The sequence below is a fragment of the Metopolophium dirhodum genome, chromosome 1 (genome assembly GCF_019925205.1).
Source record: "Metopolophium dirhodum isolate CAU chromosome 1, ASM1992520v1, whole genome shotgun sequence".
NCBI classification, from domain to species: Eukaryota; Metazoa; Arthropoda; class Insecta; order Hemiptera; family Aphididae; genus Metopolophium; species Metopolophium dirhodum.
In genome coordinates, this window is record NC_083560.1 from 20732464 (window position 1) to 20876642 (window position 144179).

A 144179-nucleotide genomic window follows, 5' to 3' on the forward strand; every position below is an offset into this window, starting at 1 on the left:
GTACTTGCACAAGTAAGAGATTGATGATCATTGAACAGTTTAATTTTTTCACTACTTAATTGTTAGAAATTGTACATACTCTCTGGCGAGTGAAATTTTTTTTGGAAATCAACATTGCTATAAAAATGTCTTGAGTGCTAACAATTAGAAGTAACCTCAAACATAATTAAATTAATCGCTCATGACTTTGTTTGCTGACAATCAAAGATTAAACTTGCACAATGTAATTAATACCTACCTAAGTAATTCACTTATTAGGTAGGTAGTTCTTGATTAAAATACATTATATTTCTGAATAATTTATGATTTCAAATATTGCATGGTAATTTAGTCTAAAATTTAGTAACTGTAATTTTAAAAGTTACAACTGCAAATACTTTTTGTTAGTTTATACTTACAGATCTTGTACAGTACGTTTTCATCAATCTGTCAAACGGTGTAGTCTTTTTGATGAGAAATTGAAGGCTTGTTCCGTCTCGTCTGCATACTTTGATATTTATGTGATTTTGATATGGTCCATTGGCTGGTCGAGCTTCTGCAGGTGGAGAATCTGGCGATGGGGCATCTACTGGTGGAGTGTCCTATAACACAAGCCATTTTTTTAGTATTAATTGGGGTATAAAATCTGACAAAATTTTAATTTGTACCAAACAGTTCATTATCAAATGTTCTAATTTTTAATTGACTGAGAACATTGAGCGATATAAACACTTTTTTGTAGTCAATCCATAGTTGATTCGTATGAACCACACGATTTATTAAGAGTTTGTCATACCCACATGTGTTGCCTTACACACACGTTAGTTGTCAGAAGTCAGTCAAATATAATCAACGTCAACGATAATCATAATAAAATTGTCAACAATAGTATTGAGATGAGAGTCCATGACGGTGATAAATTTCCGGTTCAAGGTAAACAGTTTTATGAATGATAACTTATAACATGGTGAATGTCATCACCCCAACAATTCTGGTACTATCGACACATTATAATAACGACCATAAACAAGACAAGATGAGCAACGGGTGCTCAGACCTGATGCACTATTGACATTTTCGACCGTTTGGCGAGACATGGGTAGTTAGCTGGTGGGTATTTGTGAAACAACCCATCGTGCGGTGTATGAAAATTATATGTAATTTATATATTAGGATGTATGAAAAAAACACGTCTGCCTGCTACAAGCCGGACGGATGCCGTCACCGCGAGAACTACACAATTGCGGGGGAAAAGACGGAAAATGAATCGAGAAAATCGCGGGGACGCGATCGCGAAGTGACGAGACGCGATACATTTCAATAAAACGATTATATTTCGTTTCCGTAGTTTGTAACGATTATAAAACACGGGCGAACAGCTGGTTAGGTTTTCGGCAACATACAATTATAATGATAATAATAATAATAATAATAATATCGTAATTAATCGATTCGCCGAATTTCACGACGATCGATCGCGTTAATACTCACTATGTTGAGGACGGTCATGTTTGTTTACACGTCTCTTGATAATATCCCGGAACGCGCACGACCGCTAAACACGAAATAAAAATGAGCAATGGCGTCTGGCGTCTGGCGTCTACAGTACGGGCGTGCGGACAACGAAAACGTTGTAGCGCTCCAAGTGATGGCCCTAACGAATAAACGCCAATGGCGGCGCTAGAATCCTCCGCACGTTTTCGAGGCCCACCTGGCCACTTACCGTGATATTCAACCCCTCCACCCCGCCAGCCTACACACGGCAGTTACCGGTAAGGCGGTAACTGAACGTATACCACGGTGCGGCTGTTGTGGACAGGACGCTTGCGTGACCTACGCACGGGTCTCGTTGAAATTATACCCGAAATTAATTATACATTTTAACGATCATTACCACTCGGTAATGATATAGTAATATAATTTGATAATGTTATGTACGGTTTAAATTGAAATAAATTTTTTCTTTGCCATGTTGAAACCACCGTAATTTTTCACCCATTGTCGATCGTCAGTGCTCTGACTGTAGGGAGTGTCAAATCATCGTTATCTTTCGACAAATACCGTACCGTTGGCAACGCTGGTAGCTTCGACAACCACGGACAACGGCAGACGGCGTTACCACGGCGTTACTACATGGCATTACTAGAGCACTATATAAGTGCTTATACTTTAGTGCCTTAGTATGTTGAGATGTGCTATCTGCGCATACGAGTGTAACTCGTCGCATATTTATATTTACTGCATTCTCAGTGATAAAGGTGATAACCAGTGATAAATATGTAACGAGTATACTTACGCGTCTCAATAAATCTTTACTATCTATGCTCGTTTTAGGCTATGGTTCCATTCGTTGCTTATTATCATTGCTTGCATTGATAGATTATAATCTATAAACCTTGTCCTTATCCGTGCTTATGATCTATCTATCTATCTGGTAATAATTGTGTCATCGTTATCATTTTGTTGCTATCAAACAAATTTGTTTTCTGAAATTCATACTGAATATTATTATTTCATATTTATTATTTCATGCTAATTATTCGTGTTTATAGATATGTCTAAATTGTTCACATAATATTAATTATTTTATTTATAAATTTAGTCTGAAGAAGATGAGCCTTTTGAGTCTTAAAACACAGCAAGTACTTACATGTATATGAAGATTAATAAAAAGTTTAAAAAGAAGACATCGTTGTAAAATTACTACATTCATGGTATAAGTGTATAACCCGTCCAGTTCATCTTGGACATCGGTGACCGTTACGATCCTTTAATGTAAAGTAATATCAACTGTGTTGGTAACTGTGACGTCAGCAGATGGCCAAGATCAACTGGACGGCTTATAAGTATACTTAATTTATAGTTAATCATGTTACAATGTAACAAAATATGATTTAAAACACAAACAATTAAAACTTGTCAACAGTAATAATTAATTTCAAAATGTAAAGTAATGTATAGAATGCATAACAATAATATTAAAAACTACCACTAGAAATGTTGGTAATGTTGTACTTCATAAAACAAATAATCATAGTTATAAATCTCAACAAAGTTTCTTTTTTTCTTGGATTTTGGCAAACCTAATAATTGTGCAGATGAATACTTGGAAGGTAATAATACTAAATCATTGTCTTTATTTGTCATAAAATTAATTTTTCAATGAACACTGTTTAAAATTTTAAAAAAATTGCAGTTTGGCTACCACTTCCTTTTTTTTTTGAAACAAGTACTTGAACAAGTTAAGAACGATGGTGCAAAAAAAAATTACTGCGCTAATCATTATTTTAGAAGTCTTATCCTCTCTAAGTTCGATATTTAATGTTTTTACGGTTCAATGGTATAAGGACTTCTTGATTTAATCTTCCCACAAAAAAATAATTGTATTAAAGTAATATATTTTTGGAATTTAGTTAAAGTTTAAATGTAGACGTTTAAACCAATAAGTATCACAATTTTGTACTTTCAAATATATCTTTTCTGGAATCATTGTAACTCCCAAAAAACGACAATATTTTATAAAGGCATTATTAAGGATATAGCCCAATCATTGGCACTTAATCAAACATATAATAATCATATTTATGGTTCGAACAGAAAAATATTTACTATATTTAGTTTACTAATTTTATTTTTCAGAGATAATCCAGCTGATCGACTAACAAAAGTTCAAAAACACAAGTAAGATATACAACATTTTTTAGAATATTTTGACAATCATATTGTATTCAAATGTTAATAACATTTTAGTTGATTTGATGGATTCAAATATTCAATTGGGAAGGACTATGTAATTGTACCCTGACTTCTTCTAACTTGCTAAAGTTGTACATTGCCGTGGACGTATAAAATATTGACAATTATCTGTCAGTCGCAGAGAGTCCACCACCATATAATTCAAAACTGGATGTAAATACGAATCATGGGCCATTCTTCGACAATTGATAACAACCAATTTTTACTCTAACAGACGGAGTTACTAACCGTAAAAACAAAATGTAAAATATATACATTAATACGTAATATTTAGTTGTAGCCACGGACATAAATAAGTTCTTAATAGTTATAGCAATTAGGAGACTTATAGGTTAAATATATAATCATGCTTCCACATAAGTACAAACTACAAAGTTACTACTTTTTTTCGCTATTTTATTTTATTATTATTATTAAATATGACATTATACATATGTATAAACTATACATACAGTAAAAAGGAAAAAAAGGGAATTATAAATATAATTATTAATTACATAAATTTAAATTTAAATACAGTTATTAAGCTAATCATAAGATTATATTATGTTAATTATATATAGGTATAAGTCATTACATGCTAAAAATTATAGTTCTAGTAGAAACCAATAAAAAATGTTGTGATTAGATCTCAGAGTTTTTTTTTATATTGGAAGGCATTGAATTGATAAAAGAAGGTCCTAAATAGTCAATGAATCTTTGACCAATATTTTTAGTTGTGTAATTTATTGAGATATTGTATATTCTATTACTTTTTGGATCTATGTTATTACTTATGGGAAACTTTTTTATAACAAACATGATTGCAAATTTTTTGTAAAGTAAATTGACAGGTATTACACCAAAATCTTTATAATTTAGTTTAGTAGGTCCGCCTAACATGTATTTATCAAGACGAATACGAACGATTTTACTTTGCTGGATATTTAAAGTCTTGATAGTATTTTCATAGGTACCACCCCATGCAATAATACCATACTGAAATACAGTGTTCGGAACATTCACTAAAAATGAACTCGTTCACGTCATATTTTTTTCAAACAAGTGCGTTCACGTTCTTTTAGAAACTGAACGCGTTTATTGGGTCGTTCATTTAATTTTTTTTTTTTATGAATCGTTAGCCTGCAGTCAATATAAAAATTAAAAACCCATAAACATATACGACTCAACCAAAAATTAAAAATACAATTTAGACTTTAGAACATAATATACAATTTATAAAGTATCTGAATTAATTTTTAATATCTGACACGTTATTTGAGTTAAATTTTGATAAGGACTCCCTAGTGATAAAATTAAGCAAATACTAGGGTACTTATTATGATAAACCGATTGGGTATTGGGTTTTTTTTTTTTTTTTAGATATTTAATTTATATATTTTGCAATCAAACAAATATTATAGGAATAAATTATAATGGAAAAATGAAAATATTATTATTATAATATAATTAATTATTATATTTTATACATATAATATTTATTAAATGGTAAATAAATTGAACATCTTAAAAATCGATCAAATTCATTAAAAATATAAAAGTCATTCACGTTCATATTCTATTTGCAAAAAACGAGGGACGTTTACATATTGTTCACTATATATGAACATGAACGTGCGTTCATGAAAGACATTCTTTCCGAACACTGCTGAAATATAGCTTGGTTAAGAGATAAATACACAATATGCATAATTTCTAGTCAAAATTATTTTCCTCAGACAATATATTATTTTGTACATAAATTTTGCATTGTCATGTTGTATATGTGCAGATGCCTTTTCATATTTTGGTTGCTATTGGTATTATTTAGTTTTAATTAATGCGAAAAGCCTGTCTATTTTAGTACAGAATGTATCAAGTTCAAACCACAGTTTCGGTGGACCAATTGTTAAATTGTACACTTGTGTACGCACCATGAGTTGCCTACCTGATAATATATTGCTATAAATTACTTAAATCACATTAATATTATCAACTATAATTAGTAATATTATAGGCTCATCAAACGGTCTTCGCTCTGAATCGTTTTTTGTATACAATGACTATTGAATCCAAATTTACACATTTATTACAGTGATCCACTTGTAGCCTACCGTACAGCAGAGTGACACCGACTTACCCGCTTTTTTTATATTTGATTATTTAGCAAGTATGGTAGGATGACATGACGTGTCCGCTCAGAATCGTTTTTTGTTGCAATGGTTTGTTATTGAATTCAAATATAACACATCCATTACAATGGCATACTTAACAACTACTGTTCGGCAGAGCGGTACCCACTTCACACTTGTCCACCTCTTATACTTTGTTCCTTCAAATAAAATATACATCAGCAAAACTGGCTCAGCATAGCAAAATGTATGCAACAAGTGGAACATCTTTTAAGAATCGGATTGAATAAATAAACTTTATTGATCATATCAAACGTTTATTATTAAGCTAGAGAAATATTTGGAAATATTAATAACTAGCTGATCCTGTGCATTTTGCTGTCCATTAAAAATGCCAACTCTATATGAATAATATGTTTAATTTTATACTATAACGGTTACCATAACATCAATTTTAAAACAATGGCAGCTAATAAGTATTATTATCATAGCTTTGAGACCCACGGCAACCATTTATAAACAAAAATTTCTATCAGAAATCTCAAAATCCCTGTTTGAACACCTCTTGGGGTTGGTCCTCTCCCTTTTTAAATTAGCCAATCTTCTGCCCAGAGGTCTAACCTATCTCTGTACCAAATAATCCCGTGAAATTTGTTGTCCGGCAACCAATAATTATTATTATAATAGTTTCAAAACCCATGGTAACCATGGCAACCACGGGACACACACACAGACAGACAAACATTCTATCTCCGGCTAGGGTTAAGTTGCTATGGTAATATAGAGACACACAGATGGAAATTTTAAAATAATATATAAATGGTTGTCATGGTAATATGGACATACAGACATACATTAATTTATATATATATATATAGATAATAAATAACATTATAGCAAGAATAAAAATGTTTATATATTATAGAATATTCATTTAATATTTTATGTAAAATCTGTTACACCTCTTATATTTCATATTTCTATTATTTATGACAAATTTTTAATACAGCCAACTTTGTGTAAAATATATATTGTATGGTATTTAGGTTTAACAAACTAAGATGATTTACATAGAATGTGATTTATATATAAAATATAAATTAATAAGTAGTCAGCAGTTATATGCATCAATAATATCGCCATCTTCCAGTTCGAGAGTTAAAGCTGTATCAGTACCGCAAACTGCCAGGCCATCGTATCTGAATCTTACACTCGATACACGCTAACATATTAAAAATTTGAATTAATTAAAAATATTGGAACTATAAACATTATACCAGCACATAGGCTTAGTTTATACCAGCCATACAGATGAATACAAATATCTACAGTAATATTTAATTAAAATAACATAGATATTTTAGATATGATAATTTATCATTGAAAATCTTACACATATAATGCTTACTGAATTATTATATCATTTTAAAGCATGTTACACCTAGTAGCTTACGTAAAATGAATACAGTTTATTATTGAATGCCAGTGGCGTCATTTTAGTTTTTGTTAGACTAGAGCATTTCCCGACTTCACATTTTTTCATGTAGATTTACATAACATAGTGATATAGTGGTTAGGGGAGGGAGTTAAATATTCAGGTTTTTGAACTTCAAACGCTGGATTTTGAAGTATTAAAATACAAAATGAAATATGACAATGTAATTTGTGGTCTGCTAAATATCTAAATCATACAAGCAATAAACAAATATGAACTGCCTTAATTTTCATATATATAACAAGATGGATTGATCAATCCAAAAAAAAAAAAAAAAAAAATTATCTAGGTAATAAATTAAATCAATGAAAGTTATCAAGTTTTATTTTGTGAACTTTTTACAATATGTAAAATGGTATATGGCAGAGGCACTACTGCTACAAACCAGAGCAAAGTACTAGGAATATCATCCTTGTCTTTTTAATGTGATGGCATAATATCTGTCAATATCGACATTGGGATCTACTTGGTTTCTACTGGTTTCAAATGATATAATATTTTTGTAATTGGTATAAAATATATACCTAACTTATGTTTACTACTGAATACATTTATAGTTTTTCTAATGAGCATTGAGCCCTCGAATACATATGGAAAAATTTAATTGCTACTTGCTACTACCAAACTTTCTTAATGGGATTTGATTCCGTCTCTGTTATCTAACAAAATGGACCTATTTTATGTCAACTATTATCCATCCTAGTTTTCAGATAAAACTTCTGGAAACATAATAGGCTAGTTAATATGACAGGCAAAAGATTAATACTTTTGACCAAAATAAAAAAATAAAACAAAAAATTTAATATTTGTGTAATGCGTTATTGTCACCAATACTTACAGCTTTTAAACAATAGGCTCTCATGAGTTTTTTGATTGGAGTATTAATTTTAATAATACATTTCAGATAAGAGTTATCTTGTTTGTGTATTCTTAAGTGAATTTTCTTAGTAGCGTCCTATAACACAAGATATTTTTTTTAGTATTTATTGACCTTTAAAAACTAATACAATATTTACATTTCTAACAAATAGTTCATAATCCAAATATGTTCTAATTTTTAATTGACCCTGAGAATATTGAACGATATAAACACTTTTTTGTACTCAATCCATATTAAATTATATGTACGAATCACACGATTATTAACTAATAAAATATGTTGGTCATTAGAAATCAGTCAACTTATTGTGCCAAATATAATCAACATCAACGACAATAATAATTGTCAACACTATTGACATGATGGTGATTAATTTCAGGTTAGAGGTATGAACGGTATTGTCACTTCGTATTGTACTATCGACTTAACGACCACAGGTGACGTCGTGACGGGTACGCAGACTTGATACAGTTTTCAAAATTTCGATTGTTTTACGAGACATAGATAGTTATTTACGAGACGAACGATCGAGAAGGGGAAAGAAATAAAACACGTCGTCGACGATACAAAATGTTTCAAACGCCTTGCAACATACATTTGTTTCCCTCGGCAATGTTTAAGGTGAAATATGAATAATTTTGTTTATTGTATATGGTATACCTACCTAATACAAACACATAAAAATTTAACGGATGGACGCATACGAGTTAAAGAGCACGGTACCCCCACATGTGTTGTCAACACACATCTTACAAATTTACAACAGGGCCATGAGGAGCTATACAAAGTTAGAACATATATGTAAAGAAAGTATAAATCTATAATTAAAATAAATAGAATATAAAAACGTAAATTATCAGAAAAGCATTACATATTCGAAAATATATTAAAATTAAAATTCACAACCGGAAAAGTATTTTGTATAAACCGTATTTAATAAGGAAATATATGTGATGAAACAAATTTTAGATTAAATATTGTTCATTAGAAAATATAATTGCCAAAAAATACTTAAGCTTAAGTATATTTTGTTAAAAAATAAAATTTCCGAAAAATATTTAAGCTTTTATAGGTTTTCTGATGAAACTTTTATTTGGACTTTAATAGAAGAGTATTTTGTTAGAAATAATAATTATACATAGGATTTGAGGATTATATTACGTTAAAAAACTGGGTGTGCTAAGCCTATCCAGCCCCTTTATTTGCGTCTATGTGTGAAATACTTGATTTACGGTGGAAAAAAATGAAAAATGCATCGAAAATAACGCGCGGGCACGACCGCTGATGGAGATGACAAGACCCGATAGACCACTGACTATGGTCGTTCGGAAAAGGAGGAGAGAATGGTACCTTCATTTAGCCCAGGGTTCCATTTAAGGACAATTTCTTTGGAAATTCAGATGGACTTGCGTTTTAGTCAGAGCAAGGCCCATCATTAATAAAGTCTTCTTTCTTCGTAATATTTAAATAAAGCAAAATAGGTATATTTTTTTTTTCATTTCTGTTTAGTTTGTAATATTATATTACACTAACAGGTTAGGTTAACGTACGTTTTCAGTTAAGTATATTAAATTAAAATAATATTGATTTATTAATTTTCCAGATTGAACGAAAATTAATGGTGAGAATACTTACCACACGTTTGAGAATGGTCATTTTTGATATTCCGAAAACGTACACGACTTGGACTTCCACATACAAAATACAAACGAGTAATGATGCGTAGTGTGCGCTCCGCCGCGCCCTCTCGATTCACGAGCACTATCATATTCTCCCACCACGCAGCTACAGGTATTCGAATGTATAATTATTGTATATTTAATTAATATAACAATTCGTAGTTATATATTGATAAATCACATTATTTACACAGGCATAAACTTACACAGGCATTCTGTTTCGAAATAGTCACGAAAAACTTTATTAAAAAAAACCAAGAAACTTCGCTAAGCTGTATAGTAAGTAAATGTCTAACTGTGTACCTTCCTCTCCGTTTCCGTTATGTAGATCAGTGATCACAGTAATATAGGTGTGTTAAATACGTAAATATGAACTCAATGGTAATCAATAAATGGTTGCATAGGTACGAAAAATGATTCTAAACGTAGAGTCGTATATGGTCTTTCAGTCAACATAAACTAAGAATAATACTTTATTATATATTTATATCGCTATAATATTAATTTTTTTTCTATTATTAATATGTGCGGTAGGTTGAAATTTGAATTAATTATTTCCAAAAACAATTAATCTAATATATAAAATTCTCGTGTCACAATGTTAGTTACCATTACCTCCGGAACGGCTTGACCGATTTTTATGAAATTTTATATGCATATGCAGTAGGTCTGAGAATCGGCTACTATCTATTTTTCATACCCCTAAGTGATAAGGGTTGTCCGAAAAAAAAAATAATAATAATAGTGTATTATATACTGGTACTATTGGTTAATCAGGCATGTTTGTTGATTTGTATTATCATTTTTTTTCAATAATATATATTGGCTGATCCCTTGCACTTCGTTGCCCGTTAAATGTACCAACTCTATATGACTCAAACTTCGTTCAATTCGTTATTTAATATTCGGTGTACGGTGTTCAAAATTTATCTCTTCTGTTGGCTGGAATAAAAATTCCAAACAGTATACTATCAGGTAGGCAATCGCGGACCCCGTGCTGTTTGAACGTAACTATATGATTTAATTAAGTATCAAAGTAATACCAAGTTTGTCGTTTTTACTTAATTCCACCTACGGTGGATTAATATAATCAATGAATACAAAATCCTAACCTAACCTAACCGTACTAAAATTCAATGAATAAAAAAAAACCAAATTTAACCCTTTTTAAATTAGTCTATTTTCTTCCCAGAGGTCTAATCTACACACAAACATTCATTTATATATATATATATATTGACAACAAATAAAAATAAAAATCAACAAATATGCCCAATTAACCAATACGAACCAATATATAATACACTACTATTATTTTAATCAGCAACAATAAACTAAATTTTTATTTTTTTCTGGGCAGATGTCACCACTGTTGTATTGTTGACATCCAGATTTCCTACTTTTCCGTTGGATTTTTCTAAAATTTTCTTTCATAAGAACCTTTACTGTGATATACTCTTTCACTTTCAAAAACACCAAAAAGATCTGATAAGTAGTTTCAGAGTTTATCCTGTAGAGAGATTTTCATTTCACATTTATGTAGGTAGTTAGATATATACTCATCACTAGTTTTCACTGAATATACATCATAATGGCAAAATCTCATTAATTTACAGGCACAATGTGACGCGTTGACCACACGATTACCGATAAATTATAATGTAAAGTTACACAACATGAATTATGAACTTCGGACCATATAGCAACAAATCGATTTATCTTATTTATACTTCATTGTGTGATCCCAGCATTCTTTTCGGGCGAATAAGAATACAAATATAGGTTGGTGGGTACATTTATTTATATAATATTATCGTCGTGTAAAAAGTAATGTAGTTACATTATACAGTGGTCATTGAAAAGATAAAATTAATAAAATAATCGATATTTTTTGTTTAGAGTGCCTTTCGGTGTATATTTTAGTTTTAATCACATTGTAAAGTATATTATGTTTTATTTTACATTATTACTGCTCTGTGTAAAGTGTACTTATATGATAAATGTTATCAAAGTAGGTTATAGTGTACCTATCCTTTATAGTGTCAAATACCAATACACTAATGGCTAATGCCGGGTCCCATAAAAAATCGATAAGTTTAATGGATCTATTGTGTGCCACAAATTCGTGTTTACACTAATGGTCAACGGGTACTCCATTACATGTCTGGTTCAGCAGTTCTCAAACAATAGTACCCAGAAGGCTGTATGGTGGTACGTGGAAGGCCGTGTGATGGTAGTACCGTTATAAATGTGTTAAACTGGCGACATAGGAAGTTTAACTACTTAAATCAATTATTTTCTAGGTAGGTAGTGATTCTAGAAGCTCTGATATTGAAGTTAATGAAAAAAAGGTGGGTAAGTGGATGTCGCTCTGCTGTACAGTAGGTTACAAGAGGGGTCACTGTCCCGACAATGTCCGTAAACAGTGTAAACAAAATTTTATCGTGTATAGAAAATGCTAATAAAAACATTCAGTCAAAATTTCATGTACGTTCATTTGTTTTAGAAGTACACCGAAAACCAAAATCGATTTTCTCGAATACAGATTTTGCGTAAAAATTTGATAATATTATTGTGAATGAAGTAATTTATTTATAAGTTATAAATTATGGCCTATTTGCGAGGAACCTTGTTTAAAATTTTCAATCTTTAGCTATAAAAGTTGAACATTTTATAAATTTTCAACTACAAAATAATTATAAATTTATAAATTGTCAAAATTCAAACTTTAAATACTTATAAAAAAAAGTTGAGCAAATGTATTTTTGATATTTTTCAACTACTATTATCACATTATATATAGCCTTGAATTAAATTTTCACACAGTTTTACCCAACAAATAACATTTTATTGATATTTATTGAAAAAAAAACCAAAAAAATTTTAAACTGACTATGTCCGTAAACAGCTCAAAAAGAGTCAAATTATTTTGAAAATTTTATTGTGTATAGAAAATGCTAATATAAACATTCAGTGTAATTTTTAAGTATCTAGAGTCATTCGTTTTTTAACTACAACAAAATAAGAAAATCGTTACATGAGAAATCGAATGAATATCAAATGTTGTAAAAATATGAATTTCAAACGCTCATAAAAATTTAATTTGACTTTCTTGTAGACATTATTTTTTGATAAAGGTAGGCTTTTTTTATGTCTGTTATCACCTTTTAGGACAGTAAAAATGCTTGGATTTTCTTCAACACTAACTATTCTGAATTTGATCGAATGTTTTTATTAGCATTTTCTATACTCGATAAAATTTTGAAAATAATTTGACTCTTTATGAGCTGTTTACGGACATAGTAAGTTTTCAATTTTTTTAATTTTTTTTTTCTATAAATATCAATAAAATGTTATTTGTTGGGTAAAACTGCATGAAAATTTAATGCAAGGCTCCTAGGTTATTGTTTCATATAATGTAACAATAGCAGTTGAAAAATATCAAAAATACATGAGCAAAACTTTTTTTTATAAGCATTCAAAGTTTGAATTTTGACAACATTTATCAAGTTAAAAAATTTATAATTATTTTATAGTTGAAAATTTATAAAATGTTCAACTTTTATAGCTAAGGATTGAAAATTTAAAATAAGGTTCCTCGTAAATAGGTTATAAATAAATTACTTTATTCACAATAATATTATCAAATATACTTAGTAATATCATAGGCTGACTGACCGTTTTCGCTCAGAATCGTTTTTCTTATACAATAATATTATATCATTGAATTCAAATTTAACACCACCCATTACAGTGACCCACTTGTCACTTACTGTACAGCAGAGCGGCATCCACTTACCCACCTTTTTTTATTTTTGTGTGTCATCAATTTTAGGAAAGTAAAAATGCTTAGATTTTCTTGAACAGTATCTTTTCTGATTATAAAGTGAATCTAGTTGGTACTTTGGGGGGTCAAAAGTAAAAATTTCTCAGTAATTTTCAAAAGCGACGTGCAAAACAAAAGAAAAATTAAAGAAAAACGAGAATTTTCACGCAAGATCTGTTTTTGAGAAAATCGATTTTGGTTTTTGGTGTAACTCTAAAACAAATGACCGTAGGAACATTAAATTTTGACTGAATGTTTATAATTGCATTTCCTATACACCATAAAATGTTGAAAATATTTTGACTTATTTTGAGCTGCTTACGGACATAGTAAGTTTCCATTTTTTTTAGTTTTTTTTTCTATAAATATCAATACAATTTTATCTGTTGAGTAAAAAAGCTTGAAAATTTAATAGAAGGCTCCTAGGTTATTGTTTCAAAGGTAGATGAAAAAAATTAAAAATCCTTAGTAACAGTTTTTATTTATAAGCATTTAAAGTTCAAATTTTGACAAAATACGGAAAAATCACAAAAATTAGCAAATTATTTTGAGTTGAGAATTCATAAAATTTTTTCTTTTTAAATCTAAGATTTGAAAATGTAATATAAGATTCCTCATAAGTTTGCCTACCTTTATCAAAAAATAATGTCTACAAGAAAGTCAAATTAAATTTTTATGAGCGTTTGAAATTCATATTTTTACAACATTTGATATTCATTCGATTTCTCATGTAACAATTTTCTTATTTTATTTTAATTAAAAAACGAATGACTGTAGATACTTGAAAATTTCACTGAATGTTTATATTAGCATTTTCTATACACCATAAAATTTTGAAAATATTTTGATTCTTTTTGAGCTGTTTACAGACATTGTCAGTTTTCAATTTTTTTAGTTTTTTTGTCTATAAATATCAATAAAACTTTATTTGTTTGGTAAAAATGCGTGAAAATTAAATATAAGGCTCCTGGTATATCGTTCTAATAGCAGTTGAAAAATATTAAAAATACATAGGCTCAATTTTTTTTTATAAGCATTTAAAGTTTAAATTTTGACAACATTTTTCAAATTTATAATTTATTAATTATTTTATAGTTAAAAATGTATAAAATGTTTAACTTTTATGGCTAAGGATTGAAAATTTAAAACAAGGCTCCACGTATATAGATCATATATAAATTACTTTATTCACAATAATATCATCAAATATACTTGGTAATATCATAGGCTGACGGACCGTTTTCGCTCAGAATCGTTTTTCTTATACAATGATATTATATCATTGAATTCAAATTTAACACCATCCATTACAGTGACCCACTTGTAACCTACTGTACAGCAGAGCGACATCTACTTATCCACCTTTTTAAAATATGGTGTTAGGTTATTAGGATATTCAATATACATTTGTTTTGCTCTTTATTATATTATGTATTTTGTAACTTATTTTACTTATAGACTTTGTTATTATGTACCTAATAAATAACAATAAAATTGTTGTAAAATATTTATTGTACTTATTGATTGTTCCGTTTATTAAATTTTCATCAATACAAAGATAAATAATACAAGTAACATTACATATACTCTATTTAAGTAATGGACCATATGTATTTGGCAGTGACCATGCAACACCCATCTATCATAACCACTGCATTCTAACATCTGTTTATCTGCTGTATAGATAAACCATTACTCTGTGCCAAAATTGGCTACCAAGTAAGCTTCTCCACTTGAATATAGTATAGGTATCAACTGCACAAATAATTATTGAAATAATATACGTTTCATTATTGATCCTAACAACAGTATTGTATATTAAGTGCAAAGGACTAGATACTCTAGTAATTTTAAATGTAATGTTTCTTTTCTTTTGAGTTTGATTTCAAGATATTTTATACATTAAGTTGTATTAACAATGTAATATAGTCATTATTAATTTATTAAGTGTAGTAATAAATATAAATAAAATAACGAAGTTGATATAGATGAATGGTTAAATTGTTAAAAAATTAAGTAAGGTTAAGTGATATCGCATCTATTTTCTATTCCATGTTTTCTTATAATACCCCAAAAATATTTTACACTCTAATAACCGCATATCTGTACCCCACAAGATCATATCACAGCTGGCAAAAGATCATTTTGCTATGGTACATTCATAAATTATAACTAACTAATTGCTAGACAATTAAAATAAATAAGTTAAAACTCAAAATTCATACAAATATAACCTCCTTTTTGTTATGAAATCTAGAATCTATTACAAAATAATACCAATAGTGAATTAAGTAAAATATTGTGGACTGGAGGCTGGGGCCCATGTCTAACACAAATGAAAAACAGTTAAATATAGATTGTACCTCCTCAGACCACTATTAAAATTAAAACATTCCATATCAAATTAACTTACAATACATAAATCAATTCAAACTAACGTGTTTTACTAGAATTCAGCTGTGTTATACGGCCAAACCTTCCAAGCATTTCAATTTATCTGCATATATTAATTAACGCAGTCACCACGGTGAATAGCTATTAAAAAACACTTTATAAAGATTTAAAATACCAATCTTAAATAATTAAATAGCTAAATACAATACTCATCGATCCGAATTTCAAATTAAACTCATAGCATCGTGTTCAATAAATAATTATCCTTCTTCTCACTCACAGGAATAGTGTGAAGTCTCAAAATAGTTGGTCTACAGATCTACTCAAATAATGATTCTCTAGTTGGGTCATGCTGCAGAGTAGATTTTTTATTAATGTTTGATTATTCTAGTAGGTATTTGTAAATAATTCAATAAAATATCATAACTCATCATACTTTCTGATAAAACATTTTGTAGAGATTGTAAATAATAATCATAATTAACGCTATTTATATAAAAAAAATATTTATTAATGTAAACATTATGATAGGTTGGTAGGTACATCATACATCTAAAAATTAATTCTTGTATATCCTGTACCTATATCTACCACAAAATTAAATAAAAAGATTACTTATTAGGAAAAATATTATGTTATACTAATAGCATAAGTCTGCACATTTATACACATTAAAACCATTTTGTATATAAAAAAAAATCATAATCATTATAAATTAATGTAAAGTGTGAACTATTATTAAGTATGTGCAGTTATTTACTTGTTCCAAAATTTAGCTCTAGTAAATTTTATTCCTTTAGCACTTTTTTTTGTAGGACCGCTAATATCCACTGTCATTTCTTCATCTTGCATTCGGTTTCTAATTCCTTTTTTCATGTTAACAACTTGATTGATGACAGCAGCACGGTGTTTCAGTGCGTCTTGTTTAGTTTGATTAGCATCAACAATACGAGCTTGAACTGTAGAAAGAACATTCTCACATGAATCACACCACTGCTGTAATGTGTCTATCATGGGGTCTATATCGATAGATCCAACGTCCCTGCCAACTGTCCAATCTACTTCCAGACAATCACTCTGTTGGTCTAGATTGCCAGAAATCACGTTAGAATAGATCGCTTCAATGATTAGGTCCTCTAAGTCCCTGACATTATCAACATCCAACTCTTTCGAAAGAACACCATAAGGTATTCTTTTCATTTTATTGGCTAATGTAACAATTGTTAAGTATTGCAGTTTTTTCTTCTGGGGTTCACTGAGTTCTGGCAAATATTCTTTTTTGTCCAAATAATCCAGATACGTACCTTGTGAAAACACACGTAACGCATGTAGGTATGGTGCATGAAGTGTGGTCTCCAGTGCAATCACGTTGGGGCATTCTAACAGTTCCGAAAACACAAATGTGTCAACACAGTCCAATGCTTGTTTAATAACTTTCACTAAGCTATCACCTTCCAATTGTAGAGCTTGTACAACAAACTGTTGCAGAGGTTTTTCAATTATTACTTTTTCTTGAGACATTGCAAAAAGAAGTTAGAATTTATAAACTTAGACTTAAGTACAAACTAGTGTATTGCAAGGAATACAACAGGTATAGTAATAGACTTAAAGAAATAGACGAAACATTAGGTATGATAACGCGTGCAAGTGGGTGGTGCTTGTTCCAAGGATCGGACGTCTTATCATTGTCTTATCATTTAGAAAATAATAAAATTGAACGAACGCTCTAATTGGCTGTCATCGGAGCATATTTAACATCCATCTGTGACACAAATTCTATACAATGTAAGTAAAAGCACTTAAATAATAGTTAAAATTTTTCTCGGATGCAAATATTTGTAAATTAGATCCAAACTTGTGATTCAGTGTTGGGAAAGTTTTTGAACTCGTTCTAGATCCTTGTTCCTTATTCAAAAAAGGAACTCACTCCAAATCAAGTTCCTCTAAAAAAAGAACTCGTTCCAACTTTCATTCATTTTTAACCAAGTTATTTACAAAATTGCTGTTTAGAATAATACTTTTTTTTATTATTATATTAGGTTGGAACAACGATCAATGGACGAAACGTAAATCAATTAAAAATACCTTTTTATACTTATTAACACGTAGAAACAAAGAAAAATCTATTACAATTTAAAATATGTTTTTAAAATTTAAAGGAACTATGATTTTCGTTCACATTCCTCAACAAAAAAAAAGAATTCGTTCATTTTCTTTTTTTTTTATTTTTAAAGGAGGTTAGTTCCAGCTTTGTTCTTACAAAAAGAACTTGTTCCAGAAATCCGTTCCATTTGGAACGAGATACTTCTCAATACTGTTATGATTTAAGTATATTACAATTAATATTAGTATGTTATATTAGCAACAAATAAATAACATTTAGTAATATTTTTTTAAACATATATTCTTTATATAACTATTTATATTAATATACATCTTAATAACCTAATTCAGAGAACATAATATCTTATGGTACCTTATGGATTGAATACAGTTGAATAATTGTACTTTTTGAACTACCTTTGATTAAACACTGATGAGCATTCAACATTATTTTTTAACTTTATTTTTATTTGTGCTTACTGTTACATAGGTAGGTCAAATAGTAAGCTTATTGATAAAAGTTAATATATTTTTAATTTAAAAAATATAATTTAATACTTACGATTGAAATACCTAGTAGGTATTTATTATGCTTGACTATTCTTAAAACTGGTACATTTGTATAACCTATTAATTTTTAATAATTTGTATAATGTATTGGTGTAAATTAATATTTGATTTTATAAGCTAAAGGTATTTATAATTTTATATCAAAGTCCAGTTTTTAAATTTATCCACTAATATCTTATGACATGATTAATGTAATGCATATAGGTCTCCTGCATATAAACCAAAATCTGAAATGACCCTCAAAGAGTTACTAGAATGTGAGGAAGAAGCATTAACTACAGGTCATATGTCTGTCCTGAATGAATCTGTCCGTAATAATACTCAGGTGCTGATCAATTGTCGTAATAACAGAAAACTTTTGGCAAGAATCAAAACTTTTGATCAACATTGTAATATGGTATTAGAAAATGTACGAGAAATTTGGACCGAGATACCTGTTACTGGCAAAGGCAAGAAAAAGGTAAATTTAAATTCTATAAACCAGTATTTTTAGTTTTTATATTGAATGTTTAAATATTGACTAAAGTAAGAAAATTGTAAATATTTGTTGTAAAATTTTAAACTGATTATTAAATATTGATTATTTTTATAGGCAAAGGCAATTACTCGAGACAAGTTCATTTCAAAAATGTTTCTTCGTGGTGATTCAGTTATTTTAGTTGTCAAGAACCCTAAAGAAGCTATTCGTCAATAAGAACCAGCTTCTTGAAATCTACTTTGACAGAATTAGATTTAAGTACATTTCCATACAAAGTGTATTAGGTATATATTAAAAAATCTATATTAAACACTTATTATTTATTATGATTAACTGTAATAACTATTCTCTGTTCAGGTGAAGCTGACTTACTCGTCTGATTAAAACTAATCATGACTAGTGGTGCAACTAGGGCTAAAATGTTGGATGGGAGGGGGGCTATAGCCGCCACCTGATATTACATGAAAAGTAATCTGTGTGGGCATTACCCCACAACCCCATTTATATTCATTTAAATTCACTTCAAAATATAAATAAATGATAAAAAAAAAATATTAATATTATATAATAACATATTTATATATAAAATATTATTTATTTTATTATTTAATAATTTTTAGAGAGTTCATTTTGAAAAATTAACATTATACGACAAACACATTAAACAAAATGCAACTATCAACCGTGGACATAAGAGACCATTAGACCAGTCATCAAGCGATTTATGTCCACTTAAACAGACAAAAATAAGCTTTTTTAATAAACAAGATATAAAAATATAATGCATTACATTGTTTTGGCCTTTGTCTACCATTGAGGATGACAATTTTATAAAAATAATAAAAGGTAAATTATTCTCTTAATTCAAATATTAGGAATATAAAAATGTCAACAATTTCCGTTAATTGTATTAGTTTAAAATAATTAGGCATAGGACAATGACTTGCAAGTGTATTCTAGAAGAACACTAAGTCGTCGTATTAACTATGATTTTATAAATGTTATTGACAAAATTAAAAATGTGTTTACAACTGCACACTTATAACTACAACAGCAGATATTTGGTCTACAAAACATCAACATTTCATGGGCGTCACAGCACACTGAGTACTAACGCCTTACTACTATTACACCTTTTATTAGTTCTCTTACAAAAAGGTTAGTTATATTTTTTTAACTATCTCCTGAAATTAATGAAGCTATTTTATCAACATGTTTCCATCCAAATTTTAAACTAAGGTGGATTCCAGATTCCATTAGTGATCACCAAAAAATAATAATACAGAATTTGTGTATAGTGCATGTGTTACAGAACAAATTATTAATGAATGTAGTAACCATGAATTCAGTAGAGATTCTGAAGACGGTATTTTATATTTTCTTCTCAGATTGAAATAAACTGAAATCACAGAATGGACTTGAATTAATTACTTATTTTAACAACAATAACAAATCATTAAACTGTTTAAATAATTATCCATCTATAAAAAAATTATTTATAAAATTTTAAATAAGTCTGTTCATCTGCTCCCGTTGAGGGTTTATTTTCATTTGCTAGTTTTGTGCACTCACCCAGTAAATCTAATCTATCAGACCAAATGTTTGAAAAATTAATTTTCCTTAAAGGCAATCAAGATTTTATTTATAAAAATAACATTTAATTTAAACTAACCATAACTATTAAGTACATAAGACCATAATAAATTGTATTTATTTATTCATTTTTGACCATAAGTCCATAACCAATTAAAGCAACTATATATAAGTATAAATTAAGGTGTAATTTTTATGTAATTTATTAAATTTGGTGTATTTATTTTATATATGTGATATATTAGTTATAAATGTATAATGTGTACCTATTGACTTATTTTATTATTTAATATAACTATGACTTTATAAGTATTTATAAATACTATTATTATGTATTTATTATATATAGACGTTTTACGTTTAATAGTTAATAAAATTTCATTAGAAATATAAAAGTATCATGTATCTTGTACCTTGTATCTTGATACACTAAATGCATGTATCATGATACTTTTTTTTTGAGTATCTTGCCCAACCCTGACTATAGATACTAGGTATGCTATGCCGCTATTTCGCGACTAATAATGTAATGTGAATATGAATTTTTCCCCCTTTATTTTATCATTTTATCATTGATAAATGGTGGCATAGCATACCCATTATAAGTAGAGCCTTAACTTTGTTAGTGGATTTGGTACATTTTCTTTTAATTTTATCTCTATCTATATATACCATGAATTCCCTACCTATTTTATTGGGTAATTTTTTTGACAATTTAGCGAGTAATTTATTTTGCCATGTCACTAAGTACTGGAAAAAAAATTAGTTTTGTAGTCCACCTAAATTGATTTTGCATAGAAAATCAAGATGAGTTTTCAATATAAACTGTCCGAGCAAGCGAGTGACCCAATGAAATACTGGATTTACTCGCTAGATAAATGAAGGAAAAATTGACAGGTTAAAATGGTGCTGTAAAATATCATTTATTTTTATTGAATGACTAGATCTATGTACAGCACATTTGATGATAGTATAGTATTATGTATTATGCTATAATGTATTTTATAGATCCTTGGTTATCATTTTATTTAAATTTTATAACAATTTCTACAAGTGCTCAATTCAAAAGTTATTTAATGAGATTATTAATTTCCCAAAAATGTACAAGGCCCAAGTATACTGTATATTAAAGATTTTATTATGTATAAAGTTTATTTTGTGTATTATTTTACAACTTTAAATTAAAATAATTTTGCAATAAAGTTTTTGGCCAAAAAAGTGTTTTGTAATATAAAGGTTGAAATAATGTCAAATGTTAAATGAATTAATGTACACAATTATTATAATTTGAAATATTTCAAAAGCAATGTTAGGCGTTTGGATATAATATTTTATCTATTTTTAATTTCAAAATAGTAATTTTAAACATTATATAAGCAAATTCTATATTAAGTATAATACATTTTAAATATATATAGGTACCAACCTTCTTTATTTTTAATCTTAATTTACCTGATGATTGTACTACAACATTAGGTTATTTTGCATTTTAAATTAGTACTAATATAAGTACTATATTATTAAATATTCAAATAAATTGACAAGGCTTGCTTTCCCCAGCCCAAGCTTAGCTTAAGGAAGGTGCTGTAATGTATTAATGTTAAATTAATCATTTACAAAACGTATTTAAATGTATTATCTGTTATTGTTGCAATAATGTTATTATTATTATTATTATTATTAAATACAAATGATACAGGTACAATAATAGAGATTTTTGTTTATATATAAAGTAATTATATACTAGCATCTATCTATGTTTAAAATTATACTTATTATCAGTCCCATAGCACATACATCTCTTTGATTTTTTCATTCTCTGACTATAGGTTTTTAGTATTTAAATTGTGTTGCATTTATGTAATATGATTATGGTTTAACACAAAATTCATCAAAATTACTTTTTATTTTTACAAATCAGATATATTAATTTTTATCAATCTAATTAATCATAATTATTATTATTGTAAAAAAGATTTTAAATAACAAAACAATATTATTATAACATTAACATCGATAGAGTTCAAGGGCGTGCTAACCTGCCACGGTTTTAAGCGTGCTTAAAATTATGTTTTCAAAATTAATACAATATAATAAAACAATAATATTCTATCAAAAACAAATAATAAAAACACAAAACAATTACAACAATCTTAAAACAGAAAACTAACAAAAAATAAACAAATAAAACTTATAAATAAATAAATAAATAATATTTTAACAATAACAACATAAAATATATATCAATATAGGATTCTGCGCAAGAAGCAGACAAGTCCATTACAAAAGTAAATATAACAAACATATTCGGTATTGGTAATTAATTAGGAACTTATTCAAACCTTAACCTTAAATTACATCTGTGTTTTCATAGCGTGTGTTATTTTGGTTTATTAGGTACAAACATTTTTCTGCAAGTCTTGGTTTATATATTAAATTAATATTCTTACTAAAAAGCTACATAGTGTGTGTCTGAGTAGTAAATACATATTCTGAAGTTTTAAAATATATAGCAGCAGCAAATCCTTCGGTATCGGTACCCCAAACTCCTATTAAAACAGAAATAAGTTGTATTAATGGTTGTATACTTGTAATTACTTATTTAGAATAGGTAAGTAAAATTTACATACCTTCATTTTCTATTTTGTTTTGTTTTAAATATCATTGCAGCTGTTCTTCTCTACCTATATATTTCATTATTTTCTGATTTGTTTTTACAATCTAAAATAATTATGATTAGTTTTTATAATTAGTTAAATCATTATTAATCATTATTTTTTTATATTACTATGTCTATGCTATGTCTAACTAAATTATGTTCTTCAGTTGCAGCTTAAGAAAAATCTCTAAAAAGACAATTTCCATCCCCAATGATGTTTTGTTTCTCACACCGACTAATCAACATTTTAATTTTCAAATCAGTCTCTATGCTTTGTTTAAATTCAAGTTAAGTGCCCAACACTTGACCTATTTCCAGTGTTTTCAAACTGGGTTAAAATATCTTTATTGGTCCTGCATTTATCAGTCTGTACACACTCAACATCCATACTTGTTTCTGAAATACTATTCGATGGTTTTCCTCCATAATATTGTTTTATGTTTTTAATGTTTAATAATTTCTTTAATTGTATAGGGACCAGTCCATGGATTTTGAGCCCATTCTCCATTTCGGTCTTCAGATTTGTTGTAAAACTATCCCCAACTTTAAAGACATTATCCGTTTAAGGGTGTCTTTGGCATACAATATTTTTTATAAATTCTAAGTGTGTTGAATTTTTTCTGACACATTGTCTTGCATTTTGTCTAAACATTAAAAAAAAGTTAACTATTATTTATGTACCTACATCATCAAATTATTAAATAAATGTTGTATCACCATAATTATATAATACATTGTGTGTTGCGAAAATTAGGATAAATATTAATTGAAATTTGGAATATTGTGTTATAATAATAGATATCTCTCAAAAATTGTTTAAGTTATACTGATTTTTTTTTGGTTTTAATTTTCTTGGCTTTTATAATAATACAACAAAGAATGACAATTTAAAAATACCCTCTGAAAGGTACCAACAACCAACTCATATAAATACTATTACTAACTTATACCATCTAATATATATAAATTGTACAAAATATAAACAACAGAAAAATTAATATTTTAATTTATAATCAAACTTTTAACGATTATTTAACTAATCTATTTTGGAACTGACCTCCAAATTAGTTTTAATAATAAATTAACATAAATAAATAATATATGGGAGGAGTATATATAGTAACCCTACTATAAGAATTACTATAAATATGACGTACCTGTCATTGATAACCTACTCTGCAGAGTTTCTTAAAATTTGTCTTTTTTGAATTCTCCAAGTAAAAAAATTTCCTCACTCCTCGATACTATCCTTATTTAGGAAGTGTTAGATGTCAAGTAGAAGTACTAGCTATCTTTGGTATAATAAAAAAAGCGAATAATGTGTGTTGTACAGACCAGTTCGCAAAGAGAACACCTTGTAAAACGTTAGGCCATTCAATTTTATTTTCATTGTTTATTTAAAATTGGGATTAATGTAATTTTAATACATTATTTTTTATTTTTCATACTAAAAGAGTTAACATACTTTGAGCGAATAATTTCTAATGGCGCGATTGAATCTTTGCGGATGGTATGGTGAAATAACTTTATAATAATTCCAGTCAATTTGAATAATTCATTGCATAAATTATTACAAAATTCCCGACTATGTTCGATAATTTCAATTTTTGGTAGCAATGTTGACAAATAATAAATATTATTATTCCATCATCTTTTTGTTCGAAAAATGACCACGCCTCACACCATTTACTCAAATAATCAATAACAACTGCTGCATACCGATACCCACTAACTTCTGGCAATGTAATTAGGTCGATTCCAATTTGCCTGAAAACCTAAATATTATATTTTATTACGTAATTACTAATTAGTTTAATAAGTTTTAATTTATTAGTTAAAAGTAATATACCTTTTTTAGTACAGGAACTGGGTGTAGTTCAGGTATCACTTTTAGTGTAGCTTGATTGACACATTGACAAATATTACATTCTTTAATGTATTGCTTTGTACCCAAAGTAATCAAAGGCCAATAATATTGCTGGTTTAATAGATGAAGTGTTGCATCTCCACCACGATGACTAGAAAGTGAAAATGTTTCCTCAGAGGAACATTCATAAACCATTTTGAATATATTCATCCGTTATTCATCATTCAATATTACACCGGCACAATGTGTTTTATTATGCTCTCAAGTTAACAGGTTCTAAAAATGTTTGTCCGTGAGGTATTTCTCCAATTTTTGGTGGACTCTTTGTAGTCTCCCATGGGTGAAACATATTTACAATAACTATAAATTAAAATAATAAATTACATATTTCTAAGTCAGTAAAATTCTCATTGTGTGATAAAATATAATTACATATTTTAAAAGATTCAAGTACCCACGAATAATATTTTAAAATTAGCACAAAATGACTAAACTGTTATTGGTCGCTTAATATTTAGTTTCCTCAAATGTTTAGTTAAAATATCTATGGAATAACAACTGTAACATGGTAAAATATTATCAGCCATTTTATCTATAAAATGTATTTAAATAACATAAATTATTAATGTTACTTGCATGTAAACGTTCTTTTTGTTAAGTTTAATAGTAATAGATAGTTTTTAGATAGTAATAAATATAATCTAAGACCGTGATAATAGTGTTTTGTACTATCAAATTATTTTATCAATGTTAATCACGGTTTATGATATCTAAAACATGTGGTTATTTGTTGATAACCTGATAATTGATAACGCTTGTCACTTCATACTTCATAATTTTTATATGACAGTTATAACATAAAAGTTAAATTTTATTAAAATACATATTATTAAATTAATTCATTATTTCAATCAAGTTGTTTTTATAAGTCATGGTAGTTAGTGTGTTTGAATTTTTGTTAACTAGTTGTTATCGTTGGGAAATGTTTGCATTCGGTTTAAACTGACATCAGAAGATGTAATTTCGATAATTTGGTATATTTATCTATTAACAATTAAAAGGTACTTTATATCTCTTGTTTAAATTATATTTGTATTTATTACCATCATTATTTAAAATTTGAGAATGTTATGTTCCTATTGTTTAATTATTTATCAATTTGTTAATGCCTTCAATATCATATTTAATTATGATAGTATATGTTATACTGTATAACAATATACTAACACTAGATACATATCGAAGACTTAATAGTATGTAGCTATTATTATATTTTTGTTTTTCCTCTGAGCGAAAAATTTCGTTCATTCATGACCTGTAATTTTTACAGCACCTACTATAAATCCTTTATGTTCTGGTCGAAAAAGGTGCTAAATTACAAAATATGCTACTGAATACAATAATCATATTTAATTATATCGGTAGTTGGTATGTGAATATAAAATGCTTAATCCAGTTTTATATTCTGAGTGGTAATGTTAATACATTTATTGATTACCTTTACATTAAACAATATACATTTTCATACCACTAGATAAGAGACTAAATTAACCCTAATATTTATTGGAGGTTTTGAGACAAATAATTCATTAAACTTCAACTATTAATCTTAATAAATGGAAATTTTAAATCTAAAGAATTAACATTTTCCTTAAATTCTTGAAATGTAGATTATACCTTGTGAGATATTTAATGGCTACTAAGTTCTAATACATTTATTAACATATTATTATTACATATAAATTTTACTGGAGATGATTCATATTTTATTGCAAGTCATTGTACATTTTGTACGTATCTAAGATTTCAAATTTCAAATTCGCTTTTTCATCACTATTCAATGTGTATTCTGTGTATATGTTCAATCCCGGTCTAAAACCTAACCTTATTCACCACTCAGAATATATTACGATAATTTTTTGCTGATGCAATTGACATATTAATAATACTTAATAATGTTTTAAGGTTCCTACTTATAAGAGCAAAAAAAAATTCATATAAATGTAGTTTAAAAACTAAATTGCTTACACAAATGTGATGTATTTTACCAATGTTGTGTAAATATTGTGTGACTTCCATGTGATGATCCATGCCACAGATATTAAACCCTCCTGTCGGCTTATCCTTTTTTTTTTTTTGCTCAAGCATTGGAGAAATAGGTAAAATTATTTAAAAAAGGAAAAATTGATAATACATTAATAATAATTAAATACATTTTTAATAAATTTAGTCAAAATTGTCTTGTTCTAGTGTATACATATTTGCTCATATTTTTATACGTATATGTTTGTGTTTAAAGCTTTTAAGTCTCTAAGTCTTGCCATAACCTTTAGTCTTTAATAACTTTTAATTAATGTAACAACATCCAAGTCCTAGTTATTATAATTTAATATTAGATTGATCATATCTTTATGTTGTGAAAAGGTGATGTTCTTTCAAAATCTATTTGATTTTATATGCATCATTCTACATTATGTTGAATGCGAGGTTTAATCATACAAGTTTTTGAAATCAATGTTGTCATTTTCCAGTGTTTAGAAATGTTATATTTAATATTAAGTTGATTCAAACAAAATATGAAAGTATAGGTATGTAAGTATGTTTTAATTAGTTATTACCAAGTCTCAGAACTTTAAGTATTTGCATATTTGTTTAGAAAGTGCATATTGAAAATCTGATTCGATACAAATTTGATTCATAGTATCTACGTATATTACAAATACAAAAATGTTTGTTGTATAATTTTGAATATTATGTGATTTTTTGTACAAATTCGAACATTTTAGGTTTAAGAACATTAACTATATGCATATAAATAATATCATAGATTTCACGTAACATTTTTTTTTTTTTAAATATATACTTTTATAATGTTTGACAAAATAAGTTAATTCATCAACGGCTATTACTGTTGCTCTCCCATAAATAATATTATAATTTCTATAGTACTGAGAACTTGTAATAGTGACCATTGACTGTATTTATTTTTATTCAAATTTACCACTGGATTAATATTTTGTACCATGATAAAAATAAATTATATAAGCGTAGGTAATTAAACACATAAGTGTGCAGTGTTAATTTTTTTTAAATTTTCTTTTAATGTTTTTTTTTCCAGACACCTACCTAATTTAAATTTTTAAATTTTAAATGTATTTTTTTTCAATAAATTACATATTTATGCATATTTTCCAAATGTTTATTGCATATTTTTTATTACCTAGCCTTAGTTATTATTTATTATTTAAATTTATTAAATATTAATAGGCACATACTTTAGTCAAAAATACAGATAGGTACCTAACCTATTTGTATACATTTTAAATAATTGTATGCTGATAATAACATTTATACAACAATTTGGTATAATTAGCTATTACCTATTTGTCAACTGAATGACATTTATTTCTAATTTTATATTATAAATAATAAATATTATGTAAAATTATTAAGGAGACAAAACCCGTTCCATAGCATTGATTATAAATAGTACAATATCCAATATACATAATAATATGTAGATGGTATATTGTTATCTAATGTGTTTTTTTTTTTTTTTTTTAGCTATAGAATCATGTGATTTGACTTATGTAATATAAAATGAAATTAAGATACCAAATACACGTTTTATTACTAGTAAATTGGTAGTTAGATAGCGTACAGATTATAAAGATTGTAGGTACTAGGTACAACAATGCATCGGCGTATAACAGAAGCACAAAGTATATTATTATTATTATTCATTGATGGCATTTTTACAAATTAAATGCAAAATTCAAATGTAAATAGCTTCTTTAATTATCAACCCATAATAATTATGAATGATACGTCAAAATTCATTAAAACAAAATCCTATATAATCATATTTCTAAAATATAGGTTCCTATTTGAATTTTAAAAGTTACCCCTAAAATCTCCCCTTTTTAATCAATAAAAAAATAATTAATATCATATTAGTTTATAGTATATGATTCAAAGAGGTTTTCACATAAGTCATTTTTTCCTAATTTAAGTAAATCATGCTGAAATCTGCTGTCACATGAAATTTGGAACCCTGTATATGAAATTATTATGTATAAATAAATGTTTTGCATTTCACAAGTTAAATACTATTTGTAGGTCTACTCAAACCAACAAGTGCTTAGAAGCTGAAATTTTGTTTCTAAGAAAGGAAAATGAACAATTAAAATTAAAAATGTCCTCAATTTCTGAGTGCTTATCTTATGAAATGATTTAAAGTAATGATGAGCTAATTAAGTTATATACTGGAGTACCGAGTTCTAAAATCTTTGATTTATTTATGCTAATATGTGAAAACATTAAGATAAATTATTATTTAAAATGGAAAGTTGAAAATATTTCCATACATGATCAATTGTTAATTACCTTAATAAAACTAAGACTTAATTTGCCACATGTTGATCTTGGCCAACGATTTAAATGTAGCCAGGCAATTATAACAAATAATTGAATGACTTGGATCCATATTCTATATGAATACATTTTCTTAGTATTTATGTCTAAAATTTCATCAAAAAATTAAAATAAGCTATGTCTACCAAATTCCTTCAGCACATTTTCTGATTGTAAAATTATTCTTGATTGTACAGAAATTAAAACTGATACTACTAGAGTGTCTATGGCTACACAAAAAGCCACTTTTGGTAGCTATAAGCACTATCATAATAATATACACCATCAAAATCCTTAATTTGTGTGGCACCAAATGGTGTTGTCACTTTTGTAAGCAATTTGTTTCCAGGTTCCACTTCAGATAAAATAATAACACTAAAAAGTGGTGTTTTATCTCAATTGGAACCAGATGATTTAATACTCGCAGACAAGGGATTTTTAATTTGAGATATTTTACCTCCAAATGTATACTTGAATATACCTCCATTTCTGGACAGTCCACAGTTCACACCAGAACAAGTTTTACTTGTTTAATGCTACAGAATTTTAGATCATATACCTACATCTCTATTACCCCAAGCTGACAAAAACTACAAAAAAAAATTAATGTCTTCTGGTAAAGTATAGTTGTGCTTGAACTCGGTGCCAGTAATTATGTTTCTGGTTAGTTTAGGTTAGGTTATAATTATGTTCTTTATAAATTATGTAAGTTTTGTTCTTCTGATAGCAAACTATTTCTGAATTTATAGGGGAATTTTACCTCAATTACATCAGTTTCGCCTATAAGTCCATCTGGAGATGCACTAAGGTATTCACATTTATGTAACCATAATCCAGTTTTCTGAATGACCACATTTTCAGTTTTCTGGAGAAAACTTAATGCTGCATCTTCATTATCAAGTCCCTACTCAATAGCATGCACATCAGTAGTGATATATTCATTGTTCAGTGATTTAAATAGTGATGGATTATATTTATTCTTATGGCACGCTACAAGAATATTTCCATACATACTTGAAGGAAGTCTGTGCGTTTTATATGTAATCCATTTAATGTTTCCAATTCGTTCTTGTGCTACTTTTAAAATAATTTCAGCAGATACACTTAATTTATTTTCTAGAAACTGTGTTTTAGTTTTTGATGTTTTATACTCGTCTGATACAATTATATCATTAATTAATACAACTGATGATTGTTGAAATTGCATTTCAACATAGGGTTCAGGTCTTAATAGCCAGGACATGCCTATTGGTGCACCTAACTGTTCTAAAGCTTTTATAAAGTTATTTTGATTTTTGTTAGGTAAACAAATTGTAGCTTTATATGAACAAGCCGGATATGAATCACTAATAGTTTTAGTATTTTCAAGATTACTCTTTCTCATATTCCAAGAGCAATTACTATCAGTAGAACTACAATTATGATGAGCAAACAAACTTATAGCTGCCATATGATGACATATCACCAAACCTCTAGGACATGTACACATACCGTCACATATAACTCCATAATTGAGAAATACCTATACAAAAATATTTCATATTATTAGAATTTATAAGTTCTATAATAATAATAAATACAATATATTGCATACTTTCACTTTATACTGGATTGATTTCATACTTGATTTTACTTTACTTTGTATCAATTGGCTGAGTCATATACTATTTTACAGATGTATCCAGCATTAAATGAAAGTTCTCCCTTTTTTAGTTGCTTGGGATTTAATTTAAAATAATCAAATATCGCAAACATACTAACAGCACTATTTGCAGACATTGTGAATAAAATATATAAATAATTGCTAAAAAAAAAAAAAAAAAAAATAGAACATATTTTTGAACTCCTAATTATTTAATTATCATGTTTAAAAAAAATCAACAATAATTCAGGCCTATAGAAACAAAGAGTAAAATAAAAAAAGATATTATTTTTTTCATAATTATTGTTGTACAATGATTTTGGTACCAAAATTAACTTTTAAATGTATTTAAATTCTGTCACCTTATTTAAACTTTTAATGTATTATTAAAAATAATGTTATCATGATGTATCTAAATATATATATATATGTATACCAAAGAATCATGTTAAATATGAGCACATTAATTAAAATAAAAAATAAAAATTGTTTCCGTGCATTTAGCATAGGGACAATACTATGTTTGGATCCGGCATATATAAAAACTCCTTGATAATACGTTATCACTAATAAAGCGTATTTGTTTGTATATTCCTTAGAAAAAAAACATATTTCATCGTTTTTTCCAATGACCCCACCAGCAAAACTGCGCGGCGGTTAAGGTGCTGACATTACCTATCATGCAGTTCACAGTCCTTCTTCTGTTGTTCGAGTAATCGGCTGTTCGTTCGTTTTGTGTCAGACCGTCGTTCTATCGCCGCCTTGCATCACTAATAATTGGTGCATGTATCTGGGCAGCGCACCCAACTGCAGAGCCTCTTACCGTTCGGCATCCACGCATGTTTTTTTCAGGTAAGCCACTTGATTTTTGTTTCGTGTGGGTTGTCATCGATTACCATGTGACCGTTAGCTAGTTTTCCTTCGACTCCGACGATAATAGTTACCTCGTGCCAATATTATGGTACAAGTACCATCGTCGTACCACCCAAACCAGATTTTTTAGTGATTCACTTGACCCCGCTCAGCTGTGTCATCCCCCCTACATATCTCCAGAATATCCGCCATCTTTGTTTTTTGTTTCGTCAGTTTATACTTAATTTGCTACCGGGCCGTGGTTGGGCGAGTACGTCGCCTGCATTTCGGTAAAATATCGACCACGTGTTTTTCGAAGCCATGAGAGACGCTGACGACCCACCCCGTGATGCAAACCAACCCTCTCGAAACGACGTGCTCGTGGCTCCCGAAGGTATGTTGTATTCCTTTTGTTCGTAACCTAACCTAACCTAACCTAACCTTAACCTCTCCTTGTATATTTTGTGCGCAGAAGACAAACATTACTACGGAAAACTGCAGACGCACACCCAGACGTTCTTACCGTTTCTCACGGAAGTCATCAAGAACAGCGAACTTTTAGACATTATACCCGATCGTGTGTCCAAGTTGCGGTATTTGTATGAACTGGTGGACGCCAAAAGGTTAGTGTCTTATCTTAACCATATTATATCATTAATATGCCAATTGTTTTTATATTACATTTTACTTAGCATAGGTTCTATTTTGTAAACATTAAAATATGGTGTATTATTCTTTGGTTTAGGTTAAGTACAAATACTTTATAGATACTTAGGAAATTTAGAATGTCGTAAAAAGTAATTAACTAATTTCTAAAAAAGTAGAAATAATGATTTTAATTTAGAATTTTTGTTTATACAGTGTTGCCCAAAATCCAACACTTTTACGCTGACATCCATGGTGTATTTATTTTGTACGATTTTAATTTTGTATTATCAAAATGTAGATCTCTTATTTTCTCAATTTTATATAGATATTATTTTAACAGAAAGTAACGAGAAAAAAACCTTTTATTTATTTTATCTTTTAAATTCAAAGGAAGCTGATATATTAGCTATTGGGTTTATGATGCATTTGATGGAGGTTATTATTCGAAAAAAATATATTATTACAGATTACTTAAAATTATAACGAAACAATTCTAATAAATGATCTGTAATTTATAAGTTTATACATTTATACACGCAGTTGTTCCTAAATTAACCAACAATTATAATTTTTTTGCAACATACTTTACCTTTAATTTACATTTTAGTTTTATATGTCATAGATGCAATGTATTATGGTGTTTCAGATTAATAATGAGTTTCGATTTATCTTGTGATTTATGGTAAATACTATTTTTGAATTGCACCCTTAATTATCACTATTTGAAGCTTTATGCGTTACCTATCCAATATTAGCACATTTTTACTGAAAAACCACTGTATTCTGTACTAGTTCATTAGGTTGGCTCTTATTTATTAATGTTATCATTTTCTTATTGTTAAAAATGACAAATATCTATCTTAATAATTTTTATGATACAACAATTTTAAGTTCCTACGATCTACCTAGATGTATAACTGTTTATAATATTCTTAAGCTAATGTCATGTTTGAAGAGGATTGGTTCAAGATAAACTATATATAATAACTTTATAATTTGAAGCTTACTTAAAACACGTTATGTAATGATACAACTTTGAAATACTCTTTTATAAAACATTTATTTAATTATAAATTTTTGAGTTACTCTATGTCCTATAATTATATCTTAAAATTATGATCATTATTTGTATGATGTTATATGCAAAATAAACAAAGACTACGGTTTTATACATGGAAGTATAAATACTTAAAAATGAGCTTTGTTTACATAGTATTATATTGAGCTAATATTTATTTGGTTCCCATAAATTATATACCTACCCATAGTATCAATATAATATATATAATTGGGAAATTCTATTCTTTGTTTCTAACGATTAAGAAGTTGTTTTATTTTAGTAATTAAAACCTCTTCGGAATAATAGTGAAATTATTTACTTAAGTAGTTAAATAGAATTCTTAAAATGTCTTTTTAGGGATGTCATAAAAAAATACACAGAAACTAAATCATTGTGTTAAAATTGTTCATTATTGTTTTACAAATAAAATGTATTAATATTTTTATCAACCATAATATATTATTATTTGTTTCTCATGTACTTGCATTTTATTTTGTAATTATTTATCATTAAATCATTTAAAGTCTGGAATCAAAAAAATTAATTGAATATTACAATTAGTTATTACAATATTATATTAAAATATTAACTATTATTTTAACAAGAAATATTGTTGGTATTTATGTATATTTTTTTTCTTAGGTTGTCACCAGATCAACTAAAAACTTGTAAAAAATTATTTTATGATTTATACGATAACTACAGTAATCGGTTAAACTACGTAAGTGTTTTATAATCAGTCTTAATTTATTATAAACATATTTTGGTATAATATATATTAATGTATTTGTTTGAAAAGTCCAAATGATGCATTAGAACAGTAGATTTTCATTATAACATTTTATTTGTTTATTTAAATAAAATATCTTGAATATATATATATATATTAATTAAAATGATTATGGCATATTTAACATACACTAGTTGTAATGTTTATATTTTAACTTATACATCTGAATTTTCACAGTATTTACCTTCAGATTTTAAAACTACTTGGATGCAAGAAACAAAGTTAAATTATGAGGAAAATAATGTGTAAGTGGTGTATTCTTTTTTACATATCGCATCCTTGGTACAAGACCGCCACAACTCAGAAAACATAGTTTTGAGAAAATTAAATTTTAAATTGTAATCTGCTCCCAAATCGTTACTTTTAAAACTTAAGTTTTAATACTTTGCAATTATCCATGTTACCTGAAACTTAATATTTGTTTATTGATCTACTTCGTTAAATCTCAATCAGACACAGGTAAATTAGGTTATGGCAGTTTAGAAATAGGAATCGGAATAACAAAACTGCCACATTTAGTTTTGTGTGTGTTGGTATTCCATTTCAAACCAAATATTTTATGTGCCACAAAATGAAATGGGGCAGTCTTGATTTTCTTAATAATTTCATTTAATGCCACAACACAAAATGTGGCAGTCTATTGTTTGCTTATATCATAAAAAGTAATTTTTGCACATGACACAACTAGGTACTAATTTACACAAGACATTTTTAAAAATAATTGTTGCTATTATTGTGACTTGGTTTAAGTAATAACACATATTGTAATGCTAGTAATAACATTTAAATAAAGAAAATTAATAATAAAAACTGAAAACTTTTACATAATTTCATTAAGTATAGAAACTAAAAATAAAGTCTTTTCCCTCATCTTTGATGAATAATATTTAAGTAATAACACAATATGTAGGTACCTAATGAAAGTAATAACATTTGAATAAACAAAATAATAGTAAAAACTTTTACATAATATCATTAAGTAACGAAATTAAAAATTTAAAAATAAAGACTTTTCCCTCTTTGGTGAATAATACTTTTATCTATTGATATACAAATTATAAAACTTATACTTATACAAATGGCTATATTATTATTAAAAAAGTAATTTAATTGTTTATGAATCACAGATAAAATTGAATATATTATAGTCTTATTTATCTTATATTATATAATTATGTTTTCATAAAATAGTTTATTAAACTTAGTAAAAATAAAAATACTAATCACTGTTCTCGTCATTGACTTCAGCAACACAGGAATTTGATACTTTCAAATTTTCAAAAAAATAATGATAGTTTTCAGGAATTAATTTTCTTTCACAAAGATGAATTAGGTCTTTTTTTTTTCTTTTGAAATACCTGGTGGTTCAGTGTAGAGTTTACTTAACTCTAAATCACAACTTTTTCTTTTGGCATTTCTTGTTTTGTTCATCACTATTATTTCACCAAAATCCTTCTCTTCATACGATGTTTTATAAAAAAGTCTATCAGGACGTTCTTTAGAAACTTTCAATACTTTTAAATCTTTCCAAACAACTTTTTGCCCTAATGTATTCTTGTTAAAATTGTTTCCCATATTAGACGTCAATTTCTTGAAATCAATAAAATGTTGATAGTTTAATTCATGGACTCTAAAAGGCTTTCCTGTTTTTTTTGCTGATATAATAACAGTTACCCATTGTTGAGGAGAGTAAATAGAACCTGCTTTTAATAATCTTGTTTTCGTTTTTCTATGACTGAATGGACAGAATCCCCTTCGTTCTGGGTATGTCCAACAATTAGGTACTTATGAGTAATAGAAGAAATACTCAAGTATGTGACAACAAATAAATAAAGAGTGGCCATACATTTATTTTTCTGCTGACCACTACAATTATTAGAATAGAATATTGTATCTTTATTTAAACAATTTTCAGTTAAAAACTGATTGACACATGTTGCAATTTTGTTAGCTCCACGCTTGGCCTGGTAAGATTATAAGTGGCAAACTTACGAGAGTAATAAAAATTGGATACTTGAGCAGAAGGTGTTGTCAAAATGCTTTGCAAATCATAACAGGCCACTATAATTTTTTCTTTGTTTCTGCCAAGTTCTTATCATTTTGTTTTTCATTCCTAGAAAGTTCAGTTTCAAGTTTGTGTCTGTGTTTATCATTTTCCATTTTTAATCTGTCACTTTCATTTGAATTATTAAACATTTGACAAAATGCGCATTAATCTTTTTTTGGTATAAACAAACCTATGTTAAAATCTGTATTGAAAATATAAGAATAGGTACTAAATTTGCAAGATACTTTTCCATCATCTTCACATTTTTTTAAAAATAATCGATACATTTCAGCAATAGTTAAAGCAACATCAATATATTGCCTTATTGTTTGTTTTCTTAGGTAGTGTGACTCAACACGAGGAAATTCATTTATATGGTCAGTGACTAGGGTTACTATTTCAGGACTTAGCTTCTTATGTTTCCCATGGTTTCCTCTTAGTTCACCTTCGACATATTCTTTATTATAGCCACCTTTTTTTAAAGCAGTTCTTATTGTTCTATCACCGATATTGAGAGAAGCCATAAAAAAAAGTTTGCAAACCCTGTTAATACCTTCCAAAGATAAAAAAAATGCATTGTTAGATGCACGGTTACTATTTTCCTTTTTATACTGATGTTTAGATTCAATAGTAGTTGTAGATTTAATTATAAATGCTCTTTGTTTAGTTAAATCCCCCATTTTCCAGTAGGCCTGTAGTATTCGTTCACATTGTTCCTCAGTCAAACTAGAAGAGCATTTATATTTGCATGTAGAATTACCAGGAGGTTGCAATTTTCTTTTATCTATATTATGTCCTTTAGAATTTTGGTAAGACTCCTAGATTCCTTTTTGTTTTCCAAGTTTCTCTAGTCCAACTTTTTATACATTTAACTTTTTTGCGAGAATTTTGCTTACTTATTGCTGCATTTGTGGTTGTTAAGTCAATATTTTCTAATTATGGATGGTGGTTAGCTACAACATCTGCTTCAATATCTCCTATATTATTATTGACACCCTCGTCTACTGATGAATCAAGTGATATTGAGTTTTTTTGCCTATTTTCAATCACCCAATCTTTATCTTTGTCACTGTCATCAAATTCAGAGCGAATTGAAATAAACAGTTATCAAATTATGGTTCAAAAGAAAATATTTAATGTTTAAATATTTACCATTCAAATTTATATTTTGTTTATCTGGTTTTGAAGTTAATAATGAAGCAGACTCTGCATTTTGTAAATCAGTACAACTATTATTTTTTACTATTAAATTATCAACAAAACGTGTAATGGCAGTTTGTTCTATTAAGTTAAAAAAATAATATAGTTTAATATAAAAATATCATTAAGTAGTATCATAAGAAGGTACTTCCCTACCAAACAACTAAAACAATATAATATTATGTTACCTATTGCATCGTTTAATTTGTTTTCATTTGATTTTGAAGTTAATAATGAAGTTGTCTCATTTTGTAAATCAGTATAATCATCATTTTTAACCATGACGTTATCAACACAACTTGTAATAGTAGTTAGTTCTATGAAGATACAAAATATAATTTTATCTTAAAATATAATTAATTATCTATCAACCAATTGAAAATATATAAGTTACTTACCTATAGCATCCTTTGAATTTTTTTCACCAGGATTTGAAAGTAATAATGAAAAGGACCTGTATTTTGTAAATTACTCTGCAGCCATAGTTGGACTTTAGTTTTATAGTTTTGATCCATAACAGGTATGTTTTGTTCTGACAACAATTCTGTATAAACCATAATTAATAACAACTAATAAAATATGACGTATTCACTATGTATGAAAAAAAAAATTATACGACATACCGGCTCTTTTAGCTGACTGAATGTACATGTTATTAATTTTACGTCTTTTTGTAGTAACATTGGTTACGTTATTAGTATCTTCATAAATTGTATTGTTAGAATTTTGCACGATATTAATCATTTTGGAGCTACGCGTAAAACGTTTTGCCATTTCAACGTTTAAGTACAATATAATTTATAATATTAGAATATTCGATGATTCACTATTAAAATAAAAATTATGAAATGTTTATCATATTTTATCAATACGGTTTTTATACCATTGTTTTCAAACCAAAGTTTAATCATATTAATAGTAACTACATATTTTATAATGTTATTAAAATAGAATATTATCTAAATCCACGTTTATCAATTTATTACTTTGGTCACAGTTAGGTATAATATCAGATTATTATTATGGTTATCATTAAATATTATAATCGCCACATTATCAATTAATTGTCATATCACTATAATTAATACCGCGATTAATAAGATTGTGGCTAATAAAACAAAAGGCTGATAATTTATTACTGCCACAAACTGAAATGTGGCAGTTTTCATTTTTTCAAAGGTAGAAATCCAGTTGAGAATTATTAAGTTAAAACGCCTCAAATCAAAATGAGGCAGTTATGATTTTTCATATTTCTAATAAAACAAACATACAAATACACAACAAGGCAATAAGTCAAAATATGGCGGTATTATTTTTCTTTTACTGCAAAAATGAATAAATTCAATACTGACACAAATGTATTACGGATACGTTAATTGTGCTCCGACTTGTGGCAGTATAGCATTTAGTAGAGAAAAATAATAGCTATCGAACAAACATCGTAATTTTGAGTTGTGGCGGTCTTGTACCAAGGGTGCGATATCATTATTTTGTATCTGTATCTAAATACATTGACAAAATTGTTACTAAAAATAAGGAATTATTTATTAGGAATTTTTTTAAATAAAATATTTTTTTTTTGGCAGATCCTCAGAAGTAAGATTTACATTTAATAAAAGTAATCAAAACCAAAATAGTGAGTTTGAACTTTCCAATAAAATACCAGTACCAAGTACTAGTTATGAAAATATAGTAATCAATCAAATGGATTGTTTAGAAGATTTGCCACCAAATAATGAGAATATGATTAATAAAAACTTTGAAAATGTTGAAATTGGCGAGTCATCTTGTAACAAAAATTCAATCAATGATCCTTTGCTTGCAAACAATGATCTACCAGAGTTTTCAGACAGTCGTATAAGGCTCAATAAGATAATAAGTTTTGCAAAACTTAATAAGTCTGATGCATCTATACCGCATACTGAATGTACTACACAAATTTTTGACGAAATGATCAAACAAAAAAATGGCCCAGTTATATATAAAGATATGTTAAAAAGTATCGACATGGATGATATTGATGATAAACATGTAAAAAATTTAATAGACAGTACAAAAAGAGCTAGTTGTGTGGAACCTATTCAGCCACCACCATTACCCCCATCGGATCTTAAGGATTTGGGAGCATCAAGAATAAAATTAATTTCAACCACTGAACCCAATTCTAGTGAAGTAACTCGTGATGATGTTATATTAAGTAAATCTTCGACCAATGTCCATGTACAATTGACCACTGAAATAAATAAATTGCATAAGACTGGTCCATCAAATGAAATTAAACCAAAGTTTATATCTGCGTTAAAACCAGGTACATTAATTGATCTTGAAAATTCAAAAGTAGTTCGTGCTTCATTGCATATAGAGTCTCTTAGACCAGTTATCAAATCAAATGAGAAAAGTACTGAAGTTAAAACATCTCTCACTGACATAAGTGTCCCTCGTGATTCAAGAATAAGGCATAAAACTTTATTTAATTCTGTAAAGAAAGTTAATCCATTTAATACACCTACATCATTAATATCAAATGCGCAACATACTTTTTCAACTAATACTCAAACTCCTTTTGCTCTAAATAGAGACAATTCAAATGCCAAATTGTTTGATACTAGAGCACAGGAAATGTATAATGGCCAAAGTTCATCAAGTCATACAAATATTCAACTGTTAAATCCACAATTTTCTTCAGAACAAAATGGAAACTCTATTCAATTGAAAAACATGTCATTGTCTCTAAACCAAAACAAACATAATCGTAGTGATGATAAAAAAAATGATTATAGTCAATTCAGTAATTCTACCCAAATGCATGTTAATCCATCGCATATTGAGCGACTAACCAAATATTGTGATCCAGTGCCATACAAATCTCACAGTAATGATGTATCCAAGAGAGATACAAGATCATTGAAAAATGGTAAAACAACTGTTCATCGTACTTACAAAGAATATAGAGAAGCCAAGTTCAGAGAACAAATTAAAGGTTATGTAAAGAATAAAACACAAATGAAATATCAATATTGTAGCTTAGTCAATGAGAAAATGGAAAAAAGTAACATCATTGATTCTTCTTATAATACTTTTGGACCTGTAAATAAAACAGCCAATATTAAAAAATTTAAGATACCCAAAATTAAACATAATAAAGAACTTAATGATAATATTACAGAAAAGAACTCTAAACTTAAAACATTTAGAGATAATAAAAATGATACAGATGTCTTAACAACTGAGAAAAAATCTAAAATACGCTTGATAGCTGCTACAATTAGAGAACCATATTTAGTAAATGGTCAGAAATCTGAAACAAATAAAAGTAAAATTTCAAAAAAAGACATCAAAATAACTGATAATATTATTGATAGTCATATAGATAAAACCTCAGAAATTGAATTTTTTAAAAATAGTAGTACAGATGAAGATCTAAGAATTAAAACAATAATGATGAACAATAAATCAGAAAAAGATAGTTGTCCAGAAATTAATCTTGAAGAAATTACTGTTGACATTCCAAGTAAAGTTATTAAGGAAGAACTTGATTTTAAATCTGAACAAAATATTATTTTAATAAATCCTACAGACCAGAGTAAGCCTAAGAAACATGAAAAGTATTCCAAGGAAAAAGAATTTGAAAAAATTATAAAAGATGCTGCCGAGAGTTTAAATGATGATGTATGGGGTCCAAAAACAAAAACAAGAAGTTCTGTGATGAAAAAAGAAGGAAATATAAACATTATAAAAGTAAACAACTCAAAGCCAAAATTTGAAAAAGACAATGCAACAAAAAATCATAAGAAATTGGAATCTGGTGAATATAGTAAGAACATTGATAATGGATCAATTCCGAACTTGGAAGATGTTAGTGGACGGACTGAAATCGAACATAACATTATATCATCTACATTGAAGGAACAATCAGGTGTCAATTCTACAACAACCAAAATTGTGTGTAAAAGTCAAGAAAAAAATATTGTTTCTTCTAATGAAATTAATTCTACAGCTGATAATAGCCCTAAATTTGACGAGAAAACTTTAATTGACATTTTGAAAAATCCAAAGTTTATGACTGTTATAAGTATATTTCAAGATGAAGATAAAATGAAAAAACTTAACAAATTGTTAGAAAGTTCAGGTGTCAATACCAATGATGGTGAATTAAAAAAAAAACATTTATTAAATAAAGAACAAATTGAAATTGACGAAAAAATAATGATTAAAAGAAAAATGAAGAAAGAAAAAAAGAAACGTAGAAAAATGAATAAAAGTGTTAGTGAAGAATCTTCTATTGAAGAAAGTAAAAATGAATATTTAAATGACATATCAGATAATAATTTTAATCAAGCAGAAAACATAGTAAAAACTAAAAAGAAAAATAGCCATTTAAATAAATTCTATAAAGGAAATACTGGTTCTGGAAATATTAACAGGCATTCGTCAACTGACCAACATAAGCTAAAATCTATCAAACTTAAAAAATCTAAAGAAAACTATGGCAATTTTGAAATACTTAAAGATATATGCAAACCAGAATCAAAAGATTTAAAAATTGTTATTGCTAAATTTGATGAAAATATTAAGAGAAGTGATAACTGTAATTCTGATATTTCAAGTACAATCAATGATGTACAAATCAATAATAAACAAATAAATGTGGAAATAGCTCAAGAAATAAAATCTAAGAAACCTTTTTTAGGCCCATTAAGTGTTAAATTAGCAAGACAAAAAATGGAAATGGAAAAGAATAATTCCCAAAGTGTATGTGACATTAAAAATCCGTTTGAAATTGAAACCAAAAAAGTTAGAAAGGGATCAAAATCCATTGATAGATTTAATAAAAAAGGAAAATTAAATTCTGAAACCTTAAATAGTTTAATGACAGAACAACCCATTGTTTTAATACAGCCTCTTCAAAATCCTAAGCTGTTTGATGATGAAACCAGCTCTAATAAATCAGTTGAACAGAATTCTAATACATCAACTTTTGTTGTCAATAAACCAAAAATAAAAAAGGCTAGACTGTCAGAATTAGATAAACTGCATGCTGATATTAGTAAAATGTTTGAATGTGAAGCTGTATTAAATGCTCCAAATATACGACAATGTAGAATCAATAAACAAATTGACTCTTTAAATACAAAAGCAGTTATGTCAATGAAAAAGAAAACGTCAAATATTGAACCATTGAATTCGAATGATGATCAAAATGAGTATGACCGTAGTGTAAGAAAAACAAATAACTCAAAAAAGAAAATTAAAAAATCAACATTTAAATTAAAGACAAAAAAAAAAATTGTTAAAAAGTCAATGGCAAACAAAAAATTACCACCAGTCGTTGTGAAAACTGCAGTTTTAAATAAAATATCCAATAAGCAACAGGATAAATTTAAAAAAAGAAAAAAAAAAAACAAGAAATGTATCAAGTTTAATCCTAAGCAAATAAAGGTGGAATTGTCTGATGATTTCGAATTAAATAATGTGTTGAAAAATAATATATCTACTGAAATAACATCTAAAATTGTCACAGAACACAAATTTAAGGACAAATTTTATTTTCAAACTGCTGATAATTCTTTGGAATGTAAATTTTGTAATTACAAGGATAAAGGATTGAATATTGTTCGCCATTATAAAGATCAACATCGCGAGGAAGAAGTTTTACCATCCAGATTACCCAAGAATTGTACTGAATCATTAATACATCAATCTTTAAAAGAAAATTTTGGATATCCAAATTCCCAAGATTCAAAACCAATTTGTCATCGGTCTGTAAATGTTAACTATACCTGTGTTTTTTGTCAAGGTATTTTCCATGATTATTTAAAGTTCTATGATCATATTACTGGTCACACTGGAGAATACAGGTATAAATGTAAAATGTGTGAACAAATTTATTCAAATGAAGATGATTTGGAAAAACATATTTTAGAACACATCGAATATGATAAAACTGGTGGAATTTCACATTTAATATTTCCAAATCCAATCTGTGGTAAATACATGTTTGGATATTTATGTTCCTTTTGTTATTATGTTCAACTTGATTATAATAACATAGTCAAACATATGGCATCACAACATTTTGATGAAGATAAAAAATTGAATGGCCATTGGACTGTTATACGTATTAGTATGTCTGTGGAAGATAAGATAAACACAGATTCTTCAATTGATTTTGATAATTTGGTTGGATGTTTACCTCCTATTCAGATTGATCAAGTTATTTCTAAAAGTAATGATAATGAAGTCCAAAATCAACAATTAACTGTAATGGATTTAAACGTACTATCAAACGAGCAAAAACAACCAAATTCCATTTTATCTATTAAAAAACAATCCAATGAACAAAATATTGACGAAATTCCACACGAGTCAAATATTGTTGAAAATCTACCAAAATCAGTTACTCATGGAAATCCTCCACTAGCAGTTTATGACAAAGTTCTAGAGTCAACTAAACTTCAATTTTTACCAGTACAAGCTAATCAATGTAAGTATATATTTAAGGACTATTGGTATTTATTAAAATTGGATTTTTTTTTATTAGCTCCTAAAGAAGGAACAAAAATCACCACAGAACCGCTTGCGATTGAATATTCTGAATACACATTAAAAGAAAAAACTAAAAAATGTGTCATAGCTGGCTTGAGTTGTAAATTGATAAATTCAATGTTATTGTTTAAATGCTCAGTATCAAATTGCCGAGAAAATCAATTTTCTACTGTAGTTTTGACTGATTTTTCCAAGCATATTAAGAAGAATCATCAATTTGTAGTATGGGATGGACATTGCGAAGCATGTCATCACAAACTGCCGATAGTTTCTGAACAATATTATGTAAGAAATGCTTTAGAACATTTAGTGTCTCATCATTTGGTTCTAAAGAATAATGAACAACAACCCAATACTACAGGTATGTAAATCTTAATTGTGTTATTAGTATTTTAAAGATCTATAATCTAATAAAATTAAATTTTCTAGCAAATCTCGGAGGTTCAAATATTGAATGTTTATCTTCTTATCAGGACACAGTAAAAAATACACCATTTGTAGAAAAGTTTTGGAAAATTCGTTGTTTGCCTGGTGATAAATTATCCATTCGTAAGTTTACATTTTGTTATTCTTTATATCAGTGGTTCTTAATGTTTCCGAATCACAGAACTCTTATAATTTTAAACAAACTTTGCGGATCATAGCCATAAAATAAAAAGGAAAACAGTACTTGTAATTATTATAGCAGTAGATCAATAGTCGTATAGTCATAGTTATGCAAAACAATTTTGAGCATTTCGAACAATAAAGTAGGTTGAATTAATTTTTTCCAAAAAAATGCATTTGCATAGAATATAATAATACACTTAAAATGTTTCAAGTATTAACAAATAATATTTTTAAATTACAACAAAATAACTAAAAGCATTAGTTTAAATATCTAATTTTCAAGTCCAAATTTGAACTTAAAATATCTTAGATTTTTTGGTTACAGTATGAGAAACCTTGTTTTAAATCCTTAGGCATAAAAATTGAACATTTTATACATATAATTCGTAACTTTTCAAGATTTTGATAAATCATGTCAAAATTTAAACTTTAAATGCTTAAAAAAAGAAAATCATTCCTATGTAATATAATATATTAAATATATTATGTAAAATATATTTAATTAAAAATGGGTTCTTAATAAAGAAATATTATGCATCTATCTTTTTACACAGATAAACCTAGCAGTTCAACCAATATTTGTGAGATGTCTGTTAATGAATCACGTGATGATACAAATTCCAATAGCAAAAATGGTAATGAATAGTTGTATAATATATTGTATTATTTATTTATTAAAACATTATACTAAATAAATACTAGATAGGATTTTAAATTAATTTAGTATGAATCCTAGTCACATTAATGTTTTTTTCAAATTCTAAATGTTGAAAATAAACCACGATTAAAAATCTTAAAAATGGTTGATAATATATGGATAAAATATGGATCAAGTTTTTAAATTATAGGAAAATGGGGGTTTTTAACCTAACCCTATTTAATGTACTCGGCAGCCAACTTGTGTGCATGGGTGTGATATTGTTTGCAAGAAATGCATGTTTTACTTAATTCTGTTATTTAGTGTTCCTATTTGATTGATTTACTGGATATATTTATGATTTATGTATCTGATGATTAAATTTATTACCTTAACTTTTTAAAATATAATTATTATTTATTTTCTCCCATAGATTTCATAGAAAACAATATGTTTGGAAACCCTGAACAATCCAGCCATAATATATTACTCGGAACCCAGTGTCAAACATCAGGTATGTATCAAGTGTATTTTAGCTAAAAATTTCATGTAGTATGTAAGTAATTTAAAATTAATAATCTTAATTAAAATAAATCATATTTATGTATATAAATAATTTAGGTATATCTATACCTTTGTAAGTATGTGGAATTAAACAAAACTATTTTGAGAGTACCTAAACACAAATAGGAATAGTAATTTATGGAGCAGATATTTAATATTAGTTATTAATTTCTTATACAATTCTAAACTATAATAAATTCTTGATTGTCCCAGGACTCCTAAAAACAATAAAATGTATTTTCTATTTTTAATATTATGTTACAAGTTGTTGCCACAATTAAACTAGAAGCTGTATATTAACTGTTATTTGTACAATAACTTAAAGTAAAATTAATTATTGATCTGTCTGTTTTTTTTTTTATATGTATATAGTGAATCTAAACATTAATCATGGTTCTAATGACAAAAGTTTTCCACTAAGGATTACCGATGTTAAGAGTTTAAAAAAGGTACATATATTTTTTATTAAAATAAGAATACTCAATTTTGTAGACCTAATATTTTTTTTTTTTACTTATTGTGTTTAGGGAAAAGTAAAAACTTCTAAAATAAACTCAAGTGCATCTGATAACAGTGATCTTAATATGTGGATGAAAGTAAAAACAAATTGTGAAGTTATTCATCCAAATTTCGATATATTTCTTGAAGAAGGTCAACAAATTGTTAATAATGGTGTGCCTGTAGATGGTACAATTTGTTATTTTGTAGACACAGCATATAAGAAAGATTATATTAGAAAAGTACGAGATTTGCCGATGAATGTTATGAAAACACGATTAGCTTTTACAGAAATGTCTGCTCTGCCAAGACTATTGGGTCTTTTTAAATGTATGGACAAAACCTGCATGAAAATTTTTAGTTCTAAAGATTTATTTAAATCACATATAAAATTACATTTTTCACTCGCAGAAAAAAACAAAAGTAAAAAGTTTTATTTAAAACTTTATTCATACAAAATAATATGTTTTCTTATTAATCTCTATGTGTTGTAGAAAACCAAATGTACAATGTTGAACAGTTTAAAATGTGTGCCTATTGCTTTAAAATGTTTGATGATGAAGAATCTTTGGCTAACCACATTTCTGAAAAATACACATTTTGTGACTACTTTTGCCCTCATTGTTTTTATCGTGCTTATACAGCCTCTCATGTTTTGGTTCATCAGGTAATAATATTTTTATCTATAATTTTAATATTATAATTCCTGTGTATAAAAATATTTGTATATTTTCAGTCTGTAATTCATACCGACAAATCCAAACATTGTATAATAAAACTTAAACATGATGATGGCAAATATCAAAAAGAAATGTTATTTGTGGTAGACTTCAAGGAGTTTGTATTGCCTTACAAATGCAACGTTGGTAAGTTTTTCTGCTATTTAATATTTTCAATATTTTGTTAGTTATTAGTTTAAGTTTGAGTATCCAGTGAAGTCAGTTGTGTATTTAGAAATATAGTTACCCAGGCTCACAATGTAGTAGTGCCCCGTTTTCAGCATAAGTATAAAGTGCTTAAGTGGTGAAATAGCCTCCTGAATTTTCCACTCTCCCACAATACCGAAAATAACCTCACAATTATTGTTAAAATCTTTTAACAACCGCCACCGACACTCTTAATAAACTGATTTAATGGCCAAAGCTATTAGTTCTTTATAGTTTTGTAATCTACATTCTACAATACATCATCCTTCCAAATTTAATTTAATTTGCGATTGCAGTGGTTTTATAGCTTTTTAAGTAAGTCCTCTCTAAACTTTTTTGTTACCTATTGCCGAAGCCTGAAGCTATAGTAGTACTAAACTTAATATCAATGTATTGATTTTACAATTTGTTCTTTGTTTTTACGATAAGTTGTCGAAATAATGCTTCTCTTTAGACTTCAGTAACTGTACTGGTAGGAAAGTGAATCATTCAATTCAAGCAGTGGCGTATACATAATTTGTGTATGGGAAACCCATCCGTGCATTATATATTTATATTATTATTTCTTAAGAGGACACTAGACCCCTATGCTTTGTCTCTAAATAACATAGCAAATTGTACGTTCTGAATAATCTATTTAATTCAAATTTTATTTTAACTCGGATTTGTTAAGGTTGCTGTAGTTTTTCTTGTTATTTGTATAACGAATTTGAAGAACATTTGAATCAAGAGCATCAACAGTGTGATAAATTCTGTTGTTACATTTGTGCTAATAAAGATGACGGTGAAGGATTTTTTGCACTCCAACCAAGTTCAATGATTACAGTAAGCATGATGTATCAGATTTAACAAATAAGAAAATCTTTAACCATCAATATTTACATGGTTTATTTTAAAATTCTTTTCCTTCATTTTGTTACTTGTTAACATTTATCAGGTTTTACAGTTTTCACCTTTAGATTGTAATTGTTTGTTAGGTTTTTAATTTGTTATCAATAAAATTGTGTACAAATAAACATATTACATAATATTATATAATAAATTATGAGATTAAAGTGATTTTTAAATCATGTAATTATAAGATACAATAATAAAAAATATATTTCACAATTAAAATAAAATGTGTGTTAATTAATCCTTTTTTTACAGCATTTTAAGCTTCATAACTTAAATAAATATCAATGTATTTTTTGCTTATTTGGTGATGAAATTATTGATTCAATGATGAAGCATTTAGCGTTTGAACATTTTGAATATGAGCCTTTATGCTTGGAGCGTTCTACGGTATCTGATAATTGTGTACGCATATTTAATCAAAATAATTTATGAATAATTACATCAATGAAATGTTTTTAATCATTTAAATACTTACTATTACAGGAATCTAAAAATATTAGAAATCTGAAAATTTTAAAATTGACAAAGGTTATTGATAATGGGATGGTAGGGATAGTGAATTTACCCGCGGAAGAAATATCTGTACCTGAAGTTTTGCCACAGCGATCTGAAAAAAGATCTATTGAGTGTCCTGATGTTCTATCAGTAGCTATGAAATCTGCTCCCATTGATCAAGGATCTCAAACATCAGATACAATTGTTATTACAATTCCCAATAGTGAAAAAATGGCAGAAAGTAGTACATCAATGCCGTTAGCTATTGATGATGTGAACCAAAACGATATGCAACAAATATTTAAAATAAATCGCATTTGGTCTGAGTCTAATAACAAAGAAAAAGAGCCTAAAGTGTCATCAAATGATGATATTATTGTTATTGATGATGATATCATTGTTATTGATGATGATATTATTGTTATTGATGATGATATTATTGTTATTGATGATGAAGACGATGTCGATTTGTCAGAGAAAGAAGAACTTAATGAGGGTCCTACAAAACGAATATGTTTAGTGATCGATGAATCAATCAATAAATCAAATAAGGAAACAAGATTGGCATTTCCAATTATTGAATTGGATAAATTGTTTGTTTGTAATGAATGTGGTAAGTATTTAGTTAAATTGTTTTCAATTTTTAACAATTGATAATTTTATTTCTTAATTAAAATGTTTGTCTTGTAGCAAAAATTTTCTCAAATGGTCAAATGTATTTTGACCACCTAAATGTCTGTCCTTTTTGGGATTTTTTGGCTGGAAAGAAATGTACACACTGTGTTAAAGTATACAAAACTATATTTAACATGACTGAACATGTTAAACTTCATGGACCTGATCGATTCAAATGTTCTTTATGCAATTTAAAAGTACCATCCCAACAAGCTATTACACATCATATGATAAATAGTCATAAAATCATAAATTTAGATTTTGTGCCTGAAAGTCCTAATTTAACCGATTTGAATAAAGATGATTTTATTGTATTTGAAGATAAGACAATTGAGCAGAACAAACAAAAGATGAATAGCTTATTTACTTGTAACAAGTGTTCATTTAATGGCAACACTCCTTTAATTATTATTTCTCATATGAAGGCTGTTCATAATGCTGAGCAAAATGTAGATAATGAAGATAATTTACATAATATAATGCCAGAACAACCAAATGATACAAATAACTCAGTAAATTCTATGATGCCTCAACAGAATGAACAACAAAATGCAAGTTTGAAAAGAAAGCGTTCCACTGTGAGTTATTATTTAATTTTATTATACTGTTAAGTTTCTAAAACTTATCAATTTCCAACACAAAGTTATTTAGGATTTTGTCTGTATGTTTTATTTTATGTTTCTTATAAATTAGAATTTTGGCAACCAGAAAGCAAAACCTATTGTTAAAAACCAATCAAAAACCCTGTTTTTTTCTCCTGATACTATTGACAGTATTCCAAAGTCTCATATATTCTCAGATCCGATTAGCTGTTTACTATGTACATACACTACAAAAGTGCGGTCCAATCTTGTTATACATTTGAATGGACATACAAAAGGACAAGATATTACTACTAAGGAAATTTTTAATCCTGTACCTTCTATTGGCAAGTGTGAACTTATGTCTGATAAGATGATCAATCTCTCAGCTAGTAAATTTGATGCTATGAATACTGAAAAGGTAAGTGTTTTTTTTTCATTATTATTTTTATAGTTCATTTGTCTTGTGTGTATTTTTATTTTTTACAATTGGTAATTCTAATTAATGAAATGTTGATTCAAACTTAAAAAAATAATATGTGATATTGTGAATTATTGAATTATACAATATTTAAATTATTGTTTAGCTTTAATTTTTTATTGCATTTTTTATTTCATTATTTACTATTCAAGTTTAATGTTGTATTCGGAGGTGAATAGACATTGTTGATAAAAATTAAAGAAGTTCTCATTTAATTTTCCTTAAATACTAATTATATAACATTACAAGATTTACAGAATTATAGTTTTTCAAATAATTAAATTTTTGAATTTTTGTTTCCATTTGAATTTAGCCGATTACCAGCAGAATTCGGTTATCCATGGATGCCAAGCCATCTATTACGTGGATAATCGAGAGTGCACCGTGTATCTATATTTTTAATAAGCAAACAATTTTTAATTATATAATTTTACAGATTAAAAGAGATGAACTTGATAAGAAAATTGTTGAAGTAGCTCCAGATGATACTTTAAATACAGAGATATTTCCACAGTTCATTCCAAAAAATATGCGATATAAATGTTCAATAGCTCATTGTACTTATATGGGTTTGACAGAGGATATGCTAAAGAAACATATATCAATCCTTCATCCTACCCATGAGTGTTACATGTAAGTAAATTATAATCATTTTTTATTTTTTATAAGTTTTACATAATTCTCAGAGTATATATCAAAAATTAAAAAAATGTTTTAAAAAAAGTCAATACTTTTTGAAATTTAATGTGTTCTTTGAAGAATCAAACCGTCTATTTTTAAAATATTTATTTTTATAGATGTCCACATTGTCTACCCTCATGCATTATATCTAAATTGGTCGAACAAAATCAAATAGAATTTCATTTAATGCACCATGGTGCAAATTTATATCGTTGTCAATACTGTAAGTATATTCACTTCAATAGAGTTGAAATGAGAACACACATGAGAAATACCCATTTATCAGAAATAACTAGTTCAGTACGATCCAATATAATTGTAATCAGACAAACAATGTTAGAAGATGATTGTATTGACAGAGGTAGAAGCAAAGGTTTATTACTATTATTATAACTTATTTAAAATTAACTTATTAATTCAGGAAAGAACAATACATTTATCAATTTTATTTTACATTATAGCTCCATCTAATGAGTTTCAATGGGTATGCAATATATGTTCTAATGGTTTAATATATACAGGAAATGAGATAACATCACATATTCTTATGGCACATAAAGTATCAAATATGTTTAAATGTCCTATGTGTCAATTTGAACATGAGAATGATAATGCTAATATATTTAAAGAACATTATAAGTTGCAACATCCATCGGTTGCAGTAAAGTGCTTAAGAGTGTTTGAAAAGGTTAGTGTAGATTTTTAATTGTTTTTAGTATAGTATACAATGCTTACAATTAACTGTATTAAATATTTTAAAGGGATACCCAGATTTGAACTTATAATAAATAATAAATATTAACCAGAATAGGTATTGAGTATAATTTCCAAAGTTATATGTATTGTTTAGATTTCTGAGAAAAAAGCGTTGGACAAACAATCCAAACATTTAGGTGGTATGGAAATCATGGGAAAACAGCAAGCTTTAGAAAGTATTGAACCTACACTCGTGCCTCCTACTTGTCGAGGAATTCCTATTGAATCAACACCATTGTATACCAATAAATCTCATGGTATAGCAAAGCGTCCAAAATCTGCTACTCAAAGCTCTCCAATTCAACCCCATAAACAGAAAACGTTTATAGACGTTTTCAATAAGAATGATAAGTTAGGAGCAATATCTTCAAATGGTTACTTTGTTTGTCCTAAGTGCTGTGTATTTGAAACTATGGATATAGAACTTTTCCGTGAGCACTTATACGAAGAGGTCAACTATAAAACGTAAGCAGTTATATTTCCAATTTTTTTTTTAGTACAGAATTTTATTAACAATTTTGTGATCCATAGATGGAAATGCTTGATATGTTTTGAAATATCGGATTGTGCTAAGAAAATGTCATGGCATGTTAAAAACCATGGAATTGGAAGCAAGTATGAAAAAATTGAAGATGGCGAGAAATTAAAATGGGTAAACAATTTGATTTTGAATACATTTATTAAAAACATTAGAGTATTATTAAATGTTTTAAATATATATTTATTCATTTAGGTTGATCGAGTTGTTGGACATCAACATATGTTATTGACTGAGTTAAATAAAAACAGTAAGGCAAAAAATGTGAAAAGTGTTGAGTCAAGTAAAGCTATTATTGTTGATAGTAAAAGGACGTCTTATTCTCCAACTAAAGTATGTATAAATAATATTTACTCAATATTTATAAAGAAATAAATATATTTTATTTTTAGAAAAAAAATATTGAACGTAAGAAAATAGCATTTGTCTCTCAACCTACCCCTGATCCTGTATCAAATGATGATATCATTAATCTAGTAGATGATTCCGATGACGAATAATTTGGTACAACTTTAACTTATAATATTTAACTTATTTTGCCGAATGCTAATTTTTTAATTCTTTTATGTATAAAATCTTAAAATATCTTTTAAAATACTAAAATTTAAGTTAAATAACATGATTTTGAATTGAGTTTTTTTTTAAAGGCAATAAATAATTGCTCATGTTTAAATGTTTTCATTGCATTTTGTATAATATATACTTATATTATGTGTATGTAGAGTATTAAAGTAAATGCAAATAACTTGTCACCTTTTTAAATTTTATTAGCTCTCAGTACTTAACCATTACTATGTTACAACTCGTACGTTACTATTATTTTTATATTTTTTCTTTAGAATAAAAAGTATGTATTTTCTATTATTTTTAATAATTTGTCTTCATTTTTTTTTACCTTTAGCTTAAAATATTGGTACATTTTTAAATTGTTTAAATAAAATTATAGATCTATCACTCCAAGTCCTTTGACTCAGTGCTGAAATTTTTGGCGCATTAGAGTTGGGTCCCAAATACTAGGTGCTAATCTCAGATACTACACTAGTTGGGTCTAAGATTATTTTAAATACTACACTAGTTAGGACCTGGACTTTTTTGTTTATTACCTATGTCTATTTTAGTATATTGTGTGGCAAAGGCAGGAAGTGAGATATTTCAGTCGCGATTAGATACATAAAACAGAAAATAATGAAGTTAAAATATATTATATTATATAATGATGAAATGTATGATATTCTTAATAAATCACATAAATAAACAGGACATGGACGCATCATGGGCAGTGTTTGGATTAGATAAGTATATTTTGATCTAGATAAAGATAAAAATAATGCAACTCATATGTATCTAGAGATATATAAAAGATGACTTAACTCATATTTATCTAGATAAAGATAAATACTTTTGTATCTAGATACAATTTTTTTTTATATGGGTTTTAAATTTAGGTATTAGGTATATTTTAGTTGGGCACTAGGAACATAATAATAATGACGAAATAAATAAAAATAATTACATTATTTATAAACTATAAACTTGGTTTGAATCTGTATAAATATTTAAAATGCGTTTGTACAATTTCGCGATTTTTATAAATAAAAAATGTATCTAGATGAATTTATTTAGATTAGTAAAAAAAAATGATCTAAGATGAACGTTTAGCTACTTTGTAACTATTTATTTAGATAAGATAAAAGATGAACAAATAATTATTTAGATATTTATCTAGATAAATTTATCTAAATAATTCCAAACACTGATCATGGGGATATGGTGAACTACATAAAATGATTAATAATTTAATAAATAATATTACGTTAATATAATATATTAATGTACCTATGTATATTACGTCTTGTTATTAAATTATTTTTAAATAATTGTGTAAGGTGTTTATAAAAAGAGATTAAAAAAAAAGAGTTGTTTTTAAAGTCAAGAGTAGTAGTAGAAAAAAATTTACCTGTGAAAATAGCCGAATCATAAAATAACGAAAAGACCCCCGAAATCGAAACCAATATTAAAGATGTCTTAGAAAAAATCATGAACAACATCGATTACGAACTGATGGAAGAAAAACTAAGACAAATTGACGACATTGATGAGGAACCGACTACCGGTGATCTAGCGGGCCTTTTGTTTTATGCGATACAGTTTGCGGGAGACTCGTCGAAAATTCTTCAACTGGACGACGAATCCAGTACTGGACCAGTTGAATGGATCAAAGACGACGTCGTCGCTGTGCCAGAGATGCAGGTGGTGGTGGAAGCGTCCAGTGACGAGGCGGAGTTCGTCACTCCGGCCAGGGGAGCTGAGGTCAAGAACAGCTTATTTGAAGACTTGATCGGCTGGCTGGACCCGGGGGCAACGCTAGCGAAACGGACAGCTTTGCGAAGATGGATGGCCGTGAGGATCGTATCCGCTGCGTGAAGAGGTATCACGACGCCGTACGCGTTTTCTGTTGTTGTTCCCCGAAGTGAAACTATGCGAGAGTTTACCCATGGCCGAGGACAGCGGAAAAGACGAGGCGATGATGTGGGGTCGAGATTTAGGTACGTGACAGTGCACTTTTGGAGTGATTGGCGGTAAGTCGCCGATAATAGTCATCGAAGTCAATCACTGACTTGTGCATACGTGTGCGTAAATATCTTTATCTGCGCGTGTAATTATAGCTCACTCAGCCTAATATCGATTTACGTTCTCACAAACATGCACGTTTCACGCGAGGCCGATACAACATGTGAATTCATTGCCTAAATGTTACTCCTTAATAAATGACCGGCACTGACACCCTTAATACTCCGCTCAGAATCTAAAATAATCTACAACACTTGTGAATGAAGTACAGTAAAATAAATTACTGAAGTAAAATGAATACTGTTTTTAAGAGTAAACATTAATTATTATGCATTTAAAACGTAGTACAACATCCATAATATAGCCTTAAAAATAAGTTGTAAATTGTAATCTAGAGTAGTTAGTAAAATATGTTCATTTAGTAACTAGGGCGTCAAGAATTTTTTTTTGGCTTCAAGGAAAAATTCTTATGAAAAAATTAGCCCCGAACCCTTTGACGGAGTTGTGTGGCGTGTGCAGTAATTTTAGTTGTATATATTAGTAATAACCAGGGTTGTGATTTTATAGCACTTAAAATTGCATAAATATGCGCTATAATATTACCTTAAATTTCGCTAAATATGCAATAAAAAACAACAAGATATGCAAAAAAAAAAGGAAATTTTTTAATCACTTACAAATTATTATAAGTAGTAACTTAAAATTTGAAATAATTTAGTCACTCTGATCAGAATCAAAATAAATTGACTTTACAACGCATTCAACGTTCGTTCGTTTATAATCGGCGATTAATAATCGCAGTAGAAATCGACAAAAAAACCCCACAAAATCAGCAGACAACAAAAATTAGAACCAAATACCAAATACGAAATTATCGTGATAATTCGATTGACAAAAATCTAAAACACTTTTACCAAAATATAATTTCATAAAATATGATCAATTATGATTAAAAACAGGTAAAAATGCAAAAAAGTCCAAAAAATGCACTAAAATTAAAAATTGCAAAATATGCAAGAAAAAGCAAAATAAAATTTTTAATTTGAGTTTTTTGTATCATGAAACACATTTTCAGCTTACTCTACTATTTTTTAAGCATCTTATAAGAAATATGCATATGCTATAAAATCTCAACCCTGGTACCTCTACTTAGACAAAAAACACATTCAAACAACGTACGGTTACCGATTTTATTCAGTGTAGCCTTTTTCACTTATAAATGCCTTAATTGTGTTTAATTTTCAATTGATTTAATAGTTTTATACACGACTTACGTATGAACGGTACAAATCGATAAGATTTTCTGAAGAATGTGCTGTTAATTATTTTTAATGGGTTTTATTAACGGCGATATTTACCGATATCACGAAATACTTTATCGACTATTTGGTATCGCCAGTTAATTTATAAAAGCTTATAAAAGTACCCATGCTACCTATCTATAGATTCAAAATTTTTCGTCAGTCTTTCCCAATTACATTTTCTATGTACAAAAATATTTTAAGCCCAAACTGTCAACGTTTTACTGAAGACAGATTATCGAAGTACATGGTAGTGATTTTTTTTTTAATAAACACTAGTTAACACTATTTAATTTTTTAGTACATTTTTTTTTTTAAATTGTTTTTATATAAATTAAATGCTTTTTTAGATTCTAAGTGGAACGATGAATGTATTGATTTTACAATGATGTGTTTTTTTTTTAATTCTTAATTTTTTTAATTTTAATTTTAATTTTTGTGTGTGTACACGATAAGTACTCAAAATAATGATTGGATTTTCAACTTCAGTATCTTGTTGGATGGGAAAGTGAATATCGTTGGTGCATTAGGGAGGCAAAATTTAATATTTCTAATAGTTTTCAAAAGCGGCGGGAAAAACAACATAAAATTTAAGGAAAAATTAAGGGAATTTTTACACAAAATCGATTTTGGTTTTTGGTGGAACATTAAAACAAATGAACGTAATATCGTTATGTTGCATATATTTGCATATTTCGATCAAATTTTTACATATTATTATAATGACGTTTTATCGAGCATATTTTGAAATTTTATAAAGCATATATTTAAGTTTTTTGGAGCATTAACATCCGCCTTTTATTAATAATATTTGTTATTTAAAATAAACACCAAGTGTTTTCTGTGCAAAGTTTATGCAGACATTTAAAGAATGTTAACGAATCTTTGTGCTCAGTGTACATATTTATTAAGAATAAATTAATGAAAACATACAAATGCTGTTACTGGATATTTGAAAATATAAAATTTGATATTTTATACAGCAGTGTAAGATGATTGTATTAAGTCATTAGCTTCATAGTTGTAATTGGCTCTTTGAGTAGCCATTTTTTCGCGTTTAACATTGTATAGCCGTTGCTCTATTACGTACAATACTCCACTGACGTAAAGGGCAATAGTTCCTGCGACTGCTACTCCATAGCTCCATCCGATATCATTGTGTTCCCAATGTGGCATCCATTCTCTGTTGTCTCCATATATTCCAAATATTATCAGAGCAATGTTACTGCATATAGCTGAAAATAATATTTTTAACACATTCATAGGTATGTTACAAATTATAACACAATATAACACAATGTTTTACCTGCAGCTATGTTAAGTATTCCAGCTGATAATAGAATTTGAACATAACCTATATAAGCTCTATTTAGATACATATAAATTGTAGTGTAGAATAAACCTGACACTGTTAAGAGAACACAAGCCGTAAAGAAAAACTGAGTAGCAATATAAAAATCTAAGGAAAAAATTTGTATTAATTTTAAATTTCACATTAAAGTATAAAACTTTATTTGTTATGAATGGAAAGTAAAATGTCAAAAACAAACCTTTAAATATAATATCAGAGATAATATAATATTCTTCTTCAAACACCCACCAACAATTATGGAATCTTGTGTCGTACCAATGACGGGGGTCCTCAAAACCTTTAAAACATACTACCCATAGACCTATGGAAGTGAACAGTTAAACAAATTGTTATTAAAAAGTAAATACCTAATTTAATTTATTTTTCATCATAGTATAAATAAATAACTTAACATTATTAATTTCAGAAACTTGTAACAATAATTATTTAACAAAATGTTATTAAAATTTAGTTTTATTAATTCTATTGGTTATAAATACTATAGATAGCTTACTGTAATACAAAATATGCTGCACTAATTTACTAGCGATCTAGGTGTTAAATGCCAGAAACTAGATAAGATAGATAATCTAGAGATAAGATAAGCCATCTTATAACCTGGTCCCCTAATCAGATTCTGGCGCTTAACACCAGCTAAAATAGTACAGCATATTTTGCACCACAGTGAGCGATCTATAGTATTTATAATCAACGTTAATACTAATAAAAAAGAACAAACAAAGTTGGATAGTATTAACTATTATTATCAAAATGCTTGGTAAACCTGGAAACCTACTTGTGGATTATTTTAAATAATATTATATTTTAATACTTGTATAACCATTTTATCAATTGAAAAAAAATATTGAGATATTTTTGCTTTGTGAATCAGATTTTTTAAGTATGTAAGAAATGCAAGTTATTATAATTAAGCGTAGGCACTACCTATCTAGATAAGAAAAAAATTCTAGTTCAATAGAGAAAAAGCTGATAAAAATAAAATGTACAGCCTTGTATTCTTTCAGAGCATTTATCTACTAGATAGGTAACTGCACTTTCCAAGCATTTGAAACTTGCCAAATTTATAAAAATATTGTAATGTAAAATATCTCAACATATGTCATGAGTTCAAGTTTTGAACAAAAAGGTAAGTGACCCCAATGGGTAGAAACCGTCAGTCAGAATAGAAGATACAATGCATAAAAAGTCATCATTCTATCAGTTAAATTTCAAAACAACCCCGTCATAATCACATAATTCAAGTAGAGTACGTTTAAAATATATAGTATAAAAGTTTTTTTTATATTTGCACTGAGCAGAATTTATCAGGTATAATTCACCAAGTTGATGAGGTTTTTTAATAATTGTAATATTAATTACCAGGTCATCATTATTAATAAGTACATTAATATTTTAATAGCAAAAAAGAAATTTGTTTTCATTTTATTTTATTCTAAATTTAAGAAAATTCACTAAGTTGATGTGATTTGTTAATTTGTTATATTAATTTATAAGTTTATTCTTATTAAAATTAAAATTTACAGTATTATCACTATAATAATAATTAAAAGTTCAAAGCAAACAATGTATACTTAATATTCCATATTATTTCTTAGTCGTTATAAGCATTTATACGCTTTATACATGTAACATATAAAGTGTTTTATCTGCGTATTTTACCAACCTTGAATAAATTAAAGACTTTTACTGCTCATACCTTTTTTAATGCGGTACAAGAGTGTTAAAATTAAATGAAAAATAAATGTGAATTACTGTGTGAGCGCATATATACTTACACCCATCTATACTAACCTAGTCTTTCGAATTCTGGGTTTTTTAATTTCCCATCCGTAACCAACCAGCTCTTCGTCGTGAACGCCAACAGGATCAATAACGCTCCCAAAACCGACAGGCTAGCGGCCGTCAGACCGTTCTTGGACTTTGCCATAGTAACCACCTGTACTTATAATCAGACGCTGACTAAAGATTCAAGTTTTGAAAAATGACAATAAAACTTACAAAACTTGGTCGGCTGAATTAGCGACGCCCGGTGATATGTAATTAGTAATTACGCTGTCGTAGACCTGCAAACTGCAAAAGTGCAAAGTATAATATTCAATTAAAATATTTATTTATCAATAATATAATGTCATCGAACAGCACAAACTATCAGTACATTCGTTGCCAGATAAATTGAGACGGCGGCGGCGGCGTGATAACGGAAAACCAGTGGTTCTCTGTATTTGAATATACGTCAATAAACCAACAACTGTCACAAAAATTATTTTACGATATTAATTTAAAATTAAATAATATTCTGATAATAATCTTTCATTTAAGAACAAAAAGTAGAAATTGTAAAATAATATAATTAATATAATAATAATAATGATAAATACAATTGTTTGCACTGAGCCGGGTTCGAACTGATGACTGCGCGCGTCGTAGCCAACGGTGTGACCTTCGCATCACACTGTCAGCGACTAGTTTGGGCTACACTTACTGAAAAGCGCCGCTGCCACCGCCATCTCAATTTATCTGGCATCGACTAAGATGTAGTTACGTCTTGTTGCATTCCGTTATCGACGAATCTTTGTTTGTCTACAACTAACTGTTGATATATAAATATGAAGATATGAGATGCCACAGTTGATATCAGTTGTGAAAGACGCTAATCTTATTGCACAGACAATTGATTAACAGGACTGGAAACGAACAATAGTGTACTGTATAATGAAAAGATCCACATCTGTTACGGAAAGTCAATGAATGATTGTAGCGCCATCTCCTAGTATCTATATTTTTCACCAGCTTCCTGTACTGTTCTATTACTATATACAGTGACTTAATTTTAGTTGCTCAATTTTGTCGCCACGATCGCTCGTTAACTTTTCATAACAGATCTTGATCAAATGATAAAGGTTCGTTTCCAGTCCTGTTAATCTTAGTCCGTGAACTTATTGCACAGATTACCATTATCGCCTTTTTAACCCGAAGATGACGTGGCCCTCACATGTGTTGTCTCCGTCTTACAAGTGCGTAATATAGCAAATTTTACGCGCAGCAGTTCGCGTTTAGCTCCGTTAGTTTAAAAATAAGAGTGAATTTACCTCTTATGAAATTTAAAAGTAAGATTAATATCTAGGTAATATCATAGGCTTTTTATTATATTTTAATTTGAAAGTAAGTCATGAGTATTTTAAAATTGTTAATTGTTTGTACATCTTAAAATACTCATAACTCGCTTTAAAATTAGAATATAATAAAAAATCAATTACATTGCCTAGATAATAGTCTCACCTTTAAATTTTATGAGAGGTCAATTCCTCTAATTTGTAAACTAACAGAGCTAAACGTGATCTGCTGCGCATAAAATTTGGTATGTTACGCACTTACAAGACAGAGACAACACATACGCGAAACGGGTTCCACGTTATCTCAAAGCATTAGTAACTATTGCACAATACACGCAAACATTGATACCACACCATACTGTGAAACAGCTGAACTACACTACACCGGTGTATGGCGGCTTGAATTATGATAAGGATAACATGAATTTATTATATTACATTATTTTATTAGTTATAAAGTATAAAACGTTTTCCGTATAATATATCGTCGGTAATCGTTGATTTCAGTTTACAAAAACATACAGTCAGATCGTCGAAGGTCTTTTAAATTTGAAAATATATGCAAAATCATTGTTTTACAGTGAAACTATAATTTTGATGTTTGAAGTATTTAACCTACGTAACATTTAATATAATATATCCTTATGTAATTTCTAGTTATGTACCTATTTTGCAATGAAGTTATTTTAAATACATTTACAAACAAAAAAATATTCTGAATTACTATTACTAGTATTAGGTATCCCATTTATAGTATTTATAATTTATTTTGAATGAATATTTACACCTTTTTTGCGTGGGTATATTTGTTGCATTATAATTGCATATTTTGAAATATTTTTGCATATATTTGTTGAAAAATAGGTATTTTTGATGCATATAATTGAATATTTTTGAAATTTTTAAATGCATACTTTAATGAAATTTTTGTCATTAACATCCGAGCTCTATACTTGTAACTGATAAGGCACATCGTTCCGTACCCGTATATTATTATCCTAAATCTTAATTCGTGACTAGCTAACTGAGTTTAATGAAAATAATATGAAATATTGTTAACGAAAAATGTATCAACCTTTCAATAGATTTGAACATTTCTAAAATATGTGCTCGATCCACAAACACCGGATATTTTCTGTGTTTGTCTGTCCCCTTGCGCGAAGGTTCACAGTTTCACTGTTTCGTCTCGTTGACTCGTTCATCGCAGCGATGTGATAACTACATTGCTGATATTACTATATAGTATATTATTCTTTCGCGCATGATAGTGTTTTGTCACCGTTTTAAAAGTGTTTAATATTTTTTCAAATGTCATGATTAGTCCATGACAAAATGTTGTCATTGATTAGTCATTAGAAGTTTTCCTAGGCGCGGCTAGTCACGACGGCAGCGGGCCGTAGTGACAGGCCGCTCCATACTGCTCATGGACGAGTACAGCCGCAGCGGCTATAATGCTGTTCCATAGCAGAACAGTCGTTGCGGCCTTACCTTTAGTTTTTGTAACGCTTTCAGTACCACCAAAATAATGTTGTTAACGGTTTGGACGCATATTTCTTATTCGAGTTATTCAAAACTGTTTTGACATTTTTGTTTATAGGTATTCGTTATATTTTGCCACCACTCGAGCTGCCTGGTTCACGTCCTTGCCAGTGGAGTAATTCAGGCCGTTACGAGAACCAAAACTTAATGTTTCAGTGAATCATTATTTGTGCACTGTCATTGAAAATCATGTAAGTACATTCATCAAATTCGTATAGTTTCCATGTTCTGTAAATTGTTTCTGTAAGTTTCATTCGGAGTGATTTTGTTGCAATTGTTTTAATATTGTTTTCTCACTTCAGAGCATACATTGACATACTTATAGAAGTAGGTACGTAAATTATTTGTAGTGGTGAATAACATGTTGGTCAGTGAATTATTCTACTGAGCTGGTGGCTCGTTAGTCGCTTATTTTCGGGATTGTCACATATTTTATTATTATTAGGTATAATATACCTAATAATAATACAAATATTATGGTATTACGGTATTTGTATTTTGCAAATTTATTCATTCCGAAATGATAGCGTCTGGTTTGAAGCCGCTAACAAACATTTGATCCTACAGGTGACTTATGTCATCCTTTCGGCTGACAAGACATATTATTATTAAATTATTATTATTGTTATTACTATTAATTTAATATGCATAAAAATGTTTTAATGGAAGTTTGAAAAGTCACTGTGGATCATATTATATTATCTATATAGGTACATAATATTAGGTTCCTATTCATTATACGTACTTATTACAGAAAACCACCAACTTATATTTATTTTCATTTCTCTATAATTTTTATATTCAAACACAAATTACTAAACGGCTGTATTGGATCCATAACTGGAGACTGTAAAATATCAAATCAAATTAAAATAAGTAAAAATAAATAAATTTAAATATTACATCGAGGGCATAAATATATGTCTGGAGCCTTGCAGTTCAAAAATTGAATTACTAAATACTATTATTAATAATAATACTAATTACTAAATAGTAGGAGTGTTTTTAAAACAAAGTTTGTAGTTTTAGAAGAAAGCTGTCTTATCATCTGTATTAATTTCAAATACATTTCAGGCATTTACTTCAAATAATTATTTTAAATTATTTATTTATTTAAAATAAAACATAATATATATGTTTATAATAATTATAATTTGTTTGAAGCGATTACCCAGCAGACACATTTAACACATTGTTTTTTTTAAATTTCAAATTTCAAAATTAAATATTTATTATTTAATCAACTAAATACAATTAAAAAAATATACCATGATCGATCCCTTATACATGTTGTGAAAATTATAATATTTTGTCAGAATGCAAATCGATGTAATCGTTGCAACATATTGTTGGGATTAAAGTTGTCTGTTTGAGTGAAAAATTAACATTTTTAATTCATAATAGTTAATTAGTATACTTAGATTAAATATGTTTCTTGGTTACCTAATAACAACATTATCTGTGTTCTCTAGTTGGGTTTTTACGATGTTGTAATTTTTAAGTGAATTATGAGCATTTTCAAATATTAATATTTTACATACTCATAACTACGACATAATGTGTCACGACACATGTGGAAGAGACGTCCTCTAAACACGTTTGCTGCTTTTCATATTAGAGTAATTTATTCTGTTGTGACACAGAACAAATTTGGGTTTCAAAAACAAAATTTGATATCTCTCTGATATACTCCATGTTATAAGTAGGTCACTGTAATGGATGGTGTTAAATTTGAATTAAATGATATAATATCATTGTATACGAAAAACGATTCTGAATGAAGATGGTCAGTCAGCCTATGATATATTACTAAGTTTATTCGATGATATTATTGTAAATAAAGTAATTTATGTGGAACCTTGTTTAAATTTTAAATTCTTCATGTTTACATCATTTTATAAATCTTTAATGCTTTAAAATAGGTACCTGCTGTTGAAATATACTTGTTTAAAGCCAATTTTGAAATATTGAATATTGAGCTAAATGTGTAATAGAAAAGTTTCCTATGGTTATTTTGCATATCATAAGTACATTTGCGGTTTATTTCAAAATATTATACAAACAACAATAACAATGAATAATATATACAATTTTAGATTCACTGAAGTAGCTTTTGAAGTTGGTCGTCCAGTAGCAATGTGTCAAATAGCACGGGCTGGTTGTACTTTACCCGTTCCGTTGAGTTTAGCTGAGTGGCTAGCTGTATTAAATTTACCATACCAGGCCCGAAGCTGGTGAATTTGTAATAGGATAAAAAATAGATTCGACAGAGCCTTTCCAGTAAGGCCAACTAATCCTCCAGATATTGCTTAACTTTTCACTGTACAAATTGGTTTTAACAATTTGGTCAATTATCATTAACCCTAAGTTTTTTTTTATAATATTATAATTATATATTATCCTTGTACTGTTTACAGGCGATTCCCATTGTCCATGTTCATCAATAATACCAAGTCAGTATATTGCAGAGTTATGCAATCTCTAAGGAACAACCTAGTCTTTAATTTATCTTATGAAAATATACAAATCATAACTAATTTTGAGCAGAGCTTAAGAAATGCCATAACTAGGGTTATTCCAGAAGCCACATCGCGACCACTGACGGGTTAATGTTCTCTTATCCTCTTATGACTTCCTATCTGACTCTAATATTTTATTATATCATACAATTTGCTAAGGACAGTCTTTGGAACTTTTTAATACTTAAATTGTGTTTATATACAGTGTGTCCCACAAAGTTCTGACAAATGAAATAACTTGTATTCTGATCAATATTTTTTCATTTTTTTTTTTATATAATCAATAGACTTGTAATATACGTATAATATAAACTTTTTTATTTTTATTTTTTTGTACAGAAAATAAGAAATTCAAAATAGCCAAATTATAAACATATTTAAAAAAATTGATTTAACGTTTATTGTATTTAATTTGAGTAATCCGTTAGCAACTTATTTACGTTTAAATATTCGCTCAATTTACTGCTACTGGGAAATTTATCATACCCAACAGTAAAAACCAGAAGTCAACATGAAATTAAATCTCAACTTAACGATACCCATAACGGTCATAATCGATAATAACTAATAAGTAAAATGGTCATACGAATTGGACATTTGGACATTCCTATCTAATCCCCACTCCCACCTGCAGCAGCAGAATATCAGCTATAAGGTATAAAAATAACATTTTACAATTTACCATCATCGTTACATAATGTAGCACTGGTTATTGATTCTTGGTATACGGTCTTATCACTTATCACGTTTTTCGTGAGAATTTACCCATTGCGATATCTCCTGAAATAAAGGAAATACCATAATAAATTCTGGTTCTTAATAAAACTCACTGGGACAAGAATAACAAACATTTATGCTGGATTGCATAAACAATTTATTAAATTTAATGGTTCACTAAAAATTTAATGGACCAATCGTGGGCCACTAAATCTTCTTTAAGGGATCATTAGCTTACTATTGATCCATTAAATGTTTTGTGCAATCCAGCATTAATGTTTTAATTTATTTTAATGTTTTGATAAAAAAGTTAAAAAATACATTTTTTTTATTTAATTGTTTTAAAAAAAAATTGAAGATATCCATTTTGTTGAGTTCATTTTTCTGAAAATATTAACGTTTCAACATTTTAATTTCATTAATCTCCTGGTTTTTAATATTTTTTCTAGTTTTTGCCTCAATTTATTCATAATAATGGGTAATAAATTGTATTCATCGCCGTAAGACGAACGTTCTATCCATGTCTTTATTATCTATGCGAATCAAACAAAAATGTGGTGGCCATATTCCTAGTTAGCAATCAGTGGTGCTGGTGACTACCTATATTACAATAGTTTTTAAAAATTACAATATAATAATTATGTATCTAAAACCCATGATATTATTAATTACATTCCAATTTTAAATAATTATGTTTTAATTTTTTCCATTATAGTAATTACTAATTAGTAACTGAATATTATAATATATTATTTTTTACATTTCATACCATGAAACACACACTAACATCATACACTCACTTTAAAAAAATATTAAAGAATATAATATTGAGAATTGTTTATAAATTTACATAATTTTCGCTGTTCTTACATTTGATGCATAGTCTACATCCTAACTCCCAATACATTTCTTTAAATAGTAAGTAGTATAAATTAAAATAACTTATTATTTATAAATATTTTAACAGTTATTGTTGTACAATACATAGTATACACAATACATTTATTTAAATAGAAGGTAATTAATAATAACACATTTACAACTAAAAGTATATATTATTTAGAAATATTTGTATAGTTGTTATTATAAAATAATAATAAATCTTTTTTTAAGAGAAAAAAATTCTAATTACAAATAATACAATATTGTAGAAGAATGTTGAGTTCTTTTTTAATTTGTACCTACATAATATTACCTCAATCTAAGTAAGAAACTTACTTTTGGCCGTTTAATAATTTTAGTTCAATAACATTTTGTTATTTTTAGCCCTATATGTATTACATTATACATATTATAACCTAGGTTCTTTCACTAATGCTACTAGTCAGTGGCGTGACGAAGGACTTTATTTGAGGCACGTTTAAAGGGTGGTGGGTATCCTGGAGACTAGAGGCATTTCACATATTATAATAATTTACTAAGACTACGCCAATGTTTCTCAGTTACCATTTACGTAAATACATAATTACTTAAATAAGTATTTATAATTTATTACTTATATAAATTATTGTGCCTCATAAGTTAATGAAGTTCGTCACGACACTGCTGCTAGTTGATGAATAAAAAAAAATCAACACCTATTAATATAAGTTAACAATTTGTTGGCTAAATGTTCAAAACAAATAAAAGTATTATTATAATATTACGTAACGGTTTGCAACAAGCAGAGCATTCATGTATAATACAATAAACTCCTAGATGTGTCAAACAATTTAACCATTATCTTAAGAAAAATAATGTCACATATGTCATGTAGAACATTTTAAAATAAATAATATGTATAATATATAAAATAAATATGTAAGTGCAATGTCTATTTTTAGAAGAATCGTTGATTTTGTATGTTATTTACTAAGTTTGAAAATATGTAAATCTTAAAAGGGATTTAAATTATACTTTGTATTAATTTTCTAATACAATATCTGCAATAATAATTGTATGCATCACTTACAGTACTTATTACACAATAGAAATTTTTTTTTTTATAATAAAATCAATGTACCATCAAAAAATTAGCCATAGGCTATGTTTGTCATGCCCTTCTTACACTAAAATATATAAAGGGTCTTCAACCTAAAATCAAAATGAAAGATCACAATGAACGATAACTTATAATTTAATTTTTCTCCAATTTTATATCCTAGTTCTCTTAAATCTTATGTCTCTGTTTAGTAGCATTTCTACTTCTGAACATTATATTATATCAAAACCTAATTAATCCAAAACAAAAATTAGATTCACTTATACTCAAAAACTAATTTTGTGAACTCTAAAAAAAAACCAATAATAGCTATTATATTATTTATTTTATAATATGAAATTTTTTTAATTTAATAATGAATAAAGGACAACTATTATAGTTTAAAACGTACATGACAAGTGTGACATTAATATTCCAACAATTTCAAATCATTAACTTGATTATTAAATGGATTTTAAATTAAAACCTTGTAATTAAGTGAACATACTTAACTTATATGCTATGAGATAATCAGGGAAATACAATGTATTTACCCACTACCCGGGGTTTTGTATCTACACATATTCAAAAAAAAATATAGGATACCCTTATTTTTCTGTTAAGATTATCATAATAGGTAGGTATTTATTAAATAACTATATAATTAGAGATCTATAAAAATCCTTAATACTCAATACATAAAATTCCTGATTTACTAAATCACTAAATCTAATACATTAATATTAGGTAGGTACTTGCCTAATTAAACCAAAGTTTTTTTTTATGAGCTATAATTTACCATTTACATTTTTTTTTTTTTTAGATAAAATCAAACATTATATTTATGTTGTTTTATATTTGAGATCAACTGGATACAATTATTAGTCTTCTAATAGTTGTATGTACGCATACATTTGTATACTCTGGGTATGATAGGTATAACTAGGTAGTATTAGTACTATTAAATGGCAAGGTACCAAGCAATAGTAATATGCTTATTGACTATAGAACAAACTTAAAAACAATTCCAACAGCACCAAAAATATTTCTATGTTCAAAACCGCTTAGCTTAGATTATCCTTCAATAACAATAAGAATATAATTCTATATGGTTGAGTATAAATTAACTTAAAACAAATAATACTCACATTGTAACAAAAATGTGATTTTGCTATTAAATTGATATCTTTATTAAATTTTATTTTGCAAATTTTTCTGGTTAAGTAATTTGAAGTTTTTTCATTACATACATTAATAATGACGACATATTGATTTTTAAATTTGAATAGTTACATCAATTCATTCATAGTTGTTCCAAATATTAAAATTGATATCCTGAAAAATAATTAAAAGCTATTATTATTTAATATTAAAAATAAATTGATAGTATTTAAATTCATTAACTTACATTTTAGAATGTTAATGTAGGTATTATTTGTACTAAGTGTAATATAAATTCATTTGCACTAAAATAATAAATTGTAAAAATAGAATACTCAAATGTTTTACATATTTAATTTCCATACATGTACACAATAACTCGATAAAAATGTATCAATTTATCTATCATATTCTGTATTCTTAGTCTTATACTATGATCAAAGTTCTGAAATGGTATTAAGATTTATTAATATTAAAATGTATAAAATACTAGGTTCCAAGTTAGACAAGTAAGCTATATATGTATATGTATGTATACATGTATTATATAAATATGTATGACATCTAGATATATATACTATTATATATAGTAATAAATCCTCTATATACTCTATCTTCTTCTTTTTTTTTAAAGGGGGCCCTCTTTTTAGACAAGTAAAAACGTCATGCCTCACTAACACATATTTTTTTTAAAAATGTTTTGATACTTTTCCCAATCTCTATCTAAACCAAGAAACATTTTTTACTAGACAATATTTTAAAAATAAAATTCCCGAAAAAGGGTTACTTTGATAGAGTAAATCATGTATTATAATATATATTTTTATTATACTTTAAGAAATTATATAATCCATAAATTTCAAAAATGTATACATATGCATAGACACTTCAGTCTATATCATAAAAAGAAAATTAAGTTAAAATAAAGCTTTTAGATTCATACTTCAAATATAGAATAAAATTCTTTTTTTCTGATAAATTTAAATTAAACAAAAATTATATTTTTTACATTATTTACGTTTAGAACTTTAATATCATTTTCAGCATCAAGTTGATTATCTATATGAAGAGGATTAAAATTAAATCTATTTTCAATTATTCCAATTTTAAACTATAAATCTTCAATTTACTCCATTGAAGCTACAATAAAATATTTTTTAATTCAATCTTTTGCTTCAATTTTATTATTTATTTTTTTAATTAATAAAAATATATTATTTATAAATAATGATAATATCTTAATTATAATATCATTATTAATAAAATTAAGATTAATACCTTTTCACTTATGATTACCCTCAATAATAGAAGAATTAAATTAAATATCATGCTTTTTAATAATAACTTGAGAAAAAATTACACTTTTAATTATAATTTATTATTTAAATGTTAATAAAAATATAATTTTTTTAATTGTAAAATAAATTAAATATTTGGTTCAATTTAAAATTCAATACGTACAATTTTATAGGATATCCTATAAAATATATCCTCAATTAATAATACTACATGAATATTATTTGCAAACTTAATAAATGAAAATTTATGAATTATCTATTTTTGAATTTATTCAATATTAAAATTTTTAATTATTAAAATACTTAATAATTATAATATTAAATATATAAATCAAATAAAACTCGTTAGTTAAATTTTTTTTTTTCAAATTAAATATATTAATATTAATTTTATCAATTATAGGAATACATCATATAATAGGTTTCTTAATAACATTAATAATAATTAAAACTTTCATTTATAATAATATATATATATATGTTAAGGTGTATGACCGCATGGCATTAAATGTTGACAGTCACCGGTGTATGTCGACATTCACTAATAATTTTGGTGAATGTTATCAATTATTTCAAATATCTCACAATGCGGACATTTACCAGTATTTGTTGACATGCGCAATAGTTATTTAGTGAATGTTTACATGTGTGACAACGACAACATAATATATAATCAAATGGATAGCTAATAAATTCATAAATAAATATAGTTGAACAAATTAATTTATAAAATTAATAATAATAATTATTAATAATTTAACTTAGATTATTTCTTAGTCAAAAAGTTTGTTTGATCTCTTTTTGTTATTTTTCTTGAATAAGGGTTATCAAAATAAAAAATTATATATTTTGTTTATATGTTCTATTATAATATATACCGTCAACCATAAAAAATTCAAAATTTGGACTTGAAACAAAAAAAATGAAATTTTTTTTAAAATGCTGCAAAAATGCCGCCGGGCGCATTACCATGTGATAATGACGGGTGCGCCTGGCAGAGGGTTAAATAAAAACAATTATCTTCCCTTTTTTTAAATAAAAGTGCACTAAACTTTTTATAAAAAATATCTTTTATACTTTTATCCATTATTAGTTTTAATTCGAATATAATATTAATAAAATATTACACTAAGGCCCGTTGTATTACACCAAGCTGTTGCGTTCGGTTTAGAATACGCGTCGATACTGACGAGGGTATATTAATTATATTATATTATCTAGCAAACGATTGACAATCGGATTGTCTCATGCGATAACATTACTAACGTCCAAACATCTCCAATGCATATTGTGGCTGGGCGATAACATCTTAATAATTTTACAAAATAATACAAAAATACCTTTTACATACATTGTGCTTCAAGTGTGGTCAACATTTACCAAACACTGACTGTAATTAATGTCAACAATCACTGGTGTATGAACGCATTAAGACAATTTCGTCAACATTCACTACGGTTTTTGGTATATGTCAACCTACACCGGTGACTGTCAACATTCGCCTACTGCGGTCATACACCGGTGATTGTTGACATTAATTACAGTCAGTGTTAATATACTAACTATTATAAATTTACTGTTCTATATTAAAATAACATATTTTATAATATTTAATTTTAGTCTATTTAAAAAATGATACCACATATTTAAAAAAAAAAACAATTATGATTTCATTATACTTATACATTTTTTAGATTATTCTTTATTTATTTATTAAGGTTTTAAGTTAATTAAATAAACTAGTTATCTTCAAAATTAAAAATATTCTATTTTAAACCTTAATTAAATAAACAATACATTTAACTTTGCAATTTAATATCATATAATTTGAATATAAGATTTAAATGATAAAAAGATGGGCAGCGGTTAGATGTAAGCAGATGTTGGGAACATCTATTCAGAAAAGAAGACTGTATAATTTGTTTTGATTGAATCAGCACAGTCACATTAATACCTTGCAATACATAAAAAGCAGGAAGTGGATGTTGATCGGTTGTATAGCAGGTCACAAGTGGGTCACAGAAATGGATGGTATTAAATTTGAATTCAATGATAATATAATATCATTGTATACTAAAAACGATTCTGAGCTGAGACGGTTTATCAGTCTAGGATTTTTTATATTATATTTATATAATTGTTATTACTTATTAATACGGTAGTCGGGAAGTTGAATTATTATTTTAAAATTACAAAAAATAAATAAAATCGTTTTCTTGGTTATTTAGTATGTAATTTCGTCTAAATTTAAACATAAAATATTAAATAACTAGGTGTAAAAAAATGTTGTTTTTATATTTTTTAGATATTTTAGTTATAGAACAACCTAATAACCTAACTTATGTGGAACTTTGTTTTATATTTTCAATCCTTAGCTATAAAAGTTGAACATTTTATACATTTTTAAATAAAAATAATTTCCTTTCATTCACTTGTTACACACTCTGGTCCAAGAAATATTTCATAGATGTGTCGTATACTATTACAACACACCTAAAATACATTAACATGAACATTATGCTGATTCATTTGTTTTCATAATGCCGACACTACTAATTACGTGTGCTAGTGGCGATGTCCTAGTTCTGGATTATTATTGTAATGGCTTATAAATCATAGAAACTAGTAGGAATATAAGAACAATAAACATCACATGTCTATTATTTATTTTTTTGACATATCCCAGACAACTTTAATACTTACCATTAGCAATTTACATGTTATGCAGTATGTAGGTATGTTTTTCTTTGTGTTATTAATTGTTAAATCGTTTGTCATACAGGTACTCATATTTCTTCATTAAATATACACAGGTATTGAAATCACATTTTATTCAGTGTGACGCTGTGTATTCAAATTTTTAATACAATTATTATTAGTTATGACAAAATAGATCTATTTTTTCAAAAAATATCAAAACAGTTTTTGCTATGTTGTAGATTTGTAAGACGGAGACAACACATGCAGAGGTAGCGTCCTCTTAACCAACAATATTGTTATACCATAACCTAACGTTATAACGTATTTAAACATAATTTCCATTTTATAATCTGTGCTCCTAAACTCCTAACGTATTATAGTAACAAGCCAATGGTCTGGCGAACAGAACCTTATTATGGCTAAGCGTACCTATTTTGTATTACTGTGAGCTATCTGCCTATGTAGGAATAGTATTTAATATTATAACCAATGGTATTTTGTAACAATTCCATATGCCGTGAAGTATTTTTGCCATTACTATTATATTTATATCACAATTATTTACAACAGAAGTTCATCGTTATAAAATATTTCTTACAATTATTTAAATTAACAACAAACAATCAGGTATAACAAGTAAAAACTTCTTTTTTCAGCTTCCTCAACTTGTCAGCCCACTGAGGGCTAGAAACCACTCCATTTCTCTCTATCATACACACCGTCAAAAATCTTATCTTGTTTTATATTTCTGATGTCTTGGGCTATAACATCCACCCTCTGGGTCCTGGGTCTTCACAATGGACGTTATCTGTTTAATTTGTCAACTATAACATATGTTACTACCTAGCTGTATAAGTAACAACTATATTATAATTATTAATTTATAATAAGTATTAAGTAGGTAGGAAGTACCTAACATTGAGTAAAACTATTGGTATATTTTATAATCAATGGTAGTAATAACTACAGTGCCTATAAACATTTTCATTTTCATATTATTACTCTCAATTTTAAGGAATAAGATAACTAAAAAATTGATTAATAATGAATAATTGAATAATTATTGTCTATCAAATAATCACAAAATTCTGTTAAAGCTGTATTTTTAGGTTTGCCTACCATAAAATATTCTGTAAAACATTCTGCCACTTCCTCGGGATTGAGAAAAGGAAGTCCAAAAATATGTACCAACCATTTTCCTACATCGTCATTTGCAGAATTAAATTGTGGTGCGTAACCTAAATTTTGAATTTTGCGATACCAAGCTTGGCCCAAATGAAAACGACAACCAAATACCGCTATTTCCGGAAAAATTTCAATTAGATATTTTATCTTTCGCTTTATGCCGAGTCGGGATACTATTATCAGCTTGTAGCTTGTCGTATATTCCCGTAATTTCGTGGGTATATGTTTCGCTTTAAATGAAGTATATTTGAGTGTACCTATATTAGTTAGCTACAGGTGGACCGAGTATTATTAAAACGATACGCCTGTTGGTGCTGTGGCTTAACCTTTTCCGCCGTGTAGGAACTTACATATGTACCATTTTCCGCCGTGTAGGAACTAACATACGTACCTGGTCTTTACCGTGTAGGAACTTACATATTATGTCCGTGTAGGAAATAACGTATTTAATTGTTTACCTGCTACTCTCGTGTAGGAACTTACCATTCCCCCTACAAGGCACTTACGTTGTAATCGATAAAGTAATCGGCTACGCCGGCGGCGGCGGCGTGGAGCACACGTCCATTACTAATTACTTATTTCATGAAGTTGAAAGTTACTTAGTTGCGAATCGCCATTTAACCTAATACCAATTAAAAAGAGTAAAGACCATTTTTACAACTATGGTACCTAGTTGATATCATAATTTTAGTTCTAATATTTTTATTTATAGGTACTTTTAAGTCTTAAGTATACCTTAATAAATACATTTTATAAAACCGTATAATACGGTGAAACAGCATTAATCCTTATTATATACTAGAGACAGGTTTTATTAGAAATTATAGCGACGATGAACGCATAAAATAAGAAAACATATAACTTATCAGAAATTAATAAATATGACTGAATTGTGTAGAATCGTTATTTTATATAATTGATACATCATCTATTAATTGCAATTCGATATCATATTACAATATGGTATTAACATAAGCATTGTAAACATGAAACATTGATAAATTATGAAAGTCTTTTAGACTACCTAGGAATCAATGTTATTTTTATATTTCAATTTTAAAGAAAGTTATAAGCATTTTAAAATAGTAAATTTTTTGAACATTTTAAAATGCTTATAGATCGCTTTAAAATTGAAATATAACAAAAAAAACCTAAGTCATCAACTAGATACCTAATATTCTCATTAATATTTTATTCACACAATGAAATTTTTAAATGCAATGTTCGGAAAAATCAATTTGATATATAAATCTAAACAGATTTATTTTTATCCATTTTATAGAACATTTTTATCTACAGATTTGAAAATTTAATTCACGATTTATCATAAGTTTGTCTACCCATATTAAAAAAAAAATATCTACCGAAAAGTCAAATTTAATAATTATTATGAGCGTTTGAAGTTTAAATTTTTACAACAGCTAAAATTTATATCATTAAATGTTTAAATATTATCATTTTCTATAGGTACTTGATACAATTTTCAAACTCGTTTTAAACTGTTAACTAACATTTTCAATTTTAAATTTTAGATTCTGGTAGAGTGATGAATGTATTGATTTTACAATGATGTGTGTTTTATATATATATGTCTATATATTTTTATGCCTGTCATCACTTTTTTGGAGTTGGTACTTCGGGCGATCAAAATTAAAATTAAAAAAAGTGGGTAAGTGGATGTCGTACTGCTGTACAGTAGATTACAAGTGGGTCACTGTAATGGATGGTGTTAAATTTGAATTCAATGATATAATATCATTGTATAAGAAAAACGATTCTGAGCGAAAACCGTCAATCAGCCTATGATATTAATAACTATATTTGATGATATTATTGTGTATTAAGTAATTTATATATTGACCTTTTTACGTAGAACCTTGTTTTAAGTTTTCAATCTTAAGCTATACAAATTGAACAGTTGATACATTTTTAATTACAAAATAATTATTAAATTTTGTCAAAATTCAAACTTTAAATGCTTATAAAAAAAATTGTGTCTATGTATTTTTAATATTTTCAACTACTATTGTAACAAAATATCAAAAAGCTTGCATTATGTTCACGCTTTTTTACACAACAAATAACATTTTATTGATATTTATAGAAAAAAAACAAAAAAAATTTAAAACTGACAACGTCCGTAAACAGCTCAAAAAAAGTCAAAATATTTTCAAAATGTTAAGGTACATAAACAATGAAAATATAAACATCCAGTAAAATTTTCATGTATCTACAGTTGTTCGTTTTTGAATAACAAGAAAATAACAAAACCGCTACATGAAAAATCGGGTGAATATCCAAAATTGTAAAAATATGAATTTCAAACACGCATAAAAATTAAAAGGCTCCCACTATATTGTTACAATAACATTTAAAAATATTATAAATCCTTAGTCACAGTTTTTATTTATAAGCATTTAAAGTTTAAATAATGACAAGATACGAAAAAATCACGAAAATTAGCAAATTATTTTGAGTTGAGAATTCATAAATTTTAGATTCTGAGTGAAACGATGAATGTATTGATTTTACAATGATGTGTGTTTTTTTTTTTATTTTTTTTTTTATTTTTTTTTTTATTTTTTTTTTATTTTTGTGTCTGTGTACACGATAAGTAGTCGAAATAATGCTTCGATTTTCGACTTCAGTATCTTGTTCGATGGGAAAGTGAATATCGTTGGTGCATTGGGGAGGTCAAAATTTTAATTTCCCAGTAGTTTTCAAAAGCGATGTGAAAAACAAAAGAAAAATTAAGGAAAAACGGGAATTTTTACGCAAAATCGATTTTTAACAAAATCGATTTTGGTTATTGGTGTAACTCTAAAACAAATGACCGTAGATGCATGAAATTTTCACTGGTTGTTTATATTTGCATTTTCTATACACAATACAATTTTGAAAATAATTTGACTTTTTTTGAACTGTTTACGGACATTGTCAGTTTTCAGTTTTTTTAAATTTTTTTTCTATAAATATCAATAAAATTTTATTTGTTGGGTAAAAAAGCTTGAAAATTTAATAGAAGGCTCCTAGGTTATTGTTTCAAAGGCAGATGAAAAAAATTAAAAATCCTTATGCACAGTTTTTTTTTATACACGTTTAAAGTTCAAATCTTGAAAAAATACGGAAAAATCACGAAAATTTGCAAATTATTTTGAGTTAGAAATTCATAAAAAATTTTCTTTTTAAATCTAAGATTTTAAAATCTAATACAAGATTCCTCATAAGTTTGTCTAACTTTATCAAAAAAAAAATTTCTACAAGAAAGTCAAATTAAATTTTTATGAGCGTTTTAAATTCATATTTTTACAACATTAGATATTCACTCGATTTCTCATGTACCGATTTCCTTATTTTCTTGTAATTCAAAAACGAATAACTGTAGATACATGAAAATTTCACTGAATGTTTATATTAGCATTTCCTATACACCATACAATTTTGAAAATATTTTGACACTTTTTGAGCTGTTTACGGGCATTTTCAGTTTTCAATTTGTTTAGTTTTTTTTTCTATAAATATCAATAAAGTTTTATCTGTTGGGCCAAAAAGTGTAAAAATTTAATACAAGACTCCTGATATATTTTTACAATAGCAGTTGAAAAATATTGAAAATACATAGGCACAGTTTTTTTTTATAAGCATTTAAAGATCAAATTTGGACAGAATTTATCAAATTTATAATTTAATAATTATTTTGTAGTTAAAAATTTATAAAATGTTCAACTTTTATAGCTAAGGATTGAAAATTGAAAACAAGGCTCCACGTAAATAGGTTATTTATAAATTACTTTATTCACAATAATATCATCAAATATACTTGGTAATATCATAGGCTGACTGACCGTTTTCGCTCAGAATCGTTTTTCTTATACAATGATATTATATCATTGAATTCAAATTTAACACCATCCATTACAGTGACCCACTTGTAACCTACTGTACAGCAGAGCGACATCCACTTATCCACCTTTTTTTCTTTTGCAATCTAAGATTTGAAACAAGATTATCCATAAGTTTATCTACCTTTATCAAAAAAAAAATGTCTACAAGAAAGTCAAATTTAATTTTTATGAGCGTATGAAATTCATATTTTTACAACATTTGATATTCACTCGATTTCTTGTGTAACGAGTTGCTTATTTTGTTGTAATTAAAAAACGTATTACTGTAGATACTTTAAAATTTCACTGAATGTTTGTATTAGCAGTTTCTATACAGGATAAAATTTTAAAAATAATCTGACTCTTTTTGAGCTGTCTCTTTGGACATTGTCAGTTTTCGATTTTTTTAGTTTTTTTTTCTATAAATATCAATAAAATTTTATTTGTTGGGTAATAAATCGTGAAAATTTAATATAAGGCTCCTAGGCTATTGTTTCAAAGGCAGATGAAAAAAATTAAAAATCCTTAGTCACAGTTTTTATTTATAAGCATTTAATGTTCAAATTTTGACAAAATACGGAAAAATCACGAAAATTAGCAAATTATTTTGAGTTGAGAATTCATAAAAATTTTTCTTTTTAAATCTAAGATTTTAAAATGTAATATAAGATTACTCATAAGTTTGTCTACCTTTATCAAAAAAAAAATGTCTACAAGAAACTTAAAGTAAATTTTTATGAGCGTCTGAAATTTATATTTTTACAACATTTGATATTCACTCGATTTCTCATATAACAATTTTCTTATTTTATTGTAATTAAAAAACGAATGACTGTAGATACTTGAAAATTTCACTGAATGTTTATATTAGCATTTTCTATACACCATAAAATGTTGAAAATATTTTGACTCTATTTGACCTGTTTACGGATATTGTCAGTTTTCAATTTTTTTAGTTTTTTTTCTATAAATATCAATAAAATTTTATTTGTTGGGTAAAAAAGCATGAATATTTAATATAAGGCTCCTGATATATCGTTCTAATAGCAGTGAAAAATATTAAAATACATATGCATACACATACATACAATTTTTTTTATAAGTAACTATTTAAAGTTCAAATTTTAACAAAATTTATAAAATTTATAATTTTATAATTGTTTTATAGTTAAAAATGTATAAAATGTTCAACTTTTACTGCTAAGGATTGAACACTTACTTCAATATTCCACATAAGTAGGTTATTCTGTAACCAAAAAATCTCAAAAATATAAAACAGTTTTTTTTAATATTTATTTTATGTTCAAATTTGGACGAAATTATTATGTACCCAAGAATAACGATTTTAATGTTGTAGTTTTATAATATTAATTCAACTAACCGGCTACTGTAATAAGGAATAACAATATAAATATAGTATAAAATATCGACACTGACAAACCGTTACTGCTCAGAATCGTTTTCCGTATACAATTATACCATATCATTGAATTCAAATTTAATACCATCCATTACATAGTGACCCACTGTGCTGTGTACAGCATACCAACATCCACTTCTCCACCTTTTTTTTTTTATTTTTTTATTTATTAAAAAAAATACTTTTTTTGAACTCGAAAAATAGTTTATATTTTTGACAAAACAAATCATCCATTAAAAATTAGGCGCACATTCAAAGTTATAAAGTATAAACAATAATTTTGTCCATTGAATTAAATTTAATTGACTCACGTTATTTCCAACCATTCCAAAACTAATAAATATTTTTTTAAACGTGTTCGAATATTTATTCTAAATATAAAATAAAATAAGTACTTATTCTTTAAAAGACTGCCTTTTAAGTATCCCTCTGTGCAAAATTCAATCTCTGAGATGTAACATAGAGATCCCATTGAGTCATGAGAGGTTGTGTTTTTTTGCTCAATGACCACCCAGAGATGTCACTGGCACGCTTATGCCCAGTCTCGAGAAGTTACTGCATGCGATGTCGCATTGTAACTTCCATGCGCATCAGGTTGAGATTCATGGGACTACCCATTTAGACACACTGACTTCATAGAGTGCACATACAAAGTGAATATCCAGAAAAAAAAAAATTTAAGCAGATTTGAACCTGATACCCCTGAATTATTTGACCTATGCCTAACCTATTGGGACACGCTACTGAAATACTACCTATCTCAATTGTATTTAGAGTAGAATAATCGGTTTTTGTGTTGTAAATGCGACTTCTCAGAGAGTTAAATGATTAATTATTAAACCATGCAACTTCTATATAAAGTCACACAAGTATTTTGTCAGGGATTTTTTACCGCGAGTTCTTTGGGACATCAACAATTAATTATAATTATATGCAGTCTATTTTACGGTACATGGAAGTTCAAATGTGCATTTACATTTTATATCACTTTGGGACGTAGATTAGATGTAAACCTCGTGTTATTGCTCATAGGTACCTATATAGATGCGTCTTATGTATGCACAAGCTGATATAATGATAACTGCAGTGATAATTGGTTTATACAATTGACCAGACATTAAAATTATTTTATAATAACAAAATGTTTAAGCAATTAGGTAGACAGTAAATCTTTGGTTTTAATGATAATCGTTACTGAGTTTTGGCTGCTCCCTTAAATTAAATTAATGAACCACAAATCACCAGTACCGCCAGCACCGCCAGCGTAATATTTGTCAATACATTTATGATTTATGAATGTGTTTAACTAATAAATTATTATTACTATTTTGTGACCACTGATCACTGATCGGTAACAAATCTCGTTTTGTGATTTCGTTCGAAGGAGGGAATGTCTGAAAGTCGAGTTTGAGTGTCATTGCAGTGTCTAGAAATTTTATATGGCCCATGAAAATTGGCAATTGAATAATACGATCCCACGGCGTATGTCAGATCCTTTTTTGTATTTACAAAAAATTTTAATTCGAAATCCGTGTTTGAGTGTCTAGCAAATCAGTCATCACATGTCTAAGACGAAACGAGACGAGATATCCCCGTGCGGCGGATACGAGTGCTACAGGTGTCGTCACTCATCCGGTGCTTTTTCGTAAGTAAAATGTGTAAAGTCGTAAACCGTGTTGGAGTGTCTGGCAAGTCAGTCACCTCGAGTGAAAATCAGTTGACTTTCAAGTTAGCCACCAAGGTAGGCACAATTACGCTGCGGGATATTTTAATCAACACCAGGCACTTGTTCTTTAAAGTACCTATATAGACTATATAATACTATAGACTATAATGTTGTTTTTGTCACCTGAACTTACGCGGCAGCTGGTGTTCCACTGTACCTATACCCGCACACAAAGTTGATACGTACTACGATGTGGGTGACTGTCAATTCCACCTGTTGGGTTTAATAACAATATGTATGTAAAATTCACCGACACTTTTTTTTAAACTACCGATACGTTTTTTTGAAATATGAATAAAGACGTTGACTCCACGTCTCCGCCTACGGTAAAGTCCACAGATTACAGATGTTTTAAATATATCTACGAATTAACTGTTTTTCTATCTATAAATGTCAATAAACTTATATTTGTTGGGTCAATAAGCTTCAAAATGTAATACCAAGCTTCTCACACATTTTACAATATCAGTTTAAAAATATTAAAAACACATAGACAAGATTTTTTTTTTTAAGCATTTTAAGTTCAAATTTTATAGTTAAAAATTAAAAAATGTTTAACTTTTACATGATTTTCTAATAGTTGTACTAAATTTAAATCAATGATATATTATCATTGTATATTTTTAAAATGTATGATATGTGTTGGAATTATAAACAAAACACCCTATATAATGTAGTGTATAAGTAATATATTTACACTGTAGCTCAACAGACGCTGACTATACATTTTTATAATACTACAGCATATATGTCTTGTGTAGTGTAGCCGGGTATACATAGTTAGTCGTTGATTTATATTACGCCTCGTGACGCTATTGTACATCGTATCATTATACTTATTATTATATTAAATATATCCGATCTTATTATTATTTACCTTGAACTTCTGTATATCTGTGTACTTCAACAGTATGCTTAACAGTTAAAAGCCCCTACGAGCAGTGACGTCCTAATGGGGAGGTACTCACTACGTGCAAATGCACGGGCCATCTGGGGTCAGGAGGGCGGCCCGTATCTACTTATTTGTTTTCCATGATTTTATAGCACGCAGAGAAAAAATCACTTAGTTTATGACAAGCAACTTAAGAAAAATTTTTTGTAAATAAGAAATGCAGGTAGCTTATTTATTGTATTTATAAATATAAATGTTTTATATTTTAATTCAATGATAGATCATATTGTATACGAAAAACCAGTGGCGTAAACTGGGGGTCGCACGGGGTCGCACTTGCGACCCCTGAAAATATCATAGGGTCGCAAGAGTATCTTTTTGCGACTCCAAAATATCACGATTTCAGTTTTCAAAAAATTGAAATGATATATAATAATAAATTAACAAATTTATATTTTGAGAACCAATGTTTAACTATGTTTTGAAGCACTGGAATTATTATAATATTGTATCCTTTCCACATTTCTTTATAGTTTTGTCATTAACCATTTTCTAATATTATTATACCAATATGTATATTTATATTTTATTGTGATCGGCCGACTGCAGTCTCAATGGCAGCTGATAATAAAAACGTGTCATAGTTTAAAATTATTATTTATTTGTTTTATACATGCATTTATTTTTGACACTTGTATTATTTTATTTCTTATCCGCGAACGATTCAAAATTAAAAGTGTTTCGACAACTTGCTAAAATGGATAAATTTATTGTAAAAATATCGAAAAAGTCGAAAGTAAGTGTCTATTAGATTCTGAGCGAAGCGATGAATGTATTGATTCTACAATAATGTGTGTTTTTTTTTTTTTTATTAATTTTTTTATCTGTCATCACCTTTTAGGACAGTAAACGAGCTTGGATTTTCTTCAATAGTAACTTTTCTGATAAGAAAGTGAATCTAGTTGGTACTTTGGGGGGTCAAAAGTAAAAATTTAGTAGTTTTCACAAGCGACGTGAAAAACAAAAGAAAAATTAAGGAAAAACGGGAATTTTTACGCAAAATCTGTTTTTGAGAAAATCGATTTTGGTTTTTGGTGTAACTCTAAAACAAATGACCGTAGGGACATGAAATTTTGACTGAATGTTTATATTAGCATTTTCTATACACCATAAAATTGACAAAATATTTTGACTCTTTTTGAGCTGTTTACGGCCATTGTCAGTTTTCAATTTTTTTAGTTTTTTTTTCTATAAATATCAATTAAATTTTATCTGTTGAGTAAAAAAGCTTGAAAATTTAATAGAAGGCTCCTAGGTTATTGTTTCAAAGGCAGATGAAAAAAATTAAAAATCCTTAGTCACAGTTTTTAATTATAAGCATTTAAAGTTCAAATTTTGACAAAATACGGAAAAATCACGAAAAATAGCAAATTATTTTGATGAGAATTCATAAAAATTTTTCTTTTTAAATCTAAGATTTGAAAATGTAATATAAGATTACTCATAAGTTTGTCTACCTTTATGTCTAGAAGAAACTTAAATTAAATTTTTATGAGCGCCTGAAATTTATATTTTTACAACATTTGATATTTACTCGATTTCTCATGTAACAATTTTCTTATTTTATTGTAATTAAAAAACGAATGACTGTAGATACTTGAAAATTTCACTGAATGTTTATATTAGCATTTTCTATACACCATAAAATGTTGAAAATATTTTGACTCTTTTTGAGCTGTTTACGGACATTGTCAGTTTTCAATTTTTTAGTTTTTTTTCTATAAATATCAATAAATTTTTATTTGTTGGGTAAAAAAGCGTGAAAATTTAATATAAGGCTCCTGATATATCGTTCTAATAGCAGTTGAAAAATATTAAAAATACATAGGCACAATTTTTTTTTATACGCATTTAAAGTTCAAATTTTGACAACATTTATCAAATTTATAATTTAATAATTATTTTGTAGTTAAAAATTTATAAATTTTTAACTTTTATGGCTAAGGATTGAAAATTTAAAACAAGGCTCCACGTAAATAGGTTATATATAAATTACTTTATTCACAATAATATCATCAAATATACTTGGTAAAATGATAGGCTGACTGACGGTTTTCGCTCAGAATCGTTTTTCTTATACAATGATATTATATCATTGAATTCAAATTTAACACCATCCATTACAGTGACCCACTTGTAACCTACCGTACAGCAGAGTGACATCCACTTATCCACCTTTTTTTTTTCTTTAAATTCGTATAATTGTTAAGTACACGTACCTATTTAGTATGCATTAAGTTTAAAGTAGCCCTTAAAATATATTACTGATTTATATTATATTAAAACTACAATTTTGACAAATAAAAAAATATATATTTGATCTGTAAGTTAATTTTTAAATTAATTATTAAGATAATATTATATTATTGAGCAAATTAAATTTATTTTGGTATATATTTTTTGTATTATTTCGGTACTAATTGTTGTACCTGCTTAAGAAAAAATACTAATACAAATGCTCAGAAAAATGTTAGCTTATCTGAAGAAAACCTCCATTCCCCAGGAAAAAAATGAAAAATGGTACCTAAATCTAGTGAATAATTAATTTCCTATCATATATTTAGTATTCATTGAAATTATATTTATAATAATTTAATATCATTAAATATTTAAGGATATTTTGTTAAATACCTACCTCTACCAATTCAAAGTGAAAATTCTTTAACTAGTTACCTACGTAAAATAAATAATAGTAATTTTTTTGGTTAATTTGTGTAGTATAAAAGTGATAAATATGTATTTAAACATACAAAATCAAATACAAATATAAACAGTACATATTATAAAAATCTAAATAGCAGCTGTTATTTAAAATATTAATTTTATGAAATAAAATAATTGTTGTATTTTATGTATTCATATATTCTTTAAGAAAATTATACATATTTTATTGACGGTAGTCAGTAAGTAATTATTACCCTACTAATTATAGTGCATATTCAAAATATATACCAAATGCCAATAGATACAATATGACAATATGTGTTTAAGCCTTTAGGGTTAAAATAGTTTTGTTGAGCTTATGTACTTGTAATATTAAATATAGAATAAAAGAAAACATTTTTGGGGAGGTGTGATGGGCTAAGCCCTCCCAAAAGTCTGTCCAACCTAGAGACTTATTGCAACCCTAACAATTTAGCCCAATTTACGCCACTGCGAAAAACGATTATGAACGGAGATGTTTTGTCAGCTTATCATACATGTATAAATATTTAAATTCAATAGTTAAAAAAAAAAATCTCATAACTTTTCAGTGAAATTTTTCTTTTTGATAGAGGTATTAATACTTGTTGGGAACCTTCTATTAAAAGTTATTATGTTAGCTATGAAATTAAAAACTTTTATGAATTTCTAACTAAAATAGTTTGAACATTTTCGAACATTTGAGCTTTAAATGCATGTCAAGTGTATGCGGTTATTTATATTTGAGTTGGGTTGACTCAAAAAATAAAAATCGATTTTTTCAAAAATTAGTTTTGTATAAAAATTATCACTTTATTTTGTTTTTTTGATACTTTCTAAAACTACTCGTAATTAATATTCCACCCATATCAGCAGCATTGCAAACGCTAATACAAGGTTTAAATATTAGAAACCTCCATCACTCTACAATCCTAATTGAAATTACAGACACCCTAACTATGACACTCGGCATGGTAAATATCAAAAATAAATAATCATCACCCTTTGTCACTGTTCCATGTTGAACCGGATCTTGATGAAAAAACCAAGAAATCTTCAAAATTTATACACTGCTCCACTCTGCTGTGGTGACTGAAAAACGACACGCAAAACAAAAAGTCAGTCCCAATACTATAGGTACCTACATAATATGACAAGAATTAGGCCATACACGTATTTACTGCCAGGGAGTAAAAACGGGTTTAAAAACAGGGTAGTTAATCCAAAAAAACAGTTTTAGACACGAAATTCATTTAACAAAATTACAGATTAACATATTGTATTTTTAATCATTGATCTATCAAGTTGAATTTAATAGTTATATTTCTAGAAAATAATTTTAAAAAATCAGTTGTCCTATAATAATTACAAACAAAAGTATATCAGTATACGCACGTAGTTTAAAACCGTTTTTTCAGGCCCGAAACCAGAAAATAATTGAAATCATTTTCAGACACGAAACCCAAAACCCGAAATTTCTGGACACATTTTTAGTAGTCCATTGTGCAGTCAACAACCTAGGTGCGTTAAATGTGGATCCAGGGCTAAGGGTCAAAAGAGGCCTTCCCCCCAGACATATTATTTTTTATAATTCTATAGATCTTGATCCTACTATATTCCAATTCCAAATATGTTTGATAATATAATATATTATACGTCCTATATGTGAACTGTGAATCCAATATTGTATAGTAAAAAAAAATTTCAATTAAGAATAAAGTGTAGGTATATTGTAATTGTATTTGTGTTGTAAAAAAAAGTAGCCCCCCTCCTCCCAGAATGACTTTCCACTGGATCTGTGTCTGGTTCTGGTGCACATACAGCACCATACAAAGGTTATATAATATTCAACAAACTGACAGAAACCACAGTTACCACAAATAAACCAAAAAACCTAAAACTTCCAACTCAATATGTTTACATGTCTCCACACATCGTTACGTATCAAATACAACCTTGGCCAGCATAACAGCCGACCAACCATCACCCAATAATTCCGATTCTATGTCAAGAATTCTGGACGAATTTAAAATCTTATTAAAACCGATAATCTCTCTACTTACCGTCCTTTCAAACAAACTCCCCATAATAGTCAATTATAATCATAATAGTCATTCATTTCAAAATTGCATATAAAATATTTCTTATCCACATACATTATTACAATTTTATTTATTATAATTATCTAAATTTAATTCCCCTATACTATACTGCATATCTATAATAACCGTAATCTTTAATTGATTTGTAAATATTATATAGTATTTCATTCTTTATATATATAAATGTCATTGTGATAGGTTTTTTTATTAGATATGTTATTTACTTGTAAGAGCATTAATTTGCTGAAACATTTTAAATACAACAAATAAAAAAATAAATACCATGAGTTATTAATTAAATTATTAAATGATATACAATGAATCAATTATTAAAATAAAATATACATTTAATGGTACCTAACTAGTATTATCATTTGACCTTACTCTTAGTATGACCTTCTCTATTCGACATATTGTTACTGTTGTTGTGATTTGACTTCAACATTAAATATTTTTAAGATGATTTTATTTGAAATTATTTCTTTTGATATAATATAATATTAAATATTAAAATAATATAAGATTATAGTTCTATGCAAACAAAAGTCGTATACATTTTTAATAGTACATATACCTCCTTCGAATATACTTGTTTATGTTAGATTTAAAATATCAATAAGTTATAACTAAAAGTTGGATTAATGTTCTCTTAAAATCCTTAAAATATGATGATTTTATTTAGTTTAAAATAGGCAATATATTCTCTTAGTATTCTTTTAAAATATCATATATATGATGTTTTATGCAGGGCTTGAAACCGATATTTGATATCGATTTTGAATACCGGTTAAAACCGTTAAAAACAAAATCGAAAAAAACCAATACCGGAAATCAAAATCGGAAAAATTCAAAACCCAAAACGAAATCAGAAAAAATAAATACCGATATCCGAAACCGAAAACGAAATCGGAAAAAATAAATACTGATATCCGAGACCGAAATCGAAATCGGGAAATATATTTTCGGTTTCAAGCCCTGGTCATTATAATAATGTAGGACTTGAAACCGTATTGGAAACCGATTTTGAATACTGGTTTAAACCCTACAAAACCGAAATCGATACTGAAACTGACAATAAAATTGATAAAAATGAATACTGGTAATCAAAATCGAAATCAAAAAATATAAAAACTATTTGAACTATTTAACCGTAATTAACGAATAATTAGGTTCAGTTAAAGTGTTCTCTTTCTGGCCTTTTTCATAGCAAAATCATCGATAACAGCATCCAAGTTGGTGTTTTTAGCCAGTTCTTTTTCCACTGCCAAGACTCCTAAGCTTGATAGCCTGTTTTGACACATGGTCGCACGTAAAACGTTTTTTACTTTTTTTAATACAGAGAAAGAGCGCTCTGCACTTGCTACTGTAGCAGGAATTGTGATAAATATCCTGAGAGCCACAGGAAAGTTAGGAAATAAATTTTCCAGATTTGAAGTTGGCTGAATATATAAGTTTTAAGCTTTTAAGTTCATCTGTAAGCTCTTCTCCTAAATCCTTTGGATACTGTTTTACCAGCCTAGTAGTTTTTTCTTGAATCTGGTCTATGGTCATTTCTTTATTCAATCATAGCACAGAAAATCTTTCACACAGAGAATGCACTGATTTGAACCTAACTGTCATATCTCCTATAACACTATCTAGGATAATATTGAAAACGTCATTCTTGAATTTAGTTCTTTGATCATCATTTGAATTTTCATATTCGTCATCTTTATCTATAATTATGTTTTTTTTCGTTTCCGAGTTCTTTTTAATTCTTCTTCGAAATATTGAGGCCTACCTATATTTTTAGCCACTATTAGAGTTTCATTAAGTATATTATTATAGCCCTCATTCCGTATTTTGTGCAGGTCTTCGATCAATGAACTCAAATTTTTCGAGGCAACATCCAAAGTACAACTTTTACATTGTAATACACGGTTTACAATGTCTATTGACTTTAAAATCTTGAACCAAATATAAGCTAGGAGAAGGCAGTTAAAAGTTTTGAAGCATTTTTATAATCCCTGTATGTCTCGACGACATTCTGATGTCAAGTTTAGTAGCTTCAAATCTTCTAGTGCTTCTAATATAGCTGGAAGATGTGCAGTGACTGGTTTTACACTATCAACTTTGGTTTTACACCATCAACTAAGATATTGTATAATTTTTGGATGGCTCCAAAAAAAGTAATAGCCGCTGGACAGCTCTCTGCTGCTTGTTCCCCACATAGATTTAAAGAGTGACAAGTACAAGCTGAGTAAATAGCCTTGTTATTAGCTCTGAGTATAATAGCTTGAGCTCCTTTATATACACCTTTCATATTACTACCATTATCATACCCTTGGCCCTTACAGTCTTATAATGGAATAATATCTTCTAATATTAGATATATTAACCATATTATTAATAGCACACACTATATAAAAACCAACTACGCGATTATACCGATCGAACCCGCATTGAATGCGCGTTTGTTTTGTTATCTATGTGCGTTCTGTGTTGCGTATTGTGTACAATAAAGTAGGTACACCTATATATTATAGATAGTTGTTTAATTTTGAGCAAACGGACGATAATGGCCCGGGTTTACAGGGCCTGTGCGGCTATGCCTAAATACGCCTCTGACAACGCCCCCCCCCCCCCCCCCCGGAGGTCCGGGCCCCGGGGCTCTGGCCCCTACTGCCCCACCCTCTCGCCGTCCCTAGATGTAACCAAAAGTTTATGTTTTTTAAGGACCATAGTATAGATTTCAGTGTCTGGTTGTGCATGATATGTGCACCCGGCACTTTAGGGGATTTTCACTTTACCACGTGGCACTTTTGGGGATTACACTTTACCGCCCGGCACTTTTGGGGATTTCCACTTTACCGCCGGCTGGAGGGAAAAAGGTCACTTTCCAATGCTTTGACCGCCATCGAAAACTAAACTTTCGGTGCAAGTGTGACGGTAAAGTTTTTTATTCCATTTCAAAGAACAAATTATTCACTCACCTATAAACAAAACTAAAACCATGTTAACTTATGACGTTTAGTTTGATTTATTGAATTATCATTCTAATGAGATTTTGTTATCAGGACATATGAAGGTAGGTATATATTATATTACAACTTTTTATTCATAGATGATATTTTAGATTGGCAGCGTAAAAATATTTTTGAATATTATTTTTTTAATACCTAATTCATATCTTTAATTGATGTGACATGATTGTATTATGGTTTATATTTATTGTAGGTATAATTTGTATAATTTATATTAAATGTATATTAAACTTATATTACATTTTGTTTCACCAAATAGATGGTAATTTGATGAAAAAAATTACACAATATCAAATTTTAGTACCTACCTAGGTATTTATTTTGTGAAAATATATCAACTTTATGACAGTTTTAATTATTTCACTAAAAAAATGATTTATTATTTAATTCTTTATCTCAGTCGACGAAATTAGTTTCCATTTCATGAAATGGTCAAGACGTTCATGAAGTGGGTGTGACTTATTACGACATATATAAATAATATATATTATTGTACGTCGCTTTAATAGTTGGTCGACTTCATAATAATACTAATAGTAATAATAATTAAAATAATAATTTTAAGCAACATTTAAGATCGCGTAAACATGAACGCGGAGCAGAGAAGCGTTGCGAGTGACGTCATCATCTGGGTTGGAAAAAGGCAGTTCGTGCAAGCATCCTTCACATTGGCAGCAGTGCTATTCACGGCGGCTTTGCAACTGGACCGGACTCGTTTGCATTTCATTCTCCGTCAGTATACAAAGGTACAGTTGAGCGGCACGACGTCGATCAAAGTATCCACATATCCCATTGTCAATTCATATACCTATATTTACGTAAGTACTGATAACTTTATATGATAATATATTATATTATAATATAGGTACATATTTCGTATCAATATTATGGTTCTAATAATTATTGGTCGTAGAAATATCGATACTATATAGGCATATAATTTATTACCTAGTTTACAATAATTTAGTATGCATATACATGCAAGTATATTTATGCAATTCAAGGCTGGGCTTTAATGAGTTAAAAAGTAAATGTAAGTTAAAAAGTTAATTTAATTTAAACTTTTAACTTAATTTGTTACTTTTGGATTTTCATTAACTTAACTGTTAACTTACTAAATTTCTTTTTTAATTAACGTGAAAATAACAAATTAATTTTGTTTTAAATTTAATTATATTTCACTATTTGGGTCTATTTCGTTTTCATGTCAAAAAATATTTACCGTGAAATGTTTAAAGTTAAAAACTTATATCATTCGAATCTAACTTATATGGAAATACTGTATAATAAGTATAAACACTGTAGTCTATAATTTAGTTTTAAACAAATAAACTTTTTTTTTAACTTAACAAAAAGTGTGTATTAACTTTTAATTTAACTGAGTTAATCTATACTGAAATTAACTTTTAACTTATAACTTTTTGTTATTGGTACATATTAACTTAACGTAACTGAGTTAAAATAATCATTAACTTGCGTTCGGTGTAATACGCTAGTTTACCTACATACACGGCCTAAACCGATTTACCTCTATTCGAATTAATCTAGCTATGATCGAAATCATCATTGAGTGGTGAAAGTGTGTTCTGTTTACGAACCTATTTATAATACAAATTTCGTATTTTAGTTAACTAAACCGTTTTAACCTAACTAACCGCCGTTCACCTTCACATGCATTTAACTCCGGGACCCGCGGGAGTAAACTAATTCGAATTGCAGAGGTAAATCGTCGATGTAATAGGTGTGTTGTAAGATTGTAACCTTAGCTCGCCGTAAGATATCATAATATTATTATTACATAACCAATATAATCGATCGTTTCACAGTGCTTGTCTTTCACGCCATGGATTCCAGCGTAGCTATGAATTCAATTAGTACCACAGACCGCATAGCCGCGGCCAAAGCGTCGGTCTCGCTCCTACTGTGCCTGTGCTCGTTCGCCACTGGTCTGTCGCCAATTAAGTTCGCCCACGGCTGGCGTGCGTCCAGGGCCCGTATCTCGCGGAAACCGACGATCGCGTCAGTGCTTTTGTGCTTCGGCGGCGGCGTACTGCTGTTTACCGCCCTAATCCGCATGCAGCCCGACGTCCGGCGGTCGGTGCACGTGCTCCAGGTAGCTGGCCGGCTGCCTGACACCGACCACCTAGGCGACCTGGTGTTCTGCGCTGGGCTCTTCGCCGTGTTCGTCATCGACGAGGTCGTGAACTTGACGCGTGGCCCCGGACGCAGAACGGGTACTATCGCAGCCACCGGCGTCCGGCCATCGCCGAAATCGTTCCGTGTCCTGTTCGCCGTGGTGGCGCTATCATTCCAGGAGGCGTTTGTAGGCCTGTCGTTCGGCATGGAAACCGCGGGCCCCGACGACGGCGTGTGGTACGCGTACGCCACCGCGTCCGCGACCAAACTGATCGTCGCATTCTGCCTGGGCATGGAACTGGCCTGGTCAGGAGCCCGGAATTCTGCAATAGTAGCGTGCTCGGCGGTGTTCGCCACCGTTACGCCCGTCGGAGTCGCGATCGGCATGGCCCTATCCCAGTGCTGCGACAACGCCGCGGCCTATAAGCCGCCATCGCCCGGCATCTTGCACGTCATCTCACAGGGACTGGGTGCCGGCTCGCTGGCGTTCGTGGTATTCTTAGAAGTATTTCCCAGGCACAAACACGCCGGGTTCACGCACCTGTTGTCCGCCATCGTCGGGTTCTACGTCATGCTATGCTTGCAGTTTGCCAGTAAGTATACCATAATATACCTTCACCTCGACTTTAAAATTGTTTTCGAAAAATCATAGGTTCAATGGTTCGTGGGTGGTATTAGATCTGTTAAGTTTTTTTTATTGCAGTTGTATCTCAAACGATTTGAAATTATTGACTTTTTATATGTAGGTATGTCTTGAAAATTAAATATTACAATGCTTTTGAAATATTTCAACCCATTGTGTATGTGGCTGTTTAAGAGAAAGTGTTGTCCATTGTATATATTTTGTATAAAATTTAAAACGTGGACAGATTAAAAAAATTTCCTAAAGAATTTTTCAAATAATCAAATAGCTCATCGACCAATATTTTATTGTTGTACTGAGGTGCTGTACATATTATATAGGTTTTATCAACTATTATATTATCATTAGATATGTCACTTCTTGACTTTTGTGTCTCGAATTCCCGATAAAGTACCAATGCTATTAGGTACCACTGTAATTACAAATTGCTTATTTTATTCTAGAAGAAATAAAATTATCGTAACAATGTATAAATGCTTGCATTTAAGTTTGTTAGTAAATTATTTAGTAGTTCATCAATATTATACCTACCAAAATTACTCGGATGAATAATTATATTAATATTAAATATTTAAAGATTACCCATTTAAATGTTTATGTACTTATGTCAGAACTGTATAGTCGTATAAAGATTACATTCACTGATAGTCGTCCTGTATCAGTAGTTTAACAAACAGAGTTGACCATTGGCCCTGGAACACTTATTTAAAATTAAATTTAACGTTTATATTTTACTCACCAATGTTAGAACATCGAGTATAATATAATAAAATACTATTGTGATTACAAAAAAAATATAAAGCTTATTATATCATTGTATTATAATAATAATAATATATACTTATTACTAATTAGATAGGTATACACATTACAATGTATACTCAATGTTAATACATAATAATTAATAAGTAATAACTAATATCTACCCATATAATATTATATTTTAAAAGCATTTTATAATTTAAAATATATATAAATACATTTCTTGATTGAACCCTCCTACACAGAAAAAATCATGGTTCCACCTAATTTATATGCCGCTGGGAATATTCAATAAAGAACATATTAATATTATGTAGTAATATGTAGAAACAATAATTATTGTTATAATAATATTTAGTGTTATAATGTATCGAAATATTCCTTAAGAAAAAATTAATTTATTATATTAATTAAAAATGATTTAATACAAATACGACAGTCAGTAACCTATAGGTATAATACTTACTTGGGTAACTTTTTTTTAAATAACATAAATTATTAAAATTTAGTATTTACACTGACGACCAACGTTTTAAAAGTATCTAATTGAATGGGACTTTTATAATATTATATTATAAGTAATATATTTTTGAAACCACTGAAAAGTCCTCCTATATAATATTACGATATATGCGCTATAATAATAGTACCTAAACGATAAACAATAAAAATAATAATCCAAATTAATAGTCAATAGATATTGTATCGTTTTTAGAAGTTATAGTTATGGTAGCCATACAGATTTATGTTACATCGATTTCACTACAACATTACGATGGTGCTGGTCGTGGTTCTTATATCGACAATTGGCTCGTAGGTACCACAACTAAACTGTAAATATGAAACGCACATTCTAGCCTCTATGGGTACAATGGGTATAATTCATGAATTGAAAAGACATGTCGCTATCGGACTATTGGGAGTTTAGAATCCATACAATTTTGATTTCATTAGCTATAATTTGAATTGGAATCATAATCATAAAAATACAACTCTTAGAGCATAATAATGAATCCATGCACTAATAAGATAATAATTAATAATGAAAATATTGAAAACGAAATCAATATATGTAACGGCGCTGTGCGATAATGGTATACAATAATAGTTTATCTAACCTATGCGCCATGCCGCCATGTTCGTCATAAACCACACGGGTCACAACTTTCTTCATCTAGTCTGTATATAAATTCTGTAACTTGATAATAACGTACCGAATAATATCGATGAGAGGTCGATAACATAGTGACCCATATTGTACAATGTAGGTACCTATTAATTAAATCTATATCGATGTTGTGATTCTATAAAACGCTTTATCGACAAAACGAGAATTACAATTGTATAACACCTACTGTTACATGGCTTATATTATAATATACAGTGGTGGCATTTATTTTTTTTTGGGAGGCATGAGGGTGAACTCGTACATATCGTAATTTTTCATTGGGGGCAAGAATATAATTTTGACAACAGTCACAAATATTATATTTTATAGTTGACACAATTAATATAATGCAATTTAAGTAATAATCATATTAAGTCATAGACCACTTCAATAAATTATAAAAATAACGACAGGATTATTTTTAATTTTCTAATTATAAAATTATTTTTAAAATTACGATAAAATTAGGTATAACCATTAACTAAAATAATATTTAAAAACCTTGATTATTTTATAGTTTATACTACAGTATATTAATATTATCTATTTTTATATAATTAACTGTTATTATTTATGTTAACAAATAAATAACGAATATGCTAATATATTTATTAATTGTCCAATTAAAATAAATAAAATAATTTAAAAAAATATACTTTTTCTTGTACCAATTAACTAACCTAATGCCAAAAATAAGTTTAATGACTCCTAACTTGTGGTTTTATGATTCATGGCGTTTTGACAACTTATCATGGAATTTTAATTTGATAAAATCTTTATTTTTACTTATCATGAAGTAATCATGGTAAAATATTAGTAAGAATTTGGAGGGGCGGGGGCAGGCACCCAAGGGATTTGTAAATCATGATAAGCGATTTCAGTATTGCACTCACATGAGTTTCTACCAAGTGCCACTTATGTATAGATGTAATATTGTTTTCATATCTACAACCTACCTATACATCTTATAAATATAGGAGACGTCTCGATTTTAGAATCTGCGTCCAGTGTAATGTCCAGGCGGAGGAGGGGGTTAGAGGTTATGTCCTTCCCATTGTCCCATAAGTCCCCTTGTATAATATGTCTTTGGTACTAGCACAACAAATTAATTTAAAATTTAAATGTATTACCTACAAGGGTTGGGATTTTATAGCATTTTCATTAGCATTATAAAATGCTTTCAAATTTGTTTCATAATTCAGAGAATTGAAATTAAAATTTTTTTTGCATACAAGTGCTATAAAATTTTATTCCTAAATAGTACTAATAATAAACATCCCCAATTGAAAAATACTGGGCCTACCCTTGTCTGCGTCACCCTTTACTAAATATGGTCCAGCTTTTGTCACGCATTATCGAAAATGTAATACTTACATTTTAATGTAAATAAATACATTTACTATGTACAATTATAGGTATTTAGACCACTGAGGTAGTAACTAATGATCAGTGTCCACTACCATTATTCAATCGTAAATTAATAATATACAATAAATTCCTACCTATACATATATGATAATATTATTTTAAATTTTGTGTAAGTTATCTTATTTTATGATTTAAAAATATTAACTTACATTATAGTAAAATTAATTAGCGTAGTAATTAAATAGTAAGTGTTGCATAATTGTATTCAGTTAGTATTGGTAATTTTTAAATTTTAGGACAGGAATAATTATGGTCACACTAAACATAGGTTGATAACAAATTTAAGACTTTAATACATTACACGGCTTATAATAGTAGTATAATACACATTACACATAGATGTTTATATTATATAGGGCAGTGTTTCTCAACCCTTATTTTTTACGACAACACCCGAATTTAGATCCATTAAAATACTCTTCAAAAAATACTAATGGATTTCTGAAATAATAGGTAGGGTACAATTTTCTAAACTTATATTATGTAAATTAAGAATGAGACTAGGTATTTTCACAATTGTTTTTCTAATCTGTGGTTTTTAACACCACGTCATAACGCTATAATAATGTCGTAATATTTTGAACATTTAATAATAATATAAATAAACAATTTGTTTGGCGACACATAAGCGATACCCTAGTGTATCAAACCGGTTGACGACCACTGGTATACATATTATATTGTTAATATATAATGTTACCATCTGGTATAATATCTGTGGTTATCGAATTATAAGACGAAAGCAAATTCAAGACAAGGTAGAAAAAAAGCAAAAACGATACTTTCCTTATTGGGGGGGGGGGGGGGGGCTACATAATGGTACCAAATCGCGTAAGCGAAATAGTGGAAAACTCGATAATTATTATTACCTAGATATTTACTAGCTCAATATTACAAGAGCATATTCATAATAGAATCAACTATCTAAACTTTATTGAATATGTTAAATAAATGTTAATGTTGCAAACAAACTTTACTGCTTAATCGAATGCCTAAACCGAAACTATTTAACCATACCTAATGCAGACAAATAATTATAGTGCAATATCCTCCGTGGTAAACAAATAAGTTAAAACATCGCTAAATACAAACGAAAGATAATATATTAATATATTAATTAATAGCAGAAAAGTGTATTACGCAATATAGATATAAACTGTAATCAGAAATAAAAATAATATTCACTCACTTTTCTACATCATTAAATTGTAAATACAAATTATTCTAATAATATAATATATAGGTTAATAGTAGGTATAAACTGTTATCAGAAATAAAATAATATTCACTCACTTTTCTACATCATTAAATTGTAAATACAGAATATTAAAATAATATAATGTATAGGTATAATAATATGTATAAACTGTAATCAGAAATGAAAATAATATTCACTCACTTTTCTACATCATTAAATTGTAAATACAAATTATTCTAATAATTATAATAGTAGGTATAAACTGTTATCAGAAATCAAAATAATATTCACTCACTTTCCTACGTCATTACAATTTTAATTATTCTAATAGTATAATATAGGTAACATAACAATTAAACATAAAAAATTAATTATTGAATAAAAACGTTAAAAACAACGGACGTTTCGAAATAGACTCTAAAATTCGCTGCCAAATTACAATAAACATTGTAAACTGTAAGTTTTACAGTCCACCCACAAAATAAATTTGATTCATACAAAATTACAAACCACGAAGTAAACTTAAAAAAACCTGGGTAATAAAATAAAAACCATCTAATTATGATTTACTTTCATACCTACAATAATAAATTTCAGATACAATACTACAATATTGTATTAATACTATCTTGTTTGTTCAGTAAAAGGCAGGATATATTATCGGAAACCAAAACAATGAATTAAAATCTGACAGCTAAGCTGGTAGTTAAGTTTTTTTTAGCTTGTAGCTAAACATGTAAACATCGTTTGTTAGATGAATCAACTAACATAATATATTTTTATCTCACTTCAAACACCGAACCGGAAACCATCTAAATTAATAACGCTATTAAACTGAGTTTATCTGAAGGCAATTAATTATTTAAACAAAATATGTATTTAGACATTGGAATTATACTTATGTATAGGTACAAGGTGATTCTTTTATCATTGAACACACGTTATTTCAAAAAGTATGAATGTTTCTGAAAACAATTTTTACACGCGGTTTCTATTCATTAAAAACAACATTTAAAAAATATATTATGTTTATTTTTTCTTATTTTTATTCTCAAAGTTTTTTACTTTTTTGAACGACAGCATATTACAGTTTAAATTTTATATTCCAAAGCAGAATATTTTTTGAAGTATTTCGATACATACGAATCGATTATGAGTTAAAAGTATTTTAAGTTTAAATAAGCGTAGTAATGTAACGACATTTTGCGGGGTAACCGGGTACCACTCCATTTCCTTAATCAAAGCTTTAAATACTTATAAAGTTATAACTCATATACTACTTGTCCTGTACCAAACTACCTACAAAGAAAAATATTCAGATTTCGAAGAGAAATTAAAATTGTATAGACTATATTGTAGGTACCTAATTCTAAAAAGTTATAAATTAAAAAATCATAAGAATATAAAATGAAAAAATATTTTCAAAGACATCAATACATTTTGAAATAATTAGTTAAATAGTAGTAATAACTGTTAAATGCGGTATTGGTAAATTGGGTCCCGGAAAAAAAAAAGGTAGTAGGTAAGTTGAGTCCCGGATAAAAAAAGGTTGTAGGTAAGTCCCGGAAAAAAATATATAAATTAAAATATATGTGGTTTTTATAATATTATGTTCTAAATAAATAATATATGGTATAAATGATTAAAAAATTGTGTACCGGGAAAAAATGTTAATACGCTAAATGATATAGTACGTCAAATTTTACAAAAAATATTTAAAAGCCCAGATATCGTACGTGTATCTGTACGTAATCATCATCAAAATCGATAATAACTACTAACTGATACGAATAATACTAACACTTGTATACGCTCGTATACTCGTATATATATTTATTAGGTTTAATCAAAGTTACGAGTTCACGACATTACGGTATTTAATTTTTGGAGAAAAGTGGCTACAGCCAGTGTAATAAAATCCGCGATAAGAATACCTGTATATACACACATTAACATCATACGTAGAATTAATAAAATTGGTGTCCAGGCGGTGTACCACTGTATGCAATATGACGTATTATTGTAACATAACTATTCAAAAGTAAATTACATAAGTATGAAATATTTAAGTTTTGAGTTTTTAATATTTTAGACCTAATTGCGCCAATGATTTATAGCCGGGACCCAACTTACCTATTACCTTTTTATACCCGGGACTCAACTTCAAGCTTTCAAAACAAACCCAAATTATCGCAGACCCAATTTACCTAGCTCCGTTAAATGAATGACCCGGTATAATATGTGACCTACCACATGTACATTATTAAGGTGGGAAAATTTATGGTTGGCCCACGATTAACTTTTTTTTTGTAAACTTGACCCGATAATAACAGATTTATCCTTGTGTAGATATTTGTATTATTATTATATTGAGTTATTCATTTTGTTCACAACATATGTATATTTATACCATTCGTCATTTGGCAATTTCCTATCAAAAAAATAAATACCACCTCGACTAATGTCGATTAAATGAAATTATATTTGGAGGATCAGAGCCTTTTTTTATTTGAGCTGAGGTTACGTATCATTAATTTTTACCTGAAAAAATTAGGGGCAGTTTTCGGTTGCACCAAAAAACCGCACACTTTTGATTTTAGCCCAAAAAAGTTCAATAGCCTACAGCTTAACGGTCATTGTATAACAAATTACCGTACATTTATAGTGGGTTAAAACCGCACACTAAATTTAGTAAAAATAGTGAAAAGATAAGATTATGTGATATGTACTATTGTTTCAATTTTGGGAAGAATTTTTACGTGACGGAGATCGTATAAAGTTTTTAAAAAACGTCGGCAGTCAGTTTCAGCCAATCAAACTTTGAAAGTTTTAATTTTTTTTTAAATTAAAATAAAATTTTTTTTAATATACCTAAACATTTTTTGTTTTACATTTTTTTTAAATTATTGAATTTATACATTTTTAAGTTGACATTTTTTTAAAATTGATATTTAAAATGTTTTAATATACCTATACATTTTTTGTTTTACATTTTTTTTTAAATTAATATTTTAAATTATTGAATTTATACATTTTTAAGTTGACGTTTTTTTAAAATTGATATTTAAAATTTTTAAATAAAATTTAAAAAAAAATAGAACAAATTATTAATTGTACATATACACGTGTGTAAGTGTGTTTTTTGTTTATCGATCTTTTTGGGGTCAAAATCATAACTGTGTGGTTTTTGGATACGACAATTTCTAAAATTATGCGGTTATGACCTATTAAATGTGTGCGGTTTTAACTTTTAACCTACCAAAAGTGTGCGGTTTTGACCTGTATTTTATCAAAAGTGTGCGGTTTTTGCAGTCAACGCAGATTTCAATAGGTCTATTGAACAGTTTTTTTCGTAGGGGGGAAAGTCAATAATACCTATAATATCATTGTAGACGAAAAACAATTCAAAGCTTGGCCAGTCAGCCTATGATATGACTTATATTTGATAAATCCATTATACATTGACCCACTTGTAGGTACCTACTATATAGCGAAGTGACATTCACTTACCCGCTTTTTTAGTTTTAAATTTGATAAATTTAGACAAAATTTGAACTTTAAATGCTAATAAAAAGAAATTGAGCCTATGTATTATTTATATTTTCAACTATTATATATTGTAAAAATATATTAGAAGCCTTATTTTATTACTTTTTCACGCTTTTTTTACCAAACAAATAAAATGTTATGAACATTTATAGAAAAAAAACTAAAAAAAAATTGAAAAATGAAATTTTCTAGTTAATAGCTCAAAACGATTCAGAATATTTTGAAAAGGGTATCAATTATGAGAATTAATAAAATAGTCATATGAAGTATCTACAGTTATTAGTTTTTAAATTACAGCAAAATAAGAAAATAGCTACATGGGAAATCGAGTGAATATCCAATGTTGTAAAAATTTAAACTTTAAACTCTCGTAAAAATGTAATTTTGCTTTCTTATTGGTATTTTTTTTTTACAAAGGTTGACAAACTTACAAGGGATCTTGTATTACATTTTAAAATACAATTTTTATGAATTTCTAACTCAAAATAATTAACACATTTTCTCGATTTTAATTTTGTCAAAATTTGAACTTTAAATGCTTATAAAAAATAAATGTTGACTATATCAAATTGGGGTTGGGGGGGAGCAACCATATTTCTACAATAATTTTCAAGAAACCATATTTTACGGTGAGCTACGTGAAAGCGCCTTTACGCCGCAATGATCCATGGAAAAATAACGAGTCTTCAAGTTTTTTATACTTCATATTAATATCAAGTGCCACTAGAAATGGGTTTAGATGTTTACAAAGAAAATCCCAGTACTCTTACTGACTCGCCTCACAGTTTTTTTTTATTGAACATTTTTTGTTTAACTATTTACCATTGACAAATATATATATTATTAAAACTGGTAAGTGGTTCCAACCTATCCAAGGTCCAAACTGGTCTATATAAATACAAATATAATTTTTAAATCAAACTTTAAAAATCACCTAAATTTTTGCCGGTTGAGTAGCTATTTTCTATGTTTATAAATATTGGGTAATCGTTAAGAGGACGGCATGCGTTTTCTTCGTCTTACAAACTCATAACATGAAAAATTCATTTTTTACTCTTTCATATTTAATGTTAGAGTAAATATTGATCTATTGAAAAGTAAGTAAGAAGCTTAGAAGTAAGAATATTATCTACTGAATTCCATAGGTTTTATTTTTACCTATATTTTAATTTTAAAGCGAGTTATGAGTAGGTATTTTAAGCAGTGGCGCAACTAGGGGGGGGGGGTTAGCTCCCCTGACTACGATGTAGACTCAAAAAAATATCCGTTATTGATTTAGATATAAGTCACCTATGGGTTATTTTAGATTAATAGTTTTGGTAGGCAGGCTGTTGCACCCATGATTTTAAGATGTACAAACAATTACAATTTCGAATGCTTTGATCTACTGCTGATAATATTCATGTTAACATACACGTGTATACTAATATCTGATGTGGGTCAAAGACCGATAAGTACATAGTCTACACTTACCATGATCGTTTAGAAATCATACAAAAATAATCTGTGACAGTATAAATTGAAATAATAATCTATTACTTATTATAGTTATTACCCACATGTGTTGTCTCCGTCAGTACAAGTGCGTAACATAGCACATTTTACGCTCAGCAGAATACGTGTAGCTCTGTTAGTTTAAAAATTAGAGCGAATTGACCTCTCATAAAATCTAAAGGTAAGATTATTATCTTAGCAACCTCATGGGCATTTTAATATATTTAAATTTTAAAGCAAGTTATGAGTATTTTAAAGTGTACAAACAATTTACAACTTTTAAATACCTACACATAACTCACGTTAAAAATAAAATTTAACAAAAATCCCTCGAGGTTGCCTAGATATTAATCTTACCATTAGATTTTATAAGAAGTCAATTCGCTCTAATTTTTAAATTAACAGAGCTACACGTGTTCTGCTGAGGGTAAAATTTGCTTTGTTACGCACTTGTAAGACGGAGACAACCCATGCGGGTATCACGACATCACGTCCTTCTATCTACATGAAAAATGACATGACATATTATATAATGGTTAATACTGTAATAAAACCGTTTTTAAGCTAGTAAGCTCTTCGTTATTAAATTTTTATTTGTTTTGAAAAATCAATTTGATATTTTTTCAGCTGACTATCAACAATCCGCCTAGGTTTGAAGAATTTGGATGAAGATATGTGTGCAGATGAATCTCATAAACACTTTTTTAAAATAAATTCCTTGATTCTATGTGTTATGATTTTATCCACTATTTATTGACCCAATCACCTAGTAATACTATTTTTTAGTGTTTTTTTGCATAGTTTATAAACTTTATTTTGTTACAATTTAATTAAATGCCATATTTAAGTACAAAATAAATATAACAGTAGTACTTCCAGACTAAAATAGGAACTAGGTACATAAATATTATGTTATATAAAAAAAACTTCAATTTTTCAATATAATATTATATACCTAGGTATATTATATACCTATATAATTTTTTACCTACTCTCCTTTTTACAAATTACAAATTATTTTAAAATGTATTGTTGAATTTACAATGTTGGTATCGCTTATTTTCTTGTTAATAAAAATATATATTTTAAAGCGTACTATATATTTTTTCACTGACTTGAACCTGGCGTTGTATTACATGTAAGATGAGTAAAGTAAGTTAGGTTAGGTGTAGTCAGTACTTGAATGGGACAAATTAAGTAGAGGAAATCAATCCAACGATTTAATAATTGTGTTCCAAGTGTAATTTTATTAAACACAGACCTCCCATTCCTAAATCTCAATTTAGTCATAGCATTTTAGCTTTATTATATTCCAAGTATAATATATGTAACTATATAACATGTAAGTGAATGTGGACTTGTATTCACCCAATTTTTCAAAACGTTTCCCAATTAAATATCATACATTTACTTTAAAAAAAAATTTTATTTTATTAGAAATTCCTATTTTTTTTATAGCAATTCTTACATGTTTCATCAATCTGTAGGAAATAAAAAAAATAATATTTTTCAAAGATATAGTATCTTAGTTTGTGGTTCAGATGCATGTGTCAATTGTCATCACCAGTTAGTCAACACAGATATTTGATAATACAGCAGTTTATTGTATATACCTACATACCAGTACATTACCACATTAAGCAAACGACTAGTGTTATATAATATAAACAAACTTTAATAAAAATAGTAAGGTATTACTAGGTTAGGTAGTCTAAACCATAGAAAATATAATAAGCTGATATTAAAAATTGTAAAATGCATTAGGTATCATTGACAACAATTTAAATCCAAATTGTAATAAAATTTCGGGCATTGTTTGTGCCATGTCCAAATAAAAAAAATAGTTGGGACACTCAAAAAAAAAATAGCCGAGGAGCTCTGTCCCTCTAAGCACTGGGTTTAGTAAATTGTTATCGTTTATACTTTTTTATGGATTTTTAGAAAACTGATCTGTGTCTTACGTATAGTTAAATAATGTTGTAACATATCGTTGTGTTTGATGAGTTAACTTTTTTCTCAATATACACTTTTACTTTAAACGGTCAGGAAAAAAAATTGTTTTGAGACAGTCGTACGAATTCAAGGACCACGGTGGCATATTTATAATAAATATACCTATATTATTATGTTAATTTTTCTTTTGCTTGTCTCTAAATGCATAAAAATAACAAATAGCAAGAAAATAATAACATTCACATTACCTGTGTACATCGCCACACTTAGCAACATCGGGGGTAGTGGCCGAGTGGCACTATTATTACAGCAACTCTCACCCTACAACCACTGCTGTGGCCCTGGTCAGCCGATCTCTATTTCGGCGAAAATAAAGAAATGGAAAGATTTTGCAAATCATCGCCGCCGCGTGAAGTCCCGTGAAACGACATTCCGGGGAGAGTGAGATTGCGAAAACGGATGGTGTATGTACCAGGGTCCCGTGCACTTGTCGTATTCCAACCCTTGTCGCCCACCACCGTACCGCCACACCATAGCGTCTTAGGGGATTGAAATCGGTGATTTTCCGTCTCCAGGCGATGTCTCCGTATTCCATGTGAACTGTCCTTACAGGTATGCGTTTTGTTTATATTTACTTGCCGTCTCGAGTACTCAAACTCGTTGTGTGATATTCAGTGGCGTATATACAGGGGCAGATTAGGGACATAATATATCTCTCTCCACGGTCTTTTTTTATTTTTTAGCTTAAATTTAATGATTCATTGTTTAATTCATATTATTTAATATGTTATATGTAATAATTATAAGGTTTATGTACTATGTATATAATATATATTAGGTATGGAGTTGTAATAAATTGAAAATGTATTTCGAGTGGAGGGAGAAAAACTATTTTAGTCATATTTTTTCCATTAAATAATTCCTAAATACGTCACTGGTGATATTATTACTAGTTTTGAGGATTCAGGGTTACCTTATATGTAAGTAAATTACAACGTATTGCGTGTATTGACTAATTATAATTATTACTATTATTACAAATCTTATAATATTATATATTGAATTATAGATATATGAGGGTTATCGATCCGGGCTGTGGATGTGCATGAGTGCAGATATCCACTGTGGGTTGAGCAGGTCGTCCGCGGAGTCCTCTTCAGGTCCACTCATCGATTCAATTGCGTAATTGGGAATGATTCAGGGGGAGGGATATCAAAATAAATTTGTATGGTGAACTGTGGGGAGCTTTATCCCCAACACCCCCTTTATCTATATTTTATATCTCATCACATTATATATGTACAGGTAAAATCAAATTACATTTTTAAAACGATTGCAGTTTAGCTACCAACCGATTTTTTTTTTTTTTGAAACATATTATATTTCAAATAGTTAAGAATGATGGTTTCAAAAAAAATGTATGCAAATCATAATTTTGGAAGTTATATCGTTCCGAAGTTTGCGATTATCCGTGTTGGGTATAAATTACTTTTGAAAAGTAATAAAATCATGATACTCGTTACATTAAATATTTTTATTTAAATTACATTCGCGTTACCCGATATTATTTTTATCACGTTACTTTTTTATTAAAAAATTAGGGCGTTACAAATAAAGTTACTTTTTAAAAAATAATTACAAAATCCGTCTATAAAGATTAATGAGTAGTAGCGGTATATTAATTTCTATTAGTAGGTTAATTACTATATAAATTGTATTAGTATTAATTCCTGGAATCTGTAATAGGTAATATTGTTCAATTATTGATTATCATCTAAAACTTTTGGAACCGTCAATAAATTGTATATGAACTTTTGATTTTTCTCGAATATCCTAGCGCCTAGTTGTCGTCATATTATATGCTCTGCATTTGTATCTTATTTTAATAAGGTGGAAAATAACAAGTTATTTATATAAATTATTTTTATAAAATAATTTCGTTACAATTGTGTTATTTTAAATAAAATATAATGAAATTACTACAGCGTTACTGCAAAAGTAATATTTTCCTTACAGTAATTTGTATTTTGCGTTACGTTAATACCCAACACGAGTGATTCTACGTTTTTACGTATGCGCATAATATTCGGGTGGACAAATATTAATTAAATCACTATTGTGATTCTCGGCGTTCAATGATTGACGATTGTGTATATCTCCACTACTCTCGAGTTCAAATGATTTAATTTAGGATTGAAAGTAATAAACAGTGCTAACAGACAACAGTTATATATCAAGTACAGTGGCTAGATTCATCTACCGACTCTGGTCGCTAAACTCGAGGTGCTCCGAAGTCCAGATCTCTCGTTAGATATTATTAATAAGTCGCATATTATGTAACACATTAATTAAATGAATAAAAACAATATCAGTTATATTAATTCAAATGTCATAATTATTTAAAAACTAATAGTTTACCTATTAAAATTTTTATCTGTTTTAAAACGTTGATTTACCTATCCTCAAAAAAAAAAAAAATGAAAAATTCGTTATAGACGCGGGGCAGGAAAGTACAGCGTTCTGGTCATACGTAAAAACGTAAAATCGCAAAATTCTGAATCATATAACTTCCGAAATAATGATTAACGCACATTTTTCCAATCGTTGTGAAAATACATGTTTCAAAAAAAAAAAAAAAAAACGCGTGGTAGCTAAACTAACGTTATTATTCCTTGTGTTTTTACTCATTAATGGATTATTTACCATCTCATCATCTCTATATTATTATGAATATTTAGTATGTAGCAGCTAAATTGTAGGTACATTGTAGCTGGTACTATACATTATACCGAATTAGGTACAGTGTGTGGCAGCCGGCAAGGGCATGACCCCGTGTTTATTAGAATTAAGATTTAACAAAGATAACGATGAAAGTGAAACAGACCATTAATTGTACAAACCATACAGTTTGTTTTTTACCGAGTAAATATTTATAATTTAAGAATATAGGTACCAACTAATACAGCTAAATATTTTTTTTTTTTAATTTCGTAACAGTTTATAAGTTTGTATTTGAACTATTTATAGGTATGAAACCAGTCTTGTAAAGTACTTGAGTAAAAGTATTAAAATACTTTTTAAGTACTCAAATACGTATTCTAAATACATTTGAAAAAAGTACTTGTGCACAGTATTTGAATACTTTTTTGAAAGTATGTATATCAAATACTATTTTAAAATACTTTTTTCGTCTCATTTTATTTACAGGGTCTTAAAATTTAAATAAAATAATAAAAATTTGAAATTATACAACATTTTTATTTATAGATCGTTCATCGTTGTGTTTTGGTATATTGTAATATTTTTAGTGGCCTATATTAGGTATCTATTTAATTGAATGTATGCAGTCCGTTGATTCCTAATAAAATTGGAAATACTTTTAAGAACTCGAATTATGTATACATAAAACATAACGATAGTCGATAGTTAATATTACAATATTAATCAATACATTATACACGCGACCTGCATTTGGTTATTCCTGATAATTTGACCTTGCATTATCGCAGAATATAGTTGAATAACATTGTACATTTGTAACCGTGTTAATTTATGATTAGACATTTAGGGCCGCTCTTACAATGTCCGGTAAAGTGTTGGTTAACGTTAAGTGCTAACCGACTGATAACAGATTTTATTACCGGCAGAATTCGGTCGGTTAAGTGTCGGTTAACTTTAACCGGACATTGCAAGGACCGTTCTTATTCTATGTAGTGTGTAAAAGTATAAACTTAAAAGTATCAATACGTCATTTGTGCCGTGTTGGTTTTATTATATTTTATAATATTTAAACTAGATAGTGCTATAATAAAAAATAAATTTAGTTCACTAATGGTTCAATTTATCAATAAGGTCATTAAGTCAAACTAAAAAGATAAGTCACATTTAAAAAAAAAAAAAGAAAAGTATTTGAAAGTATCTTTTACAATAAAAGGTCAGCATAATGTACCTATTATAATATACGTTTTACGACCACATTTGCCCTTCCTCGCACACAGCATAATAGCCGTGCCTACGCAAGGAGTAATATCGATGACGACAATCGTTGCAGATAAACACGTATACAATGTACATAGGTAGGTACTATTATAATATTGAATACATAGGTACCTACAGCAGCAGATTGGCGTACTGACTTACTGTCCTGTAGGATAGTAAGCGGCCCTTCTACTACGCGGGCATGGGACCCTTCATTAATAAACGCCAAAGGGTCATAATTAAATGATAGCACATCTTAAAATTTATTTATATTATCTTCAACTGTAATTTCTGAATTTTATTATAATTTATAATTTTATAAAATACTATAAATCGATACTTCTCGTTAATATATTATTGGTGTGATTACAGTTGGAATTATGTTATTGTTATGGTAAGAATACTAATGTCTCCTTAGAATTTGACTGAATATGTGGCCTTTTATAATAAGAGGTTAATAGACTTGTACAGGCCCAGTAGGTCACTGATAGATACACATATATACATTTATAGTCATATAGGTACGTCCATACATAGGTAAATACTAGTATAAAATATATACCTTTATACATATACGTAAATAATAAGTACATACATACATTATATGTAATGATTTATGGTCTTATATGCAGCCATACTGACCTGTCAGGAAAGTCCATGATTTACCGATTTCACTTAAGGGGATTCGATACCGTGATTTTCTGTTTTTGTCTAACACACGCGCGACTTAGTATTTTAGACGTGTTTTTTCCCAAATATTCCAATTGATCTATTGAAGCGATAAGAATTCTGAAAACAGATTTGAATTCGTCGTCAAGTCTACTTGAAATCAACTTTTCCACATTTTTGATATTATCCCCCAAATTCCAGAAAACGTCATATTAAAAAAGAGTATTTAAACATTTTTGTATTTCAATTTTCGGAGAAGCTAAAATCATAAAATCAAAATTGTGGGAAAGTTGATTTCAAGTAGACTTGACGACGAATTCAAATCTGTTTTTAGAATTCTCATCACTTCATTAGATCAATTGATATGTTTGGCAAAGAATCCGTCAAAAATCCTATGTCGCGCGTGTGTTAGACAAAAACAGAAAATCCCCTTAATGAGGAATCATGTTCTCACAAATACCTAAACCGCCCTCTAGTGAAATGTCTTGTAATGCTATCGTCATATTATAGTCAGGGACACGAAAACTGGTGGCTGATTTTAGCGCTCCTAGTGGTGTTTTTTTATAGGGCTACAAGTAGTAGATAGACTTTACAAAGAAACACCACTAGGGGCGCTTAAATCAGCCGGTAGTTTTTGTGTTACGACTATAATATGACGATATCGTAAGTTTATCAGATATATTACCGGACAGAACCACACTAATAACAATAACAAACAAAATGCAAAAATATTATATTTCACAAGTGATAATAAGTGAGTTTAACTTTATTGCATTTTACATTTTTATATTTTACCTGTGTACTTACATAAAGTAATAACTTTTATTTAAATTTATTTCGAATATTCGAAATAGATTTCCTACTAACCCTGAGTTACGTAATAAACGGTACCTATGCATTAAGTATCGAAAACAAAATAAGTACCTAGAAAGTACCATTAATATAAACAAGTTTGTACCTACTATGATAATATTATAATACTATTAAAGACAATTAATGCAACACCATCCAAAATAGTTTTAAGAGTAAAGATTTAAGATAATCGTATTGTTGGAATTATAAACAAAACACCCTATATAATGTAGTGTATGAGTAATATATTCATACTGTAGTTCAGAAGACGCTGACAATACATTTTTATAATACTACAGCATTTATGTCTTGTGTAGTGTAGCCGGGTATACATAGTCGTTGATTTATATAACGCCTCGTAACACTATTGTACATCGTATCATTATACTTATTATTATATTATATATATCCGATCTTATTATTATTTACCTTTAACTTCTGTATATCTGTGTACTTCAACACTTATAATTTATTGTCTTGTCTAATATTATAAACCAAGAACACATTCACAGAATGTACAAGTTTTTCATTTAAACTTCAGAAAACACCAGATTTTATGTTGGATGTCCAAAGAACTTAAATTAAAGTAATGTCTATACATGATTAAGTGTTGATTTCTAATGCTGAACTATTTTGATTCATATTACATTCATATCAATACATTTAAATTTATATTTATAGTTTCATAGTGATATGATACATCATTTTAAAGATTGTCTCATCAGTAATACCTTGTAGAATAGATACCTATCTGCTTAATGTAGCGAAGAGCATAGAGATAGGTAGGTAAAACATTCGTAAAAGATTAAATCATTAGTTGCTTCAAACACAGATTGTTTATTAAATTCACTTATAACGTAAAAAAACAAAGGTTAGGTTAAAAAAAACTTATGATAAAATAAATTTATATAACATACTTACACGAAAATCAAAATTAATTTCTGTTTTAATTTGCATGAATAATGATACACCCTCTGTACAAATGTTGTATAACAAACTTACACTCAAAGGTCAATAGAGAATAACTACTATTTTAATACAAATACTTCGACATGAAATAGACAAAAAACATAATAAAATTAAATCACTTAAAGACTAAAAATTTAAAATTGTATAAAAAATATATAAAGTTTACTTTGTTTATTACATGTTGACTATAATAATTATATTATTAGGTATTTATTAATATTCATACATGATACATATTGTATTATTGTTAACCTTTGAGTTTATTATTAAAAGAAATATATAATTTAAATTATTATGTTATCTCATAAGCTACAAAGATGTATAATAAATAGAATTTAATTTTGTCATTTATATTATTTTATGTTATTTTAGCTACCTAGGTGCTTACTTGCACATAAGCGAATTCCACTCAGACAAAATTGCACTGAAATCGATTATCATCAGGGATAATTGTTAACATTATAAACACACAAAGTCAGATTTCAACTTCTGTCAAAAAACTAGACAAACTTTGCAACTGGAGACACCGTAACCAATCCCTCGCCGGCCAGTGGTATGTCTAGCAATTTTTTAAGGAGGTGCACCAGTTAAGACACCAAATTGTTATATTTTAATATACAGTGTATTCTTCATTATCTGGGGAGGGATGGTCCGTCTTGCAGTTTCTCCGCAGTCCTCTGCAGAACAAACCATGTACATAATCAAATTCAATTAAGTTATCAGGTTATCGATTAACCCAAAAAATAAAAATAAAAGAGGTTTTCATTTTATTTTTCTTAATTCTTACTACATTTATAACATAACAAGATTTACCTACATAGTTATAATTTTTTAATAATGTAATTATTGAATTTTGTTTCAATTTGAATGTATTGTATTATCCTCGGGATTTGCTTATCCGTGGATGCCAAGCCACTCTATTACACGGATAATTGAGAGTACACTTTATTTTATATAATATATTAGTTAAAAAAATAAATAATTAAGTTGAAACAAATTATATAGGCATTATCTATAATTTTGACTAGAGCAATGCTGTCAAAATTCTTCAAGGTTGGAATAGCAGTACATCTACAAGCAAGCCACACATTGTCATGTATTTTAAACTTCTGACTAAGGTGTCTGAAGCTGTTATTACCAATGATATATTTCCAATGTTTGGATATATAGTTATTGTTGAGAGCAATTCACGAATACAATACATTTATTTAGGAAAATTTATTCTCATTAATATTATAATCTATTGTGGTGATTATAATAGTGAATCGGAACTGACACCAAAAAACTTGAAAGTTTAATAAATCAATTTGATAAAAAAACATGTATCTAAAATAATTAATCTAAAAGAAAAAAGTTTTGTGTTTACACATATTCCGTATATTGATCACTTGAATAAATGGAGACATAACAACTGCAGTATTATACATTTATACTTAAAGAAAAAGAACAAGCGTATGTTTTATGTAAGACAATTAACCATACATTTAACAATAAAAAAATAGAGGGTTATTAAAACCAATAAGACAAATATGTTTGAAAGTACCACCGCCTATAATATTACTAAGTATATTTAATGATATAGTTCTGAATAAAGTTGGTTAAAATCATTTTGCCAAAAAAAATTACATTTGTAAATGTGATTGTGTATAGACAATATAATTATACACAAAAATAGTTACATAATATAATATACCTTCGAATACAATTTTTAATTACAAAAAAATAACTAAAATCATTATTTTCGGATTTAATTTGTAATTTCGTCCAAATTTGAACTTATAATGTGTGTAGAAAAAATAACTGTGTTTATATATATTTTATACTTTATGGTTACAGTATGAACTATTTATGAGAATTCTTATTTTAAATTTTCAATCCTTAGATATAAAAGTTGAACATTTTATAAATGTTTAACTACTAAGTAATTTGTAAATTTCCAATTTTAAAAATGTTGTCAAAATTTGAACTTTAAATACTTAAAAAATATGCCTATGTATCTTTAATATTTCTCATCTTCTTATGAGGAACCTTGCATTAAATTTTTATATATTAGGCATACAAAGGAACTTTTTTTTAGGAATATCTGACTACAAAATAATTTGCAAATAGTCGAGATCATAAAGAATTTCATAAAAATTTGAACTTTATATGCATATGGAAAAAAATTGTGCCTATGTATTTTTAATATTTTTCAACTGCTATTATATCAACTTATGAGGAACTTTGTAATATATTTTCAAGTTTAAAAAAAAAAAAATTATACTCGACAAAATAATATGAAATAATCAGAATGGTAAAGCTTATATTCTAGTAAAAATTATGTCTAAAAAATAAAAAATATAAGGAAATGATCTTTTTTTTAATTTAAATTTATGTTATTTATATTAATAGTATTGATAAAATAGCTGATAATAAGTTACCAAGTCACAGTTTTTCTACAGACATATAATCTTAACATTTGACGAAATTAAATAGACGAATAATGGTTTTAGTAATTTTGTGCTAATTTAAAAATATTATTCGTGGGTACTTGAATCATTTAAAGTATGTTATTATATTTTATCACCCAATGATTATTTAAAATGCTTTTTTTGAGGCAAAAATGAACTCAATCTACTGTATTACTAATTTAAAATACCTGAATAGCAACATAAATATATCATAAAATATACTATTGCCTATTGGTAATATAAGCTGACTCCTGACACAAAGTCTTCTCTCAGAGTTGTTATTTGTCTACAAAGAATTTATAAAAATGAAATCAAATTCAACACATCCATTGCAGTGACCAACAACACAACACCTGCATAATTAAACAAAAAATGTCATACAAATTAATATTTTATTTTTAATAATTAAAAAATAATTTTTTTATTTATTTTAATGAATGAGAATTTTACTGACTTATAAATATGTAATTTATTATTTTAATTTATAGTTATTGTAAATATATTTCAGCCATGGGAGAATACCAAGAGTTAAACAAAATTGGAGAAATACCTGATGGACAAACACTTTTAGAACCTGTTAACTTGAGAGCTGTGTTGTTATATTTATTAGGATATATACCCTAATAATATTTATCATAAAAATCCAAGTCCAATTTTAAAAGACACACAAAAATCATTTTATTTGGACAATGAAACTTTGTATCATAAAACACATTGTGCCGGTGTAATATTGAATGATGAATAACGGATGAATATATTCAAAATGGTTTATGAAGGTTCCCCTGGGAAGCATTTGCACTTTCTAGTCAGTGGGGATGCAACACTTCATCTATTAATCCAGCGGTATTCTTGGCATTTGATGATTTTAGATACAAAGCAATACATTAGAGAATATAATATTTATCAACGTGTCAATCCAGCTACACTTAAAATGATACCTGAACTACACCCAGTTCCTCTACTAAAAATGGTATATTACTTTTAACTAATAAATTAAAACTTATTAAACTAATTAGTAATTACCTAATAAAATATAATATTTAGGTTTTTAGACAAATTGGAATCGACTTAATTACATTGCCAGAAGTTATTGGTTATCGGTCTGAAGCAGTTGCCATTGGTTATTTAAGTAAATGATGTAAAGAAACTTCAATAATCCTAATTTTAGATCCACAATTAAAATAAAATTGAATGGCCTTTTTCGTTTTAAAAGGTGTACTCTTTGCTAACCAGTCTGTACTGCACACATCAACTAAATATTTGCATATCTTGTATTATACCAAAGAGAGCCACTTCTAGAGTACATCTTGAGTACTTGCAGTTATATACCTAAATATTTTCAGGACTTACCAACATGAATAACCTACAAGCTGTTACGTTTTTTGAAGTCATTAAAAACTATCATAAACATATTAATGATGATTTTGAACAACCTCAGATTGTTATACCAACACTTAGAGCTTATCAGCGTAGAGCTGTAAAATGGATGGTTGATAGAGAAAAAAACAACAATTGTGAGTTGAAAATTAATATAATTTATTATGCTGTAATTATCTAAATAAATAAGAATCACAGTTGTAAGTCAAGAGGGATATCCTAGATTAATATATAAATATGCATTTTATATATTTGACTTAGAGTAAAAAGATTTTGTAAAATGACAAAATGTTTTACTTGAAAATGTCGGTAATTACTTTTGCTTTTATTTAGCTTAACTGATTTTTCAGGTTTCTTAATGAGAATTAATTTTTAAGAAGTTCACTCACTTTTTTGATATGACAATATAGATGTTTTAATTTTTGTTTTTTAATAATAATAATGACATTTTATATTTTATTGTGAATGATTTTATAGAGAATAGATTTAGGAACATCTACGAATGATTGATTAAAAAAAAACAAGATCAGTTATAGTTAAGAAATCGAAAATATAACTAACAAATTTAATCATAAATACTTAAATATATTTTCAATTTCTTAACGATAACTGATCATGTTTTTTATACAACACTGTACTAATAAATATATAAAAAACAAATGTATAATGTTTTGAAATTCATTAAGGGGTCTGGAGCAAGACATCTTTTTAGTAGTAATATTTAGGTATTTCCTACAGAATTTATATTTTAACTGTGTGAGAAGTAAATTTACATTAGTTAGTGTGTGTAATTTATAAAATTCCCCATCAAAATACATAAAGTATTTGTATTTGCTTTAGCATATAGTATCCATCACTGGTGATTTAATAATACAAATATATATTTAGACAAATTAGGTAATAGATAATAATTAAGGTTTATTTTTTGTTGAATTTTTGAATTTTTATATAATATTTGTTATACATGTACCTATTACAAGGGTTTTTTTTGTATAATATATTTCTAAGCCTAATTAAATAATGATATTTAACATATTTTGTTTTAGTTGTAAAATGTGATGGGTCTCCGTTTAGTGGAGGCATTTTAGCTGATGAGACGGGTCTAGAAAAAACTATTGAAATGTTATGTTGCATCATGGAAAATACAGCACCTCCTGAAGTAAACAATTTAAAATTTTCCTTAGATTATTTTTATTTTATCAATTTTTTTTTTTTTTTTAGTTTTATAACCAAAAAGTTGTGATTAAAGACTGTATAAAAAAACTATTTGGTCAAATCCCATGTAGACCATCGACGAGCAAATATATAGAATACACAAACGAAATAGGTCTTGCAGTAAAATCAAAAGTACCAAAGAAAATCATTAATGAAGATACTCATATTGTTGCGTGTTATTGCAAGACAACAGTACCGAAAAGTATCTTAGTGTATTGTGCAATGTGTGGTAAAGGCCAGCATGCACAGTGTGTACATTTTGAACCAAAACCATTTCAAGAAGTGCCATACTTGTGTTCTGATTGTTGGATTGTAAATTATAGAGTGCAGTGCAAGGCTAGTTTGATTGTTGTACCACAGTCTATTTTAAACCAGTGGATTGACGAGGTAATATTAAATATTTAGTGATAAATTTTTATCGTGCATTAATACTAAATATTTAAATTATAGATGGAAAAAAATATTGCAAAACCTGGTTTAAAAGTTTATGTTTACAATGGGGTGCATCTTGATGGTTATATTCAACCTTTTTCTTTTGGTGATTACGATATAGTTATAACATCGTATACAACCCTCTCAAGAGATTTAAAGTATGTCGCAGATGTTGTAAGTATAATGGTTTAATAGTATAACCATCGATAATAAGTACTATAGATTGCTCACCACCTGGTTTTTCGGTGGCACAACATTACCAATTCGGACGGCTGTATGTTGTAATCGCTAGTAGTCACGTCGTACTCCATCTACCGGGAGGAATCTATAGTATTTAGTATAACTATAAAAATTGAAGCTTAGAAATTAATTTTGTATATTTAAAAGGAAAGTTCTATAAACATTAAATAAACAAGAATTAGCCCAAAAGATACACATTTAAAAATATACATTTTATAATGCTATAAAAAAATACATAAATGTACATAGCCAACAATTAATTATCAATATTTTGATGATATTGTATGATTCATATATATAGTTTTATGAAAAATAATAGTAATATTTTTGTTAAAGAATGTGGATAATCAAAATTGTACCCGTTTGCGACATTCAAAAAGATACAATTATCCTCAGTCACCATTGCCTTGCATTAAATGGTGGCGAATATGTTTCGATGAAGGTCTAGCAATTGAGAGTGCGAGTAGCAAAGTATGTGATATGACATTTAATCTACGATCTGTGCATAAATGGGTTATGACTGGTACACCAATACAAAAATCACTAAATGGTATGTTAATTATCATAACATTATAAATTAATATTTGTTTATCTAAATAATAACATATGCAAATTATTTGGTCTTTGAATATTAATACACAAAACAATATGTATTATGTTTACAATGGTGTGCATCTTGATGGTTATATTCAACCTTTTTCTTTTGGTGACTACGATATAGTTATAACATCGTATACAATCCTCTCAAGAGTATTAAAGTATGTCGCAGATGTTGTAAGTATAATGGTTTAATAGTATAACCATCGATAATAAATACTATAAATTGCTCATTACCCGGTTTCGGTGGCACGACATTACCAACTCGGGCGAACGGGTTATTGGATGCGGGCTTGTAGTTAGTTATGTTATAATTGATAGTAGTCACGTCGTGCTGTCATCTACTTGGATTAAATATCTCGTGCTCCAAATAAATGGCCAGTGAACAATCTATAGTATTTATAATCAATGGTATAGGTAGAAATTAATTTTGTATACTTAAAAAGAAAGTTATATAAACATGAAATATACAATAATTGTCCCAAAAGATACACAATTAATAATAAACATTTTAAAATGCTATATAAAATAAATACATTTATGTACATAGCCAATTAGTTATTAATATTTTTGTTTTACAAGATTATGTTATTTTTAACTATTAATATTTTTCATACTATTTTGGTATCATGATATAGTAACTAAGATATTTTTACCACTTAAACTTCCCCCTTTGTTTTTGGTATGTACTAAATGAGGTGCGATGATTTTTATATAGTTTTGTAAAAGATAATAGTAATATTTTTGTTAAAGGATGTGGATAATCAAAATTGTACCCGTTTGCGACATTCAAAAAGATACAATTATCCTCAGTCACCATTGCCTTGCATTAAATGGTGGCGAATATGTTTCGATGAAGGTCAAGCAATTGAGAGTGCGAGTAGCAAAGTATGTGATATGACATTTAATCTACGATCTGAGCATAAATGGGTTATGACTGGTACACCAATACATAAATCACTAAATGGTATGTTAATTATCATAACATTATAAATTAATATTTGTTTATCTAAATAAAAACATATGCATATTATTCGGTCTTTGAATATTAATATAGGGAACATTACTAAATAGAACACACGGTTGATGGGTAGTTCAAACTGATCTTAACCCGATACTTAATAGATACATATTGCATATATTTCCGCTTAATGTGATCAGAGTGGTGCAGGTAATTTTCTGTTTTCATAAAAGACTCAAACTATTTTCTCCATTTACATCTATTTGCTATCGAGCTGGGGAGTTTTCAAAGCAAATGTGGCTTCTTATTGAGAAAATATGTTAAATTATCAAAATAGTAACCCTATTTTTTCTTTTGTAGATAAATTTTTACATTTGGTCGACGTAATGTAAGAAAAACAGGAACTAAAACAACTATACTAAATGATGGATAAATACCATTACACTGATAAATTTAAAAATAATATTTTACTGTATATCTAGTATCTATACCAGCTCCAACATAATCAGTATGAAAAGCCATAAAAGCTATAATAAATAAATAAAGCTATAAATCGATAAAAATGTTTATAAAAGTGATTCAATTATCCGGTATACAGTTATTCTAATAAAAGGTCAATTTAATATTTGTAACACACAATTTGGTTTGTGTTAATATTTTTGATTCCAATAAACATTGATTCTATAATCCATTGATCACATTAAACAGAACTCACTGTATACGCACACCGTGTACAGTTAAAACGTTGACTGCCATGTCACCGGAGGCAATCAATATGTGTTATTCACATGCCGAGCATATTTGCATGTCATTCCAAATGTTGTATATGATATTGTATTTGAAATAAACATTTAAAAAAATAAAAATATTATGTTTATTAGTTATTACATCAAAAGAATTGTAATGATTCCCACTATGCTATTACGCTCTTTTTAGTACATTTTGTTGCGCAATGGAAAAGTTAACTATATAAAACCATATTAATTTACAGTCACCGGCGGTCATGTGGCGTTGTAGTATTGATCAACTATGGACGTTGGCGGTCGCAATGTTTCTAATTGTGTAACCAGGTAATAATTTATAGTTACGTAATATGAAGTTGAAGTATTTAATTAAGCATACCAATATTAATTACAATACTTCTGAATTAAATTTATAATAATTAAAAACCTTATTTTTCTGGTCATTTATTAAATCATATTATCTCAATGTCGATCGCAACAACCCAAAAGAACTCTAGGTCGATCACAAGTCTGTTAAGTGGGCCAACCCTGGTCTAGATTATACAACCAGTGGTTGATTTAACAGTCATTTAGTCGAAAATTTAACCTCCTCCTTATATTTTGCTTTTGGGATCACCTAAATTACCGTGAAGAGATTTTGTTAATGGTGTTATATAAAATACCTAGTTATGTTAGGATATGACTCATGGAGAAACAAAGCCTTTTATTTTGTCAATATTAAATCTGCCTCTGTCACAAATCAAGATATATTGTACATAAGTATTGTGTTTTCTTATTTCTTCCATTAAACATCATATCTGGTCAACTTTCATTATCTAAATTAAATCAGGAGTTCAGGACGTATATATATTAAATATAAAATATAAAATGTGAATTTTCGTACTGCGTAATGTGCATGCGTTTAATAACAGGCAGTACATATTATTTTCCAGTCCATTGTCCATAGTTGTACAGTGATAGCAGGAAGAGAATGAAGGTAGGACTCTATTTGTTCAAGATCTTGTTCATGAACCATCAAAATAATTTTTTTTATGTCTACATAACATTTAATATTTTTTAAATATCAGTGCCGTATCCAGGGGCATAATCCCCACCCCCTAAATCTATATTTTTTTAGTTATGTATAATTGGTTCACATAATAGAGTAATAATGTTGACAGGCCCAAGAGTAGTTGGGACACATTAAAATTGAGTAAATTATGCAATACACAATAATGACTATATTTCTTACAACAGACAATAACTATATTTTCGAGCATCATTTAATGAACTTATTAAAGTTAACTCTAATATTTTTGTTTCTTTATCTTCTTTATTACCAAGCAAAATTGGTACTTTATAATTTAGTAATATACAGTAGGGTGGTCCTTATTTTTCATTTTTCATTTTTTTGAGATTACCCCCCCTAAAAAGGTTCAATTACCTAAAAAAACCATACAAAAAAAGTTTCATGCAAATTCTTTAATTTTAACACGTGCCGCAAAAGCTCCAAAGTTACAAAAATAGAACATTTTCAATATTAAAATTTTTTTTTGATATTCTTAAACATAACTTTGGAAATAAAAATGTTATAAAAAATCGGTTAAGATACAATGATAGAAAACTAAATTTACTAAAATTTGTTTCATATAGATTAGATTGCAAATATTTTATTTTTTCAAATATTTTAATCAGAAAGTAAAAAAAAAAAAAAAATCATGAAAATTGAGATATTTTCACAGCATAAAATACAAATAATCATGAAAACAATTTACAATAAATAAATAACATAGTGACTTACTAATATCTTTAACATATTTTAAATATAAATGATACAACTAATTACTGTAACTAATTACTTATTACTGTATAACTTGCGTAAGTGTTTCTTTTCTGTGGTCAGGATATTTTTTGCAATAATCACTAACAACTTGTAATAGATATTGTTTTTGAGATTCATCTTTGGTTATTTTGTTGTTATAATCTTCTATAAGTTTTACTCCTCTTTCTGCAACATCATTTATAACGGGAATATTTTTTTAAAATTGACAGAGCTTTATTATAATCTTCATTATTTGCCCACATTAATGGGTCTTCGTTCAAAAAAGAGGTATTGATTGCAAATCTTTTAAATAGTTTTTTAGTATTGACACATATAAAATCATCAATTTCCTTTTCTAATAACTCGTTTGTATTTTTTGCAGATATAATTAAACGTTGTGCATTTGAATTTATTTCTGATGAACATTCGTCGTTGTTTAGAGCATGAATCATTTTTCTTTTAGTCTCCAGTGGCACAGCCTCATCGAAAAAAGCAAATGCGCATAATTCCGCCGATAAATACCTACCATAAGTGACCACAAAACTTTTTAACTGCATTCTGAGATATATCTTTATCTATAGAGACATAATGTAAAAGATCTTTCATAAAAGTCAAGTCTTGTAAAGAAGCTCTGATTGAAGATGGTGAATTAAACCATACTTTTATGTATAACCGTACAATAAAAATGCAAATACTTCTTAAGGCACTTTCTTCTTTGGGTGTTAATTTAAACTGTTCACGAAATAAATATATTTTTAAGCTATAAATAGCTTTGGCCATCCACCGAGCATGATGGATGGCACCTGATATTTTAAAGCTATTATCATTTAAAGTTTTCCACCCAAAAAAATTACTGTTAATTCTAGTAACTCTCGATAATCATCTCTTGGCTGCTTTTCTAATAGCCGATCTTTAGAAAATTTAATAATTTCGTCACATACGTCATTTACAGAATCCATTACATTACTATTTTGTATGCCAGAATTAAAATTGTTAGGGTTAATTGTTCCCCAGGCTTGTTGGAATCTTTTAAAAATTGCCACGTCTGGGCCCGATGTTGCCCCAAATTTTAAATCGAACACACTTTTCAATATAATTTCATATATATGATGGCGGCATGGTAAATATACTATTTCGCGTTCTAACAGTTGTTCAAGCAAAACACAAGCTCCATTTAAGCGACCTGTATTTGATGCTGTAGTATCGGAACAAAGTGCTTGTACATTTTCATCTAAACACCAATCTACAAGCGTTTGGTATACTGCATTGGCTTGTTCACGTACAGTTTCACTATTTAGCGGCGGGACACCTAGAAGTTGTTCATGGCCATTTACAGACGCGATTATAGGCAGCCTATCGACTAAGCCTTTCCCAGTTAAATTTGGAAGAAGTTTTCCGTCCCAGTGTATAACAACTGCGTCTTCCTTAGCTAAATTATAGTCACGACGTATTTTTTCAGCACGTTGCTTACAGTATTTTATGCGAGATCGTCGTATCGATGATCGGTTTACAATAAGTTCATTAACATTATTACCTAAAGCTTCTGCAGTAGCAATGAAAAGATGTACAGCATTCCGGTCACTGATTTTACATTTGTCCAACACGATTGCAAGTTTTTCGGAGACAAAGTCATCGTACCCCCTGGTTGGCTTGAAATATTTACTTGATGGACCGGGAATATCTTCATGTACAAATGTATCATTGTCCGTATCGTCACATTCGTCAGAACTACTGGACTACCTAACGATTCTATACTAATCTCTTGTATCATAGATTAAATATCACATACATCACATACAAACGATATTATACAATATATATTAATTTTATGTTAATTTAAATCACATTATACGATATAAAAAACATTTTATTTATTGCAACGCAACAAATAGTTAAAAAATTTTATTTTTAACATTTAAACTCAAATTTTTTTAATAATAATATATTTAAAAAAAATGTATAAATATAAAACTGTTGTAACAATAGTGACGTACAATTAAAGTCTTTATAATTTTTTTGTAAAAGTATTCTTTTAAGAGTTATGATTAATTATATTCAAAAACTGACGATTTCTAATATTTTTTTGTTATTAAAACTTTGGAGCTTTTGCGGCACGGGTTAAAGTTGAACATTTTGTCTAAAAAATTTTTCTTATGCTTTTTTTAAGTAACTGAACCGATTTGAGGGCGGTAACCCGAACATTTTGCAATTTTTTTTTACTTCATCTATACCGGAGGACCACCCTAAATTATACAGCCAGCTATTGATTTTTATGAAGAAGATTTAAGATTTAATAATTACAACATTCACATATACTCATTAAAAAATTAATTTGAATTTTGGAAGCAAAGATGGTCTAATGAAGAAAATGACTTACCTACCGAAAAATGCATTAGACTCATTATCAAAATTTCATGAAGATTTATTTCCACATATAAATATTTAACTAATACTTCTTGCTATTTTGACCGTATCAATGGTATTAGTTGAAAGAAGTTTTTCTTCTCTAAAAAGAATCATGACCTATTTAAGAAACTCTACCGGTGAGGCAAGGTTAAATGGTTTAGCACTTATGAATATATACATAGAGATACATACAAATTGATACAGATACTATATATAATATATAAATATGTTTGTATCAAAAAAAGAAAGGCACTTAGATTTAAAATTGTGACAATTTACATTAATATATTAAATGCATAATACATTAGATAGTAACTATAGATGTCAACGGCACTGACATAAATAATGTATAGTTAATCCTTTTGATGGTCTGACGAAGATAAAATTAAATAGTAAATTTACGAAAATTTGACAAATACCCCAATAATTATAGTCATTCATTATAATACCATTTCAAATCCATAAAAATTCCAAAATTAAATTATTCAATTACGTGTATAACGTTCAAATTATGCAAAAATTAAAAGTTGTTCTTTTTAATCAAGAATAGTCCAAATCATGAATATATCTGGCAACCAATCAATTTGTACTCAAGAAAAAAACATGAATATGCATAGAAATCCTAGCCCTAGTCATTATCCATACAGTATCTATTTTAATGAAAATTATTGGGATGTTCTTGATTTTGTAAACATGGTTTATATTAGTTTAGGAATATATGTGCAAAGTATTATATAATCTATATAATGTTTCCATGTTGAGAATTGATAATTTAATATTTTTACAAATTTATAATTTATTGTTTCAATGTCAGTATTTAAATTTAAATAATAAATTATATGTATTAAAAACATTTTTATTTCCATTAAATAATTGTTTTGTTAAGGCTATTTCCATCCTTGGATATATCAGTAAAGAATATTGACAGGAAAAGCTTAACTGCCATAATTGAACCATTACATAAGCGTCGACAAGCTTGTGTACACCTCAAGTAGTTTTATTTGTGTGTAATTTAAGTAAATCAACATTTTAAACAACAATTATTTTTATTTCTTAGGCTGTGAATGGACAGTTTTTAAAAATCTATGCCAAAAATGATTTTTGTTTTTATCACTAAAGACCTAAGAGTCAACATATATGAAGCTAAGTTATTTACCATATTGAAGAATATTATTTTTAAAAAATGAATATAAATGTTTTTTTTGTTAATTTAACATTTCTTATAAAGATAATTTTGTTTTTTAGTGCAGAGAAAATTAAAATTTGATAAAATTAATGTTCGAAAGAAACAACAGCCTAGGACCTAGATATAATATATACTATAGCAAAATTTAAAAATAAACAGGGCAAAAATTATTCATTAGCATACAAACAATAGGTTCAATATGAATTTAAAATAAGTTGACCTGTATGACCTTGAAATGTCAGTACAATTTCTTTAGATTGTAAATTCCAAATATTTACCATATTATCTTCAGATCCAGAAACTATCCACTAAAATTATATAAACAAACAAAATAAGCATATACTAAATGGTTAATAATTACCATGTATCATTTGCCTTTCCACCTGTCACACAAAAATTTGATGATATACTTGATTTCTCATTTTTATGGCCAACATAAGTTTTTAGACATTTGCATTTTATATAATCTCATCATTTTAAAGTATTCATCAAGAGTAGCCGCCAAGTTGCACTTACCCTAGGTAAGAATTTTATGAACGAAGCAGGTGGATTGTCATCGGCCATAAGTGTTTCTAAATATTGACCACTGCCAGCATCCTAAATACGACTAAAGTAAAAACAAGCCATATAAAAGTATAAAATCCATAAAAATGAACTAAGGAATTTTTTTAAAAAAATATTACTATAAACCATCGTAACTACTAGAAACCACAGGGGATCTATCTCTATTAAAGCGAACACTACTAACTGGATCAGAATGGGCAGGAAGTGTTTTCAGTCACTTACCACTTTTTACTTCCCAAATTCGTACATTTTCATCAAATTATAGATATAAACAAACAATATAAAACTATGTTTAAAAATAAATTTACAATTGTTACTAAATATTTAAAACTAACAGATCCAGAAGCTATCAGATTTAATTGTTAAAATTACAACAAAAAACATAGTAACTATGACTTTTAAGTGTTTTGATTTAAAAAAAATAAAATAATAATCAAATAGTTTATTAAATTTAATTGAATTTTTTTAGGTATCAAAATAAAAATATCGCCACAGGCCACTCCTTAAGTCGTACAAAAAAATTTGAGAATTTGAAAATTTGAAAATATAGTAATTGAGTATAATTAAAAATTCCAAAAATCAGAACTTGAAAAAATGTATTACTAAAGGAAAAAAATGGTGGTGAGCGTGCTTGGTGAATCACTTTGAGTAAACAATAGATAAGTGATTAATTTTTAAAAATATTTCATTGCGACACCTCTAAAACCAAAAGTTATTATTAAATAATCTATCCAAATGTTCTTGGTAAAGATATTGGTGTTTAATTGTGTAATCATTCTATGTTATATTTTATTTAGTTAAAGCATTTTTAAAATATTAAACAATTAATAATTACACAAACTACTATAATAATATTTGAGGAAAATTGGATAATTTAAATATTTAGATAGTTAGTTCAGTTAGATACAATGTATACTAAACTAGATCCAATAAAAAGAAGATATTTTTGTTCTATTCAAATTATATCACTCACTATATAGACAGCACACACATTGTGATGTGTCTATCTTACAAATTTACAATTTAGAAAATTTGGGTTCAGCATTTTTTTTTACAATACTTGGATGTTTCTTTGATAATGAGTATTTTTAAATTTAATATTTTACATAACCTGCAGAAAAATTGATATATTGTAAAAAATCCAATGCACTAACACAGATAAAGTGCTTACCTTTAAGTTTTATAATAGGCTAATTCACTTTAATATCAAAGACAACAGTACAAAATTGGTTCTGCTGAATTTAATGTACTTTGTTATTTTGCGTGTTTGGTAGAAGGATACAACACATGCAGGTGTAATGTTCTCTTGAAAATAAATAAAGAGTGAAACATCTAATACCATTCATAATTAGGGTTATTTATTAGATAATTAATATAAAATAAATTCTTACCGAACTTAATTCCCAAACTTTTAATGTCTTATCATCAGAGACAGATACTAAAAGACGACTATCTGATGACCAACAAACATATATATAAGCAATAGACTATACAAACTTGTTATCATAAGCACCTCAAATTGTAATCAATTTATCAGGAGCTATAAACATAAATTAAAATATTGAATAGGTCAAATATTATTACATAATAAAATTATTTAATATACAAAATACAATCAAAAATTTGTTCATCGTGAAACTAAATATATTTTACATTAATTTAAAAAATACAATAATTTTATTGAAGAGTAAGATTGTGGCAAGTCTGCAAAAAAATTATGCCCCTATCATTTTTTTTTTTTTTATTGCTTTATACTATAAACACATAATAAACAAACTATACTACATCTTTTATCACATCATTTCACTGATTCTCATGTATATTAGTAAAAAAAATAATATGTTTCATTATTAATGTTGAATGAATTATGTTATCCAGCATGGTAATTATTAATATAATAATGACAATATCTACGGTATGTAATTTATTAATATCGGATATTAGTTTGAATATTATTTTTATAGTATACTATCTCTGTTATAATTTGTAAATATATTAGCAATTATTATTTGAAAAAGTAATGAATCTTTAAGAGGTGAATGCAATAATTAACAATCTGCAATCGAGTACCTATAACGCCAAACAATTTTACATTTATATAATACATATTATAATATTGTATAGTTTATTTATGATGTGTAAACCGAGTATATTATTAAGTAGAAAGTTTCTTAGAATATTCAATTCCACCCTTAAATTATTAATGTAGACAATTGAATACGAAACACACAGACCTAATCATATAAATATTACAAACTTGAATATAAAATTGAAGAAAGGAATTTCACATGAGCTCACAAGCCATTCACCATTAGGACTGAACTTCACTGATGACACGGCCTTAGTGTGACCAGCCAACGTAAATTGAAATGAGTAATTGGGTTTCTAAAATATAAACATTTCTTCAAAACTTTCTAAAGATAAAAATCGGAGAAAAACACTATTACCACATTGCTGGAGGATTTTTCTCGATCTCTAGCTAGCTGCATACTTTGGCCTAGTGAAGAACACCAAAGAGGACGTAGAGCCATTTACAAATAAAGAACAGTTCCTTCGAAGGTTTCTTCCTAAGAGTTTCTTTTTTATTGTATTTCCTAAATACGCATCAAGGCATTAAGAAGTATATTAATAGTATATTAATATGGTTATATAACAGTATTATAACTTATAACATTAATTATACCAACAGTCTGGTTTTGATTAGGTGTCGTATTTGTTTACATTCGAAGGACGTTCTATTTACATCGAGCTTTGATCACTGTCATCCAATCGTACTATCTACATCATGCATACTGAATAACTATACTAGCTATTATAATAGTATATATCTGTGATCATACATTCAGATTTTATACATATTTGTCATTTTATCAAAGAAAAAACGTCTTGTGAGTCATGACCACGACTTCAGATAGGTAGCCTTAAAATTTAAATCGAGGATGTGACAAGACTCTTGTGCCGTTTTTAACTCGCAGCCAGGGTAATAGTGTACTTCCTCCGAAAGACATTTGGATCGGGTAGCTTTCCTACACTGGATATTGTTTATACTTCCACAAACTGTAAACAACAAAAAGCTTGATATATACCATATACCACAGATCATAACACAACCTACATATTTTATATAATATAGGTATTGGTTAAACAAGCTAACGATACGCGCTCTGGTGGCAAAATCCTCAACTCGAATATTCGGAATGTATAGATATCATTTTATAATGGTTATTTTACTCGTCGACAGCGCTCCCAGTGTTATATTTGTTTTGCCAATAAGATACCTAGTTGAATATTAGAATATTAGATAAGGTTTTAAGTTCTTAGTTTTTACAATATTACATATAATTATAAACTGTATTGTATAATTTATGTACATGAAGTTCGTTTAAACTTTAATGTTAATTTATTTCTTGTTCGTTTTAGAGGCACAATTATACTGTACAATCATGGTACTTCAGTAGTTAATATTCATAATGTAACTACTCAATATCGGACCTGTCGTATTATCCTGTTGGTCTTCGTCTGTAGATATTGATATTCGGTAAGTTAAACTTTTCTCTTGATCAAACTCTTCTGCTGGATATTCAGTAATCTGCTTGATTAAATTGGATACAATTTGATGTACGTGCAATGTTATCGTGTAACAAGTGCATTTACCTACATTATGTCATTATCATTGTTAATGTGCCAATTCCCTGTTCTCACTTCTTGCCCGAGTCTTTGCTTCATTTTTCTTAATTAATAACTATTCAAATTTGAAATGTCTCATGTAATGTGATATTAGATATTTTGAATTTTAACTTAAGGAAGTATCTGTACATTATTAGACTATAGGTAGAACTAGTATAGAACTCATTCTTGATATTTTATCTGGTTACTACTTAATCAGTTAGTAAGAAGTACATAGTTACATACTTATATAGTACATATTATTCTATTAACAAAATTACCTAGACATTCAACATACTTAAGATTGTTATGCATGTAGTCATTTGTAAGGGTGTTAATATTAATCATTTGTTTACAGCAAAGTCAATGCTAAATGGTAAATTGTATTAATTACAGTATTATGTTTCTTAATTCTTTTCTATTAATTCTTAATATTGTTCTAAGGTTTTCCTTGAGTTTTTAGGATTTTGAATAATTTAAATAATTAGGTATATTTATTTGATGTATACAAACAATCCACAAGACTATATAAGATACAATTATTGAATTATAATATGTATCATCAATAAAAATAAAATGTATTTTGTACATAATCATCAATAATTATTCATATTATTTTTCTTTTATAATTTAATAGAATATATTAGCATAAAATAGTATCAATAAGTTACAGTTATAAACTTTAACTATAATCTTAAAATGTAGTAGTTTAAATCCTAATTAACACGAAACAGACAAAGGAATCTTAATCACACTTTATTTGTAAGCTATATTTTAAAGTAAAACATACAGTTATATACCTAAATATTTTCAGGACTTACCAACATGAATAACCTACAAGCTGTTACGTTTTTTGAAGTCATTAAAAACTATCATAAACATATTAATGATGATTTTGAACAACCTCAGATTGTTATACCAACACTTAGAGCTTATCAGCGTAGAGCTGTAAAATGGATGGTTGATAGAGAAAAAAACAACAATTGTGAGTTGAAAATTAATATAATTTATTATGCTGTAATTATCTAAATAAATAAGAATCACAGTTGTAAGTCAAGAGGGATATCCTAGATTAATATATAAATATGCATTTTATATATTTGACTTAGAGTAAAAAGATTTTGTAAAATGACAAAATGTTTTACTTGAAAATGTCGGTAATTACTTTTGCTTTTATTTAGCTTAACTGATTTTTCAGGTTTCTTAATGAGAATTAATTTTTAAGAAGTTCACTCACTTTTTTGATATGACAATATAGATGTTTTAATTTTTGTTTTTTAATAATAATAATGACATTTTATATTTTATTGTGAATGATTTTATAGAGAATAGATTTAGGAACATCTACGAATGATTGATTAAAAAAAAACAAGATCAGTTATAGTTAAGAAATCGAAAATATAACTAACAAATTTAATCATAAATACTTAAATATATTTTCAATTTCTTAACGATAACTGATCATGTTTTTTATACAACACTGTACTAATAAATATATAAAAAACAAATGTATAATGTTTTGAAATTCATTAAGGGGTCTGGAGCAAGACATCTTTTTAGTAGTAATATTTAGGTATTTCCTACAGAATTTATATTTTAACTGTGTGAGAAGTAAATTTACATTAGTTAGTGTGTGTAATTTATAAAATTCCCCATCAAAATACATAAAGTATTTGTATTTGCTTTAGCATATAGTATCCATCACTGGTGATTTAATAATACAAATATATATTTAGACAAATTAGGTAATAGATAATAATTAAGGTTTATTTTTTGTTGAATTTTTGAATTTTTATATAATATTTGTTATACATGTACCTATTACAAGGGTTTTTTTTGTATAATATATTTCTAAGCCTAATTAAATAATGATATTTAACATATTTTGTTTTAGTTGTAAAATGTGATGGGTCTCCGTTTAGTGGAGGCATTTTAGCTGATGAGACGGGTCTAGAAAAAACTATTGAAATGTTATGTTGCATCATGGAAAATACAGCACCTCCTGAAGTAAACAATTTAAAATTTTCCTTAGATTATTTTTATTTTATCAATTTTTTTTTTTTTTTTAGTTTTATAACCAAAAAGTTGTGATTAAAGACTGTATAAAAAAACTATTTGGTCAAATCCCATGTAGACCATCGACGAGCAAATATATAGAATACACAAACGAAATAGGTCTTGCAGTAAAATCAAAAGTACCAAAGAAAATCATTAATGAAGATACTCATATTGTTGCGTGTTATTGCAAGACAACAGTACCGAAAAGTATCTTAGTGTATTGTGCAATGTGTGGTAAAGGCCAGCATGCACAGTGTGTACATTTTGAACCAAAACCATTTCAAGAAGTGCCATACTTGTGTTCTGATTGTTGGATTGTAAATTATAGAGTGCAGTGCAAGGCTAGTTTGATTGTTGTACCACAGTCTATTTTAAACCAGTGGATTGACGAGGTAATATTAAATATTTAGTGATAAATTTTTATCGTGCATTAATACTAAATATTTAAATTATAGATGGAAAAAAATATTGCAAAACCTGGTTTAAAAGTTTATGTTTACAATGGGGTGCATCTTGATGGTTATATTCAACCTTTTTCTTTTGGTGATTACGATATAGTTATAACATCGTATACAACCCTCTCAAGAGATTTAAAGTATGTCGCAGATGTTGTAAGTATAATGGTTTAATAGTATAACCATCGATAATAAGTACTATAGATTGCTCACCACCTGGTTTTTCGGTGGCACAACATTACCAATTCGGACGGCTGTATGTTGTAATCGCTAGTAGTCACGTCGTACTCCATCTACCGGGAGGAATCTATAGTATTTAGTATAACTATAAAAATTGAAGCTTAGAAATTAATTTTGTATATTTAAAAGGAAAGTTCTATAAACATTAAATAAACAAGAATTAGCCCAAAAGATACACATTTAAAAATATACATTTTATAATGCTATAAAAAAAATACATAAATGTACATAGCCAACAATTAATTATCAATATTTTGATGATATTGTATGATTCATATATATAGTTTTATGAAAAATAATAGTAATATTTTTGTTAAAGAATGTGGATAATCAAAATTGTACCCGTTTGCGACATTCAAAAAGATACAATTATCCTCAGTCACCATTGCCTTGCATTAAATGGTGGCGAATTTGTTTCGATGAAGGTCTAGCAATTGAGAGTGCGAGTAGCAAAGTATGTGATATGACATTTAATCTACGATCTGTGCATAAATGGGTTATGACTGGTACACCAATACAAAAATCACTAAATGGTATGTTAATTATCATAACATTATAAATTAATATTTGTTTATCTAAATAATAACATATGCATATTATTTGGTCTTTGAATATTAATACACAAAACAATATGTATTAAAAATAAAAATTATTATTTTTTAGATCTTTATGGTATTTTAAATTTCCTTGAAGTAAGTCCTTACTGCCATCGTAAACAGTTTCTGCAGCTCATGAAGGGTGAAGAAACCATTATGTATAATTTTTTTTCAAAATTGATATGGCATAGTTCAATAGAAGATGTCAATTCAGAATTCAACATACCAAAACTAACTCATGAAAACCATTGGCTAACATGTTCCCTTATTGAAAAATATTTTTACCGAAGCCAGCATGATGATTGTGCCACAAAATTTTCTAATCGTGTAACCAGGTAATAATTTATAGTTACGTAATATAAAGTTGAAGTATTTAATTTAATATACCAATGTTAATTATAATGCTTCTGAATTATTTTGTTGAGAATTAATAATTTAATATTTTAAAAATTAATTATTTATTTTTTTAATGTCAGTATTTAAATTTTAATAATAAATTATATGTATTAAAAATATTTTTAATTCCATTAAATAATTGTTTTATTAAGGATGTTTCTATCCTTGGATGTATTAGTAAAGAATATTGACAAGAAAAGTATAACTGCTATAATTGCACCATTAAATAAGCTTCGACAAGCTTGTATACACCCTCAAGTAATTTTATTTGTGTTTAATGTAAGTAAATCAACATTTTAATTAACAATTATTTTTATTTCTTAGGCTGTGAACGGACGGTTTTTAAAAATAAAATTGACAATGACAATGGAAAAGTTAATGGATGTAATGATAGATAAATGTCGTATTGAATGTAATGATTTTTTACATGTATTTTTTGACCAGCGAAATGCCCTTGCTGGATTTTATCTTCTTCGTGCAAAACCAGCGATAGCTGTTCAACATTATAGGATAGTTTTAGGTTTAATGGAAAAATTTAAAGATAAACTTGAAATTGATATATGTCAGGTAAAATATATTTATGTTTTTTATGTTTTTACTATCTAATTAATTATATTGTTTTTAGAAAATACATGTTATGTATAATTTGGCCACTGTACTTGATGAAAATGCAACCATAAACCGTGCATTAAATGATTCAGACTTAAAAAGGGATATGGAACTACTTGAAAAAGAATATCTTGACGCTAGTAAACAAAAAGTTAGTGATAAGTATAGGATATGATCTATTTAACAAGTTTCATATTGTTTTAATTAAATATTATAAAATAATATAAAAAATTAAAATGTGAGCAGATATTTTTATACAGTTATATCTTATTTTATACCAAACCGATCAGGAGCGCCTACAGCAATTCTCAAGCTATGCCAAAAATGTAAAATTTTTACCCTGCAATTAAATTGGAAAAAATACATTTGGTTGTACAATGTTTTTTTTCTGTCTGTCATCTTCATTTTGTGTAATAAAAATGATTATCGAGATCAGCTTCTTTTCTGATAGAAAATTGAATCTAGTTAGTACATTTAGGAAGTAAAAATAAAAAATTTCCAAACTATTTTTCTGTTAGATATTCATAAAAGTTTTTCCTTTCATAGCTAATATTAGACATTTTGATTGAAAATTTCCATACGTTTTCCTACCTTACACAAAAAAAAAGTAGATGTCAAGTAGATTTCACTCTGCTGTACAGTAGGGTACAAGTGGGTCACTGTAATGGATGGTGTTGAATTTGAATTCAATGATAAAATATCATTGTATAAGAAAAACAATTCAGAGTGAAAACGGTCAGTCAGTCTATGATATTACTAAGTATATTTGATGATATCATTGTAAATAATGTAATATATATATTTACTTATTTACGCAGAACATTGTTTTAAATTTTCAATCCTTAGTTATAAAAGTTGAACATTTTATAAATTTTATAAATTTTTATCGAAGATTCCCAAATATTTTTCTACCTTACACAAAAAAAAAAGTTGACTGGAAAGAACATTACACTTACACTTACTACTTGATAAAATTGTCCTTAAAATGGAAAATAATAATAAATGTAGACAAATCTATCCATGTCCCATTTGTTTTAAAAATAGATATTCCTCAAGTCCTTTACATGGATATAATTCCTATCCCAACGAAAACCAAATGAATACCTTGGCTTTTTTAGACAAGCATCTCGTGGGGATCCCACCTAGAATCATACCAGAAATTACATCCACTTTGTGCTATCTTAAAATCCAAACTTTTGAAAATATTTCCAAGTATGGAAGATGCTTTTAAAAATATTTGATGAACATGACATTAGGGGATCAAAATCTACGGTTATTCGCTTTGGAAATACAACAAAACATCAAAAATCGATTAGTTTGGATTTGATAATTTAACGCTGAAAAACAAAAATATCGTAAAAACTATAAGTTCAAAAAATCATAAAAATTAATATTCAGTTAAAGTAAGCTTTTTTTTTTTGCTGACGATTTTGCTTGAATAGGGTGTGAGGGGGTAAATATATTGAGCTGATATCATCTTAACATTATTTAGCAATTTCTGCACAGGTTGGTTAGATAATTAGATCTAGTATATATTTAAAGCTTAAACAAATATGGTAATAAAACACTACTTTTTATACTAAGCTGAAATAACCATTGTATTATGAATGAATTTAATAAATAATTATATATCAATTTATTTTTAGTTGGTGTTAAAATAATTATAAATATAATAATTTAAAGTAAGTATAGTAAATATATTTACCTGATATATTCGTTTTATTTTAGATTGAATCAACTCATAGAACTGTTAAGTTTTATTCTGATAAGGTTACTAAAATTATTGGGAATAAAACACTAAGTTATTCTGAATGGTGGTCAGACATATTGGGCTGGATTTTTTCACCAAATGACTTTTTAGCTAAAGTAAAAATGGAGTTGGAGGATTATCGTGTGCCTGGTGTTCCAAATATTGCAAACCGGTATTTTTATATTTTGTGCATCTGGTATAATTGCTTTATATGTTTTTGATTTAATTTAGATTGAAGTCTGTGAACAATGTTCATAATATTCTTAGTGTTTGGCTTGCTGACCTAAATATAGCAAGAATATACACAATATCAAAACTAAAAGCTTTAGTAGAAGTATCCATGGATGAACTGAATCAAAGTGCATTAATATGTCATTTACGTTTTCAATCAAAAAATGGGAATTTAAAAAAAGAGTATACATGCTTTAAGTTTTGTTTTTCTTTAATTTAATTGTGGTTTTTTTTATACTTAGGCAGTGTTTATTATGTAATACTGAAATTGAACTACAAGCATATGAATCATTGTTGTTTAGTGTTTCTAATAAAGAAACGAATACATTAAATGATACAACTCAAGAAAACGATCAAGAAACCATGTATGAAAGTACAAGTAAAGGCCTTTGGAAGATGTCTCAAAAAGAATTTTTACTTATGAGTAAGTTATGGTATTATATGACATTTTTTTTTTTAGAATTCTTAACAGTTATATATATTTAACAGAACTATTTCAATATGGAAAAGCCAAAATTAAAAAAAAAAGCTGTTTGGAAGATGGAGCTGAACATATGAAGGTATTGGAGTTGGTACGTGAAGAATTTTGTTATTTACGGTTTCTTTGGACTCATCTCAGTGATAGTCTTTTTGCCCATAATAACATATATGTAGCTAAGTCAAGGTTGGGACTTGGAGATAATATTACAACAGCACATAACGAAGATGGTCCACCTAAAAAAAAGTCTAAAACAGAAGATGAAAATAATGTTATTTTGGAATATATTGTAAGTGATTTGTATATATTAATATCATTATATAAGATTTAAGATAGTAAATGTGCCTGATGTTTTTAAATTTCAATTTGTTTTCAGGCGGATTATAATCTGTTGTCATTACCTAAAGACATACCAACAACTGCGGCTAAGTTCAAAAAAAAATACGGAACCCTACTTTATCTAGAAAATTTAAAAAAAGAAAAAGAAAACTCTACTGAAGTTGATACATGTCCAATTTGTTGTCTGAATGCTGATGGCGGAGTATGTCAAAACAAACAATTATATGAACGTATAATATTATTAATTTATTTTTGGTTAACAGTGGGCAGTTTTTCAATGTGGCCATAGTATGTGTAATCAGTGTTTAGAAACCATGTGTAATCATTCAGTTGCCTTTGAGATAGATTGCCCCATGTGTAGAAACACTACCCCAATGGATTCTATATCCTATGTAAAAAATAACCAAGAAGGTGAAGGGTCAAACACACTAATCAAGGGATCATTTTCTACTAAAATAGAATGTGTCACTTTAAAACTAATAGAATTGATTACTCAGGATCCAAATGTGAAAGTTTTAATATTCTCAAAGGTGAGTTTTATTAATTCTCTGTTGTATAGTAGAACATGAACATTTATTTTCAATGTTTTTATTTTAAAAAATAACATGTTTTCTTTAGTGGGATAAAGCTTTAAATCTTCTGGCAGAAGCTTTAAATCAAAATTCAATCAGTTATAGGATACTAAAAACAGGAACTAAGTATACAAAAACACTAAAAGATTTTAAGGTATGTAAATAATAAAGATAATTATGTAAATGTTGATGTAGTATATTATATAGTAAAACTTCCTTATAATGCTTAGCAGAAAACCGGAAAATAACAATCAATGTTCAGAGGTGAACATTTACAGTCAAATGCAATACTTTCTGATGGCCACTATATAAAATACTTATAAAATTAAACAAAAGTTATGCATAATAACATGTAGTATATACACACAGCACACAAATTAATTTCATTATATTTGAACATTTTTTTTCAAAATTAATTTCTGTATTTTTTTTACAAATTAAATATGTCTACATCACTTTTTTGAAGAGTGAAAATGGTTTATTGTTAAATTTGGCTTACATCTTTTTATAATACATTTTTAAATTCACCATGACTGTTGTATTTTCATAATGTTAATATCTTAATTTTATTTTGTATTTAATTGGTGGCTTGAGTTGTCCCTATTCCCAATTTATATTTTTGAGGGGGTATCCGGTGAATTGGTCGGGAACAATTGATCGCCGGTGAATTGGTCGCCGGTGAATTGATCGTGGGTGAATTTATTGTGGATATAATTGGTCGCTAGGATAATTGATCGTCAAATGAACAATTTTAGTTTTTTAATTATTTTATTATAATATTAGGTATATTTCTGAGTTTTATGCTTTTAAAATTTTTCACAGTTAATTAAATTTAAAATTATAATAAATAAATAATAACAATAATAAAAATAAAATAATAATAATAATATTAATAATTATACATTTTAATTTATTTATAGTTGGAGTTGAAGATTATGGGCTATTCCTTTTAAAAAGTCTAATTTACTCCTAGTATGATAGTCGTCACATATTTTTATAATTTTTTCTGCATGGTCTTTGTACTTCCGTTTAACACCCATCGTCATTCCTGCAATTAGTTGTTCTGTCTGTAACTTGATAAGGCTCTCCTTCTTTTTGAACGAATCTATACATTTCCATATAGTTGGATGACACGCGTTCAGACTAGATGCAAAGCCATTGTGCCCCCTTCAACAGAATTGTTGGTTAGGTTGTTGGTCCGGGGGATATTTTCGAAAATATATTTAAAACAGTTCCACAGCGTCACTGGAAATAATGCTGGTTTCCTTCGATTTCTTCGATCAAGACGTCCAATCCACGTATCTTCAAAATAATTTGTTAAAAGTGTTAATATTTCTTCGTTCAGTGAATAAAATTCTGAGTCCAGTAGTTCATTCCAGGCATTTTCTACATCCTCTTCTGGTACAAAACTAAGTGCTGCCATCATTCTAATTTGCAAAGCAAATTCCGAGTCTTCCATGTACCTTTTTTGGAATCCTAAATTTTGCAAGCGTCTCCAAATGCTTTGCGATAGATGAAAAAAGCACCCACGAACTGATGTGTTGGTAAAAACACTTTGAATCGCATTAATCGCAGCTTTTTCAAAATCAACCATAATTGATTTTGGATTTAATGATTCGTTCAATGTTTTTAATGCGTTGTAGAAATTAACATATGTGGTTTCAGTTTTATTTGGTAGCAATGCAAATATTGATGGAAAAACATTATTAAATTTAATTCCGTGAACAGTGTAAATTTGGTAAAATAAATTTGGTGACGTAGAAAAAGTGCCATCAGCAAACCAGTGTTCACATTTTTGTAGAAGTTGTAGATTTTTTTGGGTGGAGAAAATTTAGTTTATTATCGCTATACAAAAATACACACTTTATACAGGTCGGTCGGTGTGTAAGTGCAGCGTACGATGCAGTTAGGTAACCGGGGACGCGTATTTAAGTATTTCATTATTAAGAGAATGAATACGACTTTTACATTTCATTTTTTTATATTGGTCACATTTCCATATAGACTTTTCTTCGGTTCCAAATTTTTCAAAAGTATACATATAACCGTTATAAATTAATTTATCTTTGCCTTTTTCACTCTTTATGAACTCCATTATTATAAAATAAAAAAAACAGTAAACACACACAATAACGTACTAGCATGGACTAACAAATGCAAGTATGTAATGACAAATTGGTACGACCATCGGAATATAGATGACGATAAATCGATAACGATCGAATAAGCTTATCTAAGTTATTGCCACGCTAGTTCAATCATCTCGTGTGTACATCATATAATAGTATTTAAGATTATTATATCTGTTAATCCCATTGTAAATTGGGTTTACTGTACGTTATTTAAAAATAAATAAGAGTGTTTGAATCATCTAAAATAATAAACATAAAACTCGGAAGTGTATATAATATTTATTAAATATTAACTATGTAATGAGTATAATAAAATAATTAAAAAACTAAAATTGTTCGTTTGACGATCAATTATCTTAGCGACCAATTATATTCACGATAAATTCACCCGCGATCAATTCACCGGCGACCAATTCACCGGCGATCAAATGTTCGCGACCAATTCACCGCGAACCTTTTGAGGGTACGGGCTTCATTATTTTCGGTTCATTTAGGTTTTTTTTTTTGAGGCTATTGAAAGGGAAATATATTTAATGAAATAATGTCATGTAAATTTATCATAAAAGTTCATTAAAATATCTAACTCCCATCATTTTTAACATTTTCTATTTTTGATAGTTATTTAGTGTGGCTGCTATATAGTATATAGAAGTATTGATATATTATTTCCAGAACACTTGAGATGAAAAAAAAATTACCATTACATAGAATCAATTTTTATGGAAGTTTTACTGTAAATATTGAATACTAAAGACAATAATAAAGTGAAATATTTTATGTTTGTTTCCTGTTAGTCAAATAAGAAAATAAATGCACTATTAATGAAATTGAGTGTGGGTTCAAAGAGATTGAACTTAACTGCAGCAACAAGAATATTTTTCATGGAACCAATAATTAACAAAGCAGATGAGCATCAAGCCATTGGGAGAATTCATAGATTAGGACAAACCAAGTAAAACTATTTACTATAAATTATTTAGTATTAAAATAATAATTTTAATAATACATGTACACACAAATGTATAAATATTGTATATGTGTATATGTTTAGGTTTATTAAGACATAATAAATAATACAAATATTTATTTGTTTTTAGACCTACATTTGTACATAATTTTATTATTCGAGATTCTATTGAAGAAAACATCACAAATTTATTCTCCAGTGACATGTTTGATAGTTGGGATGATATATCACTATCTCAACTAATAAGAGTATTTGAAAGAAATTAATCTAATTCAATATTAGAGCAAAATAATGACATAGGAGAATAATAATTTAAATATTATATTATATTATTTTATCTATCCAATGTCCATTATATTTATATTTAAATAAAACAGTTCTTATGTCCTAAGTCTATAGGTCAGCTTAACTTTTTATTTATACGTATTAAAAATTTAACTATATTTTGCTATTTATAAAAAAAAAAACATTTTTTACTGTTAATATATACAAAAAACATTTTTTGAATTTACTGATACTTTATTTTAATTCTTTATAATTTAATACAAGGTGATAAAAATTCTTAAGATTTTTGTATATATTTCTTAATTGAATTTATTGTTTATATTCAAGTGTATTTTTCTCTTTAATTCAAAATAAATATAGGTTTTCATCCTAGTGTAAAAATGTATAGATCACAATGATCACTATTTTTTTTTTCTACTAAATAGTTCGGTCATCTTTGCCTAAAATAAATATAGTTTTTCATCCTAGTGTAAAAATGTATAGATCACATTGATTACTATTTTTCTTTTCTACTAAATAGTTCGGTCATCTTTGCCACAAGAGCTATTGTTAAAAGTGAAGCTTGACGAACTAATGACTTTAGTATTAATATAATAAGTAATAACATGACAATATGATTATGTATAATATAATATATAAGTAACGTACAACTTGGAAAACTATCTGTGACTATACACACTGTACAGGTTCCGTGCAAGTGAGTATTACATACATCAAAGGCCCTATGTATATGCACTATTGAGGTCATCCCGTATCCGTATATAATAAAGAAAGCGATTATAAAAATGTTGCACAGCTATATCGTAACTACATAAGCATCTATTAGAAAACGACAATGTACACTTGTGTGTGTTTACATGGTTTGAATACTAATATTAATTGTATATTTCAACACCCTATCTCAATTAATAATTTCTTTAATTGAAGTCACTCCTTTAGCTGACCGCATTTTCTTGAAATGTTCCTTGACCAAAGGCTTTGTTATAATGTCTGCAATCTGGTCCTCCGTCTTAATGTACTGTAGTTGAAATCGTCCATCTTCACACTTTTCCCGAATAAAGTGGTATCGTACGTCTATGTGTTTTGCCTTCTTATGAAACTCCGGATCTTCTTTTGTTCCATTGTATGTAACTTGTCTATAAGAATTGCAAGTTCCTTAGTTTCCAACATATTAAATTTATCTATACTGCCGTTAGTCTTATATTTGGTTTTGAACATCCATGCATTTCGTAATGCAACTTTATCCTGTGGCAAATCGACTAGAGGCCAAGTCTGATTTTCATGCAATGAATTAATTTTGTCAATCATCGCGTTTTCCCATTCGTTTTTATTTGACCCACTAATTGCCTCATTATAATTCATTGGATTGACATAATTAGCAATAAACGTTTGAACATTATACCTGTCCGATTTCTTAAGTGTATTCCTGTCACGTAGAACCATATCATCAACTTTGTTTCAATCCTTCGCACGCACGCCCGTTGAATTAATCCGAGTCTCTGTAAACTCTAATGTGTCTGTTATTATATTTTCATAATAATTATTATTACATTTGTCTTCGAATATAATGTCTCTGCACACTGATATTTTATTTGTTTTCGAATACCATACACGATAACCTTTCATGCTATTCGAATAGCCAACAAATATTCTTTTTTCACTCTTTGGATCCCATTTCTGATGTTTTTGTTTTGGTATGTGTGTATATACCGCAGTACCAAAAACTCGCAAATGTTTAATATCTGGCACGACTTTATAATATAACTCGTAAGGTGGCTTACCATTCTGTGAACTTTTTCCGGTTAGATTAAGTGTATAAACCGCTGTGTTCACAGCTTCTGCCCATAATGACACGTCATGATTTTTCGCACAAATCACTGTCCAGGCAGCTTCTACAGTTGTTCTGTTATCACGCTCGACTTTCCCGTTCTGTTCCGGCGTATATGCGACCGTAGTTTGGTGTCGTATGCCATATTTCTTTAGAATACCTGTAATATCCTTGTTTACGAATTCTAACCCATTATCCATCCTTAATATTTTGACCTTAGATCCTGTTTCTGTTTTAACACTTTTTATATGTACATGAAGTTTCCCCCCCTCCACCCACCACTTTGTCAGATCGACTTCAAACTACCACCAATTAATTGCAAACCAATTGCAAATAATTGCAAAACGAGTTTCACTAATAATAACAAATCATTTTTTTCGAATTTTCCAGTTTTTTAGCCAACCCCTAACTTTGTCCTATCGACTTCAAAATACTGTCAATAAATTGTAAACTCATTAAAATTTAACAGTTTATGTACAAACTATTTACAATTTTGTAATACTCATAACGTGCTTTAATTGCAAATTCTCATAAAATATTTTTAAAAAGTTTATACATTTTGAATTTTTACAGTTTTTTACAATCAATTTTATGAGTCATTTTACTATTTTTATTAATGATTTGTATTACAATAATTTGAATTAACTATTATTATTTATAATTTTTCAGCATTTTTTATCAATAGTTATTACTTATTTTATAATTAATCTTATTAATTATATTTACTAATATAATTATAAATTATTACAATTATTAACTTCTATGATCTCTTTACCCACCCACTTTATATGAAACGATCCAGACCAATACCAAAAGTTAGCAAATAGTTAGCAAATATTAACAAATGTATTACAGAAGTTAGCAAATCATTTTTGTAGAAGTTATACTTTTTTTATTTAGGGGGCCAAGTTCAGATAACCCACCCACTTTGTTTTATCGCACTGTTAGTTAACAAATAGTTAGAAAAACTATTAATAATAGCAAAACTATTTTTGATGTTCGCAAATCAAAATTCTACTTTCGAAGTATTTTAAAAAAAAAAATTTCAGCCCACATACCCAGCCCAATCATCTCAAAACGAGAACTGGTAGTGGTTAGATTTTTTATCAAATATAGATTTTTTGTTCAATTATGCTTTTTTATCCAATCATTTTTTTTATTCTATCATGATTTTTAATAAATATAGATATTTTAATAAATCGAATTTCAATAAAAAAATACAAGTTGAATACAATATCTAATTAGAATTAAAAAGAATCTAAAATGAATGAAACAAAATCCGGTACCTTACGTGGTTTGACATAGAGACTTCAGACTTATATTCAGCCTAATATTTAGAAATCTATTAGCAACAGAATGCCACCTATTAGAAAAAAATTTGCATCTTTTTGTAAAAGCATTATCAATAAAAAGTTTGGGTGACCAAATTTAGTTATTTTATTCTATTTTGAGGATTTTGTCTTATAAATATTATATTATATTATATAATATATGAGAAACGTACAACTTAGACAATTATCTGTGACTATACACACCGTATGACGGCTTTCGATGTAGGCACAATTGAGGTAATCTGTATTTATATAAAATATAGAAAGCGTTAGTAAAAGTGTTGCACAGCTATATTGTAGCTGCATAAGTATCTATTAGAAAACAACAATGTAGACGTGCATGTGTTCACATGGTTTCAATACTAATATTAATAGTATATTTCAACAGCTATTATTAGTGGGCTTCTGGAACTGCAGACCTTGTGACTAATTAATAATAAAAAGGTTGGTAAGTGGATGTTGCTCTGCTGTACAGTAGGTTACAAGTGGGTCACTATATAAAGGATGGTATTAAATTTAAATTCAATAATCTAATAATACCATTGTATACGAAAAACGATTCTGAGCGTTGAAGGTTTGTCAGTGTGGAAATTTTATATTATATATATATTGTAATTACTTATTATTATTACGGTATCCGGTAAGTTGAATTAATATTATAAGATTACAAAAACATAGGTAACTAAAATTAGTAAAATCTTTGTTTATTAATATAAATTTATTATTTAATATTTTTTTATAAAGGTATATAACCTTATAAGGAATCAGGTATTACATTTTAAAATCATAGATTTAAATGGAAACATTTTTAGGAATTTTTAACACAAAATAATTTGCACATTTTCGTGACTTTTACAGCTTTTGTAGTTTTTGAAAAATTGTAACCATGGATGTTTAATATTTTTGAAATGTTATTCTAACACTATATTAAGAGCCTTGTATTATATTTTCAAGCTTTTTTACCCAACAAATGACATTTTATTGACATTCATAGAAAAATAAATAAAAGAATTGGAAACTTAAAATGTCCCTTAACAGCTCAAAACAAATCAAAATATTTTGAAAATATTATAGTGTATAAAATGCTAATATAAACAACCAGTAATCATTTCATGTACCTATCTACGTTCTTTTGTTTTGCAGTCACTCCAAAAACCAAAATCATTTTTGTCAAAAATTGAAATCAATTGAAGAATGTGTTACAAAAAAAAAAATAATATACATTATACCAATTTCTTAGATCGTGATTTAATTTTTTTTTAATGTTTGCAATAATTTGTATTTCTATTTAAATTTTTATGAATTCTCAACTCAAAACTCAAAC

General features: G+C 27.8%; 8 protein-coding genes, 1 long non-coding RNA gene and 2 pseudogenes across 11 annotated transcripts in view; 7 read left to right on the forward strand and 4 right to left on the reverse strand.

Annotated features, from left to right (window-relative positions):
* Positions 1-1561, reverse strand: part of LOC132933784 (small ubiquitin-related modifier 3-like) — a 2332-nt gene extending 771 nt beyond the window's left edge. Inside the window, exons 1-2 of the mRNA XM_061000059.1 lie at positions 1471-1561; positions 399-581 (exon numbers count right to left, since the gene is read on the reverse strand). Coding sequence (XP_060856042.1) covers positions 399-581; positions 1471-1488 — 201 coding nt within the window. The 5' untranslated portion in view covers positions 1489-1561. The remainder of the gene's footprint in view (positions 1-398; positions 582-1470) is intronic.
* A 949-nt stretch (positions 1562-2510) lies between these two features.
* LOC132937181 (uncharacterized) lies at positions 2511-4303 on the forward strand. The gene is made up of 3 exons (XR_009663626.1): positions 2511-2693; positions 3619-3660; positions 3730-4303. It is a non-coding gene; the product is annotated as an uncharacterized LOC132937181 (long non-coding RNA).
* A 12397-nt stretch (positions 4304-16700) lies between these two features.
* Positions 16701-17693, reverse strand: LOC132936252 (COP9 signalosome complex subunit 7b-like). Its single transcript, XM_061002943.1, has one exon. The coding sequence runs from the start codon at positions 17639-17641 to the stop codon at positions 16877-16879; it is 765 nt and encodes a 254-aa protein (XP_060858926.1). The 5' UTR covers positions 17642-17693; the 3' UTR covers positions 16701-16876.
* A 482-nt stretch (positions 17694-18175) lies between these two features.
* LOC132933928 (probable small nuclear ribonucleoprotein Sm D2) lies at positions 18176-19487 on the forward strand. Its single transcript, XM_061000212.1, has 3 exons — positions 18176-18186; positions 18998-19253; positions 19386-19487. Exons 1-3 carry the CDS (start codon positions 18176-18178, stop codon positions 19485-19487), a joined length of 369 nt encoding a protein of 122 aa, XP_060856195.1.
* Positions 19488-32618: 13131 nt separating this feature from the next.
* Positions 32619-53576, forward strand: LOC132935035 (uncharacterized). Its single transcript, XM_061001470.1, has 27 exons — positions 32619-32691; positions 32770-32920; positions 33592-33627; positions 34648-34726; positions 34973-35040; positions 39629-44526; positions 44584-44949; positions 45018-45137; positions 45752-45832; positions 46268-46348; positions 46771-46847; positions 46926-47319; positions 47391-47563; positions 47633-47762; positions 48496-48647; positions 48972-49121; positions 49203-49634; positions 49692-49827; positions 49905-50467; positions 50583-50891; positions 51388-51584; positions 51749-52005; positions 52094-52320; positions 52483-52853; positions 52920-53040; positions 53122-53259; positions 53319-53576. Exons 1-27 carry the CDS (start codon positions 32619-32621, stop codon positions 53424-53426), a joined length of 9888 nt encoding a protein of 3295 aa, XP_060857453.1. The 3' UTR covers positions 53427-53576.
* A 4072-nt stretch (positions 53577-57648) lies between these two features.
* LOC132936413 (uncharacterized) lies at positions 57649-60926 on the reverse strand. 2 transcript variants are annotated; one of them, XM_061003136.1, is made up of 6 exons: positions 60713-60926; positions 60169-60240; positions 59962-60106; positions 58349-58471; positions 58105-58257; positions 57649-58033 (listed from the first exon to the last, which is right to left on the reverse strand). In XM_061003136.1, the coding sequence occupies exons 3-6, from the start codon at positions 60095-60097 to the stop codon at positions 57774-57776; spliced, it is 672 nt and encodes a 223-aa protein (XP_060859119.1). In that variant the 5' UTR covers positions 60098-60106; positions 60169-60240; positions 60713-60926; the 3' UTR covers positions 57649-57773. The 2 variants fall into 2 exon arrangements, with proteins under 2 accessions (XP_060859119.1, XP_060859118.1); XM_061003135.1 differs by having other exon boundaries at positions 60169-60233; positions 60653-60719.
* Positions 60927-62573: 1647 nt separating this feature from the next.
* Positions 62574-103509, forward strand: LOC132935664 (zinc transporter ZIP1-like). 2 transcript variants are annotated; one of them, XM_061002267.1, is made up of 5 exons: positions 62574-62820; positions 62881-63013; positions 90717-90969; positions 91978-92880; positions 103157-103509. In XM_061002267.1, exons 4-5 carry the CDS (start codon positions 91995-91997, stop codon positions 103177-103179), a joined length of 909 nt encoding a protein of 302 aa, XP_060858250.1. In that variant the 5' UTR covers positions 62574-62820; positions 62881-63013; positions 90717-90969; positions 91978-91994; the 3' UTR covers positions 103180-103509. The 2 variants fall into 2 exon arrangements, 1 of the variants encoding a protein (XP_060858250.1); XR_009663318.1 differs by lacking the exons at positions 90717-90969; positions 91978-92880; positions 103157-103509 and adding an exon at positions 65240-65550.
* A 10654-nt stretch (positions 103510-114163) lies between these two features.
* On the forward strand, positions 114164-116397 carry LOC132933936 (uncharacterized). The gene is made up of 5 exons (XM_061000220.1): positions 114164-114370; positions 114445-114529; positions 114744-114914; positions 115824-115936; positions 115999-116397. The coding sequence occupies exons 1-5, from the start codon at positions 114164-114166 to the stop codon at positions 116395-116397; spliced, it is 975 nt and encodes a 324-aa protein (XP_060856203.1).
* Positions 116398-117180: 783 nt separating this feature from the next.
* LOC132933948 (uncharacterized) lies at positions 117181-123371 on the forward strand (annotated as a pseudogene).
* Positions 123372-124552: 1181 nt separating this feature from the next.
* Positions 124553-127411, reverse strand: LOC132933959 (protein will die slowly-like; annotated as a pseudogene).
* Positions 127412-128379: 968 nt separating this feature from the next.
* LOC132936619 (E3 ubiquitin-protein ligase SHPRH-like) lies at positions 128380-139708 on the forward strand. Its single transcript, XM_061003375.1, has 19 exons — positions 128380-128460; positions 129403-129573; positions 130483-130595; positions 130658-131038; positions 131102-131257; positions 131661-131874; positions 132005-132272; positions 132486-132591; positions 132658-132900; positions 132959-133093; positions 134671-134864; positions 134924-135106; positions 135166-135347; positions 135413-135690; positions 135778-135942; positions 136004-136270; positions 136359-136466; positions 139239-139396; positions 139542-139708. Exons 2-19 carry the CDS (start codon positions 129414-129416, stop codon positions 139675-139677), a joined length of 3447 nt encoding a protein of 1148 aa, XP_060859358.1. The 5' UTR covers positions 128380-128460; positions 129403-129413; the 3' UTR covers positions 139678-139708.
* Positions 139709-144179: the final 4471 nt, after the last annotated feature.

Excerpts from the sequence above, each read along its gene's own strand:
- LOC132936252 (XM_061002943.1), bottom strand. The coding sequence starts at position 17,641 with ATGTCTCAAGAAAAAGTAATAATTGAAAAACCTCTGCAACAGTTTGTT.
- LOC132933928 (XM_061000212.1), top strand. Across the intron at positions 19,254-19,385 it reads CTGGCAAAGGCAAGAAAAAG|GCAAAGGCAATTACTCGAGA; the intron begins GTAAATTTAAAT and ends TTATTTTTATAG.
- LOC132935035 (XM_061001470.1), top strand. The coding sequence starts at position 32,619 with ATGAGAGACGCTGACGACCCACCCCGTGATGCAAACCAACCCTCTCGA. Across the intron at positions 46,349-46,770 it reads AACCCAGTGTCAAACATCAG|TGAATCTAAACATTAATCAT; the intron begins GTATGTATCAAG and ends ATATGTATATAG. Across the intron at positions 47,564-47,632 it reads CTCATGTTTTGGTTCATCAG|TCTGTAATTCATACCGACAA; the intron begins GTAATAATATTT and ends GTATATTTTCAG.
- LOC132936413 (XM_061003136.1), bottom strand. The coding sequence starts at position 60,097 with ATGGCAAAGTCCAAGAACGGTCTGACGGCCGCTAGCCTGTCGGTTTTG. Across the intron at positions 58,472-59,961 it reads CCCAGAATTCGAAAGACTAG|GTCTATGGGTAGTATGTTTT; the intron begins GTTAGTATAGAT and ends TCACTTCCATAG. Across the intron at positions 58,034-58,104 it reads AATACTTAACATAGCTGCAG|CTATATGCAGTAACATTGCT; the intron begins GTAAAACATTGT and ends TATTATTTTCAG.
- LOC132935664 (XM_061002267.1), top strand. The coding sequence starts at position 91,995 with ATGGATTCCAGCGTAGCTATGAATTCAATTAGTACCACAGACCGCATA. Across the intron at positions 92,881-103,156 it reads GCTATGCTTGCAGTTTGCCA|CTGACTATCAACAATCCGCC; the intron begins GTAAGTATACCA and ends ATATTTTTTCAG.
- LOC132933936 (XM_061000220.1), top strand. The coding sequence starts at position 114,164 with ATGGTTTATGAAGGTTCCCCTGGGAAGCATTTGCACTTTCTAGTCAGT. Across the intron at positions 114,530-114,743 it reads AGTTGCCATTGGTTATTTAA|GACTTACCAACATGAATAAC; the intron begins GTAAATGATGTA and ends AAATATTTTCAG. Across the intron at positions 115,937-115,998 it reads AAAATACAGCACCTCCTGAA|TTTTATAACCAAAAAGTTGT; the intron begins GTAAACAATTTA and ends TTTTTTTTTTAG.
- LOC132936619 (XM_061003375.1), top strand. The coding sequence starts at position 129,414 with ATGAATAACCTACAAGCTGTTACGTTTTTTGAAGTCATTAAAAACTAT. Across the intron at positions 133,094-134,670 it reads TTGACGCTAGTAAACAAAAA|ATTGAATCAACTCATAGAAC; the intron begins GTTAGTGATAAG and ends GTTTTATTTTAG. Across the intron at positions 135,348-135,412 it reads AAAAGAATTTTTACTTATGA|AACTATTTCAATATGGAAAA; the intron begins GTAAGTTATGGT and ends TATATTTAACAG.